At 52.0% G+C, this 111358-nt stretch overlaps 3 protein-coding genes across 5 annotated transcripts; 2 read left to right on the top strand and 1 right to left on the bottom strand.

The window, feature by feature from the left end:
* Positions 1-1799: 1799 nt before the first annotated feature.
* On the top strand, positions 1800-27650 carry LOC308635988 (GRB2-related adapter protein). The gene is made up of 5 exons (XM_081270957.1): positions 1800-2003; positions 10570-10667; positions 15238-15360; positions 24814-24982; positions 27314-27650. The coding sequence occupies exons 1-5, from the start codon at positions 1926-1928 to the stop codon at positions 27497-27499; spliced, it is 654 nt and encodes a 217-aa protein (XP_081127083.1). The 5' UTR covers positions 1800-1925; the 3' UTR covers positions 27500-27650.
* A 395-nt stretch (positions 27651-28045) lies between these two features.
* On the bottom strand, positions 28046-94976 carry SLC5A10 (solute carrier family 5 member 10; the record flags this gene model as incomplete). 3 transcript variants are annotated; one of them, XM_081272542.1, is made up of 15 exons in its annotated part: positions 28046-29043; positions 29134-29191; positions 29624-29839; positions 29994-30162; positions 33084-33234; positions 35794-35901; positions 66504-66639; positions 70891-71096; positions 72488-72568; positions 72835-72940; positions 79527-79631; positions 80336-80395; positions 80751-80855; positions 81259-81330; positions 94863-94976. In XM_081272542.1, 15 exons carry the CDS (start codon positions 94974-94976, stop codon positions 28937-28939), a joined length of 1794 nt encoding a protein of 597 aa, XP_081128668.1. In that variant the 3' UTR covers positions 28046-28936. The 3 variants fall into 3 exon arrangements, with proteins under 3 accessions (XP_081128668.1, XP_081128669.1, XP_081128670.1); XM_081272543.1 differs by lacking the exon at positions 72488-72568 and having other exon boundaries at positions 94863-94973; XM_081272544.1 differs by lacking the exon at positions 35794-35901 and having other exon boundaries at positions 94863-94973.
* On the top strand, positions 44500-70979 carry FAM83G (family with sequence similarity 83 member G). The gene is made up of 6 exons (XM_081272541.1): positions 44500-44603; positions 45135-45807; positions 56280-56447; positions 63890-64014; positions 64673-65942; positions 70442-70979. Exons 2-6 carry the CDS (start codon positions 45277-45279, stop codon positions 70808-70810), a joined length of 2463 nt encoding a protein of 820 aa, XP_081128667.1. The 5' UTR covers positions 44500-44603; positions 45135-45276; the 3' UTR covers positions 70811-70979.
* Positions 94977-111358: the final 16382 nt, after the last annotated feature.

Below are 111358 nucleotides of genomic sequence, written 5' to 3' on the forward strand. Positions count from 1 at the left end.
ATCTCAACTTTTTATATAGAAAAAAATTCAAAACTTCAGAAAAAGCTATGAAATGGTACAAAACCACCCATCCACCCTTCAACGACAGTCACTGATTCATATTTGATTGAGTTCATGTTTTTTAGCTTATTTTCCATCCATATCTACATTGACAAGTAAACATAGATATGTACAAATGCTCTGTCTACTAGAAAATATGTATTGAAAAACTCATTTCAGGGCTGAGGTTGTAGCTCAGCGGTAGCGCGCTCGCCTGGCATGTGTGGGACCCTGGGTTCGATCCTCAGCACCGCATAGTAATAAATAAATAAAGGTATTATGTCCAACTACAACTAAAAAGAATAAATATTTTAAAAAGAAAGAAAAGAAAGAAAAACTCATTTCAGGGCCTAGGGGTGTAGCTCTGTGGTAAGTGCTTGCCTAATATGCATGAAGCCCTGGTTTCAATCCCCAGCACTGAAAAAAAAAAAAAAAGGAATATAGTCAGAGAGTCAGGATGTGTTCATGTCGGTTTGAAGGAATCCCATTGGCCAAATTAGGGACAATTTGACCATTAAAATAAATAATAGGGCTGGGAATTATAGCTCAGCTGGTAGAGTGCTTGCCTTGCATGCACAAGGCCCTGGGTTCACAAAATAATAATAATAATAATAATAATAATAATAATAATAATATATAATCAGTTGATGAAAACATGAAGCCCTAAATCCATGTCAATATTTGTGAAGGAAGAAAGAAACTTCTCTTTTTTTTGTACTGGGATTTAATCCAGGGGTGCTTTACCACTGAGCCACAACCTCTGCCCTTTTTATTTTTTATTTTGAGACAAGATCTCACTAAGTTACTGAGTTTGGCTTTGAACATGTGATCCTCCCGTCTCAGCCTCTGGAGTTGCTGGGGTTACAGGCTGGCACCATCATGCCCACCTAAGAAGCAGTCTTTCTGCAGCGCTGGGAATTGAACCACCACTGAACGACATTCCCAGACCTTTTAAAAAAAAAAAAAAAAAAACAGGGCATCACTAAATTGCCTAGGCTTACCTCAAATTTACAATCCTCCTGCCTCAGACTCCCGAGCTGCTGGAATTACAGGCATGTGCCACTGAACTCAGTTTATTTGCACTTCTTTTTGACCTTACAAAGCACAGATAGTGCCCAGAGTTTAAAGCAGAAGAGGTTCCTTCTGAGTTGTTGCTTATTTAAAATATTTTTTTTTAGATGTTGATGGGCCTTTATTTTGCTCATTTATGCGGTGCTGAGAATCGAGCCCACACAGGCTAGGCAATCGCTCTACCACTGAGCCACCACCCCAGCTTCTGGGTTGGATTTTAATGGATGAATAGGAGGAGTCCTCTGGGAACAGAGAGGAACAGCAGGCAGGCGGGTGGCGTGTGCAGAAGCCTGGAGAATGGAATGAAAGTGTGGTGCGTCACCTACTGTGGCCGGAGCCCAGGGGCCAAAGGATGAGTGTGAAAGCTACATGGGGTTGTGATTCACAGGTGGCTTGCATGTCAGATAAGGAGATTGGCCTTAATGTGGCAGGTGCCGGAGAAACATGGGGGACTAAGTTTTTAGAAAACGGGAGGTGACAGGACCCAGTGCAAGATGGATCTGTGGGATTTGTCCTGTTTGATCATGTGTGACGTGGGTACAAAGGTACCCCATTTCCAGGCTGCAGGGGGATTTTCCTCCAGGGCTGCACCTGGCCACTGGGGGTTAGAGGCAGTGACTGGGTGGCTCACACGTCCTCCCTGCTCGGTGACATGTCTCTGCTTCCTGTTTCTCCCCCATCAAGGGCAGTTTCGGTCTCAGCTTCAAAGAACAAACACACACTCAAAACAAAGGAAGACAGTCCTTGACTGCAGAGGAAGCAGGAAGCTGCCGGCCCTGCTCGGAGCCCAGCTGCCGGAGCCTGGGGACAGCGGGATGGAGTCCGTGGCCCTGTACAGTTTCCAGGCCACGGAGAGCGACGAGCTGGCCTTCAACAAGGGGGACACACTCAAGGTACGGTGGTGGGCTGGAGCCAGGCTGAGGTGGCCCTGCATGGGGTGGGGGTGGGCTGGGGCATGGGGGGCCCCAGGACAGCCCCCGACGGCAGGTCTCTGGAGGACAGGTTCGGCTTCTCTAGTTACGTGTGATTCGGGACAAGCTACCGCCTCCCTTGGAGCCTCAGTTTCCCCATCTAGGAAATGGGGAGATAGTTAGTGAGTCCCCCTTGGCGGGGACTGTGGTGAGTATCCGAGGAGAGGTTATTAGAGTGGCTGTCAGGGGTTGTTGGTTCAACCCCTAGTTCTCCAGGGAAAAGAAATTTGACAGAATTGTGGAGAGAACAAGAGAATCAGCTAGAGAAACGAAGAGACAAAATGGGGGTGAGAGAGCGAGAGGGCGCATGCGCTGTGCACACACCAGAGGAGGTGTTAGGAAAGAAAGATCACCCAGTGGGGCTAACATAGCTGACTTCACTGTCAAGGATGAGCCTCCCGGCAGTGTGGAGAAAAGGGAAAACGGACTCATCCTCAATTCATTTCTCTTTGTTTGGGCTCCTTTGGAAGGAGATGGTAGGCTTCAAGATGTCATGACAGATGGGTCTGTGGACTCTCTGTCTCTCTGGGAATGTTCTTGCTTATCTGCTTGAATCTGACAACAAGAACCCAGAAGCCAGATTTCATGCCAAGATTTGGACACTGGAGCTGCCAGTGTCAGTTACTCATCCTAAGAAGTTAGAGCCCTTTCCTGGGCCGGGAGCAGTGGATATGAGATGGGATGTCCCTCCATTCTGGGCCGTGGGCCACATTCTTGGCTGCAAGATTCAAGCATGAGAAGGGACAGGAAACCTCTTTTTGCTACTGGCCCCCACACTCTGCGGTGTAACCAATATCCCCTTTAAGCTATGGGGGTGTAGAGGACTTGCACCCTCATTTTGTGAAACTGAGGCCACGGGAAGTGCTCGGTGTGGGGTCAGATTTGAACCTATGTCCCTTTGACTCTGCAACCCACATCCAGTCCCCTGAGACACGGCACAGGCTGGGAGCTGGGGAGGTTAGTGTTGGGGTCCAGGGGCGTTGCATGCCTTTGAGGAATTCCCCTTCTTCTGTGTTGGGAGACTGCCACCCCGGTCCACCTGAGTTGCTGGCTCTGGGCCCGTATCCATGTGGCCCACTGAGGCTGGGGGCAGGCTGAACATCAGGACTGGGTGATGTTCAAGGCCCTAAGCAACTTGACAAGACCCCATCTCTAAATAAAATATCAAAAGGGCTGGGGATGGGGCTCCATGGTTAAGCATCCCTGAGTTCAATCCCTGGTAACACCATCACCACCAACAACAACAATAACCACAAACTTATGACCAATGACTGATGTCTTTGTGAGACTCTTTGTGAGGGTCTAAATCTAGTTCAGAAGCCTCCACGGTTCACCTGAGAGCAGCACGGGATTTCTAGATTTTGGGGTTTGGGAAGGAGGGAGATGGCGAGGATAAGGAATGGAGCAGGAGGCCCACCCGACCAGGAAGGACTAACTGGAGGCGGATGTGAGCACATCAGTGGGGTCCCCCAAGGCAATTGCTGAAAAGACTGGGGTATCTTTCCTTCGCTCCCAGATTCCTGTGCCCTCCACCTCCAGGCCTAGATTTGTCAGGTGTCCCACTCACCTTCGCTAAGTGTTACCAGATTCTGGTGGATTTCTGCTCAGGAAGGAGTGAGGTCATGATCTCCCTTCTCTGACTGTAAGCCCCAGGAGGGCAGGGCCCATGCTGGAGCAGCAGGACCTGGCACATAGAAAGCTTCCAATAAGATATGGGAAATGTGGACCAGGAAAGAAGAGGCAGGAGGAAGACATGAGCTGACATTGGGTATTAACCCTACCAGGGGACTTGTATCCTTAGAGAGAGGTGGTAACTGGGGTAACTGCAGGCTCAGGGAGGGATGGAGGAATGACAGGCTGTGGGAGGAGCCGTCTTTTCCTTCATGCATTTCACAAACCCTGAGCTGCTGAGCACCCACTCTGTGGTGGAGCACCCACAAGGCTTCAAGCTAAGTGCTGAGAGTATACACAGGGAGGTGGCTATAGAGTAATAGTGGGTAGGCAAAGGGACAGAGGCCGCTTTAGGTGGGCTGGTCAGAGCAGTTTCTTATAAGAGGTGACACCTCGATTGAGATCTAAAGGATGAGCAAGAACTGACCATGCAAAGAGCCAGGCAAAGAGAACAGCAGACTGCAGAGAGAGTGGTCAGAGGCTCTGAGGAGGGGCTGTCCTAATATGTTTGAAGAGTTGGGGGAAAAAAAAGACTGTGTCTAAGAAGGAGGGCATACGGCTGAGGTGGGGAGGCACGGAGGTGGGCAGGAGTCAGGGCCTGTTGCAACGACAGGTGAGAAATGAAGGTAGGTCCGAAGAATTTAAAAACTTACAACAGTCCAGCATGTAATCCCAGCAACTCAGGAGGCTGAGGCAGGAGGATTACAAATTCAAGGACAGCCTCAGCAACTTGGTAAGGCCCTAAGCAAGTGCTCTACCACTGAGCTCCAACCCCAGCCCCAGCAAAATGTAATTTTAACAAGAACCTGTCTTTAAATAAAATATAAAAGGGGTTATGGATGTGGCTCAGTGGTTAAGTGTCCCTGAGTTCAATCCCTGGTATCACACCAACATCACTACCACCACCAACAACAAACTTGTAACAAACTATAATGTCTTTGATATGTAAAGAGATGTTATAAATCAAACGAAAATCACAAATAGCATAATGGAAAAGCGGACAAAGGATAGGAACAGGAAAATTGCATGAGCAATGTGAGCAATTTCATCCACAAAAAATGAGTAACTTAAGTAACTCTTTTTCCATTTGTCCAATTAGCAAAATTTAATTTAAAAAAATTTTTTTGAGTTGTAAGTGGACAGAATACCTTTATTTTATTTATTTATTGTTGTGTGGTGCTGAGGATCGAACCCAGTGCCTCACAGGTGCAAGACCAGTGCTCTACCACTGAGTTACAACCCCAGCCCCAGCAACATGTAATTTTAAAAAGAGTCTCTAAGGTTGTTGAGATTGTGGGGAAATGTGTACTTTCACATGTGGATGGTGAACAGGTAAAGTCGTGCAATCATTTTGAAGGGCATCTGGGAAATACATAAAGAGCCTTAAAAACATTATCCAGGCATAGTGGTGTGAACCTGTAGAGGTGGCTTCCGAGCCTTTTGTATTTTCTTCTTTATTCTTTCTGTATTCCCCGGATGTTCTGCAATAAGCAAGAACAGTTGGTCCTCCAGAGCCACAGGTTCTGTATCTGGGGATCCAACCAACCTCAATGGAAAATATTTGGGGGAAAAATTTGCTACCATATCAAACATGTGCAGAACTCTTTTTCCTCCTCATTCTCTAAACGGTACATTATAATAACTATTTACATTTTATTAGGTATTATAAGTAATCTAGAAACAATTTAAAGTATTCGTGAGGATATATGTAGGTTAAATGCAAATACTACCCCATTTTATACCAGACACTTGGGCATCTATGGTTGGCTATCTGTGGGGTGGAGGTGGGGTCCTAGAATCAGATCTCCCTGACACCAAGGGACAACTGAATTCCCTCCAGGGGGGCCAGGATCATGGTGAAGCAGAGGATCTCATTCTCTCAGGTCTGTGCAAGTACAAGGTCAAATTTCGTCATTATTTAAATCTTTTTTTTTTTAAGTGTAGTTCCTCCCCCCATCCCCCCTCCCATTTCCCCGCATTCCCCCCCATTCCCCTCCCCTTGCTAGGATTGAAACCCAAGGCCTTGCACATGCGAGGCAAGTGCTCTTCAACTAAGCTACATCCTCAGCCCTTTATTTAAGATTTTGATGGAATTTTTGTATTAAATTTTTTATGAGATTTACAGAAAAATGGAGACAACAGCCTAGTGGGATTCCCACGTGCATGTTCCAATATCTAGCTTTCCCCTTTATTAACATCTTACATGAGCATCATGGAACATTTCTCAGCAGGAGTGAACTAATACGGATACTCTATTATTAATTAACGCCCACACATACTTTTGTGTTCGTTTTTATTTTTTAACATACTGCCTTAAAATATTATTTATCTTGATTCCTGGGGTTTTTTTTCCTCATCCTTTTAAATTATGCTAGAGAACTCACCTGCCTCTTGTATATCACCCACTTTTTTTTTTTTTTGGTACCAGGGATGGAACCCAGAGGTACTTAACCACTCTGCCACATCCCCAGCCCCTTTTTTAGTATTTTATTTAAAGACAGGGTCTCTCTGATTGGTTTCAGGTCTCTATGTTGCTGAGGCTAACTTTGAACTCGTGATCCTCCTACCTCAGCCTCCCTAGCCACTGGGATAACCCGTGTGCACCCGGTCCAACACTACCGCCCACTTTTCTAGAACCATTTTGCCCTATTAATGTCACTGCTTTGTTCGCATGGCACAACAAAGCCTAGGGCCACAGTGAGTGGCTGGTGGCCAGCCCTTCCCCAACTTGGCTCTGGGAGAGGTTGCGAATTCCTGCAAGGGTCCTGGTCTCTGATCCAACAAATGCTTCCTGAGCGCTCCGATGGGCCAGGCTCTGCTCCCGCAGCACCAGCCGCGCAAGTCAAGTCGCACTCCAGTGCCCTGCAAGGAAGTGGGGTTGTTCCCATCGGAACCTGGGTTTCAGATGAAACCTCGGTGGCAGATGGACTCCCTCTGGACACATGAACGTCACTTCCTGGGACAAGGCCTCCCTCTTTGAAAGGTGAGGCATTTTTAGGGGGACAGGACCCCACTGCTTTTCACTTAACTGGGAAGTGCACTCAGAGCCCACCCCTCCCAACTCTAGACCTACTGGTCTCTTTTCAATCCAGGCCCAGAACTGGTTCCACCTCAGGGCCTTTGCACTGGCTAATTTCCCTCCGCCTTGTACTCTGCTCCCCACATCTTCTCACTGCTGCTTCCTTCTTATAATTCAGGGCTCAGTCCACATGTCACCTCCCCAGAGAGGCCTTTCTTGACCACTATAGCTGTTGACACTCTCCCTGCCTCCATCCGACATTTTCCACCTGTGTCATCCCAGTGTACAATGTTCCGAGCACTTACCCCTACACTAAACCACCTGTTTACTCGTTCCTTTCCTTATTGATGTCTGCCTCCGCCCTCTACAGCGCAAGCTCCTGGTTCCTGTTGCATCACCAGAGCTCGGCACAGCGCCAGGTTCACAATAGGTGCTCAGTAAAGAGCTGTTGAGTCAACTCGACGAGTCAGGGAACAGTGAGGAAGGAAGGTCACCGGGGCGGGAGGCCCCTGCCGGGACAGGTCAAGGCCTGAATCATCTCTGGCAGTGATATTTCATTAGCACGGAGCCAGTCCCTCTCTTGCGGGAATTCCCACATCTCCAACTTTAGAGCCATGTTGGCAGAAAGAATTGAGCTCACATCACCATGAGAACATTCCTGGTTTCTCTGAGGTGACAGGAAAACAAGACAACATAAGACAGGGATACATATAAGACCTAGACCTATGACATTCCTGCGTCCACACAGGGTGTTGTAGCCCCTGAGAGATTGCCACGTTCATTGTAGGCCATGGATGTGCCCATTTAACAGAAGAAGAAACTCAGGCCATGGCTACAGAGAGCATCAGAAGCAGATAGAGATGCAGATAGGTCCCTAATTCCTGGCTCCAGGGTGTCTTTCTTAGAAGCCATGGTCGGGGCAAGTGGTGCACAGGCCCTGATTTTCTCATTTGGTCCAGGAAATCATTTTGTTTTGCTCTGAGGGAAAATTTTCCTGAGCCAGCCACCTGCTTCCGTCTGTCTCTGGGGCTGCCATCTTGTTCAACCCCAGGGCAGGAGGGAAGGGCCCACCCGGGCTTGGTGGCCCGACAGGCCTCAGGCCTGAACTGAGGGAATGAATCCCGGCTCCTCCTGGCAGAATTTCACCAAGTTAGGACCCTTGCATTGGCCTGGCTGCCCTTGGGTATACGATGAGAAGTGGGTTCCTAGAAAAGTCCCTGCTATTGTATTTGAATGTAGAAGAGCTGATACTGGTGTAGGTCCTTCCATGGCTGACGGGAGTCATGGGTGGAGACCAAACTGAGCTGATTTTTCCAGTCTAACAAAGAGAAAGAGATGAGGTCTAAAATTGGTTCTGATATTTGTGGAGAGCTGGGGTGGCTCAGTGGTAGAGCCCTTGCCCAGCATGCCCAGACCCTGGGTTCAATTCCCAGGACCACAGGAAAGAAATGGAAAAATCAGTATTTGTTGAAACTCTCATGTGTTAAATGTGTATTACTAGTAGAACAAATCCAATATCCCCAATTCAATGATCTAAGATACTTGAAGAGCCTTTGTTTTGCATCTGATTGACCCAATCATCATACAATTAATAAGAATCATGTCATATCTACTTCTTCTTAGCTAACAAGGAGTTGAAATAAATTGTTGGCTGTGACCAGAATTTGCATAGTGATAAGGAATATAAGTTGACTTATATTGGGATCTGAGTGCATACATCCCAGAGAAAATTCTCTAATAGATCATGTGATAAAAAGTGATACTGGGGGTGCTGGGGTTGTGACTCAGCGGTACAGCGCTCACCTAGCACGTGTGAGGCCCTGGATTCCATCCTCAGCACCACATAAAAATAAATAAATAAAATAAAGGTATTGTGTCCAACTACAACCAAAAACATATATATTTTTTAAAAAACGATACTGGTATCAATATTATTGAGAAGTAATTTAGTTTAAAATTTAAACCAAAGAGTAAGTCAGGTGTGGGGGTATATCTGTAATCCCAGGTATTCAGGAGACTGAGGCAGGAGGAGCACAGGTTCAAGGTCAACCTCAGCAACTCAGGGAGACCCTGTCTCAAAATAAAAAATAAAAAGGCTGGGGATGCCGGGCCTGGTGGCACGCACCTATAATCCCAGCAGCTCAGGAGGCTGAGGCAGGAGGATCGTGAGTTCAAATCCTGTCCCAGCCACGGCAAGGCGTTAAGCAACTCAGCGAGACCCTATCTCTAAATAAAATACAAAATAGGGCTGGGGATGTGGCTCATGGTTCAGTGCCCCTGAGTTCAATCCCGGGTACCCTCCCCACACCCCACCCCCACACCCCAAAAAAGGCAGGGGATGTAGCTCAGCGGTACAGCTCTCTGGTACAGTTTCTGTTCCTCAAACACCTAAGAACAAGGTTAAAGGTTTGAATGGTTATTCAGTGTCAATTGGAGATGATAATTTTGTATCCAGTGTAGGAATAAGGCTAACTATGAAAGCAGAAAAGATAAAAAATGTCTACATAGTGTGAGTGCAAATGATTTTCATGTAAATTAGTAAAAGTTATGATAATGGGAATGTAAGAATAAGGAATGATACTAAAATAAAAGAGGAGAATATGTACCCAATGTTTGAAGCCTGCTCCAGACAGGAGCAGGAAAGTTGTACCCTTTGTCCAGAGACAAAGTGGGAGGTGGAGTGGGGGTAAAAAACTGGTAGGCCAGGGGCTGGGGTTGTGGCTCAGTGGTAGAGCGCTTGCCTAGCATGTGTGAGGCACTGGGTTCGATTCTCAGCACTGCATATAAATAAATAAAATAAAGGTCAATTGGCAACTAAAAACTATTAAAAGAACAAAAACAAAACAAAAAAAATTTGTAGGCCAGGGTCCCCCTAGACCAACAGAACCCAAAGCCACAAGCTGACCATAGAGATTCTGCCTATCCCCTGCTGTGTGGCCTTGGCTGAGTTACTTCCCTTTCTGGGTTCATCCATAAAATAGCATTTTAGGTGAAGGTTGCTTGGGAATTGGAATGACCCATGGAAATTGTGCCTAGGAAATGTAGGCAGGAACCCTAATTTCATGTGGTCACCCTCCCAGGCCCAGGCCTGCTCCTCCCCTCTGCCCCTTGGTTGTTCACCCACAGCGACTCGCCACCCCCACTCTAGTGGTTTCAGTTCCTCTCTGCCCACCTGTGAGGCAAAGGAGGCTTCTTGGGCCTGAAGAGGAGCCCGTGGGACCCAGCAACCAGCTTGTGCAGCACACAAACCTTGTTCATTTGTGTCACGGTGCCTGTCCCTCCCCGTCCTTGCCCCTGAGCTTGAACCGTAGAGCGTTTGACATGTCAGTCCCCCTGGGTAGCCACTCATTTCTGAGCTCAGGTGAGGGCTCCCTGATCTTCCTGGGGACCTCCAACCTTCACCCCAAGATGCCCTGTATGGTGGGCACACGGGTGAGACCCCGTGCTAGCAGACACAGCTCAGGATCTGAGGAGCCCTAGATCTGCTCCCAAGACCTCAGAGTCTGGGGGGGGGGGTCATCTGGTTGCAGAGCCTGTGAGTCCATCTCCAGCCACTCAAAACTTTCAACCCTAAACATCTGAGTTCCCAACTGTCCCACAAAAGCTCCTGAAGATGGGACCCGGCTGTCAAAAGGCTGGTTCTAACTCGACCTGGGTGACCTTGAGCAGGGCCCCCTGCCCTCCTCTGTGAATGGGCTCAGAGGCTGATCCAGATGAAGCCCACCTGGAACCTTGCAAGTCGAGGGTGACAGCCATTTCTTCTCAGTGACTGAGTGGCTGTGTCTGTTCCGCTTGCAGATCCTGAACATGGAAGACGACCAGAACTGGTACAAGGCTGAGCTCCGGGGTGCTGAGGGTTTCATCCCCAAGAACTACATCCGGGTCAAGCCCCACCCGTGAGTAGCCTCCACCCCTGACCCTGAGCCTGTGTGTCGCTGCCCGGCTGGCCTGGCCAGGCCTGCTCTGCCAGGAAAGGCATTAGACGTCCTGAGGGGAAGTGGACACTGGCTGAGCAGAGTCTGGGGCCTGGGCAGAGTGGGAGTTGTGTCTGGGCCCTAGGTATCCCGGTGACTGGCACCTGCTGGCCCCTGGGAAGTCCTAGGACAGGTTCTCAGCAGGTAGCACCCAACATCGCTGCCCTTAGAATACTTGGGGCAGAGTCCAGCCCAGAACAGCCCAGGGAGTTAAGAAATCTCTGGAAAAAAAAAAAAAAATAACAAGTGGAAAGAAATGCTTTAAGTAACAGTCATTCAGCAGACATGGCCCTAGCTCCTGGAGACAGAGAGGTCAGAAGAGCCCTGCTCCATGGGAGACACAGGACATGAAGGACACACGCACGGGAGGGTGACTGAACAGGCCACACTTCTCAGGAGAGGTGGCAGTGAGTGGGATTTTGAAGGATGGGTAGGAGTTGGTTACCTAGAAAAAGCACCCACCCTGGGGAAAAGGTCAGGGGTAGCCCAGGGAGAGCCACAAGGGAGAATCCATGACGTGCGGGTCGGGCAGGAGGCCCTCAAACACCAGGCCAGGTAGCAGAGAGTCACGGAGGTACTCAAGGAAGGAAGAATGCAGTCAGAAGTGACTGAGGTGACGAGGCTGGTGGGACAGTTGGGGAGCTCTGATGTGTAGCTGGGGGTGGAGGCCAAAGGAGGTGCAGGGCCAGGGTGGAGCCCCAGGGGTATTTCCTCTTTATCTTCTTTTGAGTTATTTTTCCAAAGCTGCCACCACCTCCGCTTCCTGTGCGGGGCACAGCCCCAACCCGCCCGGGTCCCCAGTCACTCCGCCCCCAGCTACAGGCATTCCCGGCCTCCCTCCCCCGCAGAGCTGCAGCCTCCAGTCAAGGGAGGGGACAGGGGGTTCGTGAGGAGAGAGAGGTGGTGAGAACTCCACCGGGGCCTGAGTCCGGGCCAGAGGAGCCCAAAACAAGGACAGGGGCCCGGTGATCGCCCTGGGCCAAGTGTCAGGCTTCAGGTGGAGGCCAAGGCCTGGCCAAGTTGGGAGGCGGAGGGCCTCACACCACTGAGAAGCCCTGAGTACAGAGTTCCACCGGCTCAGGTGAGGGACAAAGGATGACAGAAGGCCACGCTGCTGAGGCACCACGGAGGGTTCCAGCCTCCCCTGGGGTCAGCTCAGGCTACTTGTGCCTGGGACAGAGCTGGGCTGGGGTCAGGCCCCTGAGGCCCAGGGCTAGTCTCAGCCTGGCTAACCTGAGCACCTGCTTGGTCCCCAGAAAGCTCTGGAAACACTCTAGCTCTGTCCCTGAGTCAGCCATGATGGCCTTAGTGGGGAAGGCGGGGACCCGGAAGGCCTTGTGCCTGTGCCAAGTCCTCTCTTTCCTTGAGCACCCAATGTCACCACCCCCCAGGAGACCATGTTGCAGACCCAAATGCTCCCAGAGCCGGCCACATAGGGCAGGGAGGCCCCTGACCTGGCTGAGTGGCCAGGGGGGGCAGGGGGGGCTTTCCTGAGGAAGACCATGGTCCACTGGGCCTGAACGTTAGGGGACCAGCTGAAGGGCGAGTGGGAGGAGGGGCATGAACTACTTGGTCATCGTAGTGGCAGCAAGCACCTGCGGGCAGCCGCCATTTATCCTCCCAGGCCTCTAGGAGGTGAGTACTATCAAAATGGTCTCCCAGGCTGGGAGACAGAGGCACAGAAAAGTTGAGTGACTTGTATAAAGTCACACAGTAGATAGAATTGCAGATAGGGTAGTAATGGGACCAGGGTGGGGCCGGCCAGGAGGAGGGCTGGGAAAGCTTGTCAGAGCAGCTGCAGGGCTGGGGAAAGTTCCAGATGTGAACTTGTGGGGCAGCCTCTGGGAGGGGCATCTCTCTGAGCCTCGGTTTCCACATCAATGAAAGGGGGACAAGGGCTGGGGTGGTGGCTCGGTGGCAGAGCGCTGGCCTAGCACGTGTGAGGCACTGGGTTCCATCCTCAGCACCACATAAAAGTAAATAAAGGTGTCCACCTACAACTAAAAAATTTATTAAAAAAAAAAAGGTGTGGGGGACAACACAAGTGGTTGAAAGGGAGTGGTGTTGGCGAGGAGAGAGGAGCTGGGCTCGGGGGGCCTTGAACTCCTTCCTCTAAGCTGCCACGGTGGGGGCAGGGCTGGCAGGGGGTGTGGGGCCTCCCTGGGGTGTGACACCCTCTGAGGGCGATGGCCGCCTACAAGCTGACGTCTCCTGTCGGGGTGTTGAGGGTTCTTCAGAGACATCTGGCCCCCTGGGAAACTCCCATCCAGCCACGGTTGGAGGAGAGTCTATGGCACCTCCCCATCCTCTAAGACTTGCCCAGGCAGGGGATGGCGGGCAGACTCCAGCCTCCGGGTTTCCCGCCAGTAGGGGGACAACAGTGACCTAGAAGCTCATATCTGGAGGTGTGGGCTCCCCTACTAGTGGCCCCTGAGAAGCCATGTGAGGAGCAGGGGTGCAGACAGGGACGGGAAGGAGCCCCTTGGTGCTGGGCAGCTGGAATCCCATCCCCTCGTGGACGTCAGGGAGATGCGTAGAACACGCTCCTAGGAGTCACCCCCCCACACACACACCCAGGGGCAGGGAGTGGGTGTCCACCCCCCTGCTCCAGACTGTCATCACTTGAGAATGTTCCAGGGCCTCAGCCTGCCCTGCACATGGCAGGCCAACTTTGCTCCTGCCAGACAAAAGCCCGGGCACGTGCCGGGCAGCCTTCACTGAGTGGAGGCAAGAGCAGGGACACAGGCAGGACACAGAGGAGTACCCTGGCAGCCCTCCTGTCCTCTGCTCTCATCTTTGAGGCCTCAACATCTGCAGACGGCAGGAAAGGTCACACCTTGCATCTCCACCCATGCCAAATGCACCCTGGCTCAGGAAGTCCTCATGGAAGGAGGGAAGAGAAACACGAGGGGACACAGGCTCTGGACCCTGCCCTGGCCTATCGTGGTCCCACCCTGAGATCTCCAGCTGATCTGGACCCCAGTTTCCCCATGGGAACAACAAAGGGGTCAGAACTCAGGCTGGGCTAAGGTCCAGGAGCCAGGAAGCCAGTGGGGACCCTCTAGCCTCCCTGTGCTGGGCGTCTCTGATTGGGCTGCTGTGCGGGAATCCAGACTGGGCGGCTGATAAACAACAGATGTTTATTTCTCACCGATCTGGGGGCTGGGAAGTCTAAGATCAGGGCTGGCAGGTTCAGTGTCTGGGGAGGGCCATTTCCTGGTTCATAGATGGCCATCTGGTAGCCATGTCGTTATGTTGTGAAGGGACAAATGAGCTCTCTGGAGTCTTTATTTCTCCCCCTTCGTCCATTTTTGTGTGGCTCTAGCAGAATACCCGACTCTGGGTAATTTATAAAGCACAGGGGTTTATTTAGCTCATGGAAGCTGTGAAGTCCAAGAGCGTGGGGCTAGCATCCACTTGGCATTTGGTGAGGGGCTTCTTAACAAGGCAGAGGGCATCACAGAGCAAGTGAGATTGAAAACACTCACTTCTATAACCAAGCCACTTGCTCAGTAATCCACTGATCCATGAGTGGATTGCTCTATTAATGAGGGCAGACCCTTCATGACCCAATCACCTACCGGTTGTCCCAAATCTCAGCCCTGCTGTGTTGGAGGCTGTTTCCAACACTTGAGCTTTGTGGGGACATATTCAAATCAGGCAGGCACTAATCCTACTCATGTGGGCTCCTCTTTACCTCCCAATGGCTCTACTTTTAAATGCCATCTCATTGAGGAATGGATCTTAGTATGTGAAAGGTGGGGAATGCAAGTTGTCAGTCTATACCAGTGGGTGAGACTCAAAGAGGGCAGGGGAGGCTGGGTGAGTGGTGCACGCCTGTTATCCCAGTCATCTGGGAGGCCGAGGCAGGAGGATTGTAGGTTTGAGGCCAGCCTCAGCAATTTAGGGAAGCCCTAAGCAACTTGGCGAGACCCTGTCTCAAAATAAAAAATAAAATGGGCTGGGGATGTGGCTCAGTAGTAAAGCATCTCTGGGTTCAATCCCCAGTATTAATAATAATAATAATAATAAAGTGGGGGGGGGCAGGGCTGCCTGGAGCCGTCTTGGGGGGAACTGAAAGAGAAGTTGGATTCCAGTTTCCCTGGGGATCTTCAAGAGACTAGGCATTTATGAGACACCTTCTCTATACTCTTGGTTTACTTACTTGAATCCGTCATCACCGGCATGGTGCTCGTGGTTCATGGGAATTTAATTTTTTTTTTGCTCATCTGGGTGCATATATACCTGTAGGAAAGGTTGGTGAGATTCAGGTGCCAAAGTACTGGGGCGGTATCCCAGCTCCTGCTTCAACTGGCTTTGCTGCTCTGGGCCTCAGTTTCCCTATCTGTGAAATGGGAACAACCCCATCTCCCACATCTTAGGACTGTCTTGAGGATCAGTGAGATTGAGCACCTCAACATCATGCAGTGTGTGTGTGTGTGGGGGGGGGACCTGGCCTGCCCACTGCCTTCAGCAGCCCCTTTCTCCACAGGTGGTACTCGGGCAGGATTTCCCGGCAGCTGGCGGAGGAGATTCTGATGAAGCGGAACCATCTGGGAGCCTTCTTGATCCGGGAGAGTGAGAGCTCCCCTGGGGAATTCTCCATCTCTGTGAAGTGAGCTTGGACCTTTGGGGTGTGCACCGGAAGGGGCAGGGAGGCAATGTCCAAGTTGAGCCTCCGAGTCTGGGATGGGCTGCAGAGTGAGAAGGGTGGGGACGGCATCTCTGTAGGGGTGACCCCAGTGGAGCACCCCCGGGTGCAGCCCAGAGCAGATTCAGGCCAGCTGTGCAAAACCTTGAAGGTGGAGAGTTCCAGATGTTACTCCATGAGCAGTAAGGAGCCCTCAAAGCTTCTTTGGGAGGAAAAGGAGGGTGTCATTGGGTGGGGTGGTGAGAGATGGCGCATGACAGAGAGCACTGAGGTGCCCAGGGCAGGTGTCTCGGGTGTGCTCTGGACAGGATCCCACCATATGGTGATGTTGAGAGGACGAACCCTGAGGCCAGGCTGGCTGCCTGTGTTCTCATTCTGGTGGTGACAACTTGCTGGCTCTGTGACTTTGTGCCAGTCGCTTAATCTCTCTGTGCCTGTTTCCTTACATGTAAAATAGGTTATTGCGAGAATGAATGAGGCTGGGAGGCCGGGACAGGAGGATAGCAAGTTCAAGGTCAACCCCGGGCAGTTTAGGAGAACCTGTCTCAAAATAAAATAATAATTTTTAAAAAAGATCCAGAGAGGGGCTGGGGATGTGGCTTAAGTGGTAGCACGCCTGCCTGGCATGCGCGGGGCACTGGGTTCAATCCTCAATACCACATAAAAATAAAAATAAAGATATTGTGTCCACCTAAAACTAAAAAATAAATATTTAAAAAAAAAAGATCCAGAGAGCCTGGCACAGTGGTGCATGCCTGTAATCTCAGCGGCTTGGGAGGCTGAGACAGAAACATCAGCTAAGTAACTCAGAGAGACCCTGTCTCTAAATAAAATACAAAATAGGGCTGGGGATGTGGCTCAGTGGTTGAATGACCCTGAGTTCAATCCCCATTACCCACCTCCCAAAAAAGATCCAGGGATGTAGTTCAGCAGTAGAGTATTCCTTGATTTAATCCCCAGAATTAAAAACAAAATAACCCTCCCCAAAAGAAAAAGAATGACTAAATGAATCAATGTGGTTAGAGCTGAGGGCTTCCACAGGCTCAAGCAGGGGAGAAAATATTTTACCCTATTTAGAATAGTGGCATTGCGGCAGGTGGGCGTGAGAGGGATTATTTGGCATAGTGACAGGGTGGCTTCTCTGTCCTGGCATGGTGTGGTGGGAATAGAGGTGGAGGTGACAGGGTCAGGCTCCTGGCTGGTCTCTGTCCTTCCTACTCCCAGGGCCCAGAACAACATGATCGAGATGCACAAATCCAAGGACTGAGCTCAGAGCCCTGGTGTGCCAGGCTACTCCAGAGCTGGGGAGATAGCATTAAAGAAGACACAGCTGTTGTCCTTAAGGATCTAAGTCTTGGCAAGGGAGACAGAGGAAAGAAAACAAATAGATGCAGAACGAACCGGGGGTGGTCGGGGGAGGACTCCAAGGAGGTGGCAGCCGCATTTGAGCCAAGAGCTGAACGAGGAGGTGGAGGCTACTCAGGTGCCTTCGAACGTGGACCTGGGAGGAGAGGCTTCCAGACAGAGGAACAACCAATGCACATGCCCTGAGATGAGCATGCAAGAAGGCCCGGGGAGGTGATGTCTGAGTGGGGCTCAGAAGCCTTAGTAGGAGTTTGGTGCACCAGGAGAGGGGAGGGTATTTCAGGCACAGGAAACAGCATGGGCAAAGACCCAGAGATGAGGCAGTGAAGGGTGTGTTGGGAGCAGAGTGAGCAAGGGCTAGGAACCTAGGGGTTCGTCAAAGAGACAAGCAGGCCAGCTGGCAGAGGGCTGATGAGGTTGCGTTTCTCTTTGAGCAACAGGGAGCGGTGGGGGGTCTTCAGCAGAGGAGAGGTCTGATCAGCAGCAGATGCCCCTGGCTGATGTGAGGAGGAAAGACTGTTGAGGGGGACAGCAGGGAGAAACCAGGCAGGAGGTGATGGCGTCTAGGACCTAAGGGGATGAGGTGGCTGAGTCTAGGAGGGGGCATGACTGTGTGCAGTGGGACCCACCAGCAGCACCAGCTCTCAGGGCTTCTGTGGGCACTGTGGGCACAGAACCTGGCACCAGAGGCACTTGCTGGGCCAGTTCTTATTGCTACGATCAAAGCCAGCATTGGGGTGAAAGATGCCACCTAAACATCACTGGAGCAGAGGTGATCCCTTTAGTAGCTTCTCACTGTGTGATCAGGGCGTCTGCAGGGAGCACCCCCAGGGAGGAAGGCTGCTCTAGTGGGGAGATCTGATGTCATGAGAGGTCACACCTCCCCGGTACTTATTCAGAGCCCCTCCTGAGACCCCCTTACCAGCAGCTTGATCCATTCCCCCTGTCACCGGGAACAGGCTGGTGATCCCCAGGGACTGACTGGGTGGCCCTCTCTGAGCCTGTTTTCCCATCTGAAAAGCCGGGCGCTGTCAGCACGTATGTGCGGTGGGGAACGGAAGGGGGAGTCCTGCGAGTGAGTCCTCCCTCCGGGCCTGCCGGGATGGCTGTGGGCGTCTGGAGGCCCCGCAGGTTCCCAGTCCCCACGCCCCGCCAGGCTCCCTGCAGACCCCGGGAGTCGCGCTTCCTCAAAGGCAGGAAATGGCAGTTTTCCAAGTGGTGGCTGTCCGGGGGGCCTGGTCATCTCCAGGGTATGGCGCCCGCCAGGCGGGCTAGTCTGGATTCCAGTGACCGCTGGAACCGCCCCCCCCCCCCCAAGCCCAAGGTCACCCAGCAAAACAGGGGCTCAGGGGACTCAAACTGCTCCTGGCGCCTGAGCCAAGCGGGAGGCATTGGCCATTGGCTCGTGCTGCCCTCTTCTGGCGGTGCTCTGTAAGTGCAGCCCCAGCCCGGGGTCGGACCAGAACACTTCAGCCTGGGAATTCGTTCCTCACCCCCATTTTTTTTTTTCTTGGTACCGGGAATTGGACCCAGGGGTGCTTAACCACTGAGCCACATCCCTTGATAATATCAGAGCCAGTATTTATATTTTATTTAGAGACAGGGTCTCCCTGAGTTTGCTTAGGGCCTTGCAAAATTGCTGAGGCTGGCGATCCTCCGGACTCAGCCTCCTGAGCCACTAGGATTACAGTCCACACTCTTTTATTTTAGCATTGGCTGTGTGTGCGGGAGAGGAGACCGATGGGATGGGAAATAGACACCCTCGCCCAGAGGGTTTCTGTGACAAACAGATGAATACAGGAAATGCAATGTCAGTAAACATGCTCTGCCAGAAGGCCCCGGGGAGGTGATGTCTGAGTGGGGCTCTGAAGCCTTAGTAGGAGTTTGGTGCACCAGGAGAGGGGAGGGTATTTCAGGCACAGGAAACAGCATGGGCAAAGACCCAAAGATGAGGCAGTGAAGGGTGTGTTGGGACAGCGGGTCCAGGTAGGAGGGGAGATGGGCAGTGGTAGGGAGCAATTCTTAAGTAGGGGAACCAGACCAAGGTGTCCTGGGAAGACAGCTGAGAGCGTAACTCAGAGAAATCTTGGCACATGGCCCCGGCTTCTCTCTCAGGGCACCCTGACCAGGTGCCCCAAGGTCAGAACCAGCAAGAGCTTCCCAGGCTCGATGGTGGAGGTTTGTGCACAGCACCACCAGGTGGCGATCTCGACCCTCAGTTCCTCCCAGGCTGGACCCAGGTTTCTTGGGTCCTGCTCCTCCTCAGTACCTCCTCTGTCTTGGGGCTTTTTATGTTCTTTGGAGGGCCACAGGCAGGGGGTCAGTGAAGGCACCTGAGATTTCAATGGGACTTGTAGTTAGGAGATTTCCAATACCTACTTTTAATGCTGGGCAAGTTATCCTCTGGCCCTGTTTCCTCATCTACAAAATGGACCTCTATATGAAGAGATTAGTATGATGAGTAGTATATAGTAAGTGTTCAATAAACACCATTCAGAACCCTCAAGGGCTGTACCGTGTGCTGGCAGCGGGGAGTTGGGATTCCCTTCTGACCTGGAAGGCGGCTCCCCCTCCTCTCTCTGCCCATGAATCCAGGGCTATCAGAGGAGAGACAGTGACCTGGGGAGCGAGCGAGCCCAGGTCCCCGGCTGACTTTTCCCTGAACCTGTTGTGTGACCTCAGGCAGGCTCTGGCCCTCTCTTGGCTATAACAGCCTCCTCTATGACATGGAGAAGACCATCATCCCTGATGCTGTGAAGTCCAGTAACCCAGTGGCCATCCAGGAAAGTCTGGCAGATTGCCCGGCAGATTGGGTTGTGAGGAGTCTTCTGCCCTCGCTGGCTTGATGCTCAGGAACTCTGACCCTGCTACGCGTGGCATCTCCCGCACACTCATGCCAAGCCCCATAAAACTGTAAGAGACGAGGTTTATGAGCCTCATGCTGCCTCGCAGAGCAAAAGTGACCAGAGCTAGCTGCCCTTTATGAGTTTACAAAGGATTGTCCCCCCCAACACACACACACCTTCAAGGAGCACATGTGAGCTGGCAGCTAGTGGGCTGGGGGCCGAGGCTGCCATGTAATGTCTGAGCTGGGGTAACTTTTATGCCACCCTCCTATCCGGGCCCCAGGGACTCTCCGGTGTTCAATGACAGATTGTCTGCAAGTGAGTGTTTTGCTTCCTTTTTCGGTCAGTAGTGCCCTGGAGTCAACGGATGTATGTTTGCCCTGCACGTCCAGCCACTGAGCACCAGCTGTGTGCCAGGCCCTGTCCTAGGTCGTAGGTGCTAGCAACTTGGCCCCTTAGAAAACAGGCTAAAGCTTCATGACCTCGAGGCACTTGTGTCCTGCTGGGGTGATCTTGGATGATGATAGAGGATCCAGAGGAAAGGAAACAGAGAAGTCAGGGGTGCCCTTTTAGACATGGAAAGACTGGCTGCATGCACAGATAGGGAAGAAGGGAGGGAATGTATTTGATTCCTGGGAGCCTAGTTTGTAGGGAAGGAAATGAAGCTCAGAGAGATGCAGTAATTTGCCCAAGGTCACACAGCAAAGAATGGCAGAACTGGTGCCTACTGACTTTCTGTGCCCTGACAGATGCTTTCCCTGAAACCTAAACACCCGGCCGGGGTGGGTCTCTCTCTGTTAGCTAGCTGTGTCCCACTCCCTCTCAAGGTCAGCTGGATTCCATTTCCTGTCTGCTACAGTCCTTTTTCACAGATGGGCAAACTGAGGCCAGAGAGACCACGCCCCATGGAAATCCTCCACTGGGAAGTTAGCACCCAGAACTCTGCCCCTTTGGGCCCACAGCCCTGGTTGGTAATGGGGGGGGGGCGTCCTGGACTCCTACCCCCACCCACTCAGCCTGGTTTTCCCAATCTAGGCTACCACCGTCATTTTTTGCTTCTGCTGCTGCCACTAGGCCAGAAAAACCCGCTGGGCAGGACCGGCTGCCCCAGCATTAGACCTGACTTGGTCCCTGGGGTTTTCCTGACAGTCAGGGCTTCAGCCCAGACCCTTGTCCCTTTGGGTAAGTGGGTGTCAGGGTCACAGGCAGAGACAAACGTACCCATGACTGCTCCTCGAGGGACCCACACGTGCAGTCACTCCCCTGGGGCAGGAGGCAGGCAGAGACACGGGCCTGACGCACACACCCCGAAGGTGCTCAGTGGAGACTCACGAAGCCCAGTAGGCCCACTGCAGGGGTTCACACTCACCCCAGGCCCCGCTCAGGCTCCTGTGGCCTCCCTTCCTATTCCAGCTGTCCAGGGCTCACCGCCCAGAGCCATCTGCACCCCAGACAGCCCATCAGGGCCACGGTCACCTGCACTCAGATCCCCTAACTCCTGTAGGCTCTGAAGTACCCCTGGGTCCTGGGGCGGGGTTCTCCAGAGAGCAGCTGTGGTCCAAGGTCCTCAGATGCCTCGATCCTGGCCTGGAAGTAGGTATGACGAAGGCCGAGGCCAGGCAGAGGAAAGGGATGAGGCATGATGTCTGGTGAAGGTATGAAGAGCCGGGCCAGAGCCAGGTCAGGCTGAGCGTGGGGGAGTGGGACGGAGGCAGCCCTACCTGGCCTCCTCCAGCTTAGCGCTGCCAACATGGCTGCCCATGTGGCTGCCCATGTGGCTGTGGGCCAGCTGCTCCGCCCTCTGGGCCTCCCTCTGCTCAGCTGTATTTAGGAAGTGTGAACGAGGTGGCGGGAGAGGACAGGATCTGCCAATTGTTGACAACCTACTGTGTGCTGTGCACAGGCCAGGGGCTGGCATGTTCTCCAGATTCGAGAAGTTCTGAATTCTCAGGTTGGAAAATTCTAGAATTCCCAGGTTTCTTGGCTCTCTGCCTTATCTCATTTCCTGTTCTCTACTCCCTGACCTTCCTATGTGATCAAAATATGCTTAGTTCTGGCTAATTCTCCAGGCCACTGCGGATGACTTTCAAACTCCAAAATGCTTCGAGTCGTGGTTATATTTGGGTCGAGATCTCATTCAAACCTGCCATACCCCTTTCGTTTCCTTACTCGGGGGGCCTCCTCTACCTCAGCCTCCTCCTTAAGGCCAGCACAGTCAGGCCTTCTGCCTCTGAACAGGGCGCCCCAGACAGAGTCATTAGTTCCCTATTTCCTGACCAGCCTTAGAGTGACAGCCCTCCCCGTGTACCCTAGCCAAAGTCCAGGAAAACCCCAAGCTCATCCGAGCACCATGTGGAGTGACCATTGGGCTCACAGGCTGCCTTCGGGCAGCACACGGCCTCTGGGAGGCTACAGCAGGCCAGACAGGGCGGGGCCCCTGTCCCCGTCTGCCTTCCTCAGCATCCCGGGCACATGGACACACGTCCCACACCCAATAGCACCATCAGCTTTAGTCACCAGGAACAATGCTCAGTGATGCCACCGAAGAGACTTTGCCTCAGGTTTGGGGACCATTGCTCCACCTGCTCCAGAGCCTCTGCTCCCACAGGGAGAACTGGCTCCTTTTGAGGGGAGCTGCCCTAAATGTTGGGTACATCAGAGGGGGTTGGGCCTACTTCAGGGCACCTGCTTCTGGGTCACGATGCCTGGCATCTGGAACCCCAGTTCAGAACCTCCAGAAGCAGGTTTGAAGAAAAATGTCTTCTGCTGGGCACGGTGGCCCATGCCTGTGATCCCAGCAACTTGGGAGGCTGAGGCTGGAGGATCCAGAGCTTGAGGCCGGCCTGTGCAATTTAGTGAGACCTTGTCTTGTATTGTTTTGTTTTTGTTTTGTTTTCCTCTTCTCTATTCAGCAGCAGTATCCATTGGTCAAACACCTGATGTGGCTCATTTTGGGGGGTGAAAAATGGCCTTTTTTTCTCTCTCTTTAAGATCCTGTCTTAGCACTCTCGAGGAATGAAGTTTAGGTAGGGATGCTCCATTCCCAGAGTTGCACCTAGAAGGGACCCTGGGGCCTACTCTGCCTCCCTGCCCTTTCAGAGCCCAGTGTGCAAGCCATCGTGAACAGTGTGTCACAAAAAAGGCTGCAGGAGGTGCTGAGAGGTCCTCCTCTTGATTCTGGCCAGGTGGCGGGAACCCGAGGGTACCTTAGAAGCATCTCTGTCTTCTCCTTATCCCTGTGGTGCTGGGATTGAACCCAGGGCAAGTGCCCTACCACTAAGCTATCCCCACAGGCCTCCATTTTTAATCTCAAATCTTTCCTCTTACACCTGTAACAAAGCAGCACACGGGCCCCAGGGCTGAGAGGTGTAGCTGCTGAACAGAAGGCAAGGGCAGGACTGAGCGAGCATGGGTCCCGGTAGCTGACGGACACCGCACTCAGGCCCAGGAAGACTGTAGGCCTGAAGGAGAGAACCCCATCTTATAAAGGCAGTGCATCTGGTTTGTTTAGCAGAATTGTGATTCAGAACCCAGGAGGCATTTTGTTTTAACCATCAAGTCTCCTTGCTGAGAGTTGGATCTCACTCATTTTAGCCCCAAATGAGAACGAAACAAGGCGCAGCCCATGGCTCAGGAGGCAGAGGGGTCAACTCCCTCAAAGTGGCCATGCTGCGCATCCCCAAGTGGCTTTGTCCCAGCACCCCCAGCTCTCGACCACACCAGCCACCTGCACAGCACACCTGCCCTCCGGCCTTCCCCTGGATGGGAGCAAAGCTGTTCTGGGTCTTCTCTCCCGCCCCCAGCTGGGTCACATGGGCCCAGGACAGCCGTGGCAGTGGCCCTGCCTGGCCCTGGTCCCAGGCTCCCCTCCCCTCCCCTGTGAGGTGTGTGGCTGGGATCTAGGTTTGTTAGGGGAGGACATCACGATCCATAGAGGCAGCTGTCGAGGCCAGGGAGGGACAGTTCAGGTTTGGCCTGGCAGAGAGAACGAGGGAGGGCGGGCCTGCCTCTGGGGGGCACAGCCCAGGGAGCAACATGGCACAGCAGAATTGGCCTGGGAATTCTTGTATCTAGGACATTATTAATATCATAATTGGAATGATGACTGCTATTGTTCTGTGATGCTCATCAATCGGGAAGCGCGTTGGAGCAAGTGTGAGCTCAGATGTGGCCCCAGCCCTGGCCTTCCTCGCTCTGTAGCCCTAGGCAGGTTGTGACTGAACTTGGGGCCTCCGTTTCCCCCTGGTGCAAAGAGCCTGACCCCCCACCTCCTGGGCAGTGAGGCAGGCCCTGCTCTGACCCTGCGTTACGGAAGGGAATCCCAACCCACGTCAGCACCATCCCCAGTCCCGGCCCTGCGCAGCCCATCCTGGAGTACAGATGTGCCAAGTGTAGGAGGCTTGGGGCAGGTCCCTCTGCCCTGTCACTGCCAGATGGGCTGTGTCCTTCTGACAGTTTGGAGGACAGGGTATCTTCCCAGCTGGACTGGAAAGGACTCAGGAGTGGGCTGGGAGACTCGGAGGTGACAAAGGAGCCCATTGGCTGCATCATAGAAGAAATGAAGGAAATGAGGCTGGATATGTCACCAGAACCAGATCTTGAGTCTGAAGGTGCTAAGACTTAATCCTGAGGGAAATGGGGAGCCACAGAAGGTTCTTGGGAGAGGGAGAGGGACAAAAAATATCCAGTATACCTGAGATCCTCTCCTAGTAGTAGGCTTTGTTCTGAGTCGGGATGATCTTAGGATTCACTCCTCTAGGGGCTGCAGGGATTTGGAATGGGCAAGGGAGGGAGAAGAATGTCACATCTGTGGGGGATAGTGAAGAGGTGTGAGAGAGAGATTATCTGTTCGGGATGCACTCAGAGGTGGCCATTTAATGTTGCCAGTAAACCACAGCATTTTCTGCTCACTTACCCTAAGTGAAGTGCTATCACTAAGAGGAAACTGAGGTTCAGAGAAGTTCAGGACTAGCCTAAAGACTCAGCAAGAAAGCGGCTGGGTCCAGAGCCCACACCCTCCACCCCAGATTCCGCTGCTGGTGGGGGGACACTCCTGGACTCTCCCACGGAGCCAGGTCCGTGAGCTCTTCTCCATCTGTATTTCCCTGGCTCCAGGTCTCTCCATGAGAAAGGCCAGGTTCTGGGAGGTGCTGAGTGGAGGGTGGGGGGCGTCAGGATCTGAAACCGCTGTGGCCCTCTTTGCTAGCTACGGGGACCAGGTGCAGCACTTCAAGGTGCTGCGGGAGGCCTCCGGGAAGTACTTCTTGTGGGAAGAGAAGTTCAACTCCCTAAACGAGCTGGTTGACTTCTACCGCACCACCACGATTGCCAAGAGGAGGCAGATCTTCCTGCGAGATGAGGAGCCGCTTCTCAAGGTAGGGGTCAGGAGGCTGGGTGGGGTGGGGGTAGGGAGCGGGAGGCAGGGGGTAGGGGGCGGGGTTGGGTAGGGGGCGGGGTTGAGTAGGGGCGGGGTTTGAGTAGGGGAGGGATTGGGGAAGGGGTTGGGGTTGGGGGCGAGGTTGGGGCGGGGCCAGGGTCGGTGCCAGGGTGGGGTGGAGGGGCAGGATGGGGTTGGGGAGGTGCTGGTGGGGGTGTTCTTCCTGCTGTCTGTGTCAGAGAAGATGCCCACCATGTGCAGCACACAGGCCTGGCCTCCCTTCCCACTCCAGCCGGAGGAGGGGGCAACCCAGGTTCCAAAGGGACATTCTTGTGGCAGCTGAAACAAGCAAATAGGGAAAGGGGAAAGATGAGGGACGCCAGGTAAAGCCCATGGGACAAACGGCAGTCTGGCTTGTTGTCAGCTCCTAGAATGGTCTGCTGCTTACAGCTGGTGCTCAATAAATGTTTGTCGAATGAATGGAGTGAGCCCACCGAGTGCCACACACCCGTCAATCCCATTATACACATGAGGAAACTGAGGCCACATACCCAGAAGGCTCAGTCCTGGTTTCTGCTCCTCAAGGAGGAGGTGGCCTTGGACAAGGTGTCGGGCAGTATGAGCAATTGTGGGCGAGGACCTGGCTGGGCACAGGGTGTGTGTGTGGGGGGGGGGGGTCCATCACACCTTGTCCTCACAATAACAGCAATTTGCCAGCCAGCCCTTTCATCAAGGGGCCCCAAGGACTAGCTGTCACTCTCATTAGGATGACAACACCAGCCAACGGGGTTATTAGCCCTGACATGCTGTTTTTCTTGGAAACAGGGGTGTTGGCAGAGCCTGGGGCAGGAGGTCAAGACATGAGGACATTTGAGCTTGGGCTCTGCAGAGTATATGGAGGGCATGATCTTAGCTAGGGCCTGGGGAGAGGACCGGGCCAGCCCTGCAGAGAAGTTCCAGTCCTGCAGTTCCCAGCCCCCTCAAAGGCCTTGCCATGTGACCTGAGGGCCAACTCAGCCCTCAATTTCCCATCTGCCCAGTAGGATGAACCCTGGGGTTTGATATGCCCCCAAAGAGACTCAGGAGGTCCCCACATCCTCTGAAGGGCTTCTCCGCCTGACCCTGAAGAGTGCCCAACAGTGAGCTTCCAGCCCGGGGACTCCTCTCTAGCTGGGGCTCTTGCTCCCAGATATCCCTGCTGCTCACGGCTTGGATCAGCTCTACCTTGGGAGGCAGGATGGAGGTGGGGGGCCTACTGAGGCTCCAGAGCACCCACCACCTTGCTCTGGCTTGGACCCCATCCGGGGGTGAGTGCAGAGCTGGCTTAGTTCCCTATACCCAGGACACCTCCTCCTTCCTGGGCAGAGAACCGCTAATTAGAGTCTAGCTGATCCTATCACCCATCCTGGATGAGAGTCTGTAGGCTGAGATAAAATCCTGGTGGGACAGGCAGGGCCAGGGTGCCGGATGCCATAGTCATGGCACCAAAAAGATGTGTTGTAGAGAGCTCCTGCCTGCTGCTGTTCCAGAAATGAGGCCCACAGAGGACAGGGATGTGCCCAAGGTCATATTTGGGGCAGGACTGAACCAGACCTGAGAGCTTCGGGAACAGCTTAAAGGGGCAATCATATTCCTCAGAGTCTGACCAAGGGCAATAGTAGTAAAGACCACTCTTAGCTGGACATCATATTACAGTTTATAAGGCCCCACCTGTGAGTTCATGCCTGGAATGAAAACTTCTTTTTTTTTTTTTTTTGGTATTGGAATTGAACCAGCACTTAATCACTGAGTCACAACACCAGTGCCTTTTTTTGTATTTTATTAGCGACATGGTCTCCTTGAGTTGCTTAGGGCCTTGCTAAATTGCTGAGGCTGGCTTTGAACTCATGATCCTCCTGCCTCAGCCTCTCCAAGCCACTGGGATTACAGGTGTGTGACACCTCCCCTGGCTGGAATCAAAATTTCATGTCTGTTGTAGAGACGGGGAAATGAGACCAGAGTAAGGCAGGTAGGGACACCCTCTCCACCCTAGACTTAACTGCCCTCCCCTACCAGTCATGTGGTCACAGAAAAGTTGGGTCAGTCTTTGTTGACAAAGGGTCTGTGAAGCAGGCAGGCCATCAGGGGTCTGACCCAAGTGGAACACCCATTGGGTGGGGTGGTCACCCATCTGGCTTCAGTCAAGATCTGGACGTAGTCGCCTGGGATGCTGTCCCAGCCTGCAGAGCCCACTCACTTATGGGGACCCTCCTGGGGAGAGTCTCCATCAGGACAGCTGGGCCTCAGAGCTTCAAAAAAACACCCCACTAACCTCTTCTTCCCCTCACAGTCGCCCCGGGCCTGCTTTGCCCAGGCCCAGTTCGACTTCTCAGCCCAGGACCCTTCACAGCTCAGCTTCCGCCGCGGTGACATCATCGAGATCCTGGAGCGCCCAGACCCTCACTGGTGGAGGGGCCAGTCCTGTGGGCGTGTTGGCTTCTTCCCACGGAGCTACGTCCAGCCGGTGCATCTGTGACCTCGTGGGCGGCGGCAGAGCCGGCAGCCCCTTCGGCCAAGAGGTTTTTTTGCAGGAACTGGGGTCCAGAGAGAGGACGTGGACAACCCCACTCCAGGTCACATTGGGCTCAGCAGGAAGCCTTGCATTGAACTTGGCCTCCTAACTGCCTTGTGCCTGTTCATACAGATTGGGACAGGCTCCCAGCACCCCAGAACTAACGACTGTGCTTAGAGACCAGGTTGCTCTTGAGGACTTCCTATTGGCTGCCAGTTGTGTGGCATCAGGGGGCGGGGTCTCTGGAGGCCCCACCCACATGCTACTGTCAATGGCTCAATTTCCTACGTTGCACAGACTGGGGGCTCAACCCAGAGAACCCTAGGCTTGGTGCGTGGGTTCACCTCGGGCAGACCACTGCTGGGCCGGTCTACCCCTCCCTCAAAAGGCACTTGGATTTGTACAGGTGGCTCAGCCCAGAGCACCTGGAGTTACTAGGTAAACAAGCGCTTCTCTGCAGCCCCATGACTCTGGGCTCCACCTGGGGGCATCCAGCCCCCAAAGATGCTTTGGGGTGGTGCGAGAGGACCTGAGGACACGGGAAGAAGCTGGAGGAGGTAAAAGAAAAGAAGTAGGTCCTCTTCAGTTGGCCTTGTGCACACAGACTAGCTCTGAAGAGCCAGGCCCTGGGCCCAGCCACATGGGACACCTGGACTGCACGGGATTATGCTTGGGCAGGTTCTGCCTGGACCAGGGCCCCTGGCACTCTGGGAAGGCAGGGCAACCTGCAGGCCAGATGGGATGTTGGGGGTTTTTTTTGATGCCCTACAGGACCAGAGTTGTCAGGCAGCCTAGGTAGGGGCCAGCCTGAGTGAAGATGGAATGGGCAGCCCCCAAGCAGAGCCTGTCCAGAGCCCGGGCACCTTTGGGAGCAGGAAAATTGAAGTGGGACTTCGGAAGGCCCTGAATCCCAGGCTGACGGAGGCACCATGAGCAGGGGAGGGAGAGAGGAGGTTCCTTCCATTCCCTGGAAGCAAGCGGAGGGAGGAGCCCTGAGGCAGCTGTGGTCCCCTGGGGAGGGGTGCCCCCATGTTGTAGGCAGGTAAGGTTCTCCCTCCCTCCAGGGCTGGCCCAAGACCCTGCAAGCCCAAGACCCTAGCAAACCCCACTGCTCCTGACCTGGACCTGTGTATTCAAAATAAAGACCATGAAACCAATATAAGAATGTCCGCCAGAAATCTCATTTCCTTTCCAATTATGACTATTTTGGTGCTGTTTTTGAAATATCATGTTCTTTTATGCCCCTGATTTTTCAGGGCACCTACTTTGCTAGCCCCAGAGAGTCACTGAGCCCTGGCGCACAGGGTGGCCACGAGGGGAGGCCCTGGGGTCAGTGTTCACTTTGAGAGGGGGTGGCCCTGAGGACTCTGGGCCCCCCCCTTCCTACCTAGGGTGACATCATCAGGCAAAATAGGCATAAAAGAAGATGTTGACGCACATGAGCAGGATGGCGTTGAAGCCACACACACGGGCCCAAAAGGTTCGTTTCCGGTGTGGTTGGCTGTCACCTGGAGGGGTTTACGGAGGGACAGGTGAGCCACACAAGGCTTCCTCAGGCACCAGGCCTCTCGATTTGGTGCTGAGGGTCACCCATTTACCTGCTTTGGCTGCCAGGGACAGATCCCGAGCCAGGGTCCACCAGGTAAGATTCTCAATCTGCAAGGAATGAGTGGGGGTGGGGGTGTGGCAAGGACAAGGACAAGCCCCACGCCGGCCAGGAGTCAGAGACAGAAAGATGAAAGTCAAGTTCAAAAAGGCCACAGCGGAGCAGGGTGCAGTGGCTCAGGAAGCTAGGAGCAGGAAGATGGCAAATTCAAAGCCAGCCTCAGCAACTTAGTGAGGCCCTGTCTCAAATAAAAAAAAATAATAAAAAGGGCTGGGGATGTGCTTAGTAGTTAAACGCCCCTCCAAGTGTCCCCCTACCCCCCATAAAAGGCACAGAGGTCAGGGCCATCCAGGGGTAGGGATCAAAGGCTAGAAAATTCTCGAGTCAGTGAGGATCAGGGATCGGAATGGGACCAGAGTCAGAAATTGTTAGGCATAAGGTCAGGGATGACCTGTGGGGCTCAGGGGTCAAGGCAGGCTCACCTGAACAGTCTGCGGGGGTGAGGTCAATAGGCTTCCGGCTGCCACGACAGCACTCGTGAGCACAAACAGGGCAATGGCGAAGTGCAGGTAGTGGATGCTGCTGAGGATGGCTGGCCGCGTGTCGGGGTCACCACAGGGGGGCACTGGGTGCAGGAATTCTAGCACCAGTCTCAAAGCACCCAGCACCAGCCCTGCCATCAGGCCCCAGAAGGCCCCCTGGGGAGAGGGAGGCAGGGCTTGTGGGAGGAAGACCAAACCCCTCACCTCCTGCCCCAGGCAGCCAGCAAAGATCTGAAGGGACTCTAGCCTATCTGCAGGCGGGCGGGAGGCCTCTAACTGGCTGAGCCTGCATCCTGTCCTTCCCACCCACCTGCTCATTGGCACGTGGCCAGAAGATGCCCAGGATGAAGACTGCAGTCACTGGGGGGGCCAGAGAGCTGGTCACAGACTGCATGTAGATGAAGAGCTGCCCGCTGTTGGAACCCTGAAGGATGGGAATCCAGGCCACGCTCACACCGATTAGCACCACGATGACCAGCCTGCGGGCAGCAACAGGTGGCTCTGGATACCCTTCCTTAGTCCCTCCATCTGCCCCTGGTCACTAAGACTCTTCCATCTGTGCCTTGAGGCCCAGCTCCTGGCCGCTGGCCTGTTCTACCAGGAACAGGGTTTGTTCGGCCCCTGTTCCCCACCCTTCTAGGGTTTCCTGCACCTGTAGGTCCAGTCCCTGGGTCTCAGTGCTGCCTCCTCCTTCCCCTGGGGGTCTCTGCTAAGTCAGCTGGAGGACTCCCACAAGCCACCTGTTCCACCTTCATGTGCACATCAACCTGGGTAACCCCTTGTGTCCCGACTGGAAGCTCCAGGAGGGCAGGAGGCCCTTCTCTTATATTATATAATATTTGAGGACTGCAGGAATGAGCTGCTCCCCTCACCATGGGGCCAGACTGACCTCATGGTGGTTCCTGAACACAGCATGTTCTCTCCAGCTGCCTGGCCTTTGCAGAAGCCCTGCCTTCCAGCATATTCCTCACCCCCTGCAGCTCTATGCGGCAGACCCCCACCCATTGTAGGACAACTTCCATCCTAGGAACGTAAGGGTTGAAGCCAGGCGGCCTGGGCTGAGGCTGGGGCTGGAGCCTGGACTCCTCAGATTTGAAGCTTAAGTCTTTTTGACTGGCCCGTGGGAGCCCTGTCCCCTCCCTGGTAGCAGCCAGTCTCCCTGTTCGTCCAAGCACCCCTCCACTGCCAGGCTTCATTTCTTCCCTGGACAAAACACTTGGGAGCACAGCACCTCACCAGGAGTCCTGACTCGGCAGGGAACGGTGCCTGGCTTTGGCCCGGTGCTCAGACCAGCAGAGAAAACAACCAACCCAGCAACCCAGCAGAAGCAGTGATCCAGGAGGGCTTCCAGGAGAGGCGTGCCCAGAGCCTGGAAGGGGTGTGGGACCCGCTAAGGAGACAAGCAGAGGCGCTGCGTCCCACCTGCTCCTTCCTGGCTGAGTCACCCCTCAACCCTACGTCCTGAGCCAGTCGGCACACAAGGTGGGAGGTGGTGGGACCTGTTGGATCCCCCAGCAGGACAGCAGGGTGTCAGGGGCTGTGTGGGCAGCCGGGATGCTGCTTCTCTGTGGCTGTTGGCCTACCTGCCTGACTTCCTTTTTCCCCTTCTAAGCCTGAGGGAGAGGGCGGAGGAAGGAGGTGCCATCTCGATTAAGGCTAATTAACCCTTACCCTGGCAGCGGCAGGTGCTATCCATTAACACGGCCGCCCCACCCCCTCACACAAGGCTCTGCAGCCAACGGGCTGGGCCTGGGCCCTCCCCTTTCTCTTGCCCTCCAGAATTTTTTTTCTGCTTCAGCCACCAGCATCAGCCAGCGGGACCCCCAAACCCAGAGGCTGGAAGGCCTGTCTCCCACTTCTCCTTAGTAAACCCTCCTGGGCTCCACACGGGATTCCTCTCCCTACCCATCCCATCGTCAGGAGGAACGGGTCCCTCCATCACACCCCCTGGGGGATGCTGCCTCCGTCACAGGGAAGGTCTTCAAGGCAGGGGGTGGGAGCTGAGCTCTCGGAGTCCTCCACCGTGCCCAGCTGGACACAGGATCCCAGGAAGGGGGGACAGAAGGGGAGGGCAGGGGAGGGAAGGGGAAGAACGGAGGTTCTGTGGGGGGCAGGAAGAGATGGGAAGGAAGGCCCAGGGCATGGTTGGAGGGAGTGAGGCGACACAAGCAGGGACCAGGTTGGGACTCTGGCTTCAGGCTCAGCAGGGACAGGACCATCCTGGGCCACATAGCCGCTGAGGAACCACATGAGGAACAGGGGACCCAGAGCGGGAGAGGCAGGCAGGGGGCTGGTGCCCAGGATGAAGGGACACGGAGGACCCTGCACCAGGGAGAACAGAGTCCGCCTGTCTGCAGAGGAGCGCGCTCGCACTCGCCCTCCGGCTGACAGGTCCCGGCAGGCCCTCCAGACAGAAGCCCGCCCGTTTTGCCTCACTGGGACAACCGCCTGAAGCTCTGGGGAAGGTCCCACCCAGGGACAGGCACCCTGAGCTCCTGGATGGAGGCTGCTCTGTTGACAAGGGTAGTGCCCCCAGGATGCCCACCCACCCCCGCTAGCAGGTCGGGTTCGCAGGCTTGGGGGACAGGGACAATGGGGCCAGAGGGGTGGAGAGGGTCCAGACAGGCAGGCGTGCACCCTGAGACACCTAGCCCAAGACCAAGCACCTCCCTACAGGATTTCCCAGGACCCAGCGGGGCCTGGGGATATGGGGATGGGCCAGACACTGAGCCTGTCCCTCACAGAACACCCAACGCCCCCACGGGGAGGAGGTCTGGGAAGATCATTTGGTCTTAGAAAGACCCCATGTGCTGTGGGAAGAATCTGCGGGGATGGGAAGAGGGCTCCTTCCTTGGATGGGGATATCAGAGTGGGCTCCGTGGAGGAGGGGGTACTCGGGCTGAATCTAGAAAGATCAGGCTGAGTCGCGGAGGTGAAGGAGGAGAGGCTAGTGGAAATGGTCGGAGCTCAGTGGGGCTGGGGTATGGAGGCCAGGGGACCCCTGTGGCTTGAGTATGGGCATCCTGAGTGCTAGATCAGGGACCCTCTTTGAGGCAGCTAAAAACCATCAGGAGGGGTAGGGGCCCATATTTTGGGGGAGACAGAGAGCTCTCCAGTATGGTTGGGGGAGGTGGTTCACCCCAGCAGATAGGGTGAGAGGTGCATCCCGGGTGAGAGCTGTGACCCTGAGGGGCTGGACAGAAGAGCAACATGGGACGTGGGATGGAATGACATCCTCCTCTTTTCTCCCCTCCCTCCCAGCCTTCTCTTTCCTCCACCAGGCAAACTCCTACACATCCCTCAAAGTCCTCCTCTGGGGGGGGGGGGTGTGGCTCGTGAGCTGGTCATATGGCTGCACGATTCGGCTGTCTCCTGGCTCCCTGGCACCCACCACCCGTACCGTCCCACCAGCAGCAGCTCCCGCTCGCTAGCCCAGGGCCGCAGCCGCTTCCAGATGTCCATGGTGAAGAGAGTGCTGCTGCTGTTGAAGATGGAGGTCAGCGATGACATGAGGGCGGCCATCATCACTGCAATCATCAGCCCTCGCAGACCTGGACACGGGGATGGAGACTCACTGGGACCCCGCCTGGCCCTGGCCCTGGTCCTCAGAGGCCCTCCTGCCTGTGCCCTGGGGTTTGCTGTGGAACTCCTTGGCATCCCCAGGACCCTCTCTCTTCACTGGAGGGACAGGAACAATGGAGCCAGAGGGGTGCATAGGAATAGTGGGGCCAGAGAGGCTGGCTCAAAGGAAAGCCAAATAAGTGGTCATGCCCCGCTGGTGTTGTGGGGTCCACACCATGAGACCCCCAAAATAGGAGGCCCCGGGGGAGGCCAACCAATGCTGAGCTAGAAGGACTTCTGCACTCACTGCCTGAGCTCGCAGCTTGCTGGCCACTCAGGCCCTGACTGCATACTCCCCGACTGTGGGTGTTATTACCAGCCTCTCGTTTCTGCAGTCTGTGAGCTGACGAGGCACTTTCACACCCATGACTTCATCCCAGGGCAAGATCATTAGCCCCGTTGGACAGATGAGGAAATGGAAGCTCAGGGAAGGGAACAGAGTCGCCCAGGGATTCACAGCGGGGCCAGAGGCAGAACCTGGGGGCGGGGTGGGGGTGGTGAAGAAGGCTTGGGGTGGGATCCTTGGTTGGGAGGTCACACCCTGGGCAGGGCCCATGCCTCATCCCCATGCACAGTGGCCCAGGCTCTGGAATTTCCCGCCACTTCCTGTGTGTGTGTGTGTGTGTGTGTGTGTGTGTGTGTGTGTGTGTGGCAGGCCCCAGCAGGCATGGTGAGTCCCCTCTGGTTGGCTCTGTGGGAAACAGAGGAAGATTCCCAGAAGCAGGAGAAAGACATGCTATTATTGTCAGGCAAGGGGTGAAGAAGTTCCCTAGCAAAGCCAGGGAGGCCTTCTGGCAAAGGCTTCTGGGAGTAAGAGGCTCAAGAAAGCCTGAGGATCGGGGAGGCCTTAAGGAGAGGAAGAGGCGCTTGACTGTGAACTCAGTTGCTGTGTGGCTTCAGGCTGCTCTTCCATCCCCCTCCACCTCAGGGCTTTGCTCCAGGTCTGTCTCCAAAAACTCCTGCAATTCTACCTCTTGCCCAAAGATGGGCCTGACCAGGGACCCCTTGGGACTTATTCCACTTCTCAGAGAGCTCAAGGACTAGAGAGGAGTGTTGAGTGTTGCACGAGGGACTTAGTGGGTCCCCCTCCCCTGAATGGATGGGGCAGGTGAAGCCCAGAGGTGGGAACCCACAGAGTGGCCACAGGTCTTATGCCGGGCAGCTTCCCTGGGTTATTATGTTTAATCCCAGCAACAACGCTGAGGGGTGGGTAGATGTCATTATCTGCAATTTACAAATGAGGACACGGAGTCTCCAAGCAGGCAAGTGGCATGCCCTAAATATTTCAGCCAGCAAGTAGCAGGGCCACTATCTGTTCCCAGGCCTGTGCATTGCTGTCCCCTGGGCCTGGACTCTGCTGGAGGAAGGGAGGGAGCAGGGGTGGGCCTGACTGGAAGACCAGGAAGCCTCTGGAGGCAGGAGCCGAGAACCTGATCATCCAGAGGAGAGGCTCGGGCCACTCAGAAAGCTGACTCTCCTCTTTGCTTCAGCTGGAACCTCACACAGCCATTGCTCAGTGGCTTTGGCTTGCACACTTCCAATGACAAGGAACTCAGTACTCCACATCGGACCAGCAGGGTTGCTGCCACCCGGAGAAATGTGGAAACAGCCAGACCTGCCCATGTTTCTACCCAGGGGCCTGCAGGATCCTGGGGGAGGCAGAGGATGGAGTTCATGCTTGCAGATACAGAGGGACTGGGGAGCCTGAATTTCTAATCTTAGCAAAAAAGCAGAGGACCTGGATTTGTGTCTCAGTTACTCTGTAACCTCCAAGAAGTCACTTACCACTCTCCGTGCCTCAGTTTCCCCATGTGTAAAATGTAGCCAGTAACTAGTATTATATGGGTTGGTAAAAGAGCTTGGTATCAGAACATAAGAGAGAGAGAGAGTACAGTATGGGTCAGAGGACTAGCTCTAAGGGAAGATGAACCAGGTTCAAATTCTAGGCTGGTGGCCTACTTGCCATGTGACCTTGTAGGGTCACTGCACCTCTATGGATCTCAATTTATCATTATTTATTCAGTCGTACTTGTGATTGAACCCAGGTGTGCTCAACCAACTAAATCAGCTACACCCAGCTCTTTTTTTTGAGATAGGATTTCCCTAAGTTGCTTAGGGCCTCGCTAAATTACTGAGGCTGTTCGGAACTTTTGATCCTTCTGCCTCAGCCTCCCAAGCCACTGAGATTACAGGCGTGTGCCACTTTGGCAAGAATTTCTCCATCTTTAAAATGGCGCTGCTACTAATGGTACTGAGGGGGTCTAGAAGAGGAAGTGAGTTCACCCCATGGGAAGCGTGGACAGGCCTGACACCCAGATACCAACGTTTTGGTTCATGGTTACTTCTCTCTAGAAGAAGGACCTCCCAATTGGATGTCACACAAAGTCACACTGAATCCAGGGTGACCTCCATCCCCCCCAGCGCCCTTCGCCCTCATGGGGCCTGAGGTTCCATCCCCACTCCAGAACCCCCAACCCACCCAGCCTCACCTATGGGCATCAGCTCCATGACCAGCTTGGGATAGGCAATGTTGGAGCAGCCGATCTCAACCCCACAGGCCCGCAGGCACTCGGACGGCACCACGCAGCCAACGTCATCTGCAGGACACAGATATTCGGTGCCCATGTCTGCGATACACCATCCCTTCTCTCAGACATGGACACCTGGGGTGGGAGATGTTGGGTGCAGAGCAGGCTGAACTGTGTTGTCTGCAGGGCAGGCTGAACAGATGCTGGCTCCAAGATAGCCCACACACTCAAACCCCCCTCTATCTGGTCCTTTATCACCTGTTTGTGTCAAGTCCCGCTCAAGGCTGAGCACTCAACCCCCCTTGGGCCAACAAGGCAGCTTGCAGACCCAGAGGCCCCATTAGATTTGGGCTATAAAAACTCCCTCCTGCCAGGCCCCTCTCTCTCTTGCCCTTTCTCTCTCTCTCTCTCTCTCTCTCTCTCTCTCTCTCGCTCTCGCTCTCTCTCTCGCTCTCGCTCTCGCTCTCTTTATCTTTCTTGCGCGCGCGCTCTGTCTCTCTCTTGCTCTTGCTCTCTCCCTGTTCATCTCTTCTCTTCTCTCTCTCTCTCTCTTTCTCTCTTTCCTTCCTTCTTTTCTCTTTGTTGCACTGCTGCAATAAAGATCTTTTGGTCGCTCCGAGTGTTGTAGTCACTTTCCTTTCAGGAGAGACCAGGCCAGGGTCGCAGTTTGGCTCAGACCTGCTCTGTCACCACCCCTGACTACTTATTGCTTGATGAGTCCTGGGGAGGGATGGCATTGGGGACCCTCCTGGCTCTTGACATCCTTGCCCCTTGCCCTTCTTCCACTTACCTCTACTCCCCACCCCCAGGCCAGGGGGCTTGCCTGTGGCCGTGCCAGCATGAGCAGCCAGCCTCCAGAGCTTATTGGGCTGCTGGTCTTCCCTGTCCCCTCCACCTGCCCCCAGTCTTTTCCATAAAGGGGGAAATTGAGGCCTGCGGTAGGGGACTTGCCTGTGGCAGGGTCCTGCCCAGCTCCTTACCTGCCCCTGGTTTTTCTTGGGATACTAGGGATTGAACCCACTGAGTCACATGCCCAGCCCTTTTTTATTTTTTATTTATGTTTTAAATTTTTGTTAACCTTTATTCTATTTATTTATTTATTTTTATGTGTTGCTGAGGATGGAACACAGTGCCTCGCACATGCTAGGCGGGTGCTCTACCGCTGAGCCACCACCCCAGCCCCTATTTTTTAAAATTTTTATTTTGAGGCAGGATCTTGCTCAATTGCTTAGGGCCTGGCTAGGTTGCTGAGGCTGGCCTTGAACCTATGATCCTCCTGCCTCAGCCTCCTGAGCCGCTAGGATTATAGGCATGTGCCTTGGCACCCAGCTACCCTGGTTTTTGTGTTCAGTCAGCAATATACTGGAGGAGGGGACTTGGGAGGACAGCTTGGAGCTGCTTGCTTGGATGTGTAAGTCACTCCTCTGCAGCTAGCCCAGCCCGAGCAGGACCATGGTGAAAGTTCAGGGGTCCACACGGCCTGCCTGCTTGACCTTTCCTGTTGTAAGGTGTAGGGCCAAAGCTTGTCCATTCCCCTGTCCCCTACTGTGGGGATCAGGCTGCAGGCCAGGCCACTTCCTGCTGCTGTGCCAACTCCAACATGATCAGCCCTTCTGTCCCTCTGACATCAGAACCACCTGACCCTCTGGTTTACATCTATCTTCTCTCCCTTGGCCCCAGGGTTCAGGACCCATAGGCCTCCCCTTCTGCTCCTACTTCCCAGCCCCACACCCACCTGAGGCCTGTGCACATTTTCCCCAAAGCCTCACCCCAACACTGATACCCTCACTTACTCCAAGCTGTCCTCAGAAGTCCCCTCTTCCAAAAAAGGAAAAGAAAAGTGTGTGTATGTGGGGGTGGGGGCGGAATGCCATAAAAATCAAAGGAAGATCAGTGGTGCAGAGGAAGGGGAAAGAGAAATACTGGGGAATGTTATTGGCCGAATTATATTGTCATGTTGTGTGCGTGCACAAATATGTGACAACAAAGTCCACCATCACGTACAACTCTAATGCATTATCAAAAAATATGGGGAAAGATCAAATTTAAAAAAAAAATCCCCTGCTCCATCTAAATAAACCCATCCTGCTCTCCCTTTGGTCCTCTCATTCCTCATGGCTTTCCCTCATCTCTTGTCACCCGTGGGATGTCTTGGACATGTTTATTGGGCTTGTGTCTCTTTCCTTGGGTGGATGAGCCTGGCGAGGTGGGGACCGTGCACAGTGGCCAGCCGTTGAATGGATGGGTGAATTCATGAATTTAAGGCTCACCCGAGACTTGGACAGGACCTGAAATCCAGGTATTCCTAGCAAGGTGCTGAGCGGAGTTCCTGGCCCTGCATTCAGACTCTTGGGGCAGTGGTTGCAGAGCTGTGGCCCCCTGTGTGTCCCCTCTGGGCAGTCTTGGATCTCCTGTGCTCTGCAGGACCAGATATCTGGGCTTCCTGAACTCCTCTCTCTCCCACCAGTCCCACACCTTGGCTTACCCTCCCACACCTCTGGGGCCTGCCCTGCCCACTTCCCTCTGCAACTGCCCCGGCTCCATTGTCTCCTGGCTCCTTTCCAGAATCAAAGCTCTCAGGACACAACTGACTTCTCAGGAACCTCCCTCCGACCCCCAACCCTTGGAGCCCAGGACATTCTGGGGGAAAAAAACAACAACAGTCCTTTCTAGGACATTCAAGGCCTTTGAAAATAGGTCTCAGAACCTCTGTCCTGACACCCCAGCACCTGTGCACCTGCCACCCTGACCTGCCTTGTATTTTCTCAAACACGCCCAGCACTTGGACGCCTCCAGGCTTCTGTAGACGCCATCCGCCTCCCAGGGCAGCACCCTCTTTTGAACACCCACCGCCACCCTTGTTTACCTCTTGCTTCGTGGCCCTTTGCAAAGGTCTTGTCCTCTGAGGCCTGCCCTGGCAACCCCTCAGCAACCCCCCCCCCCAGCACCCCAGGCAGGGGTAGGTTCTTCCTTGGGGCTTCTAAGACCAAGGTCTGAATCACTGGTGTTTGTTTACATATTCTACTCCCCCACCAGACCTAGAGCTCGCCAAGGGCAGACACTGGGTTTGAATCATCTCCCGGTTCCAGTATCACCCAGCCCAGGGCTGGGCCCGGAGGAGACAGTTGATGAACAACTGTTGAATGAATGAATGAGTAAGTGAATGCATGGTGGGGGGGGGGGGAAGGAGGAAAGGGAGAAAGGATCCTAGAAAGAGTTATGAAGGAGTTCAAGAGCGACTTGATCCAGCTTCCTATCCCACCATCTTTACCCTCACAAATGTTGTAGGATCAGAAAGGGCAGAATTGCCCGATCTCAGATCCAAGACCCTTGGCAGGCCACTGAGGCCACAGAGGTCCAGGATTCAGAGAGTAGACAGGAGCCCCTACTGAGAAACTCTGGGCCTGGACCGGCTGGCTTGGGCACTGGAGTACCCAGCCCTCCTGGGAGGGACGGGTGAAGCATCATAGCCACATAATGGCTCAGAAAGCCAGAGTCAGGAGATTCTTCCCAAGTTTATTCAGCCCATTTTAGGCTCCTGGCACGGGTACTGCCTCTGGGCATTACAGGTTGGACCAAGTGTCTGTGCTGAACACAAACAGCTTTATGACTGTGGCAGCAGCAGGTCGCCATTTAAACACAGTCCCCCAGCATGCTAGCTCGGGGCGAGCAGCCTGGGGCCACAGAGAGTTGGGGAGCTGGGCCTGCAGGCTTTCTCCTGCACGCCTGGGAGCTCCCTGGCAGGCTCTGGTCTAGCGATGGCAGCTGGCTTTGCCAGGACCCACACCAGAGCCCTGGAATTTCACCTCTCCTTGTCCCCAACACCCTTATTCCCCATGGCCAAGGCTGAGTCCAGCTCAGTTATTGAGTAAACTGGGCCATATTCTCGCTGCCCCTTCGAATGCACCCCTCTTCTAAACCCACCAGTCTCCCTGTGCCCCTCTCTGCTCCCAACCATCTGTGGCTCCCAGGACCCAGCCAGGGGATCTCCAGGCTCCCAATGTGTCAGTCAAGGCCCCCTGCCCTCCTCATTACCCTTGCCCCCACCCAATTCCACCCAAACTTCTCGAGAGCGCCCCAGGCTCTCTTGGACACCTCTGAGTCACTGGGTTTGTTTTTAACTTTTCCCTCCTTCATAAGCCCAATACTAATTCCTGTCAACTCAGAGATGTCTGGGCTTCCCAGGTTTGGGGGAAGCCATCCTCCATAGCATCAATAACTTTGTAACCTCTGTGTGTCCTGCCTCTGTATCACGTCATGATTATGGATATCCTGGAAGAAGCCTGGGTCCCAGGAGTATCCGGCACATGGCAAAAAGTGGTAACTTGTGCTAGTGTTTGTTGACTGACTGCATGATTCTCTTCCAAGGAGGCTACTGGACATACCACCTTGAGTGGGAGTCAAGGTGCTCCTTATGCCTGGTTCAGGCCTGGAAGCCAGGCCAGATACCGGTGAGCAGCAGGTAGCAGGAGAAAGACAAACAGACCCCAACCCAAGACCAGCTCTCCCAGCCTCTTCTCATGTGATCCTGAGTGATTATTTAAGGTCTCTGAGACTAAATCTTGCTCTATGAAAACTTTTTGGGGGCTACCTATATTTCCCAGACGTAACCTAAATTCCATACCATCTACAAAAAACGAGCTCAAAATTTATCGCCGAATTAAATGCAGAATGTTAACAAGGATCCAATTTGGAACAATGGGAGAAAATCTTGAGGACCTAAAGCTAGGCTGAGTTCTTGGATGTGACACCAAAGCATGATCCATAAAAGGAAAAATTGACACATGGAAACTCATTAAAATTTGAAACTTCTCTGTAAACAAAACAGCCCTCTTCAGTAAAAGAAATGGTCCATTAGAAGATGGGCAAAGGACACAAAGAGACATTTTGTCAGAGGGCATGTGGACGACAAATGAGACCTAGAAGTTCAACAACAACCCTTAGGAAAGTGCGAACTCAAACTGCAGGGAGAGGGTCAGGACCCAGGCACAGTGGCTCAAGACTGTCATCTCAGAGACTCAGGGACCGAAGGATCCCAAGGAGAAGCCTTCAGGAGGATTGCAGATTCAAGGCCGGCCTCGGCCACCTAGTGAGGTCTGGTCTCAAACTAAACTCAACAAGGGCTGGGGAGGGAGCTGAGTGGTAGAATGCCCCTGAATTCAATACCCAGTATGTGGGGGGGGAAGTGGTAACACCAGGCTCTGGCAAGGATGAGGAGGAATTGGATCATTTGTGCACCGTTGGTGGGAATGTAAGGTGGTGCAGCCACTCTGGAAAACAGATGAGCAATGTGTTTATACAACCACCAGGAATTGTACTCTGGGCCAGTTATCCCCAAGAAATAAGACCTTCTGTTATATACAGTAGCTTTATTTGTAAGAATTCAAAACTAGAAACAGCTACTATGTCCTCAACAGCTGAAATGTTTAAAAGGACAAGAATGGGCAGTGTGACTGCTGATGGATCCTCAGTTTCTTTTTTCCTTTGGGTACTGGGGATTGAATCCATGGGTGCTTCATCACTGAGCTATGTCCCCAGTCCTTCTTTTTTTTTTTTTTTTTTTTTTTGAGACTGGGTCTTGCAAAATTGCTGAGACTGGCCTCCAACTTATGATCCTCCTGCCTCAGCCTTCTGGAACTACAGGAGTGCACTGCTACACCCAGCTCTCAGTTTCTTTCTTTTTTAAAAAAAAATATATATATTTTTTTAGTTATACATGGACACGATATCTTTATTTTGTTCATTCATTTTTATGTGGTGGTGAGGATTGGATCTAGTGCCTCATATGCATGAAGCAAGTTGCACTCTGCCACTGAGCCACAGTCCCAGCCCTTTCAGTTTCTTTCTTTCTTTTTTTTTAATATTTTTTAGTTGTTGATGGATGGACCTTTATTTTACTTATTTGTATGTGATGCTGAGAATCGAACCCAGTGCCTCATACAGGCTAGGCAAGCACTCTTCCACTGAGCTACAACCCCAGCCCTCTCAGTTTCTTTTTTAAGTGATGAAAAGTTGTTCCAAAATTATATTGTGGTTATGGTTTTTACAACTTCTTGTATAACAAAATACACCAACTATATAATGTAAATGGGTGAATTAAATTACATACGCACTATACTTCAATAAAGCTGTAAAAATAAATCCTGACATTTAAAATAAGACTTTAAAAAAAGTTTAAGAGTACTGCCTCCATACATGGACTACTAGTCAGCAATAAAAAAGAGCAAACTAGAGGGGCACAATGGTGCATGTTTATAATCCTAGCAACTGGGGAGGCTGAAGCAGAAGGATCCCAAGTTTGAGGCCAGTCTCAGCAACTTAGCAAGACTCTGTCTCAAAATAAAAAAGTAAAAGGGCTAGGGATGTTGCTCAGTGGTTAAGCACCCCTGGGTTCTGTCTCCAGTTAACCCCCCTCCCTGCCCATGGGAAACTACAGATGGTCTCCAATTTATCGTTTGACTTAAAAGTTTTTGACTGTGATGGTGAGAACATGATATGAGTGCTAAAGAAACTGTTCGCCAAATCATGGATCTCGAACTTTTCCAGAGCTAGCAATATGTGACCCCATCTTTTCCTGTGATACTGGACAGCAATTGCCAACCGTGGTTCCTACTCAGCCTGCTGGTCACAAGGGGAAATGGTGGGCACTGTGCAGTGTTCTGCTGCTAAGTTGTGATGCTCTGAGGCAAGATGTGTCCAGGGTGTATTCAACTTACCGTGTTTCCTTTTTACCATGGGTTTATCAGAACCTAACCCCACAGTAAGTCAAGAAGCCTCTATACCAATACACACAACTCCCTGGATAAATCACCAGAGAATTATGCCCAGTGGCAAACAAAGGAAAACCCCACTCCTCAAAGGATACATACTGCATTTTCCACTTATACAGCATTCTTGAAAAACAAAACCATAGAGATGGAGAACAGATTAGTGGTGGTCAGGGGTTAGGGATGGCAATGGTTGGTGGACGCATGCCTCTAATGAGGGAAGTCTTGGTGGTGATGGGACAGTTCTATGTCTTAACGGTGATGGTTACACAAAATGGCACCTTACAGGCTGAGCATGTGCATGCACACACATGGACTACAGTATGTGTAAGACTGGTGAAATTAGAAGGAGCTCTGTGGTTTCTATCAATATTGGTTTTCTGGCTGAGATACTATGCGGAAGCAAGATTACTATGGGGGAAGTAAAGGAAGGGTCCATGTGAGTTCCCTGTTCAGTTTTTACAACTTCCTGACGGGCAAGTAAGAGCAGGAGTCTGAGGGCCTGAGGCCTTTCAGCCCCAAGAGAGAGAGAGCTAGGTCCACTCATGAACCCCAGGGCCTCCATGCATTGATAAGATCAAAAGGAGAAACTGAGGATAACTGAGGGTCAGGCTGGGGATCCACAGTGGTAGGGAGGGGGTATAAACGGGGCTTCAGGACTTGCCTGGCAGAGCTTTCCCATTAGAACCACTGTCTTCCTCTAGACCTAGCGGGCATGTCGGTATGTGTGTCTGTCCCTGGGAGGAGTGAGGGGCCTGACTTCTGGGGCCACTCCCTTTGGACAGAGTAAAGTCACTGGGACTGGGGTGGATGCTCAAAAGGAGTGCAGAACTTGAGGCTTGAGGAATCAGTGGTGGGGACTCCAGGGGTGCTGGGCATGGAAGAAAACTGCAGTCACTGCTCAAGCCTTTCCAAGCCAAGGAGGCCTGATCCAATGGGGGTGTCTGGAGGGTCTTGGGGGAGGAGCAATGTGATGGCCAGCTCTCAGCAGAGCACAAGAGCAGTGTCCTTAGGGCCTCAAGTCAGCTCTATTCAGAGTCCTGGGGGCTGGGAGGGAAGGACTGACCCAGGCGCCTGGTACACTGGCTGAGGCAGGTGACAGAATCAGAAATGTTTGTTGGGCCAAGTTTAATGGGCTTTGCTGTCCCGCCCTGACAGTCTGCCTTCAGATGTGGTCCCCACGCTTCCCCTTAACTAGGGTCCCAAGCCCCAGAGACGCTGAGCAGAGAGCTGGTGGGTCTGACTCCAGCCAGCAGCAGGCGCGTCTCCACCCCTCCCTGTCCCAAGGTTCTGATGTGGCACTGCTCCTGGTGCAGGACAAGTCCCCAGGGACTCCTCCCAGCAGTCAGTAGGCTCATTACTAAGAATTGCGTACGTCAGGCTTTGTGAAAGCCCCTGGAGTGTGTGTGTTTGTGAGTGTGCGCGTGCCCTACCCCTGCCTGGAGGCTTCCAGCCCAGGAACCCAACTCTACTTGCACTGCTGGACAGCTAGGTAGCCACAGAGCCTCCCGGACTTCTTGTCCCACCTGCGAGACTGTACACAGCTAGTGTTGGACCAGGGTCGCCCACGGACCCTGTGCGCCCGGGGCGGGAGGGGGGGTGCCCACTGTGTGACCTGAGGGAGACCACTGTCCCTCTTTGAGAGCTCCTGGTCTTTGGCCCCTGAAATTTTCTGAATGCAGGCACCTGGAGATGGAGGTGGCGCAGGAGAGGGGGTCGCACAGCCTTCAAAGACTCCTGTCAAAGACTTCTATCTTTGAGTGTGTGTGTGTGTGTGTGTGTGTGTGTGTGTGTGTGTGTGTGTGTGAATCAGCTTCCGGCCCCGCCCCCGGGGCCGCACGTGACCTCAGGTGGTGGTGGCGGCGGGGTGGGCGGGGCAGCACTTAGTCAGCGGCCCGCCCCCGCCCAGCCCCGGGCTGCAGCCGCCGCCTGTGCGCCTCGCTCTGCCCGCGGCTCCTGTGGCCAGCTCCGCGTTGCGCCCGCGCCCACGCCCACGCCCGCCCGGTAAGCGAGTTCCGGCCGCGTCCCCCTGCGATCCCGGCACCGCGGGTCGTGGCGCCGGCTAGTCGCGCTCCCGGGACTCCTGGACCCTTGTCCGAGTCCCCGGCCTCCTCCGGGCAGGCCTCTCGGGTTTGCCGGCCCCGATCGTGGAGCGAAGACCCTCCCTTTCCGGGAGCGCAGGGAGCCACAGCGCAGCGCCAGGTGGCTCGGTTTCTCGCCTCCTACTCTTGCAAACTTGTTGGAAGTTCCCTGGCTGTGCTAGGGTTCCTCCGGAGGTGCCTGGGACTTCAGGCAGCTCGGGGAATCGGGGATGTTGTCCCCTGTGCCCTTCAGGCACAGGCACAGGCACAGGCACAGTGGGTCCTGGAAGCGGCCCACGGCCCCTCACCGTCGCTTCCCATCGCACCCCCCACCCTCAGCCCGGCTTCTCCCTTCCCCACCTCCTTCCTCCAGCCCCACCCCCAGCTCTGTCGCCGGTTCCCGCCCCTCCTGCCCTCTGACCTGCGCCTGGCGCTCATCAGTTTCTTCCCACAGGATCCTTATGGGCAGAGGAGCTGAAGCCGCTGGGAGGCCCCAGAGCGCGCTTTGCCCCAGCCGGGGCCGGAGTTAGGATCCCGACCTTGCAGAGCGGTGTCACCCATCCACCCCCAGCCCAAGTGCTGGAGCAGGTGACAGCATGGCCTTCTCCCAGGTGCAGTGTCTGGACGACAGCCACGTGAACTGGCGCTCCAGCGAATCCAAGCCGGAGTTCTTCTACAGCGAGGAGCAGCGGCTGGCACTGGAGGCCCTGGTGGCCCGTGGCCCCGAGGCCTTCTACGAGGTGCTAAAGCGGGAGAACATCCGCGACTTTCTCTCGGAGCTGGAACTCAAGCGCATCTTGGAGACTATCGAGGTGTACGACCCGGGCTCTGAGGATCCTCGGGGTACCAGCAGCCGCTCCCAGGGGACCCAGGTCAACGGGGTGGGTGATGGAGAGGAAACCAGTGGGGCAGATGGGACCCCCACTGAGGCGGAGCCGCTGCCACTGCCCTCGCTGGAGTACTGGCCCCAGAAGTCCGACCGCTCCATCCCACAGCTGGACCTAGGCTGGCCCGATACCATCGCCTACCGCGGAGTGACCAGGGCCAGCGTCTATATGCAGCCCCCCATAGACGGGCAGGCCCACATCAAAGAGGTGGTGCGCAAGATGATCAGCCAGGCCCAGAAGGTGAGGGGGACCCTGAGTGGGAGTTCTTACAGAAATGCTGGACTGCTGACCTATGCTCACTTAGAGCACAACATGGGGACCCCACAAGGTCCCCAGTGGGTCTCTGCTGCTTTTCTGTCTGACTCCTGGAAGGAGGTTTCACCTGCACCTTCACGGCATTCCTCAGTTTCTTTGCAGAGGAATAGGGTGCCTGGATCTTCTGGCAGGTGACACTGGGCTGCCCCTTCTCCAAGGGCCTTTGTGCATTGTGGAGGAGTGTCATGCCGTTTCCTCATGAGTGGGTTCCCCAGGAGGCAATGCAATGGAATAGGGGGTGGTGGAAAAAAACGGTAGGGTTCTCACCTACTCTCCCTTAGGACAATTGACATCACTTCTGAGAGTCTAGAGACTCACAGTTGGAGCTCTCTGGTGGGGAAGGCTTTTGTAGGGGTTGGGGGACTAGGCGAGGAGATTGAGAAGCAACCTAAGCCATCTGAGGCTGGCCTGGGCATCCACCTTCAGTCACATCCGCCTGTTTCCTGGCTGTTGAGCAACTGAGTGAGTTCTGGCTCACCCTCTCCGAGCTGTTTTGTAAGCTTTGTCATGGCAGAACTTTTTTGGACCAGGATCCCTGCATGGGTGTGGGTAAAGAGTCCAGCTGAAGGTTGTCCACCTGGGTTGAATTTTACTTTTCAGGCTTTGTTTGCACTTCCTCTTCTTGACTCCTGCATGGCTGTGTAGCGTCCTGGCTGTGGGTGGCCATTCCCTGCTGACACGCTGACACACATTCTGAGAGGCAATGCATGCCACTTGCAGAGATTGCCAGGCCATCGCTGGACAGCCATGACCTTCAGTGGGTGCTTTTTCCTAATGAGCGCCTTTTGTGGTTTCTGAGCACACCCTGGTGTGGTGGAGAAGGCCTGCCTAGTGAGCTGTATATTGAGAAGGATTCTGAAGCCAGCTGTGGCTTCAGTTTGTGGGACAAGGTGTCCTTATCTGAGTCTGACCCTTTCACTGTTCCAGTCCCAGAGTGGGGTGGCTAACTGCACAACATAAGAATGCTAGTTTGGGGGACCATTCTGGCTGATGGGGGCACCCGAGGGAGGTTTTAGGCAGAGAAACCAGAAGTGGGTCAGGAGGGGATGAGGTGGCCCTGGCTGAAGTTTCCAGAAAGGTGGAGTTGCTGCCCTCAGTTAGCCATGTCGAGGAACCTGGCTCCCAGCCTGCCTGCTCCCCTGCCCCCCCATTGGCTGACCAGACCAGGCAGCTTTGAGGCTTCGGGTTTCTAGTCTGTAAAATGGGGTGGTTTGGACAAAAGCTGCTCTCTGGCTATTGTGAAGAGGGAGTATCGGGTGATGGGAGTGAGGAAGGAGTTGGAGGAAGGGGGCGGAGGAAGGGGCCTGCAGACCTGCAGGCTGTATAATCCATCCCACACCTACCAAGGTGTAGGCAGGTGCTGACGTTAGGGCCCTCCCCGCTCAGAGGACTTACTGTCAACCCTTGACCCAGCCCCTACCCTCTTTTTTAAAATGGGAGACTGAGGCCCTGCTAGATGCCAGGGTTCCCTTCCTCAGAGCCATCTCCCTGAGTGCATCCCCTACCCCAACCTCAGGAAGGAGGCAGATCGCACTTCCCAGTTGTGGCATGGCAACAGCTGTAGGCTCTGATCTCCCACAGACAGAATGATAGACGGCTCTACCCAGTGATGGGGCCAGATAAGGTGTGCCCAGGGCCAGGCTGGGCACTCAGGGCTTCCCTTGCTGACCCGGGTCTCTAAGTCCCTAGCTGAGATCCTCACCCCCACTATGTGGGTCCTGTAGCTTCATTTCCATGCCACAAAACTCCCAGGAGGTTATGGGTGTCATCAGCCCAGAGGACACTGACCTCCCGTGGGAGGCCCAGTCTCCTGTGTGGCACTATAATGGGTGATTCCCCCCAGCTCCCAACAGGTAGGCATTGCCCTGTGCTATCAGAACCCTCTGTCACACGATAAGCAGAACTCATGGTCCCACAGGAGGGAGACCAAGCCCCTTTTCTCAGATGGGGCATCACAGCCTGGGGGGTGCTCCCACTTTCTGGCCTTTTGTGTCCCCCGGCCACATCCGTTCTGGATGTGTGACCAAAACTGTGTGGGCTTGGATGATGACAATAGCTACTGCTGATGGAGTGGAAGGCACTTCGTAATCTCGGGCAGCATTACCCACATGGAGAAGCCGAGGCCAGACTGGTTAGTTTCTTCCTAAGGTCACCTAGCTAGCTCTTGGGTGGAGGGTGGGGACCAGGCCTGTGTCGTGCTCAAACTCTAAGACCTAACTCTTGTGCCTGGTGCCTGGGCCACAGTAGCAGGACAGAGTGACAGGCGGGGCCTGGGAGGGGCCCCTGATCCAGGCAACCTGCAATCCTCCATCTCCCCTGCCCTGCGTGCTGCCTCTCAGTCTCACAGGGGCAGGGCCGGGACGCTGTGGATGCTGACTGGGCGCTTTGCCTGCCCGCTGGCCTGTGGGAGCTCTCCCTGCCTTATCTGTCCCTATGAATCACCTCTTGTCCCCTGGTCCCCGCCTTCTCTTCTCACCTAGTACCAGTGCAGAGAATAGGTCTCAGTCCCCTGGGCCTGGGGCAGGGATTTCACTAGCCACTACCTGGGTCCCTTCTCAGGGATTCTTCCGGGCTGTGGCTGCTGGTGCTGAGTCAGGACAGCCCCAGCCTGCCACCTCCTCTCTTACCTTGCCTGACATCAGCACCACAGGCAGACCCCAGGGCAGGGAAGTGACACAGCAGGCACTCAGCCCATACCAACTTGGCTGCCAGGGAGTGGCTGAGTCTCCAACCGGACGACGCCCACTGGATTCCCCTTTCCCAAAACACTCGCGTGGGACTAGTGGGTGAGAGTTTCAGGATCCAGGAGAGCCAGGGTAAGCCTCCTGCTCTGCTTCCTCCTGGCTGTGGGACTGGGACCAGCCCTGGCTTCTCTTGGGGCTCCAGTCATCCTGCCTGTAAAATGGGTACAGGCTTCCAAGACTGTTAGGGTCCCTTCGGCTCTGACACCCCGCTGTCCTGTGATTCTGGACTTCTTCGGAACAAGGGATGGGTGGGTCCTGCCTCTGACCCCTTAGTGGTTTTGCCCTGAGTTGGCAGCGTACGCTCTTTGAGGGGCCCTCCGGTCTCAATGGGCTCTGACTCCAAGGTGCAAGGTCACCTGCCTGCCCTTCCCCCAGCCTCTCCGAGCCAGTGATTTATCTGGGGGAAAAACCTGCTGTGGGGTTCCAACTGCATACCAGAGGCTGGGCCTGTAGAATCACGCCTGGGAGGGACGAGTCCCAGCCTCCCTAGCGGCTGCACTTCGGCCTCAGAGAGGGGTGAGGCTGAGCTGGAGAGGGGTGACTTCAACCAGAAGTGAGTCTAGATGTTCTAGCAAGTCACTCTTTCAGCACATGCTGAGTACCCCCACCTTCCTGTGAACATGGGGGTGAGCCTCTAGCAGGATCCCTTTACCAGTCCCCAACAACCCAGGGGAACAAATCACATGGTCTCCTTTTTACAGTTGAAGAAACTGAGCAGAGGAAATGCCAGAGGTAAGACCCAGACTGGAACCCAGACTTCTGCACGCCAGACCAGGGCTAGCGAATGGAGACCCAGAGATGTTAAGTTTCTTGCCCAAGGCCACACAGCAGGCAGGAAGTTGAGCCCAGGTTTCATGATGCCTGATTAACCCCAGATCTTTTCTGTCGGGTCCCCGCCTTTATATGCTGAAGTTCTGGCCTACAGCTTGGCTCCAGGAGAATAAGAGCAGCTTAATGAGGCATTTATTAAATGCCAACTCTATGCCAGGTGCTGAGAGGGCACTTTATCGACACTATGTAATCCTGGCCACAACTCCATACGGGGTGTCGTCTCCATGGTCCAGAGGAGGACACCAAGACTTGGTGGGGCTCAGAGAGGGCGAATAACTTGCCCCAGGCCACAGAGCTGAGAACAGGAGGAGTGGGCCCAGAACCCAGGTCTGCAGGTTCCGAGAAGCCCCCCCCTTTCCCTGGGGGAAGCTGCGAGGGCTGTTCCTTCTGAGCTCTGCCCCTTAATGGGAGCATCAGGGCCTCATCTCCAGTCCCCAGCTTGACTCAGGACAGTAAAAGCGTTTTCACAAGGGCTCCTTGGCTCTCAGACACTGGGCTGACGAGGGAGGGGGCAGGAGTCTGACCACACTGGGCCCAGTAATGGGGAGCCATGGTAGTGCTGGTCCCAGTGGCCTGGGACCAGGAGGGAGGGCTCTTATCACATCTATTGCTTGGCAGTAGTCACGCACCATATCACAACACTTTAGTCAACCATAGCCGCCTGTATACGTAGCCTGGGGATTTCACAGCTGCCTTATTTTGTGTGAACATGCTGCTCTATGACGTTTACGCAGTGAAATCTAATAATGCATTTCTCAGAATGTACCCCCTTCACGAAGCCATGCACAACTATATTAGGACAGCACCCGACACAAAGAGAGGGGCACTGGGGATGGAGGTGGCCTGCGCGGGCAGCAACAGCAGCTAGCCCGGGCTCGCAGCACACCAGGGCTAGGAACCTGCCTCCTGTCTACTCTAGTGGCTCCCAGCCTGGGGCCCTCACCTGTTAGGGCGGGGAACCATCTGATATCCTAATCCCAGGTGTTGGCTCCTGTCTTCTCCATAGGCTCCCTACCCCACGGCGCTTGCATCTTAATTGAGAGTCGAGAGCGCCCCGCCAGGAAAAGAACCTTTGGACTTGGGCCAGTGAGTGCCTCTGCTGTCACGCAGGTGGTAGCACACCTGCCGCTGTCCTCCCTCTCACCACCCCGAGAGTTGAGGACTGTTCTCATATCATGGATAAGGAAACAGGCTCAGAGTGGGCCACAGCCTTCTCCAGGTCACACCAGGGTCTTTGGTGTGCGGGGACCTGTAACTGGGTTCCCTGGAGTTGCTTGCTGGTCTCCCTGGTTCTGGAGGTTACCCTGAAGCTGAGGGTCTCACCCCTGTGGCCAGCAGAGGGACTGGTTCTCCCCAAAGACTGCCTGTCCCGCTTAGCCACTCCTAGGCCGCACAGCCCTGGGTCTCAGTTTCTTCATTTATAGAATGGGGATTGTTTAAAGTGGGGAGACCTGGAAGTACCACGTACAGTAACCTAATTCCTGGTGAGATTTAAATGGAACAAAAGTGGCTCTGGAAAGCACTCAGTGGCTGTCTGGCTGGGGAGCTTCCAGGGTCAAATTCTCACCCCTCTTTGGGAGGACTTGGGGTGGGAAGGTGGGGAGCCCCCTGTCCTGAGAGGAGTTCAAGCAGGGTCTCGGTAGGGTGCAGCAGAGAGGACATAGGTGTCTGGTGGCCCTCTAGCCTTGACCCTGTCCCGTATGATCTTGGGCAGGTCCTCTCCAGGGCTTCCTGAGGAACAAGGACGCTCAGTGACCCCAGTGCCTGTCCGTCATTCTTAAGTCCTGCGGAAGCGGAGGCTTTCAGGTCTTTCCAATCTGTGATTCTGAGATTTCCGTTTTGATTTTCACTGCTTACCGTGAATGCTCTGTCTGAGCAGGTCTTGCACTTACAGGCCCTGGAAGCCCTGAGAATTCTGAGGCCCCACATGGCCGGCGGGAAGAGGGAGAGATCTCGCCCTCTTGCCTCATCCGCAGGGCTCAGCCGGTGTCACCTGACATCTCTCCTCAGGCTCTGCCGGCCCCTTGTCTCGGCATCATTCCTGAGCCCTGGGGGGGCGGCTGATGTCTCTCTGGGGGAAGTGAGAATCAGCGCCACCACACCACTGGGTTAGGCTGGGCTCTGGTCAGAGGGCTTTGGGCGTGACCAGCATGTGCCTCCTGATGGATTGCTACAGCCATTTGGCACTCAGGAGGCCCCAGCCTCCTTTAATTGGCCTTCATGAGGCTTCTTCCATCTACCAGTCAAAGTGGAGAATGTTTCACATGTCAGATGGGAAAGGGAACAGGGAGGCCATCTAACCCACCTCCCTATGTTAGCAAGAACAGAAAATGAGACATAGAGGGGGCAGGGAGTGATCTGTTGGACAGGGCTAGGCGTCCAGGGGCATGGACCATCTGGGCAGTGCTGACGGCAGGCAGGTTGGAGGAACCCAGGGTGTGCTCTGGGAGGTGGTGGGTGGAGTCAGGGCTGGGGATGGGCATGGGATTCCCTTCCCTGGGAGAAGAGCCTGGGAGCCGAGTAGGAACTGTGCAGCCTGGGAGAGTGACTGCCCTCTGTCAAGTGGGAGTGGCCATCAGCATCTCCCTGGGTTTCCAGAAGAGGAATGGGCGTGCGGGTTGAGAGTCCGTTGGCTGGCCCAGTTCTCCTGGACAGTGGCTGGGATCACACTCCCTCTACCCTGGGAGGCGAGAGTCCCCAAACCCGTCCTCTCCCAGTGACAGGCCTTCAGAGGACAGGATGGGAAAACTGGTTTGGAGGGTGCCAGGACTCGGAGGGAAGCACCACCCAGGGGATCCCAGGAGGCCTCCCTGACACCCCGAGAACCTCACTGATCCTGCCTGAATGAGGGGCGGGGGAGCAGGGTGAGAACTCTCAGTGGGAACTGAGACAGACGTCTAGCCCAGCCCTGCTGCTGGAGGAGAGGGTTTAGGGCAGAAGAGTAGCTCTGATCTTGCTGAGCCCATTCCACAGCCCTGGGAAGGGAGGGAAGCCAGGCACCCCACCCAAGCACACTAAGCAGTCTCTTGGACCCTCAGTTTCCCATCTAACCAGGGAGCGGTCATTGTAGCACGGGGTCTCCTTGGGCTGAATTCTTGTGGCTTTTGTGCGTCTGAGAAAGTTTTTATTTCATCTTTGGTTTTGAAAGATGTTGTCCCTGGCCACAGAATCCCAGGTGGACCTTTTTCTCCAGTTAAGTACGTTGAAGATGTTGCTCCTTGTCTGCTGCTTGCCTTGATTCCAGCGAGACGTCTGCTTGTCTCGGGTCCTTCCTCTGTAGTGGTCTTCTTTCCTTCTGGCTGCTTTTAATTATTCGCCATTCTCCATTCTGATTTTTTAATGTCTTGGGTTATGATGTGTTTGGTGGTTTTCTTCCTGTCTTTTCTGCTTGGAAGTCATTGAACGTCTTGGACTTGTGAATTTAGGCCTGGTGGGGCCTTTGGGGGTGCAGGAAGGTGGGGTGGCCACTGGCACTTCCTGTCACAGGCCCATGGGTGGGGCGAGATGTGCCAGCCAAGCCTAGACAGGCTGTGCCGGGCTGTGGGCAGGGCACAAGGGCAGAGGAAAGGTGGGGTCCTTCCAAGACATCAGAGAGGAACATCCTGGGCATCTTGTCTTAACCCTCTGTTCTACTGATGGGGAAACCGAGGGACCAGGAGGGGCTGTGGCCTGTGCCCTGATTAGTGCAGTCACTCGTGTGGGCCGAGGAGCCACTGAGTCTCCTTCTTACTTGATCAAAGCTTTCTGAGACCTGCCTCAGGCCATGCCCCATGTTGGGCTCTGCCCTTGATGAGCTCTGTGTCACAAGTGAGCTGGGCCATCCAAACAGATCATTAGGCAGGGGAATGAATGCCACCATCCCTCGGTTTCCTCATCTGCAAAACCGAGAAAAGAACTGCTGCTGCGGTGTTTTTTGTGAAGACCCAAGGAGCCAGTTGCTGTTGGTTTTCAAGGTCAGTTGGTAAACCTTCAAGCCAGGCGCGGGCTGGGGACTGGCAGAGGGTGGGAACCCAGGGCCTCAGTTGCTGACTCTGGTCCCAGCTTTCCCGTCTATAAAATGGGAAGGCATGATATGTCTCAGGGACCTCTAGGAAACCTTGGTGGCCTGACCAGGGGCAGGTCAAGCCGAGAGGGTTGCTGGGAGCACCAGACACCCCGTCCCTATTCTAGCAATATCCCAGAGCCCAGGGAGCCATGTGGCTGGCTGGCCCTGTCACCACCATCAGCTAGCACCTGTTACAAGCCCTCCTTTGACCACTAGGCACATAGCCTAATGCTACCCTGGGGAGAGCCAGCCTGCAGCCATGGACCTGTGGGGGATCCCCGATGGGGGGCAGGCCCCAACAGAGCCAGTCTCCAGCACATGCACCCTGGAGCAGGTACGCTCTTGGCTAAGGACAGCTTGGGGGAACTGCACGTGGCACAGGTCCTGCTGGGGCATGTCCCCCCCGCCCAAGCCCAGGGCTAGTACCCATCTGCCAAGGTGCGCAGGGCCTGGAACCTGCCCTGACCGATCTAGGGGTGGGAGGGGGCTGGTGTGCCTCCGGGGAGAGGCATATTGGCTGTGCCCCATCAGGCCCCTTTCCAGGGCAGCACGTGAGGCCATTTGCCTGCCCAGGAGCGGCTCATTCACGGGCGTCGTGGGGCTACAAGCAGCTGGCCCCACGTCCTCGCTGTGGAATCCCCGGTAAGGAGCTGCCTGCTGCCGTCCTGCCCCCAACCTCAGGGTATCATTACCCTCAGCTGGTGGTAAAATCCGAGGTCATCAGAGCCACTCAGCAGACATGATGTCTCCTCTGCCCTCTTATCTACCTCCTCCCAAGCAATCTCTGTCTTTTCTTGAATGCCTCCTGGGTTGGGGAGCTCACTCCCTATCAAGATACCTGCTCAGCCCTGGGCAGCTCTGGGGGGCAGAAAGTACTTGCTCATCTGGTGCTCCCGCCTGCCTGCCTTTGGCTTGTACCTGCCAGTCCCAGCCTCTGTGTTGACTGTACCCCAACAGCCCTTCAGACTCGGAGACGGTGACTCTGAGTCTGTTCCTTAGAGGGTGGGGAGAGGACGCCTCTGCATCCAGGGAGGACTGACCGGTCCTGCACCCTCACTCTCTGGGCTTTAGCAGAGAGCACCACAGGGACCCATGTGTCCAAGGGAAGAGGCCAGACACCAGCCCTGGCCTGGCTTGGGGTTGGTTCAGGTTCTGCCCTGACTTTCTCTGTGACCTCTATCAAGTCTGTTGGCCTCACGGAGCCTCAGTTTATCCAGCTGCGTGTGGGATCTCACTGCCAGGGTGCTTGCTGGTGCTGGAGGAGCAGGAGCTGGGAGGATTGCCTGAGGACTGGAAGGTGCAGGAAGGGTCATCAAATAGGTATCCCCGAGGCTCTCTTCTGTGTCAGGGTCCTTCACACATGTGGCTGTGTCTGAGCACGCACAGTTCTCCTGCGAGATGGAGCCTGTTACATTGATGAGAAAACTGGATGCCCAGAGGAGTTAAGGGTCTTGCTCAGGGTCACACAGCAAGTTCATAGCAGGGTAGGCATGGAACCCTTCTCTGTGCAGGAGTTTGGGCTTTGGTGCCAAATGAGCAATGGGTGTAGCAGGGGCCTGAGGCCCAGGAGGAGCCCAGATGGGCCTGCAGGGGCCAGCCTGGTGAGCTCACTGTGGGTGTGCAGGCAGGTCCCTGGCAGGCTCCAGGCTGCCTCCCATCACCTGCATGTACAGAGCCTAGTGGAGGGAGACCTCCAGGTCACTCTTATGGCAGGGGTAGGGTGAGTTTGGCTCCCCGGCAGGCCTGGGTGAGTTCCAGCTTGACTCCCCAGCTTGGGGAGTTCCTAGCACGTTCCTAGCCTCTCTGTGTAAGGTTCGGGGCAGTTCTCAGACTCAGGATAGTGGGGCCATCCTGGAAGTGTGGGAGGAGCAGGCAGCCTAGAGAGCTGGACACCTGCGTGATTTAACAGTGACAGGCATAGGCCCTGGTCTGGCTATTGGCCCATGCTGCCAAGTGGCCAGGGAAGAAATGAGGCTCCACGGCCAGCCCTGTCCCCATGTCCGCTCTGTCCTGTGCCTTTACTCACCTGGTCTCCTGCCCAGGCTGGGGAAACTGAGGCCACCAATTAGCTAGGACAGGCGGAAGATCGGTAGATGCACTACCCGTGGTGGGGACAGATGTTGTCAGGTGACAAGAACGACTCCATGCTGGTCTGGTCTCTGTTCACACCAGACAGGAGTGGTGGCAGGGGAGGCCTGCCAAAGTCTGCCCCAGCTCGGGGACACGGGGAGCCCTAGGCGAGGGCCGCCCCAGCTGCTGCCCTCCTCCCCAGCTCTCTGGTTCATCTCAGTGTCACCAGATATTGGGAAGAGGCAGGGCCTAGCAGGTCTTGACCTGGGCATGAGACCAGGAATGAACCAACACAGAGTCCCTGGGCTGAGCCCCTAGTCTCTCTGGGTCCTCCTGAGTGCTGGTCCGAGCATGTGCCAGGGGTAAAGAAGGAGGTGCCCTGGGGCACGCACAGACTGACGCTTCCCACTCCCCTCTCCGCGCTCCTCACTGTGTGTCAGCTGAGCCATTTTCCGTGGTCTCATCGAACAGAAAGGGCAGGTGCGTGGGATGGGCTCTGTTTCCTGCTGTCCCCATGGAGTCCAGCCCAAGGCCCCAACGAGGATCTCTGTGTTCTGAGCGTCCCGTCCTGCCCATGACTGTCCAGTCCTGTTCCTATGGCTTCTGGGCCAGCATGTGCCTCCGCAAGATGGGGGTGATCTGCCAAGGCCCCGTCTACACTGCTGGGTTCTTTGGCAAACCCGGTCTCTCTCTGTCTCTGCTCCCAGGTGATAGCTGTGGTCATGGACATGTTTACCGACGTGGACATCTTCAAAGACCTGCTGGACGCTGGCTTCAAGAGGAAGGTGGCTGTGTACATCATTGTGGATGAGAGCAACGTCAAGTACTTCCTGCACATGTGTGAGCGGGCCCGCATGCACCTGGGACACCTCAAGGTGAGCTGGCTCTCCATCTGCCCAGGTGACTGGAGGGTGAGGATCATTCAGCCAACAAACACTTGGAGCACCTTCCTATTGCAGAGGAGTCCAGTAGGTGCACGCTGAGTTCAAGCACCTAGAGCCTGTGGCCCAAAGCAGTCGCATAGCTTGAATGGCCAAGGGAATCTTACCTCCAACAGGTAAACGCTGATGAAGTGCCTACCAAGCAGGTGCTGATGCTCATGTCAGGTATCCTATCACGTTAATATTCCACAGCAGCCTGTGCTACATTTGTAACCTTAGGCGGCTCATGGCTCCATCTAGAGAGCTCAGACAGTAGGCAGCTCTTTCTTAGGCTAAATGCAAGCCTGTCTCAGTTGCTAAATGCAACTCTGCAAGGTCAGAGTTGAAATGGATTTGAGGTGCATGAGCACAGTAGAACAGATGTTGGGGTTGGGGGAGATGATGGAACAGAGGTGGAGAAGAGAGGACCCCCCCCACCCACACACACAGAATCGGGAAGTGGGGCCCAGGTTCTCAGCATTGCTTCGCTGTGTGTTCTTGAGCTAGTTGCTTCCCCCTTCTGGGCTCCTGGTTTGGCAGAAGGGCAGATGAGATGATGTGGCTGTGCTCTTCTACTCAGGTACCCTGGCATTTGTTGCTGCCTTTCTGGGGGGTAAAGGAGAGTCCTTCTTCCATCCAACCAATGCTTGACACCTACTGTATGCAGAACGTTTCTCTGAGTACAGATCAGCATGCCTAGAAACAGTTACTGCTTCTGTAGCCTTTGATGTGTGTCAGGCCCCAAATGGGGCACTTCTTTTGTGTTAGCTTATTTAATCCCCCTGATAACCCAGTGGGATTGGTCTGTGTTGTTCCCATTTGGCACATGAGGTAACAGTCCTGTGCCTGGGTGCCACTGCTGCTAAGCTAGAGATCAGGGGCTGGGGGGGGGGTGCTAGCCCCAGGCTCATACCAACCTCTGAGGGTCCTACCTCTCAGAGCTTCAGGCCTGTGATTGGAACGCAGATAGATGCAGGAGGGTGGGCCGCACTGGGGTGGTTACCCAGGAGCCGGGCACCAGGCTTGTAATTTGCCGGCAATTGTCAAAGCCCCCCACCCCCACCCCAAGCCGAGTTCTTTCAAGTGGGTGTGAGTTCTCTGCTTCGAGTCTCTAATTTCAGGAATATTTTTCATGTGGTCTCTCTGGTAGGTTGACCCTCAGCCCCACGCCTGCCGGCTGTGTAATTAGTGCCGTGATTCCACTCTGGTGGCATATAGCTCATGCCAGAGTCACAGCGTGGAAAAAGAGAGTTTGGGAATTGGACCGCACAGGCTCCAGCCCTGTGGGCAGCACTTGTCTGTCCAGCCCTTCCTGCACCCCGGGAAGAGACCCTGGCAGAGCCACATGCCCACATGCACCTGCCACATGCCGAGTGATTGCTTCACACCCATCGTCACTCGGCCCGCTCATCCCTGGTGTGAGAGGCAGGTACAGCTGTGGCCGCCAAATGGGACCCTGATGCAGAACTACTCGGGAGGCTTGGGGCCCCGCCTTGTGCTGAGAAGCCCTCACTGCCCCTGTTCTGAACTCTCTGGGAGTGAGCGGTGAGGGTGGCTGTGAGGTCACGGGAGTCTGGAGTGCTTGAGCTACAAGGGGTCAGTGGCCATCTGGACAGGGCTCCCACAGATGAGGAAACTGAGGGAGGCCAAAGACATTCTGCCAGGTGGGTTGACCCAAAAGCCAGTAGAGAGACATCGGCTCTGGAAAGGAGAGTAGAGAAACACCCTGGTGCACACATGGTCTCCCCGACCACCGTGTGTGGCTCTAGTCTCTGGGCCTCCAGTCTCTGGGCCTCTAGTCTCTGGGCCTCCAGTGCCTCATGGCTGTGACAGTGCCTCCCAGGGTGACTTGAGGATGGAACTGAAGGACGGTGGTGGTTCCAGCACTTTGAGAGTTGAGGACAGTTATGCAGCTGTTGGCAATGACAATAAATTACAAACCCCAGGCCCTGGGCTTGGGCGTGAGTCCCTCCCCGCCCCATGCACCACAGGCCTGTCGGCGGGCCCCCTGACCACTCAGGGCAGGGGAGGGGCAGCTCACACAGCTGTTCCTGGGCTTCTCCCCCTATCCCACCCCCCATTTGGCCGTCTCCCTCTCTGGGAAGGCGGCAGGGTTTACAGGGTGGACCGACCCAGGAGCCACACACCTTCATGAGAAAGTGTGAGCCTGGCTTCCTCATTCTCACCTCTGAGCTGCCCCCTCTGCAGCCCTGGGCCTGTAGCCAGAGGCTCCTGTGGGCCCAGCCCTGGCCAGGTGTCACCTTGTTGAGGTCCTGCCTGCCCAGCTTCCTCCCTGCCCGCCGGCTGGCTGGGCCCAGACCTGTCTGGGGACACTTCCTTTGCCGGTAATCCCTGGGCCCCCCCTCAGCCGCCTGCTGCCCTGGCCCAGCTCTGCACCGACGTGCCCTGAGTTCTGTGGGGCCTAGAGAGCAGGTTGTGCCTGGGGTGGGGGTCATATTAGTGACTGTGGGGTGTCTGGAGGCACAGTAAGAGCCACGTCTAAGAGCCTTACTTTCCTGTCTTTGGGGACAGGCAGGATCCTTCCGATCAGACCCCAGCTGTGGTCTGAGTGCCGAGAGGCTTCCATTTCCATCTGTCTTGAGATTCACCCTCACTTCCTTCCTTCCTCCTGAGCTATGAGCTTGTACGAGTACATTCTGGGAATGGCCGCCATGAATGCTCAGGCTGACCCGCTCCTGGTCTCCCAAGTGTGAGCAATCCGTAAAGCCCCTACCTAGACATCCCGAGCACCCTAGCCTGCTGCTAGGGGGATGATCCTTCCATATTTCGAATGAAGAACAGACCTGGGGAAGAAGACCAGCCTGTCACCCAGCTTCCTTGCCTCTTCTAGAGTCACAAGACCAGGCCAGTGACTAGGCCCCATTTAGGGGTGCTCTTGGGTGCGGAGGGGTGCCCCAGAGCCCATGGGAGCCAGATTGGGCCTTGAGGCTCATGGCCTAACGCAGATCGGGTACTTTGCTTTGTGCAGCCAAACAGGAAAAACCAGCAGCCACTGGGGCGAAGGCTGGACCCGTTTCTACTCAACAAAGAAATGTCAGCCGGATGACCGTGGGAAGGCCCGACGCCAGGCTCAGCTGTAATGCAGGTCCCTCACTGGACAGGCCTGCCTGCTTCTCCTGGGCTGGAGGAGGGGTGGGGGAGGCCCTCAGATGCAGCCCAGTCAGCGTGGAAAGCAGGGCACGGAGCCCGATGTGGGAGGCGGGCTGGGACCCCCTGCTCCCTTCCCTCTTGGGTACATCTGCACTTTGCTTTCTCTGGCCCAGGCCTGGATCTGTGATGGATCCAGGGTATAGGGAGGGGTCTTAAATAGGAGGTGAAGGGGTAGGGGTCTGCCCTGCTGAGGGCGATGTCCAGAGACAGAGTTTACTGTCACGGATCATTTGGCATCTAGGGGTAGAGGCCAAGGATGTTGTTAGTGCCCAGACCTTTCCCCCTGAGAATTTCCTCACCCACATCAGTTGTGCTGAGGCTGAGCAGCCCTGGTCTAGAAGACCCAGGTGCCCTCAGATAAGGGCTTGGAGCTAAACTGGCTCAGCCCTGTCCCATCCCTTCCATCCCCTGTCCTATGAAGATGGTTCATAAAAGACTTCCCGTAGCCACATTATAGAGTGAAACCTGTCCCTTAGTGGAGACTGGCTGAGGCCCAGTAGCTCAGGTGTGCAGACTCCCCTGTCACATTGGGTTCTGTCCTCTAGCTTCTGCACACTTGTTCCCTGTTCTCAGCCCAGGCCTGGTCGGGGCACATCAGTAGGCCTCCACTCCTCCTCTGACCCAGGATGCACAGGCCTCTTGCAGAGAACAGTCAGCTGAAGTCCTGTCCTCAATCCTCTAGTCTGGGCTGAACCCCGCCCACTGGGAGACTGTGGGAAAGTCGTTTCCTCTTCCTGAGTCCACCTGGCCAGCTGCCATTCCAGATGTTTTCTGGTCCCCTTTGTAAGTCACCCATGGCCCTGTACAGTTACAGCCTTTGTGCCACCTGGAGCTCATGGGTCCCTCGGTGAGAGCCAGACACTTTCTAGGACCCCTGCACGTGGCTTTGCAGAGGAGTAAACAGGTGTGGAGAGGCCTAGTTGGTAGCAGGACTGGCTCCCGCATCTGACCAGAGCTCGAGTGCCCAGACCCACCCTGCTCAGTTGGGTCACATGGTCTTATGAGCACAGGTGGCCTGGAGGTAGTTTCAGGGTAATGGGCTGCAATTTGCCCCCATATGCACTTGGGGAAGAAGCTGCCCTCTGAGAGCAGATGAAGGGCTGTCTGACTGTCTTCCACTCCCCTGCCCTGCTCTGACTTGCCCTTGACCTTCTGAGGTTCCAGAGGCTCCAAGGATGTACCCAGGACACCCACTTGGGCCAGCCTGCCTGTCTTTCCATGCATCTGCCCATCCTATGCTGGGGGTATCCCAGTACCTCGGAGACAATGCAGCTTTGTGGAATCATCCGCCTCTGCTCACGCGAGCCCAGACACATGAGACGTTACTTCATCCAGGACAGGCCTCATGGGGTGGGGCCCACCCAGGAACAGGCTGAGGACAGCCCATGAGGCAGAGGATGGGGGGCCCTGCTGCAAGCCCCCACCTGCTGCCGAGCCCTAGAGTGAAATTAGCTTTTGAGTTTAGGGCTAACCCTTCAGTGTGCAGACAGGGAAACTAAAGACCAGAGAGGGCCAACAGCTTGCTTAGAGTCACACAGTGGGTCAGAAGCACAAGGTCTGCCTTATGTGGTAGTCACTCCTAGGATGTAAGCGGTGACTTTCCGAGCCTCTCATCAGGACAAAGTTTTGCGGGGAGGAGTGGCACTGGTGAGAGGGGTGTAGAGGCTGATGGCCGAGGACAGGGGTATGGCCCCAGCACACACCACTGGGCGTGGAAACCATGGGCGGCTGCAGAGCTGGGCTGTGGTTGGGCCCAGGTGACAGGAGAAGGCCTCTAAGTTCTTTCTTCTGACCTCTCATCCCCAAGTGTGTTCTTGTGTTGGGTACAAAGTCACGAGTGCTAATTGTCCTGGGCCGTGGCCAGCTGTGCAGACAGGCAGCCTGCGGGGCGGGGGCCTAGGGAGCCTTCCCTGGGAACAGAGGCTTATCTGCCTTCTGGGTTGGGCCCAACAGCAAGACGATTGTTCACCCCACGGCTGGGTGAGCATTGCGTGAGGACCCACCCAGGGGCCCGTTCCTGTCATATCCTCTGTGGATACGCTTGGGGCTGCCCCAGCCAGAGGGGGGTGGGACATGGAAAGGAGCCCTGGAGCAGGGGACAGTGGTGGATGGTCCTCTCCCTCTTTCAGGTCCTCCTCCGTCGCCTGCAACAGCCGCCTCCCCCCCCCCCCCCCCGGTTCTCTACCTGCTGTCTCCACACTCGTCTCTTACATTCTCCCTTCTAGAAGAGCCAGAACGGTTCTTGACATGTGGTACTTTTTGCTCTAAATCCTTCCATGGCTCCCTACTGCCCCTCAGCTTCAGGCTCAGCCTGCCATGCAGGCTCCCTCACCCACCATTCCTCCCTGAGGTACTCCTTTGAGCCAGGCCTTTGGAAGTCCCTCTGCCTGGAATGCTTCACCCTTCTCCCACCCTGACCCATGCTGTCTCTCCTGGGAGCCTCCCCCAGGTCACTCCCGGGGTTCCTCCCTCATCCTGAGTGTTCCTGATTGTTGCCGTGTTTACTCATCTGCTTCCCCCATAGCAGGATCCTTGCCACTGTCATCTCTGTCCACCCCTGGGGGCCTTAGCAGGGGTCAATGAACAATCGAACCTGTGGGCAGTTAATAAGCTTGGCCTTGGAGTGGATAAGGGGACAGGTAGACAAGTCACCGCTCAGTCTGATGAAGAATGTGTCACTGCCTGATGCCCCAAGCTGGTCGAGAGTTCCTGGGAGGGAGCGAGACTCCCCATGGTAGGAGGTGTTCAGTCAGACCAGTCAGGATGCTCTTGAGGTGTCAGGATCCCTGAAACCTGTGTGTGGTGGTGCACATCTTTAAACCCAGCTTCTCAAGTGACTGCGGCAGGAGGATCCCACGTTCCAGGCCAGCAACTGAGCGAGGCACTATCTCAAAGCAAAAATAAAGAAAAAAAAAAAAAAAAAAGCAAAGGGCTTGGGCTGTAGCTCCAAGGTCGGGTGTCCCTGGGTGTGATCCTTAGAGTGAATGAATAAACCAGCCACACCAAGAACCCCAAGCCTCATCACAGGCCTCCTGAAACCGTCTCTGGGGACACCTGGAGGCCTTCATGCTAGCGCAATGCCCTGGTGAGGCTCGGACCCTATGGCCCCAGGTCCCTTGTCCACCTGGGGCTTCCTTCTGAAAGCCCTGGGGCTGTCCCTAGATGCCTGGGTCTCAGCCAGGCTCACTGTGCACTTCCTGGGTCCACATGTGCAGCACTGGCTGGAGGGACCTCCGACGGTTCCAGAGACTCCTCTCTGGGAAAAGAGACCCCTGACGTGGCCAGGGACCAGGGAACAACCAGCAGCTATTTATCCAGCTCTGCTTCTCATGCCTGGGAGAGTCCTCTCCTCTCTCTGGGTCTCCTTTCCCCTCCTGTGGTCCGAGAGCCTTGCTGACCTGCTTCTGAGCCCAGCCCTGCCAGCTTGGTGAACAATTGAATCTGACTGTTTATTGAACCTGTCTGGGGTGCCAGGAGGTGTCCTGGCAATGGGGAAGTAGGAGAGTTTGCAGAGTCCTGCCCTCAGGAGCAGAACTCAGCAGGGACAGGCATGGCCGGTCACTCATCCGGAGAGACCATGGAGTTGTTAGAGTGGAAGACCCAGATTCCTCAGGGCCATCCATCCCCCACCTTCCTGCCCCTCACTCTCCTCCCTCCTCTCTCATCTGCCTAGTCACTGCCGTCCATGGGGCCTTTCCAAAATATCACCCTCCCATTTGATACCGTGTGACATAGCTGGACACAGTGACGCACGCCTGTAATCTCAGCTACAAGGTCGGGTGAGGCAGGAGGAGCCCTAGTTTGAGGCCAGCCTCAGCAACTTAGCAAGACCCTCAGCAACTTATGAAACCTGTCTAAAAATAATAATAATAATAATAATTTTTTAAAAATGCTCCAGTGGCTTCTGCCCACCATGTGGCATTTCTCAAACAGGCCTGGCCACTTGATTTCTGTCCTCTTTGGTGCTGTTCTGTGACACTGAGGGCCAAAGCCCAAGACCATCCTGGCTCAGACCCTTCATCACCAGTGTTGGGTCCTCTGTGTCCCCCCTTACCTGGACCCTGCAGTCTCAGACACACCAGCCCTTTCCCCACATCTCACGATCTCTTCTTTATCCTTGTTCCCTGCAAAGCCCTCCCTGAGTCCTGGTTAGTCTCCTTCTCTACCCAGCCCCGGGAGCTCAGTGTGATGGTTGACTGATTCTGCCTCTCTGTCTCCCAACACAGAATCTTAGGGTACGCAGCACTGGGGGAACTGAGTTCTTCACACGATCAGCCACCAAGTTCAAGGGCGCCCTGGCCCAGAAGTTCATGTTCGTGGATGGAGACCGGGCTGTGTGCGGCTCCTACAGGTGATTTCTCCATGGCTGCTGTGAGGAGTTGGCGCCTTTGGTTCCCAGCTGGTTTCTGCCCTTAATCCGGACACCCTGGTTATTCCGGTTCATTGGTCCTAAAACTGCTAAGGTGTATGCAGAGCTGGGCACACCTGGCGCCTGTGTCTGGGGGCGGGCAAGGAGGCTTTTGTCCGAGGAGATGGTTGTTCCAACCTACAGTGTGAACCTGCCTGGAGGTGACGTGGGGGCCAAGCTGCCCCCTCCCAAGCCCACAGGATGGTCGTTCTGAGAGTCATCAGTGGGGACAGGTGCAACCTTAGGTACCATTAGACAGTGTAGCAGGGCTGCCTACAGTCACTCCAGGGGTGGTGGTAGCTAAGACCCGCGATGGCACTAGCCACCAGGTACTACTGGACATGAGTGTCTCAATGAATCCAGTAGCAGCCAGGACTCAGTTTCAACTCTACAGCTGTGCCCTGCCCTCTGTGCCCCACAGGCCATTTCTTAGTCCCAGAACCCTGCAGCCACCATCTGGTGAGCACCAGCCAGGGGATTCACAGTGGACTCTTTGGATGTCTGTTGCAGCAGGGATCAGGAAGGCTCACTAGAATAGGGGTCTTGGGCCGGAGGGAAGTCCCTGTGCCTGACCAGAGCTGCCTCTGCCTCTGTGTTACAGTTTCACGTGGTCAGCTGCCAGGACAGACCGGAACGTGATCTCCGTGCTGTCTGGCCAGGTGGTGGAGATGTTTGACCGGCAGTTCCAGGAGCTGTACCTCATGTCTCAGAGCGTCAACCTCAAGGACATCCCCATGGAGAAGGAGCCGGAGCCAGAACCCATCGTACTACCGTCTGTAGTCCCTCTGGTATCCACGGACACCGTGGCCAAGAAGCTTGTCAACCCCAAGTATGCGCTGGTCAAGGCCAAGAGTGCCGATGAGATTGCCAAGACCTCCTCCGAGAAAGAGGAGACGAAGCGACCCCCAGGGCTGCGGGGCCCCATGCTGGCTGAGCGGCCAGGGGATTTCCCTGAGCTGCTGCCACCTGTCCATCCGGGACTGCTCAACCTGGAGAAGGCCAATATGTTTGACTACCTGCCCACCTGGGTAGAGCCGGACCCGGAGCCTGGCAGTGACATCCTGGGCTACATCAACATTATAGACCCCAATATCTGGAACCCCCAGCCCAGTCAGATGAACCGCATCAAGATCCGGGACACATCCCATGCCAGTACCCAGCACCAGCTGTGGAAACAGAGCCAGGAACGACGCCCCTCCCCAGAGCCCTGCCCACCCCCAGGGCCCAGTGACCCCCACGATGGGGTCCCAGCTGAGAATGGCCTTCCCCAGGGAGACCCCGAGCCTCAGCTCCCTGTGCCGAAGCCCCGGACAGTCCCCGTGGCAGACCTGCTTGCCCAGGATGGCAGTGACGTGGACTGGGCTCTGGAGACCCCAAAAGAGGAGACACCTCCAAATGGGACAGACCTCAGGCTACCCAGGACGGTGGACCCAAGCCATCCCCCACTCCAGCGGCAGCTGTCTGTGACCCAGGATGACCCCGATGGCATTGGGTCAGTGTTCCCCAATGGGCTGGATGGTGGGGAAGAAGAGGAAGACGACGATGACTACGTGACTCTCAGTGACCAGGACAGCCTCTCAGGCAGCTCCGGCCATGGCCCTGGACTCCGGCGGCCCTCTGTGGCCTCTTCCATGTCGGATGAATACTTCGAGGTGAGGGAGCGCTCAGTCCCTCTTCGAAGGCGCCACTCAGAGCAGATGGCCAATGGACCAGCCCAACCACCCCGCCGGCAGCTGAGCGTACCCCACATAACCCGAGGGACCTTTGGGGGACCCCTGGGCGGGTCCCCATGGGCACATGGTCGGGGGAGAGAAGAGGCAGATGCATCAAGGAAGATGCAGGCCCAGCGCTCTGCAGACAAGGCGGCACAGGTGGGTTGGGGTCCCTTGTCCCGGGACTCACGGGAGTCCTCCTTGCAAGTGACCTGAGAGCCACCATCCCTTGGGCTACTATGTTTCAGACTTGGAAGGCTGTCCTTGTTACAGACAGAAAAACTGCTGAATGGGCTGGGGTGGGAACCACCCAGAGCCAATTGGCTGGCTGTTACTATGCTGGGGACTCTTGGTCTCAGGGTCCCGACAAAGCAACCTCGGGAAATGCACATGTCCACATCCAGAGGTCCGAACACTTGGAGTTGTCCTATCTTTCTGTTGCCTGTCCGGTGGGTAGTTAAGTCCCCTAGTTTGCAGACAAGGGAATGGCAGAGCACAGAGTGTAAAGGTCACACAACCATACGTAGTCCTCATCTGGACCTTGTGCCATGTCATATCTGTGTCTGTCCCTTTGTGGCCCCGGGGACCACTCCCCGCCTCCTTCCATCTGGGCAACAGCTCACATCCCTCCTTTGCCTTTCCTTCTAGTCACCTCTGTAGGACGAAGCCTCAGAACCCCGAGTGCCCTGCAGCCCTGGCTCAGCACCAGAGCCTTCCTACCTGGGAACAGTGCACGGCTGATCATGCCTGGCATGATCATCAGGCCCATGGGCAGCATCTTGAGGTAGCTGGCAAGGATGGAGCCCGCCTTGGCGTGGTTCAGGTTGCGGGCAGATAGAGATCGCTGCACGATGACCTGGGAGCATGAGCAAGAGGGAGTGAATCCCAGCCCCGGGGGGGTTTCCTGTGTTAGGGTCTATCCCAGTGGGCCTCAGGGAGTGGCATGAGACAGGATGCCATCCCACTGGCCCCAGACCTGCCCTAGCTGTCACTGCCAGCATCCCCCACTGGAACTCACCCTGGTTGGCCACGTATCTCCTTGTCCCCAGGGACTCCATCTTCCCATTTGTACAACAGGGAAGCTGTGGCTCCTGCCTGCTGTCCACCTCTGGCAATTGTCAGAGCTGGAGAAGACTGTGGCCTAATGGCATCAGGGTCACAGCCCACCACCCTCATCCCCTGAACCCTCATGAGAGTGGCTGGCCATTCATGCATGTACCAGGAGCAGATATTGGTGCCAATAGTATGTGCCACAGACAGAGGTCAGGAATGCCAAGGCCTGGGATTTAGGAAGCTTGCAGTTCCCTCCTGGAGAGTCTCAGAATCTGCCTGAGATAACCAGCTCCTCTGGGGGCCTTAAGCAAAATTTTTTTCCCCTTTTTCTCTGTAGGGCTAGGGATGGAACCCAGAGCCTCAAACATTGCTAGGCAAGTGCTGTACTACTGAGCTATACCCCCAACCATGTACACAAAGCCTAATAAGCCTCAGTTTCCAGATCTGCAGGATGGGAGAAGGAAGGAATCTAATTCGGACTGATGAATCCCTCCTAGCTCCAATATTATGTTTTTACTTATTAAAAAAAAAAAAAGTCCAGGCATGGTGGTACATGCCTGTAACTCCAGTGACTCTGGAGGCTGAGGCAGGAGGATTGTAAACTTAAGGCCAGCCTGGACACCTTGCAAGACCCTGTCTCAAAATAAAAAAAAAAATAAGACAGGCGTGGTGGTGCATGCCTGTAATCTCAGCGGCATGGGAGGTTGAGACAGGAGGATTTTGAGTTCAAAGCCAGCGAGGTGCTAAGCAACTCAATGAGACCCTATCTCTAAAATACAAAAAAGGACTGAGGATGTGGCTCAGTGGTTGAGTGTCTCTGAGTTCAATCCCTGACACTCACTCCCCCCAAAAAATAAGAGGGCTGGAGATATAACTCAGTGGTAGAATGCCTCCAGTCTGGTATAATCCCTAGCAATGTCAAAAAAGGAGAAGGGGGCTGGGGATGTAGCTTAGTGGTAGAGCACTTGCCTGCGATGGGTTCCATCCTTAGCACTGGGGGGAAAAAGAAAAATATATGTGTGTATATATATATATTTTTATGTGTATATATATACACACACACACACACACACACACACACACACACATATATATATATATATATATATATACACACATATATACGTATTTTTTTAAAGTGGACTCTCCGATAGTTTTTCATGTGTTCATAGGGTTGCACTGTTTTCAGCCTCATCCACAATGAGTAGGTGAAATGTATTTTTTTTTTTCCTGTGCTATTCCACAGTTTAAATCTCCTCTGCTGTCTGCAACTCAGAAGCAGGAGATATCTGTGATTTAAACTTCTTTTCCAAGCATGCTCATTCAATAGATAGTTCCCAGCATTGACCCCACAGGTGTGCCTCTCCTGAGACATCCATTAGAGGAAAAGTGTGCACAGGCTGCAAGGCAGCTGATTTCTGTCCTGCCTCTCTGCCAGCTTGCTGTGACTTGGAACCAATTCTTGCCTCAGTTTCCCCATCTGGATAGTGAGGGTATTAGAGGAGGTTCTGTCTAGACTCTTCTCTCCTCTATTGTCTTTGGACTGATTGCAAGAGTCCCGAGGCCTTAGTGTCATGCACATCTGTCATCTTTCATCATTGACACGAGACTCATTGTTTGTCTCCATTATTTCATCCTGTGCTCCAGGACAGGGGCTGAGGCTGAATTTCCATGAGCCACAGGGATGCTCCCGTGCGTGGCTCCTTCACCCCTGAGTGTCAGGGATAATGTGTGGACCTTCTGTGGTCTCAGTGGGGAAACTGCCTCATAGCACCTCTCACAAGGGACATCAAGTCCTAGCCTGGTCCTCCCTCCCTCCTTAAGATTGGCCTTTTCAGCTCCCTGACCCCATTTCTGTCTGCAAAATAGGTTACTGCTACCAATGCAGGGATTGCTGCAAGGACCAAGTGAGGTCACTGGTGTGGACAGTAGAGCCTGTGCCTGGCTGGTCCAGGGCCTTTGGTAGATGTGAGTTCTCTTTCTCAGGATTTTTTTAGCCTTTTCTTAGGGTGTGGCCACTAGCCAGTCATGGCTGACTATAGAGACTTGCAGTCCCTGTTAGGACTGGGGCTGTTGCTGCTGACCTAGGGGAAGATACTCTGGTTCATACCACAGCATCAACAGGGGACAGTTTTGGGAGCTACCAGAGCTGGCAGGACCCTAAGAGTCATTCCCATCTGTGCACCATGTGTTCTGCCACTGAACCCAGACCAGGCCAGGACTCTGCCTTCTGGCCCTTCTGCCTCATTTGCTGTTGGTTTCTGTCTCTGATCACAAAACTGTCACCTACTCATTGTGGATGAGGCTGGAAACAGTGAAAAGTATATAGAAGAAATGAAAAGCCCCCACGGACCCAGCATAGAGAACAGAGCATAGTCAGACCCCTGGGTCCGCAAAAGTCCTCAGGGGCTAGAGACTTGGGAGCCTTGAGTCAGACCTGTGCCAGGGGCTGGACCAAGACCCCACAGCCTCCAGGCAGACCCAGCCCAAGGGGAGGAAGATGGGGCGGCAAGGCTGAGGCCCTGCCCTGGGCCCATCAGCTGACCGCTGCTCTGACCATCTGGGGTCTGCAAGGTCCCTCCTCTGCCTCCCTGGAGGGCCCTTTTTGGGTCTTAGGCTCCTCATCTGTGCAGTGAGGCCCATCCAGTCCTGACCCCAAGGACCTTCATAGAAATTCTCCTGGATGGCATCCCACTCGGAAGCCTGTGCCGTGCCAGGCCTTGCCACACGGAAGGAGACAGGAGGTAGCTGAGATATAGGGACTCAGCCTGGCAGGGGTGCCCACACGCCCTGCTCGCCCTCCACTGCCATCTTTCCTCTAGTACATTTCCTATCTGGGCTGGCCCTCAGCCTTCCCAGGGGAGGTGGGCAGACATCTGCCATGGGCCACATGTTCCCTGGAAAGTCCAGGCATACTGCATAACTAATGTGGGCATCTGAGGGGTGTGGGGTTACAGATGGGGAAACTGAGGCCCAGCTTCCCAGGGCCTCTGTCACTTCCAAGTCTGTGTCACTTCCCACTGTTAGAACCCAGGGAGAGTCATTGGGCAGACACTGATGGAGCCCCTCTTGCTCAGGAGTCCCGGAAATTCACTCCACCCTCCACGTCTACCTCTGTGTCTGGGCCTCAGTGTTGTAGCCTGTGAATGGCCTGCCCACCTCACAGGGGAGGCAAGAGGTCCCCAGCTTGTGCTCTCAGGACAAGCAGGCAGGGGTATCATCTGCTTCTGCCCAGTGACAGGAAGTGGCTTTTCTGAGGTCACCTGCAGGGTTCATGATGGGGGGGGGGGAGACCAGAGTTGTCTTCTTCCCTCAACAGAAATTCAGGTCTCCAACAACCCCGTTCAGTGTTTTTAAACCTCATGCAGCCCTGTGCCCAGATTGATAAGGCTTGGTGGGGATGGTGAGGAAATCTGGCAGGAGCTACAACCCCAAAGGCAGAATGATTCTGTCTGTGTCACAGATGAGGAAACTGAGACATACAAACTAGTTAAACCCAATGTGTTGAGTGGCCGAGCCAGAAATCTGTTGCTCCAGGTCTGGCCCACCCTGCGTGCCTGGGAAGGGTCCCTGCACAGTCCTTACTCTTTGTTTCTCTCTTCCAGGGCCAACAATTCCACCGTGATGGCCCTGCCTCAAAGACCCCAGGAGGTCCCCGGTACCGCCCTGCTGCTGATGGCGCCCAGAGCTCTCCCAGGAAAGTGACCCTGGCCTCAGTAGGCCCCCAGCACTGGCAGCCCAAGGGCAGCCCGACAGCCCGCATACTGCCCGATCCCCGGAGCCCGAGGCCAGCACGAAACACCCGCATCTTGGCTGATAGCAGAGCCACTGAGGAGCGTCCGAGTCCCTTTGGAATCCCATTTTCCAAACTGTCCCAGTCAAAGCACCTAAAAGCCAGGTCGGGGGGCAGCCAGTGGGCCTCGTCTGATTCTAAGCGGAGGGCCCAGGCACCTCGGGACCACAAGGACCCCTAGCAGCCCCGTCCGGGCTGGACCCACCAGAGCCCACGCTGCAAGGCAGGAAGGTGGAGAGGGTGGGCGTTGCTGGCACTTGCCTGGTCGGTGCACCAGTACCAGGTGGCCATGATGGTCAGGCCGAAGGTCATCCCGGTCCATGGGAGGTCCCCTGTGTAGGGATCCCGGAACATGTGCATGGCATCTGTGCGTGGCAGGTGGCAGGTGGTGTTGGCGATGGTCCTGGAGGGGATGGCCTGGGCATACGCTGCCTCCAGCTGCCCATATCCGCCGATCTGGTCGAAAGCTGGAAGGGTTGGGCAGGACAGGGACAGTTTGGTTGGGTGGCCCTGACTCCTCAGCTCCTGCTGCACTTCCTCATCTCACGAATAACATCCTAATGCATCAAACTGGAATTTTTTTCTACCTTGCCTTTCCTGGCATTTGGGAAGGTGTGGTGGGTAGAGGGTTTCAAAAAAAAAAAAAAGGTGAAATTAAATAACTATTTTATTTGTATTTAAGATAATACTATTAAATGAGCATTTTGCACATGGACACCACTGTGTCCACTTGGCCTGGTGGGAATCACTGCTGGTCTCCAGATGCCTGTGGGCCTCCGATAAGGGGTTCTCTACCAGGTTTTGAACTGCCCATTCAAGGAAGCAAAACATTTTTTCTTGGCACTCAAGGACTTTCCTGAGGCAACTAAAGTGTTAAATGTCCTGACCCAAGTTCCCAAAGGTTGTGATTTTAGTAGAGCCAAGAATGGTGGCAGTGATGTGGCTCCTCCAAGATCATGCAGCCTGCTGGGCAGGTGGGGCTCAAGCCAGGGGTCTCTCAAGTCCAGAGCAAATCTTTCTCCTCGTTTCTGTCTACCTCGGGGTCAGCCCTGGCCTGTCTGTGGTTTGGCCATAGCCGTGGTCACTCCACTCCCATCCAGACTGGGCCTAGCTGTCTGGGTCCCTCATGTGCAATGAGGTTTGTGGATGTAGGGTCCATGGACTAAGAGGAGGAAGCCTGTCTCTGCCCCAAGTCCTGTTCCCCAGCAGATCATGGAAGAGGGAACCTGTTGCCTACACTAGAAGCCGGGCCAGGATCTGTGTTCAGGGACCTATCTGAGTATCAAAGCAAAGGTACAGATGCTACACAAGGCTTAGAGTTTGCTCAACTGCAGGATCTCAGATTCTGAGTCTGGGTTTTTTAAAGGTTTTCATTCGCCCTCTGTGGGATCCTCCCGGCTCTGCTTGCGTACTTCAGGGACAGGGAGCTCACTACCTCCACCCTATCCCCCAGCCCCTGGCAGCCCTATAAGCTATTCCCAGACTCATGTCATCACTCTGTCTAAATGCTCCTCACCCCTCCCCTGCCTCTAGCAGTAGGTAGCATCACCTTTCAGGATTCTGTACCTGATCTTAAACAATGGGAGGAGACGCCTGGGCAGTGTTGTGGTCTCCTAATTGCTGCCTCCACACCCTGCGGCAGCCCCACCTTGCTGTCAGTCCTGAGCCAGGGCGGCACATGGCAGGCCCTGTGTTCTTGAGTCAGCTCCTTACCTGGCCCACAGCTGGTGACAGCTGGGCAGCGGGGCAGCCAGGAGAGGCCTGCAAGGGAGGGTTGCCTAGCAGCGTGACCTCATCAGTCCTGCAGGTTGCTGGGGCAGCCCACCCCCCCTCTATAGCCATGGCCCCCAGCCCTTACCTTTGACCGCCAAGATGACAGCCCCCACCACCATGATGATTGTCTGCAGGGCATCTGTGTAGATCACAGTGGCCAGGCCCCCTGTGGGGAACAAGGTTACTGGAGGTGGGGTCCCTTGGCCCCAAAGGCAACTTCTAGAGTTCCTGTCGGGGCAGCTGTTCCCAGATGTGCCCCCTACCCTTTCAGAGGTGGATGAGCAATGAGCTAAAGCACCTGGTCCCACTCCTTGGGGGGTCTCCCCCCCGGAGCCCACGGTGCTTCCTGTGCATCTCCTGGCTCTGCCCAAGCCAGTGGTGGGCAGGCCCTCCCTTCAGGCCCCTGCCCTGACCCTGTCAGAAGAACCATACCTGCAATGGTGTACAGAGCGGTGATGATAAGCGTGAGGATGGTGGAGAGGTAAAAGTTCCACCCCAGGCAGATGTGCACGAAGAGGGCCCCGGCGTACAGGTCGATCTGAGGAAGAAAGAGGTTTGGGGTAGAAGTCTAAGGTTACCAGGACCCGGCGGTCAGAGCCCTGGCGCTGCACTGACGGGCCATGTGACCTGGGAAATGCCCTTTCTGGGCCTGGATGCCCCTTGGATGAGGGAGGGGAGACCCCTGTCCACCCGCCCGCATCCTGGGGCTGTTGTGAGGGTGGGAGGAAGAAGCCGCCTCGGCAGCTGTGAGCCATGTGCAGATGTACCAGGGATGTACTGTCATTAATAAAGTCCAGGGTGGCCAGTGCCCACCAGAAAGCATGGTGTTGTTGAATTTGGTCACTTCCCAACGGATACAAAAGAGCCCCCTCCCCTCGCTTCCTAGAGTGACCCTAACAAGGAAGAGTCCAAGAGGAATTCATGGGGAGGCTCGTGAAGACTAGTGGGCCTCAGAAGACAGGTGCTGGGGGTGGGCGGGGAAGCAGAGTGGCTTATTGTCCACTCCCTCCCGTGAGGTTGGACCTGAAGCCAGAGTGCTCACAGGCATGTCACAGGCTAGGGCTGGTTACAGGTCTGGGCCTTCAGCTGTACTGTCCAGACATTGGGCCACATGCGAGTAGGAGTCTCAGTCTGGGGTTAGGCAGCCTTGATGCCGAAATCAGTCTTACAGACCATAATCTCATTGGGACCCGGGGCCAAATAATGAGTTTTACCCTGCCCCACCCCATTGCCATTCTGTGTTGGCTCAGTAGAGGGGGGGATTGCCTGAAATATAGCGTTGGGACCCTGAGAAAGCTGGGACAGGCCTGTGAGTCACTGGAGCCCCCAGCTGTGTGGAACACATTTGCACAAGACCTGGTCTTCCTAGAGCCCAAGAGGCATGGACCCTAAATCCTTTGATCTCCCCCAGAGCCTGGCCCAAGTTGGAGCAGCCAGCACTATCTTGAGCCAGGGACCAGAGCCCCTGGGACAGAGTCCAGGTAGGAACAAGATGGATTCCAGAGCCCATGTTCCCTACACTGCTTCCTCTGGCTCCTCCTTGCTCCTGGAGAGTACAGCCATTTGGGCTTGTGGCTTCAGAGGTGTGCATGAGTGTGCATGTGAGGGGTGGTTCAGAGAGAGATTGGGGAGGGGGAGGTTGGCTGAGAAGCCCAGAAATGCTAACTCTAGCCCCTCCTTGAAGGATTCTTTAAGTCCTCATCCCATAGGACGAGGAGAAATTGAGACCCCAAGTCAGTAAAGGGACTTCCCAAAGCCAGACCCTGGGCCAGAAGGTCTCTGGAAAGCCCACTGCAACAGACTGCCTGCCACTACCTGGCTGCCCTACAGCTGCTGCGGAGGACCCCTCTGGACCCCACATCTCTGGAATGGAGCCCTAGTCTATGCACCTGGTCTCCAGGCCCTGGTCACACCAGACTCACCATCCAGCACTTTTGCTGACTCTGGCCTCAGCTCACTAGCCCCATCTGCCCTGGACTGTCCCAGTCTCTGCCTCTCATTTTCAAAACTCACCATCCCAGACCCACACCTCTGCCCCTGGTGGATAGTCTGTCCTCCCTCCCTTCCTTCCATGGGAGCAGGCTTTGAAGAGCGCTGAGAGGTTGGGGAGGACCTTAGCTGAGTCCTCTCTGTAGGACTCTGCATGACGTAGGTCCCACAAGGGCACAACTCCCTGCAACCCCAAAAAGTCCCCTGGTGAGGACCTGCACACATCTATTCCTGCCTGACTCTCTGTTGCAACCCAAGCCCTCTTTGCTGAGGGTCCAACAAGCTTCTGCCTGGTAGAAGCTAAGACCCACATGGCCCTGGGTCTGTGTTCCTGGCCTGCTATGTCCCAGCCATACAGTTCTGAGCAAGTCACTTCACCCCCTGAGCCTCAGTGGCCCTCATCTGTAAAATGCAGCAGATGTGGAGTGAACAGTCACTTCTGCCAGACCAGCAGGAGCAGTGGCTTCTCCCTCTGCACAGCCCTCCCCAAGGGATGCTCTAGAAAGCTAAGCAACCTCTGAGGGGGCTTCCTCCTCTCTGGCCCAGGGGCAGCTGCAGAGTCTAATTGAACCCCCTGAAGACATTTTGGAGAGACCAAAATCAAGAGTTTGACCAAAGTCAAACTCACCCACTGTGGCATAACCCTGGGAACCAATCAAAAGGACAACACCAGGCAGCTGCATCCCTGTAGATAGGACACTCTCAAGAACCTCACTCCACCACCCAGCAGGACCACAGCCACTGCTCGGACCCCTGAGAAAACTCCAGGATGATGTCCAGGGTCCCGACTGGCCCACACTCAACCCCACCACTGCCCTACTCCTTCCCCGAGCAGGACTCCAACATGTCTGCCTGTAGGCTGCTCCCTCTATCTTATTCCCAGGGACTCTGCTGGTCCTCCACATCCCCGGTTGTCCCCAAGGAGACCTTTGTCTACTTGCCACCTTTGATAGATGACAAGTGTTCGTGTCTGTAGGCACAGTCCTGAGCATGTTGGTATTCAGAGCCTCATCTAATGCTGTGGCCCTCTGGCGGGTGGCTGTGATGGCCAACTGCACTCCTTAGATGAGGACATTTCGGCACAGAGAAGTTCATATTTTGCTCAAAGGCCTTGAGCAGCATGGGGCTGATCTGTGGGGCTCCCACAGCTTGGAACCCTAAGCTTCCCAGGTTCTGGGGTCTTCATTCCATTACCCAGTTGGTGGAAACTGTCCCCGACAAGGTGCATCAGCAACCAAAGGCTAGAGACGGCCTGGTGCTTCTGATCCCTTCATCTACTCCCTCTCCCTGTCCCCACCTGGCCACCACGGAGCCCTGCACTGATATCTATGAATTACTGTGTGATTGATTATCCTATTAAGTCGTCCTCTGTGTCCCCTGCCCAGGACCTTGCTCATTTCTTTAGAGACGATCACTATCTCTTGAGGGCTCAGAACAGAAACTTCTGGCCACTGCTGTGAATTCTTTCCCCAAACACTCCTGCACTCTTCCCCACCCACTGTGCTGCCCTTGGAGACCCTCACTGCTTCTTCCTGTACTGCTTGTTCTGGAGGAAACTCAGGGGATGCCAGCATTTACACCACACGAGAAATAAACACCACCTGCCCTGCCCAGCCCCAGGCCCTGTGTGCTGCTGGCTACCCCCCATCTGTCCCATCATGCTACCTTTTCCCCATGCCCCTTGCACTCCAGCCCCACCAGCAGCTCCCTGACTCCTTGTGTTTGCCAAACTCTTGCCCAGATAATGCAGCAAAGCTTGAATGTCCACCCCAGAGCGCCCCTGTCCCCTCTCCTCACTATCACCTCCCGAGTTGGCTTCTTGGCTCAGATGTTCACTGTTGCTGTGATGGTATTGCTCTGTCCAGGCATCACACCTATCTGGAAAGGGCTCATTGGGCTGGCCTGCTCACCTAGAGCCAGGCACACAGTAGGTGCACCATAGGTAAGCATGCTTCCAGAGATCAGAGGAAACTGCAGGCCAAATCCAGACCCACCTTATTCTACTCTTGACCACTGCAGCAGAGTTGAGGAGTTGGAACAGAGACCAGATGGCCCCCAAATCTCCAAATATTTACTGTCAGGCTCTTTGTGGAAAAAAAAAAAATGAGCCGACCTTGACTTATGTTAACTTATTCAGTTCCAGGAGGTGTGCCAGGCACCAACAGCCCTGGGGATGCATCAGGGAACAAAGACAAAAAATGGGGGAGATGGACAATAGACATTCTAAGTCAATGATTCTATGTAGGAGTAGGAAGGAGAGAGAAAAGGTAAGGGAGCTGTCCCCCTGGGGTAGGGGTAAAGAATTTAAAAAGCTTGAGAGAGGTTGAGGGAGCCAAGGGCACAGCTGGGGAGCAGGGCTCCAGGAAGAGGCCACACAGCAAGTGCTAAAGCAGGACTAGACCTGGCAGGTTGGTGGCAGTGCAAGGAGACCAGAAGGAGAAAAGGAAGAAGTGAGGCTGGTGGGGTTTTCAGTCCAAGTGGCACAGGGTATTGTGCCTGCTTTCCCTATTTTCCAGAAGTTAAATGGCCAGCCAGAGCTCACAGTTCCTCTAGATGAGCGCGGTGGTGATTCTCCATACCCTCCTACGGCTGCTCCTCCTGCCAGGCAGGTGCCCCTGCCTTAGGGATGGCTACAGGCCAGTTTTAGGACCTCTGTCAGGACAGGCTGCACCTGGGATGGCTTCTGGATGGGCGGACACATGAGATGTTCCTAAAGCTCAGCCTGGTGCGGTCAGGACCTCTGAGGGCCCGTAGAATGCGTGCACTTCAAATAGCTTCACTCCAAAGCCAGGAGCAGGGCAGCCCGAGTCCCCTCCCAAACCAAGACCAGCAATTAGCCTTGCTTCAGCTTCGCCCTCTGCCTCATCTAGGCAGCTCCCGCGTTGGTGCCGAAGCCTGGCCTTGATGTGACTGCTCACTCCTCTTTTCATAGCTGGGTCCTTTGAGTCACCCCATCACAAGGTGGAGTTTGGAGTGCCACATCCTGGCTATTTGGGGAGCAGTAGTGTAGTGGTCAGGCCCTTGGGCCTGGAGGCAGAGACCCGGGTTCTAACAGGCCTCTGCCTGGTGGCTGTGATCTTGGCCAGGGGTGCAGTGTGGGTCTCAGCGGTCACATCTGTACATGGGGAGGGAGGGAGGGAGGCCTGGAGACGGTAGTCTCTAAGGAGCTCTTCCCTCTGCTGCTCGGGAAGTTCCACCTTAGCCACTCACTTGAAGCCAGCTCCGTGTGACATCTACTCTGTACTGCCTAGATGTCAGCAGGGTAAACAGGGGTGGTGATGGTGAAGCAGCCTTGTACCCACAGCTCACCTTCCCTCCTTCACTAGACTCCACTAGGGCCCCCCACATGCATCCCCTCTTCTGTCTGTCCCCTGAAACCATTCTCTGGTTTGCCTCAGTCCCCGATACTCCCTATTACCTCCCTTCCAGTTTCTCTCTCTCTCTCTCTCTCTTTGATTCTGGGCAGGGATTGAACCTAGGGACGCTCAGCCACTGAATCACATCCCCAATCCATTTTCTATTTTTATTTTGAGACAGGGTCTTGCTATGTTGCTTAGGGTGTCACTAAATAACCCAGGCTGGCTTCGAACTTGTGCTCGTCCTGCCTCAGCCTCCTGATTCACTGGGATCACAGGCCGCGGGGCCTGGCCCAGCTTTTCTCTTCCCTGTTTTCCTATCTGATCTCTAAAGCATCTGACTGAGAGTGGCTGCTAGAATCTAGGCCTCCTGATCCGGCCACCCCCAGGCACATCCTACACACTGCCTGTCTCCCCTTTAGCCATTCTCCTCTGCTCCTCCACCAGCACCTCTTTCTCTGTGGGGGCTCCATTGAGATGCCACCTGCTGAGTTCCATCTGGCCGTGCCTGTCATTCCTATTTATCCACCTCACTGTAGTGAAGCCCAGGGCAGGTTGGGGACAGGGTGTTATTTATTTCTGTATCCCTGGCTTCCAGGGAGGTGGGATTCAGGAAAGGGATAAGAGGAGGAAGAGTAGCAGGGGAAAATTCAGAACTTGGTCTCAAGGGCAGCCCAAGGCCAGGTCCTTCCAGACTCGAAAAGGAATCCCTGAAGGAAAACCGTATCTAGTGAAGATGGTGGTGTGATGTTTGCTGGTGAAACTCCCCCTAAACCGGACCACAGTAATAACAAGACGCTCTGAGGACGTCCCCCGGCCCCAGCTGCTGGGTGGTCGCCCAGCACAGAGCACAGGGGGAGGTCAGGCTGAGGCTGCAGAGGGGACACCAAGGAGGGAGAGCAGCAGACCAATGCCCAGTCCCACCACAGACAGGGCCCCTTGAGGGCTCTGGTGACGCTCTCCGTGTCCTGTTCTCAGGTAGTCCTTCTCCCCACAGCTCCTGCTGACCAGAGAGGCCCTGGCCTCCATTCCTTCCACTAAATCATGCCAAGCTTCCCCTAAGGAGGGAGCCAGACCTTACAGAGCACAGTCCCTAGAGGAGACATCAGCCCTCATCCACCCTGACTGAGGTCCTGAGAGGTGGGCTCTGTCACCCTTTCTTATACGGAAGGAAACTGAGGCTCGAGAGGCTCAGTGACTTGTCAAGGTCGCTACCTGAGCCCACATCAGGCGGCCCCAACTCAAGCTTGTTCAGAAGCCTGGATGCCCCCGGGGAAAGTTAAGAGAGTCTGAAAGTCTGGTAAGAGCTTGGGTCAAGTTCCTTCCTTTTCCTGGGCCTCAGTTTCTCTCTCTGTAAAATCAGGGTCTTGGACAGGGAAAACCCCTCTGATCACCATCCCCTGAAAGGTGGGATTACTGCTCTTTAATATTCACAGATCCAGGCCCTGAAGGAAATCTGAAGCCACCGGGCTGCCACCAGCAGTCTGGGCGGAAGGCCGGAGGTCTCCTGGGTGCAGGAGCAGAACCGGCCGGGACCACGCAGGCTTTGGGCGCCCTCTAGTGGGAATCCTGGCTGACTTTGCTGCTGGTTCCAGGGAAGATGCCCAGGTCTAACCCCTCCTGTTCTGCCCCACTAGGGCAGGATGCTGTGTGACTCTAAACAAGTCATGGGACTCTCTGGGTGATGAATGAGGTGGATTTCAGGTCCGTTTCAGGGGCCCCAGATCAGGGATGTTTCCAGGATATGCTGGTAAAAGGTGGGGCTGGGGGGCAACTCACCGAGATCTTGGTGAAGACAGACAGCAGCAGGGACAGGACAGACAGGTACATGCGTATGCGCTGGCCTCCAAAACGTTTCTGAATGTATTCAGGCAAGGTGACAATCTGGGGGACATAATGGGCAAGAAGAGCTAAACACTCCTCAGAGACCATGACAGGTGTCCAGGGCAGGGGCCCATCCCAACCATTCTCCCTCTCCCTGGACACACAAAGTGGCCATGATCCTCTCGAGGGCAAGACCAGGAAACTTGCTCCTTACAGTCCCAGCCCCAGGCCCTGAATTCTAGGCTGAGTTTAGACAGGTTGAGGTTGGCTCTTCAGGGCTGAGATGAGAAACTGATTGTAGGAGCCACAGCTGGGAACAGAGGGACAAGTTTGGAGGCTGTTGCAACAAACCCAGAGGATCTATGATGAGGCTGGACAGAGAAGATGGCTGTGGGGGCAGAGCAGGGGGCGAGCAGGAAGGTGGGATCCACTGGCTACGGGACTGAGGCTAAAGGGGTGGGTGCAATCAGGGATACTGAAGGCAGGTGTGCCACCCAGCTGTTCTGCCCAGTGCCACCCTGCTCTGCCACCCAGGTGTGCAGTCCAGATGTGCCACTCAGCTCTGCTGCCCAGGTGTGCAATCCAGGTGTCCCACCTGTCAGTGTCAGGGCAGTGGAAACTAGTCACAAAATAAGCAGGCGGAGGTCTAAGTGGGTCGGCCTTACCCAGCTGGTAAGAATCTCAGCTGGTCTAATAGGAAAAACCTGGCTCTGAGGGTTCACCAGCTGGTCACAGAGGCTGGGGAGGATGGGCCCACCACTCACCTCTGAGGAAATATAAATGGGCACGAATATCCACGCCAGAGCCAGCAGCACGTACGTGGCCTGCGGGGATAGGGAAGGTAAAGATCATGTGTGCAGATCCCCGAAGCCTTGCCCCTGAGACTACTAGATGACCCAGGGACCCCAGATCCATCTGACTTGTGAGAACCTGGGTGGCCCCTCCCTGCCTCTGGGCCTCTTTGGCAGATGGGTGGGGCCAAGGCCAAGAGCCCCCTTCCGGTCTCACTACAGCATCCCAAAGACCATGTTGCCCAAGGAACACCCCTGCCCAGAGCCTGTCTGGACAATGGCTGACACGTGTTCTTGGGAGTTGCCCACCTTCAGGGTCCAGCCAAAGTTGCTGGACTCTCTGTCCCAGCCCTCCCTCAGGCTGCACACGCCCTCTCCACGTGCTCACATTCCACTCAAAGCCTGCCACAGCCAGGCCTCCTGCTGCACCAGAGCCCGCCAGTCCAACAAAGAGGCCAGAACCTTCACTGCTGGCGAACAGGGAGGCTCCAATCTGGAGGGGAAAGAGGAAAACCAATCAGCACAGGCTTCAGCCACCAGCCCCAGCCTGGACCCAACAACATCTCCTTGTACATCGCAACCTAAGTGGGGCCCCATTCCCACTGTACACATGAGACGACGCCCAGGGGTATTCGATGATGTACCAGCCACGCTGCTAAGGAGCATGCAAAGACTGCTCTTTATGCAAATCCCATCTGCTTGACCCTACCGGCCCGCCCCCAGTTCAAGGATCTCCTGCCAGCCTTAGGCCTATCCCATGGAGCTGACCCTGGGCAGTGACCTTAGATTAGGAAGACAGTAAGGTGATATCAGGGGTGCAGATGCCAGCTGACCTAAGGCCAGATACAGTCCCACGGACAAAGGGAAGGCTGTGTGAAAAGTCAGAGTTCACTCACTGGCCACCACGTCATGTCTCGGCCTGCCAGGAAGTAGCCGTCCACTGTGCTCCTCCTAGCTCGACAAGATGACTGCAGGAACAACAGAAAGAAAAGGTGAAAATTGGAACCTTGTGCATTGTTGGTAGGAATGCTGAATGCTGCTGTTGCTAGTTTAAAAAATCAAGCATGGGATTGCCATGTGACCTAGCAAATTCCATGCCTAGGTATATATGCCCAGAAGAACTGAAATCAGATGTTCGCAGTCAAAACTTACCTAGAAATGTTCGTTAGTAGCATTATTCAAAATAACTGAAAGTGGAATCTACCCAAATGCCCATCAACTAATGAGCGAATAGATAAACTGTGGCATATGCTTACAATGACAATTTGGTCAGCAAAATGAATAAAATTATCCCGCTCCTGACACCAAAAAGGGGAGGGGAGTAGCTGGGCACGATGGCACATGCCTGTCATCCCAGCGACTTGGGAGGCTGAGTCAGGAGGATTGTGAGTTCAAAGCCAGCCTCAGCAAGGGCAAGGTGCTGAGCAACTCAGTGAGACCCTGTCTCTAAATAAAATGCAAAATAGGGCTGGGAATGTGGCTCAGTGGTCGAGTGCCCCTGAGTTCAATTCCCAGAACCAAAAAAGGGGTGGGGGGGACCGGAATGAAGTTCCGACACAAGCTACAACTTGGATTTTATGCTAAAACATTATGCTAAGTAAAAGAAAGCACACACAAAAACCACATATTATATGATTTCACTTACATGAAATGTCCTGAATAGGTAAATCCGTGGAGATAGAATGTAGATTTCCAGTGGATGGGGAATAGGAAGAATAGGGAGTGATGTCTAATAAACACAGAATTTATTTTTGGAGCAATGAAAATGTTTTGGAGCTAGATAGAAGTGATAATTATACGATTTAAAGGTACTAAATGTCATGAATTGAACAGGTTGATACAGTTAAATGACTCGGGGTGGGGTTCAGAGGATTGAACCCAGAGTCACTCTACCACTGAGCTACACCCCTAGTCCTTTGTATTTATTAAAAAAAATTATTGGTGCTTTATATTATACCTAATGGTGGGATTTGTTGTTAAATATTCATAGATGTACACAATGTAGTCATATCATTTGGTCAATATCCTTCCCCATTTAAAAAAATTTTTTTTAGTTGTAGTTGGACACAATACCTTTATTTTATTTATTTTTATGTGGTGCTGAGGATCAAACCCAGGGCCTCGCACATGCTAGGCGAGCACTTTACTGCTGAGCCACAACCCTAGCCCCAATTTTTTATTTCTTATTTGGAGACAGGGTCTCTTGCTAAGTTGCTGAGGCTGGCCTTGAATTTGTGATCCTCTTGCCTCAGCTTCCCAAGTCACTAGGGTTCCAGTAGTTCTGAAGGTTAAAACCACAACATCTGCTTCTGCTCAGTGCTGAGGAGGGCCTTGTGGTAGAGGGCATCTCGATGGCCAGAGCATGTGAGAGAGCAATCCCCTGGTGAGGCAAGACGCCAGGGAGCAGCTCAGGGCAGGCTCACTCGCTCTCTAACCACCCGTTCTCATGAGAACTGACTGCACAAGACCAGCGATAACCCCTTTTAAGAGCAGTGCCCCCAATCACCTTAGTACTCTGCACTAGATCCCACCTCTTTGATCATGATTATGATCATTCTTTGGAATTCTTTGTCTGATATTTCATCTACTTCAATATCCTTGGGACCAGTTGCTGGTGAATTATGAACGTTAGGAGGCGTTGTGTTACCTGGGTTTTCCACATTTCTTGTATTCCTCTGTTGGGTTTTTATGCATCGGTTGGGATGGATTTCTCTCCTACTCCTATGTGGGGGCCTTTTTAGGGCAGAACCCCATTTTACCAAGGTGTCCTAGTGTGATCTAGATGGAGATCACAGGGGGTGGTATCCACAACCTTTGTGTTGATCTTCTGTTTCTTTTTTTTTTTTTTGGTTTGGGGTTTTTTTTTTTTGTCTGTGAGTGGAACCCGAGGGCCCAAAAAAGTTTGAGTGTCATTAATTTGTGTGTGCAGCGAGGTGCACTATCTTTTGGCTGAATTTGGTTCATCGGCAGAGTCTCTACCCTGTGAACCTGGGTCCTTGCAGGTCCCCAGCACTTCACAGAAGAGGGGAAACAAACAATAGCAACAACTGATGCAAAAATAAAATGAAAATACAGCATTCGATACCAGGTTCCCACTATGACATCTACAACATTGATTATCACACACACACACACACAAAAAAAACAGGAATGGCAGGTAGACCCCACCTCTTAAAAGTTCCACCAACTGAACACCACCACACTAAGGACCAAGCCTCCAACACACGAAACTTTGGGAGACTAGTCACACCTGAACCATGTCAGGGACAAAGTCACACGTGGCTGGAGGCTGAGAGGACCACAATGAGGGTATACCCATCACCTTGATGATCCTGTGGACCCCTGGATCCCAGTGCACCTGAAGCCTTCCCTATTATGAGACTTCTCTGTATTTCTGCACTTTGTTCTTAGAGCTCATTTGAAAGTGGTTTTTAAAAAATCACTTGTTAACAGATTCCTTCATGATGCAAAGGTTCTGCTCGGAATCTCTCCCTCCAGGGCAGCATCTCCTCCTTAAGGCTCTCCTCCTTGGGCTCCCTGAACTGTACCATTCAAGCATCTGTGCAGAGCTTCACCTGACCTGCTTGCTTGGTCTGCTTCTGAACTGTGAGCACTTGGGCTGCCTCTGTGGGAGACAGACCCAGGGCCCTCCCTGACTTGCTCTTTTTGGCATGCTCTGTGGCCAACAGCACCCAGCTCAGCCAGCGTGACCTGCCTAAGGGCCAGGGAAGAACTTCCGCAGCCCTGATGCTGGGGGCACGGAGCTACATCTCAGAGCTGGGAGAGGGGAGTCCTGGGCAGCAAGGCAAAAGGAATAATATCACAGGTATCCAGAACATCCTTCTCAGGTGTGTTCTTCCAGATAAATACCCTCCCTGGCTGGCTTCTTCCCTTCTCTATGTCTTGCTGACCTCCAGCACCTGGTCCTCATTTTATCTCCCCCAGAAAACTGCCACCACCTGTTCTGCCCTCTACAAGCATACCATTCTCTGACTTTGTAGCCTTCAACTCTTCCAGGAATGTAGTACATATAGAGCCATCCCCTCCTACCCACAGGGTATGCATCCCAAGACTCCCAGAGGAAGACCCCCAGAGGGTGCCTGAAACCACCGTTCATTGGTCATTGCCCTATATATTCTATGGTTTTTCATATACACACTCTTAATGTGGTTTCCATCTTAGCTAAGCACTGTGTCATACTGTGGCTATAACTTTTGTAGTTTGAGGTGTGGCAGCAAAACTAGTAAGAATTTATTTTTCTCCACAATTCATGGATGCAAAATTAATTTTTTTATATTTTTAATATATATATATATATATATATATGACAGAAGAATGCATCACAATTCTTACTACACATATAGAGCACAATTTTTCATATCTCTGGTTGTATATAAAGTATGTTGACACCAATTCGTGTCTTCATACATGTACTTTGGATAATGATGTCCATCACATTCCACCATCCTTGCTAATCCCCTGCCCCCTCCCTTCCCTTCCCACCCCTCTGCCCTATCTAGAGTTCGTCTATTCCTCCCATGCTTCCACTCCTTACCCCACTATGAATCAGCCTCCTTATATCAGAGAAAACATTCGGCATTTGGTTTTCTGGAATTGGCTAACTTCACTCAGCATTATCTTCTCCAACTCCATCCATTTACCAGCAAAGGCCATGATTTTATTCTATTTTATTGCTGAGTGATATTCCATTGTGTACATATGCCACATTTTTTTAATCCATTCATCCACTGAAGGGCATCTAGGTTGGTTTCACAGTTTAGCTATTGTGAATTGTGCTGCTATAAACATTGATGTGGCTGTATCCTAGATCAAGGAAAGGGATAGCTGGGTCAAATTGTGGTTCCATTCCCAGTTTTCCAAGGAATCTCCATACTGCTTTCCATATTGGCTGCACCAATTTGCAGTCCCACCAGCAGTGTATGAGTGTGCCTTTCCCCCCACATCCTCACCAACACTTGTTGTTGTTTGTCTGCATAATAGCTGCCATTCTGATTCGAGTGAGATGAAATCTTAGAGTAGTTTTGAATTGCATTTCTCTAATTGCTAGTGATGATGAACATTTTTTCATATGTTTTTTGATTGATTGTACTTCATCTTCTGAGATGTATCTGTTCAGGTCCTTGGCCCATTTATTGATTAGGTTAATTGTTTTTTTGATGCTTAGCTTTTTGAGTTCTTTATATACCCTAGAGATTAGTGCTCTATCTAATGTGTGAGGGGTAAAGATTTGCTCCCAAGATGTAGGTTCTCTATCCACCTCACAGATTGTTTCTTTTGCTGAGAAGAAACTTTTTAGTTTGAGTCCATCCCATTTATTGATTCTTGATTTTAATTCTTGAGCCAAAGGAGTCTTATTAGGGAAGTTGGGGCCTAATCCCGCATGATGGAGATTAGGGCCTACTTTTTCTTCTCTTAGATGAGGGTCTCTGGTTTTATTCCTAGGTCAGCAAAGTAGCAGGATATAAAATAAACACTCATAAATCAAAGGCATTTCTGTATATCAGTGACAAATCCTCTGAAAGGGAAACAAGGAAAACTACCCCATTTATAATAGCCTCAAATAAATAAATAAATAAATAAATAAAATACTTGGGAAAACTTAATGAAAGAAGTGAAAGATGTATATAATGAAAATTACAGAACCCTAAAGAAAGAAATCAAAGAAGACCTTAGAAGATGGAAAGATCTACCTTGCTCTTGGATAGGCAGAATTAATATTATCAAAATGACCATACTACCAAAAGATTTAAAATTCCGATCAAAATCCCAATGGCATTCCTCATAGAAATAGAAAAAGCAGTCATAAAATTCATCTGGAAAAATAAGAGACCTTATAAAGAATCCTTAGCAGAAGAGTGAAGCAGGTGGCATCACTATACCAGACCTTAAACTATACTCCAGAGCAACAGTAACAAAAACAGCATGGTATTGGCACCAAAACAGACTGGTAGACCAATGGTACAGAATAGAGGACACAGAGACTAACCCATAAAATTACAATTATCTTATATTAGACAAAGGTGCCAAAAACATGCATTGGGGAAAAGATAACCTCTTCAACAAATGGTGCTGGGAAAACTGGAAATCCATAAGCAACAAAATGGAATTAAACCCCTATCTCTCACTACGCACAAAACTCAACTCAAAATGGATCAAGGACCTAGGAATAAAACCAGAGACCCTGCAAGATTAATTTTCTGAAGATCTTATCAATTTCACTGCTAGATCTTTTTTTTCTTATTGAGAACTTTCACTTAAAAGGAGCACATTATGGCTTCTCTTTGGCATGTCCAAATTGCCAGTATCACTACTCTTGTGCTTTGGGGCCATGATTAAATAAAATAAGGGTCACTCCAACACAAGCACAGTAATACCATGACAGTTGATAAGGTAACCTACTAAGCTACTAAGCAACAAATGGGTGAGTGTCATGGAAATGCTGGATGAAAAATGCATCACCTTTTGGGCAAGATGGAGTGGGACAGCCTGAGATTTTGTCACACTTCTGAAATTACACACAAATTTAAAACTTACAATTTATTTATTTATGGAACCATCCATTTAATATTATCATATCTCAGGTGACTGAAACTGTGGAAAGTGAAACCTCAGATGAGGGGGGACCATCGTAGTTTGCAACACATTTTCATATCCATTGTCCCCTGGATCCTTGCAACAGCTTTGAGAAGTGAGCGGCACTGACATCCACATTATGTATTTGAGGAAATTTGAGCCCAGGGAGGATAAGTAACTTGTCTCAGGCACAGGCACAGCCTGCAAATTGGGTTCCCAACCACTACAACCAAGCAATTACAGCGATAAAGCAAGTGGAATGATTTTTGGGGGGTTTCTCAGTGCATATAAAAGTTATGTTTACACTATTAGGTGAACAATAGTATTATATCTAAAAAACCAATGTATATGCCTTAATTTAAAACACTTTACTGCTGAAAAATGCCAAAGCTCATTTGAGTTTCAGCAAGTCCTAATCATTTGCTGTTGGAGGGTGCCACAGTGTGGATACTGAATGTCTCCCTAAGGCCCATGTTTTAAGTGTGGTCCCCAGGATGCTGCTGTTGGTGAGGCCTGGTGAGAGGTCCTTAGGTCATTGGGGATGTGTCCTTGGAGGGGATTGTGGGATCCAGATTCTTTCCAAGTCGTCGTCTTTGTTCCCTGGCTTGCGATGTATGAGGATTTGATCTACCACACATTGCCAACATGCCGCAGGCCAAAAGTAATGGGCCAATTAATCATGGACTTGAAACTCCAAAACTGTGAGCCAAAACCAACCCTTTTTTCTTTATAAGTTGATTATCTCAAGTATTTTGTAATAGTGGTGGAAAACTGAGTCACGCAAAGGGTCTTGCCTAGATGTTGGTGGCTGTTGACTGACAGATAAGGTGGTGGTGGTAGCTGAAGCCTGGGTGTCTGTGACAATTCCTTAAAATAAGACCAGTGAAGTTTGCCATGTCCGTTGACTCTTTCTTTCACGAAAGATTTCTCCTTAGCTTGTGATGCTGTTGGACAATATTTCACCCACAGTAGAGCTTCTTTCAGAATCGGAGTTGATCCTCTCAAACTCTGTTGCTGCTTTATCAATTAAGTCTGGGTAACATTTTAGATCCTCTGTGGTCATTTCAACAATGTCCACGGCATCTGCATGGGGGGGGGGGACTCCATCTCATGAAACCACTTTGTTTGCTCATCTATAAGAAAAACTCCCTGTCAATTACACTTTCACCATGAGATGGCAGCAGTTTAGTCACATCTTCAGACCCCACTTCTAAAATCTCAGTTTTGCCACTATCCCCCCACATCTGAGTTCTTCCTCCATTAAAGTCCTGAACCCCTCAAGTCATCCACGATGTTTGGAATTGACTTCTTCCAAATTCCTGTTACTGTTGATATTTTCGATTTCTTCCCATGAGTCACAAATGCCCTTAATGTCATCTAGGATGGTGAGTCCCTTCAAGGTTTAATTGATTTTGCCCAGATCCATCAAAGGCATTACTATCAAAGGCAGCTAGAGCTTCGTGAAATGTACCATTGAAATAACAATTGCACGTCAAAAGTACTCCTAGAACCATGAGCTGCAGGATGGATGTTGTGTTCATAGGCATGAAGGCAGGATTAATCTTGTGCCTCTCCCTCCCAGCTCTTGGGTAACCAAGGGTGATGTCAGTCAATCATATTATGGACGGGATCTATTTCTTTTCTGAGCTGCAATTTTCAAGCGTGAGATTAACTAAAATACTCAGTAAACCATGCTGCACAGCGATGTCCCTTCATCTGGGCTTTGTGAGGGGCAGAGTGGCAAGCAAGCATTCCCTTGGGGCCCAGGATGGTCAGTGCGGTAAGGGAACATTGGCTTCAACTCAGGTCACCAGCTGCATCAGCCCCTACCAAGGAGTCAGCCTCTCCTTTGAAGCCAGGCGTTGACTTCTCCCTGGCACGAGAAGGTGGCATCTTCTTCTAACCTGAGGCTGTTCCATCTCCATTGGCAATCTGATGTTCAGAGCAGCCTCTTCCACCAGCTGTGTGGGCTGGATCCTCCACATCACTGGCTGCAGCTTCTCCATCAGCACCTGGCACTTCTCCTGGGCCCTGGGTGTCATGGAGACAGCTCCTCTCCTTAAACCCCAGGAAGGGTTTGCCTGCTTGTAGCTTCTCTACCGCAGATTTCTTGCCCTCTCAGCTGCACAGAATTGAAGAGTCATGGGTCAGCCCTTGGTATGCAGTGGTTGGCTTGATCTGCTACCCAGACCTCTCATCCTTTCTCCATATCAGCAACAGCCTGATCCACTCCTTGTTTGTGTGGTCCCTGGAGTGGCGTGCTTAATTTTCTTCAAGTGTTTTTTTCCTTGGTGTTCACGACTTGTCTGACAGCTTGGCACAAGAGGCTTTGCTTTCACCCTAGTTCATGCCCTCCTTGCAGAGCTTAAGTATTTCTAGTTTTTGATTTAAAGTGAGACATGCACAGGGCTTCTTTTTTTTCATAATCTAATCATTTTATTTCTGAATATTCTTGCACTGTCTCACTCATGAGATTTTGGGGGGCACTGCATATCCATACCTTAACATTTCACCCCTGGCCCAAAAAGTTCATGCCCATTTCCTAATGCAAAATACATTTACTTCATTTCCAAGAATCCCATAGTCTTTTTTTTTCTTTTTTTCTTTTTTTCTTGGTTGTTCACAACATTACAAAGCTCTTGACATATCATATTTCATACATTAGATTCAAGTGGGTTATGAACTCCCAATTTTTACAACAAATGCAGATTGCAGAATCACATCGGTTACACATCCACAATTTTACATAATTCCCTATTAGTGACTGTTGTATTCTGCTACCTTTCCTATCCTCTACTATCCTCCCTCCCCTCCCCTCACATCTTCTCTCTCTACCCCATCTACTGTAATTCATTTCTCTCCTTGTTTATTTCCCATTCCCCTCACAACCTCTTATATGTAATTTTGTATAGCAATGAGGGTCTCCCTTCATTTCCATGCAATTTCCCTTTTCTCTCCCTTTCCCTCCCACCTCATGTCTCTGTTTAATGTTAATCTTTTCTTCCTGCTCTTCCTCCCTGTTCTGTTCTTAGTTGCTCTCATTATATCAAAGAAGACATTTGGTATTTGTTTTTTAGGGATTGGCTAGCTTCACTAAGCATAATCTGCTCTAGTGCCATCCATTTCCCTGCAAATTCCATGATTTTGTTATTTTTTAGTGCTACGTAATACTCCATGGTGTATAAATGCCACATTTTTTTTATCCATTCATCTATTGAAGGGCATCTGGGTTGGTTCCACAGTCTAGCTATTGTGAATTGTGCTGCTATGAACATCGATGTGGCAGTATCCCTGTAGTACGCTCTTTTAAGGTCTTCAGGGAATAGTCCGAGAAGGGCAATAGCTGGGTCAAATGGTGGTTCTATTCCCAGCTTTCCCAGGAATCTCCAAACTGCTTTCCAAATTGGCCGCACCAATTTGCAGTCCCACCAGCAATGTACAAGAGTACCCTTTTCTCCACATCCTCGCCAGCACTTGATGTTGTTTGACTTCATAGTGGCTGCCAATCTTACTGGGGTGAGGTGGTATCTTAGGGTGGTTTTGATTTGCATTTCTCTGACTGCTAGAGATGGTGAGCATTTTTTCATGTACTTGTTGATTGATTGTATGTCCTCCTCTGAGAAGTGTCTGTTCAGGTCCTTGGCCCATTTGTTGATTGGGTTATTTGTTATCTTATTGTCTAATTTTTTGAGTTCTTTGTATACTCTGGATATTAGGGCTCTATCTGAAGTGTGAGGAGTAAGATTTGTTCCCAGGATGTAGGCTCCCTATTTACCTCCACAGGGCTTCTTTTTACTTGAACACCTAGAGGCCATAGAGGGTTATTAACTGGTCTCATTTCACTTCTGTGTCAGGAATAGAGAGGGAGAGAGATGGGGAATGTCTGGCTGGTGGAGCAGACAGAATACATAATATTTATCCATTAAGTTCGCCATCTTATCTGCAAAGCGATAGTGCCCCAGTTACAATAGTCACATCAGAGACCCTGATCTCAGATCGCTGTCAGAGGTACGATAGCGATGAGAAAGTTTAAGATATTTCAATAATTACCAAAATGTGACACAAAGTGAGCTCACATGCTGTTGGAAAACGGTGCCCTTAGACTCACTTGCTCAACACATGTTGCCAAACAACTTCATTGGTAAACAACAACAACAACAACAACAACAACACTTTATCTAGGAAGTGGAATAAACCAAGGTATGTCTACACAGAGCAGAGCCAGGGCCAGAAACCAGAATCACCAATGGCCATCACGGGGCCACTTGGTATTTAGTATTCAATCACTTCATAATTAATTTCAGTTACTGCTGCTGCTAACCACTACCACAACCACAGGGCCACGTCCACTACCACCAACCACTACAATCACCATCACCATTCCCACCATTCCCACCACCACCACCTCTCCACCTCCAACCACCATCACCACCACCACCACCTCTCCACCTCCAACCACCATCACCACCACCACCACCTCTCCACCTCCAACCACCATCACCACCACCACCACCACCTCTACCACCTCCAACCACCTCCAACCACCATCACCACCACCACCACCTCTCCACCTCCAACCACCATCACCACCACCACCATCACCACCACCATCACCTCTCCACCTCCAACCACCTCCAACCACCATCTCCACCACCACCACCTCTACCACCTCCAACTACCATCACCACCACCACCATCACCACCACCATCACCTCTCCACCTCCAACCACCTCCAACCACCATCACCACCACCACCACCTCTACCACCTCCAACCACCATCACCACCACCACCACCACCTCTACCACCTCCAACCACCATCACCACCACCACCATCACCACCACCACCACCTCTCCACCTCCAACCACCATCACCACCACCACCACCACCACCACCACCACCTCTCCACCTCCAACCACCATCACCACCACCACCACCTCTCCACCTCCAACCACCATCATCACCACCACCACCACCACCACCACCACCTCTCCACCTCCAACCACCATCACCACCACCACCACCACCACCTCTACCACCTCCAACCACCATCACCACCACCACCACCTCTCCACCTCCAACCACCATCATCACCACCACCACCACCACCACCACCACCTCTCCACCTCCAACCACCATCACCACCACCACCACCACCACCTCTACCACCTCCAACCACCATCACCACCACCACCACCTCTCCACCTCCAACCACCATCACCACCACCACCACCTCTCCACCTCCAACCACCATCATCACCACCACCACCACCACCACCACCACCACCTCTCCACCTCCAACCACCATCACCACCACCACCACCACCACCTCTACCACCTCCAACCACCATCACCACCACCACCATCACCACCACCACCATCACCACCACCACCACCTCTCCACCTCCAACCACCATCACCACCACCACCACCACCACCACCACCACCTCTCCACCTCCAACCACCATCACCACCACCACCATCACCACCACCACCACCTCTACCACCTCCAACCACCATCACCACCACCACCACCTCTCCACCTCCAACTACCATCATCACCACCACCACCACCACCACCACCACCTCTCCACCTCCAACCACCATCACCACCACCACCACCTCTCCACCTCCAACCACCATCATCACCACCACCACCACCACCACCACCACCACCTCTCCACCTCCAACCACCATCACCACCACCACCACCACCACCTCTACCACCTCCAACCACCATCACCACCACCACCATCACCACCACCACCACCTCTCCACCTCCAACCACCATCACCACCACCACCACCACCTCTCCACCTCCAACCACCATCACCACCATCACCATCACCACCACCACCACCTCTCCACCTCCAACCACCATCACCACCACCACCACCTCTACCACCTCTAACCACCATCACCACCACCACCACCTCTACCACCTCCAACCACCATCACCACCACCACCACCACCACCACCTCTCCACCTCCAACCACCATCACCACCATCACCATCACCACCACCACCACCTCTCCACCTCCAACCACCATCACCACCACCACCACCTCTACCACCTCTAACCACCATCACCACCACCACCACCTCTACCACCTCCAACCACCATCACCACCACCACCATCACCACCACCACCACCTCTCCACCTCCAACCACCATCACCACCACCACCATCACCACCACCACCACCACCTCTCCACCTCCAACCACCATCACCACCACCACCATCACCACCACCACCACCTCTCCACCTCCAACCACCATCACCACCACCACCATCACCACCACCACCACCTCTCCACCTCCAACCACCATCACCACCACCACCACCTCTCCACCTCCAACCACCATCACCACCACCACCACCTCTACCACCTCCAACCACCATCACCACCACCACCACCTCTACCACCTCCAACCACCATCACCACCACCACCACCACCACCTCTCCACCTCCAACCACCATCACCACCACCACCATCACCACCACCACCACCTCTACCACCTCCAACCACCACCACCACCACCACCACCTCTACCACCTCCAACCACCATCACCACCACCACCACCTCTACCACCTCCAACCACCATCACCACCACCAACACCACCATCTCCAACCACCATCACCACCACCACCACCTCTACCACCTCCAACCACCATCACCACCACCAACACCACCATCTCCAACCACCATCACCACCACCAACACCACCACCACCTCCAACCACCACCACCACCACCACCTCCAACCACCATCACCACCACCACCACCTCTCCACCTCCAACCACCATCATCACCACCACCACCACCACCTCCAACCACCATCACCACCACCACCACCACCACCATCTCTACCACCTCCAACCACCATCACCACCACCACCACCTCTCCACCTCCAACCACCATCACCACCACCACCACCACCTCTCCACCTCCAACCACCATCACCACCATCACCATCACCACCACCACCACCTCTCCACCTCCAACCACCATCACCACCACCACCACCACCACCACCTCCAACCACCTCCAACCACCTCCAAACACTTCAACCACTCCTACTGATACCCCTACTAAAGTCGATCCCATGGCAGCAGCAGGGTCCTCTCCCATACAGGCCCCTTTGATAGGAGACTTCACCCTAGGAGGTAGATGGTGACTCCATCTTACAGATCAAGACCCATCTTACACCAAATCCCAGAAAACTGGAGAGGACATGGCAGATCCCCCATTCCCCAGCCTCTTAGACCAGGGATTATGGAAGAGAAGAAGGAACACTCGTTTTTCTTGGGAAAATGTCAGAGCTCTGGGATGCCACCTGGGGAGCTCTGGGGGTGAGGAGGTGGAGCCGACCTCTCCCAACCCTAAATGAGGGGCAGTGAAGTGAAGCATGGCTCACAGGTGTCACCTCCTTACCCGGTGGGAGAATCTCAAAGGTCAGCGTCACAAATATCCTAAAGAGGAGCTTCCTCCTGTCAGGCAGGCCTCCTAAGGCCCAGCCTCCCGCAGCCTTAGCTTCTTCAACTGCACATGAGGTTGGTCTTTTCTGGGGGCTGTTTGGTGGATGGGGTACGGGGAAGGGCCTGCCCCTGTGCCTGCATAGTAGGGACCCTGCTGTCATTATAATCTGCAGATGGGGTCAAATCACCTGTCTCTTATGGAGCAAGAGAAAGGACTTATGAACTAGGGTTTTCCTGGGGAACCCATTAAAAATGAAGATTCCCCAGGCCCTCATGGTCCTCCCTGCCTTAGGATTCTGACCCAGAAGCTCTCGGGTGCAGCCAGACAGTGGGCAGCAGGCCACCAGGGGAGACCGATGAGACCTAGTTTGCCATCCCGAGCAGCCACCCTGAGAGCCTGGCTCCCACAAGTTCTCTCACCCATATGCCCACGGCTACATTCAGGACAAAGTAGACAGCGATAACAACGATGTCAGTCACGCTCAGTTGTGGTCCGGGAGCATGGAGGTCGCTGGTGGAGTTGTCAGCCATCATTCTGTAGCAGGTGCCAGCTCCGAGCCTGAGTGACTAAAGACAAAGCAGGTTGGAAAGGGCTTTCTGACCAAGAATGAATTGATCATTAAACCAAAGGAAGACAGTGGCATCTCCAGCCCACAACGTAGCTGCGTGCAGAGCGACTGCTTCCAAGTGCACTTCTGTCTCTTTCGCCCCCCTCCTAGAGGGCCAATCCCAGAGTGCAGGAGTGGAGACAAGGAGTGGGGACAAGGAGTGGAGCAGCAGGAGGGGCTTCCTGAAATTCAGAGGGAGTTGGGGGGAGAAGAAAGGGAGCTGAGTGGATCTAAAGGAAATCTCTCTGGGATCTAATACTCCCAGAGATCAAGGGCCATTGCCTAACAGATGGTTTGGGCTATATTTAATTCGTATAAGAAGCATGGGGAGTTGATCCCTCTGGGGACATCACTGTGATGGGCAGTTGTCAGAATGAGCAGACTGAGATAGGCTAGGAATGGTGGCTCCTGCATCATGCTTCACCTTCAGCAGTAATGGCCCCGTCTCAGAAGTGTCCCCATGTCAGACAATAAGTCCTGTTGTCAACATTTCAGCTCTTTTCCTGGCCCAGTGAGACAGGCCCGAGCCTTTCCATCTGATCATCCATTTGGCATCCTGTGACCAACAGGGTGGGGCACCCACTATTTATCAAACCCTGAGGACTTTGCTTCACTTTTCTGTACGTGTCCCCCCATGTCATGTTCAAGGCCATAACACAGCATAGGTGACATCTCATCCTAGATAAGGAAACAGAGGCCAGGAGACTGGGTCCATCTGAGTCATCTGTCATGACCTAGCCATTCAAAGGGGTAGAGCTGGATTCAGCTGCAGATCTGGCTCCAAGTCTCCACCAGTCTCCACCGTGGTGACAATGACAGCTCTGGTTCCATTTGCATTCCATCAGGGCTCCCTGCTGAATCTTCATTTTTAATGAGTTCCCCAGGAAAACCCTAGTTCGTATGTCCTTTCTCTTCCTCCATGCTTAAATTCGTGTCTGGGGCTGGCTGGCCATATCACACCTCTGTCTAGCGACAGACTTTGCTCGTGGCTTTGCAAAGGATTTGGAGTTTAACCAGACGCGGACACGCAGTACTTCCAGAAGTGTTAATGAGTGAGAGGCTATTGCCGGGAACACCCTGGCCTGAAAATCCAACTGTGCCGTTACTTGGCAACACTGAGGGGGGAGTAAAGGTTAATCCTTCCCATGTAGGACCAGAAATGGGAGTGGGGAATGAGTCACTACTGATAGTAAATCTCAGGCAGGCTCCACTCACCCTTCCCTAGCTTGCCTTCAACCAAGGAGTTTCGGATGAGGTTGACTTCCAAGCGATTGCTTCAAATGTATTGTAAATCAAAAGCTCAATTTGCAATGGTCTGAAGGACCCAGCTGGGTCATACACAGATTTATTAAATCTGCCTCATTAAGATAAAGGGCCTGAACCAATAGCATTTCATCTGCTCTCCTTGTTGGGTCTCAGAAGGAAATAAGCCACTTACCGATAATTGTACTGTCTTCCAATCAAAAGTCCTATGGACAGGAAGCTGATTCTGCCCTGAAGTACAGAGACAGGAAAAGGATGGCAGAGGAAGACCTGGCCGCATCTGCAGGGGAGAAATGCCACCCCCACCCCTGAGCCCAGCCACATGCACATGCTCTCACCCCAGGAGACTGGGTATGATGGCACTGGGGACCCAGCCCTGCTGAATGACTTGGCCCCAAAAAAGATGAAGATTCTCTTAGCCAAGAAACCATCCGTATCCCATGTTTTAGTCTGTTTTCTGTTGCTATAACTACACACAGGCTGAGTAATTTTTAAAGAATCAAAGTTTACTTAGGGCACAGTTCTGGAGGCTGGGAAGCCCAAAGTCAAGGGTCTGTATCTGGCGACTTCCTTCTCGTGGTGTGGACTCTGCAGAATCTGGAGGTAGTGCAGGGTCCCACCCGGGTCAGGGGTGCATTCAAGAGTCAGTGCAACATTCTACTGTAAAATAAATAAATAAAGTTAAAAAAATGAGTCAGTGCTAGAGCCACCTTTAGAACAGCCCCACATTATGACCTAATCACCTCTGAAAAGTCCCACATGGTCCCACCATTACCATATAACTTTGAGAAGTTCAGCTTCTGAAACTTTCAAACCAAAGCACCATGCCACTTCAAGTTGCATATATCCCAAGAGAAAAATCCCCTGGACTTGGGGAGAACCCTCTCCCTGGACAGGAAGTGGGTATGCAGAGCTGATGGGACCAGAGAGGATGGTTGTAAAACAAAAAAATGGTTTGTCCCTTGGTGGGTACAGAGCCAGGAAACACAAGCAGGAGACGGAAGAACCCAGAGAGGTTTACGACTTGCAGCAAGTAAGGAGTGTCCCAAACCAGCGTCTCTCTAAAACCAGAGGTAAGGGGTTTTATTGGGGCAATTTATGCATATTCCTATTGGGGGAGATTTTGTCATCCCATGTAGAAACTGGTACGTTCCTGAGCAGGCTTAGTTTCCAATCATGCTTCTTCAAACATGGCATGTTCAAATATGGTGGACAGGGATGCCCCCGGGGCAGAGAATTTAGCATTATAAAAAGATTATATAACAAGCAAAATTTATTCCAGATTGCTTGGAAGAGGGGCTGGGAAGCCCTGGCTGGTTTCACTCATTCCTTGAGGTCTTTTCTGGAAGGAAGAAACAACATGAAGAGATGGCAATTAGCAGCATATTCTCCCATAAACACAGGTGCTTCACCCTGTGAGTTCCTGTCTAGCAGATAACAGTTGAAATTATTCTTATCTTTTGTAGGGGAAGGAATGTGTACAGGCTTATCTTCTCTGTTAAGTGCTCAGAATCGACAGAGGCGGGACCAGCAAACCATGAGGATGAGCTGGAAAGAGATGAGAAGGTCACATGTTATGGAAGTCAGAGCGGGTGAACTGAGCCCCCAGGTCATCTCCTAGGTCTGGTTACCCATCCAGTTCCAGCTTTATCTGTTGCCCTGATTTTGGGATAAACACAAGACTTTTCATTCATTCCTGATAATTACCACCTGCCTATCTGTCCTGTAGAAAGATACAAGAGTTCTGAGCTACAAGTGCAAAGATGCTCAGGGTGGCAGAAAATGGGAAATATCCTTCATGACCACCCAGAGCAGGTTGAGGGGATAATGGAAATTCCATGCTACAGAATACAACAACCATTAAAAAACGTGAGGTGGGGGGGGGGGGCTGGGGTTGTGGCTCCATGGTAGAGAACTTGCCTAGCATGTGTGAAGCACTGGATTCGATCCTCAGCACACATTAAAATAAATAAATTAATTAATTAATTAATTAAAATAAAGATGTTGTGTCCATCTACAACTAAAAAGAATATTTAAAAAAGTGAGGTGGCTCTATGTGATGACACAGAACATGATACATTGGCAAGTGAAAAAAGTGAATTGTAGAAATAGAGAGTTATGGTTTGCATGTGAGATGTTCCACAAAAGCTCACATGTGAGTGTGATAGTAAAAGCAAATGTGATTCCATTCTGTAAAACAACCGTGCCAAGTAGAAGGGTCATGACTGGGGCAAGATGTTCTTTTCCTTTTGCTATAGAAACCTTTAAGAACACGGACCTACCTAATGGGGCACTGTTTCTGTAACTAGGGTAACCGGGCTCTGTTTCTGTAGCTGGGGTGACTGGGCTAACTGTGATTGGTTAGGCTTCCCTCCGCTTGACTGCACTCTCCCGCTTCTGTAACCTGGCTGGCTTACATTGTTTAGACCCCCGAACATCCCTCTTGTGGTTTTCAGGCTTATAAGGAGCGCCCTTGCAATTGTTCGGGGCTGATCAGGGGAACAGCTTTATGTTCTGGTCAGTCGCCACCGGTGTGCTTCAATAAAGGCTTGATTCGATGATACGTGAGTGGTCTGGAAGTCAGTGTATGAAACCCTGGGACAAAGCTTTAACTATAACATGAGACAATGTAAGAAAGTTTAGAAGTGAAATAATTGGGTTATGAGAGTCTTAACCTAATCAGTATGTTAATCCACTTGAGTGGATGAATAGGGTGGTCACAGGTAGGGTGGCTGGAGGAGGTGGGCCTCGGGGGTGTACCTTTGGAGTATGTATTTTGTCCCTAGTGAGCAGGGCTGGTGTTCTCTCTCTGCTTCCCGATCGTCATGTCCTGAGTTGCTTTTCTCCCACACACCCTTCCACCATGATGTTCTGCATCATCTCGGGCCCAGAGCAATGGAGTTATCCATCTATGGACTGAGACTTCTGAAACCATGAGTGCCAAGTAAACTTTTCCCCTGAAATGTTCTTCTCGGGTCTTTTGGTCACAGTGGTGAAAATGCTGACTAAAAATATAGAGGTAGGTAGGTAGGTAGGTAGATATATCCTCTCAGTATGTAGCAAACGAAGAGTCTGAATGGCTGAAATGTTCAGAAGAACATACACTGAGCTGCTAAGGAAAGGTAATGGGATTTAAGGAGTGAGATTAAGGGGGAATCTTCACTTTCTGTGCTTCTGGGCAGTATGAGCTTCTTTGTAAGGCCTTAGCCTGGGCCATGGCTCTGACGGGCAGACCAGACTGCCACAGTGCCCCCCAACCCTTCCTAGGCACACCCCATGTGCCATTTTGGACATAGAGAACCTCTGAGGAGAGCCAGGCTGACAGCTTGGTGAAGGGCAGTGGGAAGGAGACCAAGTCTTTATCTCACATGTCCAACCCGAGACAATTAACATTTTCTGAATGCCTACCTGCCACCAGTACCTGGTGCCTAGATCTGCCTGGGTTCCTCCTCTTCCCACCATCCCTTCTCTTCTCATCCCTTCCTCACATCCAGTTCCCACCTGACAGCTCTCTGAGAACCTCTCAGGCTCAATGATCCAGCCCTCATCATCCCTCCATCCAAGCCTCCTCATCCCAAAGGTTGGTGGGGTTGGTGGATTCCAGCAGCCAGCTCAGGCCCTTTCTCATCTTTGCGGCTGCTGATGCTTACCGAGTGATCACCATGTGACCGGACACTGTCCACGCTTCACGCTCTCAACTCTTTGATGGATGGAAAACCTGAGACACAGAGAAATTGAGGACCTTGATCCAGGTCACACAGCAGCTCAGAGGCAGAGAAGAGGTTTGAACCCCAATTGTCTAGCTGAGTCCACTGCCTGGTATGGCCCACTAACAAATGACCCCTGTACTCCTAGTCTCACCCAGGCAGTCTTCTTGATTGTGCTTGGAAGGACACCTGCAGAGTCCACACAGAGCCCAAAGACCACACTACACACTGTAATCTCACACAAGAGATTTATTGTCAGTAGCCGGAGGCAAATGACAGGGCTGTCCCTTTGGGGGAGAGCAGCAGCGTGTGGGCACTCACAGAGCACCTTTAGCGCATGCAAGAGGAATTCCATAAGTGTTTAGGAGTGGCGTCGTAAACTGGGGTGGGGTTGATCGTTTAGCAGGCACGGGTTCTTACGGGAAGTTAAGCAACTTTGCCTCAGAATCCAAACTTTGGAGCCTCCAGATAAAACGACTCCCGACCTAAAATGGCAAATCTGATGCCATTTTTGATCTGAAGCCAAGAGTGCTATCTAAATATTTCTTGAATCTCACTTAGATTTTGTAATGGTTAATCTGAAATTTCAACTTGATGGGATTACGAGATGCCTAAAATTAAGAGGCTTCTGGGTGCATCAGTGAGGGTGTGTCTAGGAAGGACTGGCGTGTGGGATGACAAACTCAAGTGTGGACAGCACTATTCCATAGGTTGGAGGCTTGGATGGAGTAAAAGTTGGAAGAACAAGGAAGCAGAAGTAGACGCCACTTGATTCTTCTTGAATAAGTTCTTGATTGCCACTGTGATCACCTGAGATCCTCAGATGCCAGCTCCTTCACTTTTCCAAAGCGGATTTGCACAGCGACGCTCCATAGAGTTTGGTTCCAGACGGGGGCTGCATCATGGATCCCTCTGGTTCCGAGCCTTCTGCTTCTGGGACTGCTCAGCCATCGATTCTTCCAGCTCTCCAGCCTATAGAATATCCAGCTTCTGGTTGGGTAAATTAATCTAATAAATCCCCTTTTTATAATCCTATATCCATATGTATCCTGTTGGTTCTGTCCCTCTGGAGAACCCTGACTAATACAGATCTTGAGGTCTGACTGGTCTCTCTTCCTGTCTAGCACTTGTCAATTCACCCACCACATACAGGATGCTATGACAACCTAAAAACCTAATCCTTGATATGAACCAAATGCATCAATTTTGTTTGTTTTCAAAGAATCAAGTGTGTTGGTTTTCTCTTTTGGTATTCTATTTTCTTTCTTTATTGCTTGCTTTTTACATCTACTCTAATCTTTCATATTTCCTTCTTTTGGCTTAAATTGGGACATAGTTTGCTGTTATTTTTCTGGTCCTTTAGGTGTTGATTTGAAATCTTCCTTTTTACATTAGGTGCTATTGATTGATTGATTGGTTGTGGTGCTGGGGACTGAAATCAGGGCCTTGTGATGCAAGGCCAGCACTCTACCAACTGAGCTATATCCCCAGCCCTGCACCATTGTATTTTGAAAGTTCCAGCTTAGAGTTTGCCTTGAATCTCAGAGGAAACTTTGGAGTTGGAGTTTTGAGCAATGCTGGAAAAAGTAAGACTTGGGGGATTCTTGAGATGGACTGAATGCATCTCCAAGTGAGATGGACATGAGTCTTTGAGAACCAATGTAGAATGCTACAATTTGGATCTGCAATGTCCTTCCCCCAAGGGCCTACATGTTAAATTCTTGGTTGTGTTGAAAACCTTTAAGAGATAGGATCTAGTGGGAGGTTTTAGGTCATGGAGAGAATGTCTTTGAAGAAAGAGTCTTGTGGGATGACAGTCTCTTCCTTTTTCTTTTTTTTTCTTTTTGCTGTCCGGCTGTCATGAAGTGAGCAGCTTGCTCCAACATGTGCTCCCAGGATGATTCTCTGCCTCACCCCAGGCCAAAAGCAACAGGCCTCCCAACCATGGATTGAAACCTCTAAAACCTAGGCCCAAATCAACATTTCCTCTCTAAGTTGGTCATTTCAGGCGTTTTGATACACAGTGGAAAGCAGACTAACACAGGTATTTAAAATTTAAAATCTCCCATCCTGCACTGCTTCATTATATCACACAACCAAAGGAAAAAAAGAGAAGGCTCAAAGTACTAAAATTAGAAGGGAAAGCGGAGACATTACAATTGATTTTATGGAAAGAGAAAGGATTATGGAGAACTCGATGAACAGTTTATGCCATTTAAATTGGATAACTCGGAAAAGATGTACGGATCCCCAGGTACACACAAACTACCAAGACTAACTCAGGAAGAAACAAAGTTTGATTCAACATATACAAGTAAGGAGATTGACTCACTAACCAAAAACTCTGATAAAGAAAATCCCAGAACCAGGTGGTTTCATTGGTGATTTTTAAGATCTATTTCAAGAATTAACGCCAATTCTTCACTAATTTCTCCAAGAATTGAGAACTTATTCTGAGGGCAGCATTACCCTAGACCAAAGCTAAGGAGGTATTGATTGTCCCTATTTTTTTAAATCCTCTCTTGCTTACCTCTGCCCTAATCTTTAATATTCTCTTCCTTCTGCTAGCTTTGGATTTAGTCTGTTCTTTATTTCTTTAAGGTGTACAATTAGGTTATTGATTTGACATACTTTTCTTCTTTAATAGAGTCATTTTCAGCTATAGATTTCCCTCTGAATGGTGTTTTTTTGCTATGTCACAAACCTTTTGTGTTTCATTTTTATTTATCTCAAAGTATTTTTATCCCATTTTCTGGTTTCTTCTTTGATCCATTGGGTTTTTTTTTAAGAATTTTATTTTATTTTTTCCTTTTTTGTGGTGCTGGGAATTGCACCCAGGGCCTCTACCACCTAGCTACATCCCCATCCCTTTATTTTACTTTGAGTCAGGGTTTCACTAGTTGCCCCTGAACCTGTGATCCTCCTACCTCAGGCTCCTAAGTAGCTGGAATACAGGGGTGTGTACCACCATGCCTGGCCAGGGTATGTTTTTAAAATTTCAATGTATTGGTGAATCTTCCAGATTTTCTTCTGTTCCTGATTTCTATTTTATTCCATTATGATCAGGAAAGATACATTGTATATTTCAATCTTTTAAAATTTACTGAGATCTATTATTTTTTCCAACATATTGTCTGTACTAGAGAATGTTCTATGGGTTATTGTTGGGTGGATTATTTTACAATATGTCCATTAGGCCTAATTGATTTATAGTGTTCAACTACTCTTATATTTTTTGTCTAGGTGTTCTATTAAAAGTGGATGTTGATTTACTCCTCACACTTCAGATAGAGCCCTAATATCCAGAGTATACAAAGAACTCAAAAAATTAGACAATAAGATAACAAATAACCCAATCAACAAATGGGCCAAGGACCTAAACAGACACTTCTCAGAGGAGGACATACAATCAATCAACAAGTACATGAAAAAATGCTCACCATCGCTAGCAGTCAGAGAAATGCAAATCAAAACCACCCTAAGATATCATCTCACTCCAGTAAGATTGGCAGTCATTATGAAGTCAAACAACAACAAGTGCTGGCGAGGATGTGGGGAAAAGGGTACACTTGTACATTGTTGGTGGGACTGCAAATTGGTGCAGCCAATTTGGAAAGCAGTATGGAGATTTCTTGGAAAGCTGGGAATGGAACCACCATTTGACCCAGCTATTCCCCTTCTCGGTCTATTCCCTAAAGACCTAAAAAGAGCATGCTACAGGGACACTGCTACATCGATGTTCATAGCAGCACAATTCACAATAGCAAGACTGTGGAACCAACCTAGATGCTCTTCAATAGACGAATGGATAAAAAAATGTGGCATTTATACACAATGGAGTATTACTCTGCACTAAAAAATGACAAAATCATAGAATTTGGAGGGAAATGGATGGCATTAGAGCAGATTATGCTAAGTGAAGCTAGCCAAGCCCTAAAAAACAAATGCCAAATGTCTTCTTTGATATAAGGAGAGTAACTAAGAACAGAGTAGGGAAGAAGAGCATGAGAAGATGACTAACATTAAACAGGGATGAGAGGTGGGAGGGAAAGGGAGAGAGAAGGGAAATTGCTTGGAAATGGAAGGAGACCCTCAGGGTTATACAAAATTACATACAAGAGGAAGTGAGGGGAAAGGGAAAAATAATACAAAGGGGAGAAATGAATTACAGTATAGGGGGTAGAGAGAGAAGAGGGGAGGGGAGGGGAGGGGAGGAGGGATAGTAGAGGATAGGAAAGGCAGCAGAATACAACAGACATGAGTATGTCAATATGTAAATCAGTGGAAGTGTAACTGATGTGACTCTGCAATCTGTAAACGGGGTAAAAATGGGAGTTCATAACCCACTTGAATCAAAGTGTGAAATATGATATATCAAGAACTATGTAATGTTTTGAACAACCAATAAAAAATACTTTTCAAAAAAAAAATAAAGTTAGTATTACAAGCCCCTTTAAAAACTGGCTTCCAACTGGTGTCAACAAACTAAAGACTTTGACAAGAGCATGTAAGAGATAAGGCATTCATATTCTTCATGCTGTTGCTGGTGTCACCCTAAATAGTGGCTATGGTTCCAATGTGTTTCAAAATTCAATGGAGGGTCCCTCTTTGGGTAATCCTAGCTTTGTAAGCAACTAATCAGTCCCTTCACTAGACTCAAGCTACTTCATTTCTGTTCTGTCCTGTGAATCAGTACAGATGAAGCAAAGGAAAGCCAGCTGCCTTCACCTTACTTTAGCTAAAGAAAACTGTCTAACCAAGGATTTGGATTTTCCCTTAATCACTCCATAGGTATCTATGACCAAAGAGAAATTTCCATAGAAGATTCCATTTAGAACTAACAGTTCTTTGGGGGTCCATGTTTGCTCCTACTGGTTTGTAGCATTTGTCAATTTTCATGTGTGAATACTCTTATTACAGCTATTTTTAAACTACTAAATTTAAACCATAGAACTGAATTTGGGGAAATGTGCACTGTTGGTTTTGACAAGCTGTTGTGAGGCAACTGTAATGCTTTACCTCACTGTGTTTGCATGCTACATATTCATTTCTCTCTTCCTCCTATCTTTCAGACATCTCTAACTTTCAAAACCTAAAATTGTTGGCACATTTTTAATATTCTACTAGGTCTGTGACTGCAATATAATAGAAATGACAAATAGACATTTGGCTAGGAGTTATAATTTTTCCAACTAACCAGGAGTCCTGTCCAAATTTCAGAATGAGCAGCACTAGCTCCCTTTATATGCTTAACTCACAGATATTCTACTTTATTACTTTACCTTAAGAAAAATGTGAAAGGATTACTGTTAGGAAAAAATGTAACTTTCTTTACTTTGAAATTTAATTAAAATAAAAATTATGAAGCAATTTTAAAACTGATTTTAATAATCATAACATCTTTACTAATACTTATATGCAATACTTAATTTTTTAAAAAAATTATACATATGAAATATAAATATTTGTAATGATGATATCCATCTTAAATTAATCATTGAACTTTTTTTAAAATATGGGAATACAATAGTTATCAACAATGCTTCCCCAAGAGAAAAACTTTAATTCAGTGATTTTTTTTGGCACAAGGAAACATGCTAAGACAATTGCATATATAATACTATTTCTAAGAATTTTATATAAAAGGCTTGTGTTCCATTTTTCAGATATTAAAAAAGTATTAATAAGTTTTTTTAAATTCTTTTTAGTTGTTGATAGACTTTATTGTTATTTATTTGTATGTGGTGCTGAGAATTGAACCCAGTGCCTCATACATGCTAGGCAAGCACTCACCACTGAGCTACAACCCCAGCTCCACAGCATTAATAAATTTTTAAAATCATCCAAATCATACACATAAGAGGTGAACAAACATACTTTATTAATTTTATCATAAAATCATTTTCTTAACAATTATGTTGAATACTGGCTGTGATTATAATCAGATATTTACTATACTACTCTGCTTAATTAATTGGTAAATATTATTGATTTGTAGATATGAAGATGGGTGAATTTTTCATCTCATATAAGACAAAAAATTTAACCCTGTACAAAATTGAGTTTTCCACATACAGGATGTTATGGCATCACATGCATTATTCAATATTTGGCTCTTTTCTCTGGTTTCTTCATTTCTAAAACTTTTGCAATCACATCATACTGTGTATTTCAGGTATCATGCAAAATAAAATTGTTATCTTCTTTTCCCCCTCTGTTCCTTTACTCTTTCTAAAAGAATCCAATTATCTGTTGCATTTATCATTAATGGCCCTAAACTACAAAAAGCCAATGCAAAGTGTTTTTAGCAACTCATGACTCTTATCAATAGCAGTCTGTTTTCAAAGAGTATAGAGTCCTTCACAATTAGTCAGACTATTCCACATGTAGCTGCTGGCAGAAATTAACATCAAGGTGTGCTGTGACATACTAGTTTCTGCTCCAAACAAAGATGAAAAAGAGATTCCTTTATGCAAACAAAAGTACAATTTGATGAATGATTTCCAGATGGAGAGGAGCCAGCCCAGTATTTTCAGACAATATTTTTGACTATACAAACAGAAATATTTCTTTTGAAGAGCTGTGCTGTTGTTAAAATGCTTGTAGGCTCTTATCTCAATAAAAAAAAAATCAAAGTGAAAAAAAAAAAAAAAGTGGATGTTGACACCTGTAATCCCAGCTGCTCGGGAGGCTGAGACAGGAGGATCGAAAGTTCAAAGCTAGCCTCAGCAAAAGCAAGGTGCTAAGCAACTCAGTGAGACCCTGTCTCTAAATAAATTCAAAATAGGGCTGGGGATGTGGCTCAGTGGTTGAGAACTCCTGAGTTCAATCCCCGGTACCCCCTCCCCCCAAAAAAGTAGGTGTTGAATTCTCCAACTCTTAGTGTTGAATTATGTGTTCCTTCAATTCTTTCAGCTTTTTTTCCTTCATATATTTTGGGGTTCTATTTTTAGATGCACATATAATTATTCTATCTTCTTGATGGATTGTCCCTCTTTATTATTATGTAATGTCATTATTTCTTGCAGCCACATTTGTCTTAAGGGTCATTTTGTCTGATATTTGTGCAACCACGTTAACTATAGTTACTCTTTGCACCAGTATCTTTTTCTAAACTTTCACTTTCAACCTATTTGTGTCTTGGGAGCTAAACCAAGCAAGACGCTTGTAAACAGCATATAGTCGGATCACTTTTTAAAAATTCATTTCACCAAATGCTGTCTTTTATTTGGAAAGTTCAACCCATTACATTAGCGTAATTACTGATAAGGAGGCACTCACCTCTGACATTTTACTCTGTTTTCCATGTCTTATATTTTTTATGTTCCTAATTCTTTCACAACTTCCTTGTGTTATTGACATTTTCTGGTCTACCATTTGATTTCCTCTTTGTCTTATTGTGTTTTAGATTTATTTTCTTAGTGATTGCCCCAAGGATTATAATTAATGTCCTAATGGGATGGTCAATTTCATATCCAAATTTGGCAGGGCCATGGTATATCCAGGTTTTGTGTCAAATCACTCTAGATGTTCTGAGTTTTTTTTTTTTTTTTTTTTTTTTTTTTTTTGATACCAGGGAATGAGTCCAGGGCCTTGCACATGCTAGGCAAGCACTCTGCCACTGACTATGTATCCCCAGCCTCTGAAGGTACTTCTTAAATGGAATTAGTATTTAAATCAGTAGGTTTTGAATAAGTGGGTTACCCCTCAAAACATGAGCAGGTCATACCCAATCAGTTGAAGACCTTCACAGGAAGAATAAATTCTGCCTTTGGACCTGAGACTACAACAGCAGCTCTTCCCCTGGACTCCAGGCTGCACTTGGAGTTTTGAACTTGCACCTGCAAGTTTTGGACTTGTCAGCTCCAACTTGAGACATCTTCCTTAAAATACATGGGTAGTGCTTTCTCTGCTAATCTACTTTTTGTCTGTTTTTCTCTATATACATAAAATCTCCTATTAATTGTTTTCCTGGAGAAACCGAATACACCTCAATTTATATCAATAGTTATAACTAATTACCCACTTGTCAATTTGCATACAGGAGGCACAAAAGGGAGAATTTATAAGCCTCTGAGCCTGCACATTTCTAAAGTAGAAACAGTGAAGGTCCCATGTTAACAATGCAAATTTCAACTTTGATGGGCCTTGACATCGATGTGTATTAGTTTATGTAAGTAACATAAGGAGTAGTACTTTCATAAATGTGCAGAGCCACAACCATCATGGGGTGTTTGGTTGAGGCCTTGGATTCAAAGGAAAGATGTTAGCTTTGGAATCACAGGCCTACACTCAAATCCTGACCCTGACTGGTGGGAAAAGTCCTTCGCCTCTCCAGTTTCCTTTTATGTCCACTTCAGATGCTGTGACAGTGAGGGACAGTGAGTAATGTCCTGAGGGGTGATGGTGCTTAATAAATGGTTGCTTCTGTTATTAGTTACCAGGGTAGTCAGCCAATCCTGAAACTACCTCAAACCGGGCATAGTTGGGTCACTGAGCATCAGGTTCAGATGACTGCCAGGGTGCTCTCCTAATGGGGGCAACAGCCATTTTCTCATTGGGGGGTTCTTCTTCCTGCTGAGGAGGGTGTAAGCCACCTGAAAACTTAAAGTCTAAAATAATTAGTGAAGAACAAAACACAAAGAGCCAGAAATATATTTACAAAAGCGGAGCCCCTGATACATCCATTCCACGCAAGAGCTGGAACTAGACAAAGGAAAGACGGCTCCGGTGGTTATTTAAGGGGGTGCATCAGAGGCAGGGATAAGGTTTCCAGGGTAGATGTTTTGCAGTCAGCAGGTTGATTGGCATCGTGGCAGGTCACACCCATCTCAGGTGCCATGTGGGATCTTTGGCAGAGGGGAGGGGGAAGTTCACCTGCTTCAGGTGGTCTAACCCTGTGGAGGTGCCCCGGGAAGTTCCCAGTGCCAGACCTGTCCCCTCACTAGGCTACAAAGTGCAGCACAACCCACGGATGGCTCTCAACACTCTCCCAGCTCTCCTGTGTCATGTTCTGCCAGTTGGATTCAAAGGAAAGACATGAGCTTTGGAATCACAAGTTGGCAATGTGACGGAGATGAAGGGAAAGCACCAGCCTGGGAAGCAGGAATTCATTCTCCGTCCTAGCTTGATTGGTCATAGTGGTGGGGCCTCAGAGGTAATAAAAGAAATTGTGAGGGCCCATGATGAATGCTCCTGGCACGTAGTGATGGCTGAATTGGTGTTTATCCATCCATGACCCTTGGTGACCCATATGTGGTATGAGTTTGGGTATTCATCTTCACATCTTTCTAAATCCCAGTTTAACCCACAAGTTCATTATCCAGAGACAAATTTTCTCATTACACATACTTTTTCCATTCACTTCCCTTCTGCAATTTTTTTTTTTTTTTTAGATACTGGGGCTTGAACCCAGGGGTGCTCCAGCAGTGACAGACATCCATAGCTTCACTTTTTTAGTCAGAATCTCTCCAAGTTGCCCAGGCTGGCCTTGAACTTGCAATCCTCCTGCCTCTGCCTCCAGACTTGCTGGAATTACAGGCATGTATCACAAAACCCGGCTCCTATTCTGCAGATTCTGACTTTTCTTCATGGACACGTGGAAGAACACCCCATTGAACACAGCCGAGAGGAGACCTACTGGAAAGAGTTTGAAAGCACCCTTCCTCTCAAATGGTATCTAGAGCAGGGCCCATGCTTGCCTTGCTAGACAATGTGGATGGGCCTGGGCCACTGGGCTTAATTCCCACATGGAAGTTCCTAAGGCCAATTGTAAAGTGGTGTCGCTAGTTTCAAAGCTTCCTTCTCATTCATATGTAACAAAAAGTGATGAGACAGAATCCACAGGGCAGAAGTGGAGAAAAGCCAACATGGTGGTACCTGCAGAGGGGACGTTCACTGCAGAAGCTTCTCGGGCCCATTTCAGTTCCCCTGGTGAGACAGGCTGGCTCCTCTCACTGGTTGTGACACCTGTTTCCAAAGCTCTTTTTCTATATGTGATTAATTGAGAGGATGACAAACTAATGACTAGAGCCACAGTGGTCAAAGAGGCTGTCAATGTATTGTTCTTTTTTTCCCCCTAAATTAATCAATTAATTTATTTGATCTAATTTGTTATACATGACAGCAGAATGCATTTCAATTCACAGTACACAAATGGGGCACAGTTTTTCATTTCTCTGGTTGTACACAAAGTACAGGCACACCATTTGTGTCTTCATACATGTATCTAGGGTAATGAGGTCCATCTCATTCCACCATCTTTCCTACCCCATTCCCCCTCCGTACTCCTCCCTCTCCTTTTCCCTATCCAAAATTCCTCCATTCCTCCCATGCTACCCCACCACCCCCATTATGGATCAGCATCCACTTATCAGTGAAAACATTCGGCCATTGGTTTTTGGTTCACTTAGCATGATATTCTCCAGCTCCATACATTTACCTGCAAATGCCATGATTTCTTCTTTCAATGCTGAGTAAAATCCATTGTGTATATATCACATTTTCTTTATCCATTCATCTACTGAAGGGCATCTAGGTTGGTTTCACAGTTTAGCTATTGTGAATTGTGCTGCTATAAGCAATGATGTGGCTGAGTCACTGTAGTATGCAATCTTTAATTCCTTTGGGTATAAACGGAGGAGTGGGATAGCTGGGTCAAATAGTTTCGATTCCAAGTTTTCTAAGTAATCTCTATATTGCTTTCCAGATTGGTTGCACAAATTTGCAGTCCCACCAGCAATGTATGAGTGTGCCTTTTCCCCCACAGCCTCACCAACACTTATTCTTGCTTGTATTCTTAATAGCTGCCATTCTGACTGAAGTGAGATGAAATAGTTTTGATTTGCATTTCTCTAATTGCTAGAGATGTTGAACATATTTTCATATATTTGTTGATTGATTGTATATATTCTTCTGAGAAGTGTCTATTTAGTTCCTTAGCTCATTTATTGATCAGGTTTTTTTTTTTAGTGTTAATTTTTTTGAGTTCTTTCTATATCCTGGAGATTAGTGCTCTATGTGATGTGTGTGTGGTAAAAATTTGCTCCCATACTGTAGGCTCTCTCCTCACCTTACTGGTTGTTTCTTTTGCCGAGAAGCAGCTTTTTAGTTTGAATCCATCCTATTTATTGATTCTTGATTTTATTTCTTGCCCTTTAGGAGTCTTGATGAGGAAATAGGGGCCTAATCTAACATGATGAAGATTTGGGCCTACTTTTTCTTCTATTAGGCACAGGGTCTCTGGTCTAATTCCTAGGCCTCTGATCCACTTTGAGTGAAGTTTTGTTCATGGTGAGAGAGTGGGGTTTCATTTTTTTTTTTTTTTTTTGCTACATAT

This window comes from Spermophilus citellus (genome assembly GCF_964194105.1).
Source record: "Spermophilus citellus genome assembly, chromosome: 17".
Taxonomy (NCBI): Eukaryota; Metazoa; Chordata; class Mammalia; order Rodentia; family Sciuridae; genus Spermophilus; species Spermophilus citellus.

Excerpts from the sequence above, each read along its gene's own strand:
- LOC308635988 (XM_081270957.1), top strand. The coding sequence starts at position 1,926 with ATGGAGTCCGTGGCCCTGTACAGTTTCCAGGCCACGGAGAGCGACGAG. Across the intron at positions 10,668-15,237 it reads ATCCGGGTCAAGCCCCACCC|GTGGTACTCGGGCAGGATTT; the intron begins GTGAGTAGCCTC and ends CTTTCTCCACAG. Across the intron at positions 24,983-27,313 it reads ATGAGGAGCCGCTTCTCAAG|TCGCCCCGGGCCTGCTTTGC; the intron begins GTAGGGGTCAGG and ends TTCCCCTCACAG.
- FAM83G (XM_081272541.1), top strand. The coding sequence starts at position 45,277 with ATGGCCTTCTCCCAGGTGCAGTGTCTGGACGACAGCCACGTGAACTGG. Across the intron at positions 45,808-56,279 it reads TGATCAGCCAGGCCCAGAAG|GTGATAGCTGTGGTCATGGA; the intron begins GTGAGGGGGACC and ends CTCTGCTCCCAG. Across the intron at positions 65,943-70,441 it reads CTGCAGACAAGGCGGCACAG|GGCCAACAATTCCACCGTGA; the intron begins GTGGGTTGGGGT and ends TCTCTCTTCCAG.